This window comes from Eubalaena glacialis, chromosome 20, assembly GCF_028564815.1.
Source record: "Eubalaena glacialis isolate mEubGla1 chromosome 20, mEubGla1.1.hap2.+ XY, whole genome shotgun sequence".
NCBI lineage: Eukaryota > Metazoa > Chordata > Mammalia > Artiodactyla > Balaenidae > Eubalaena > Eubalaena glacialis.
Window position 1 is genome coordinate 7,842,387 of NC_083735.1, and position 144,179 is coordinate 7,986,565.

Sequence of the window (144,179 nt, forward strand, 5' to 3'; positions counted from 1 at the left end):
AGCTTTCCTTGGCTTGGTTTGTTTTTAATCTTTCTTCTGTGTTAACTCTTTTGTAGATTAAGTTGCACTTATTTTTATGTAATTATGAAAGAAGCTAAGGATTGTTTCTGAGTAAATATTTATTGGATTTCAAAAGTTATAAAGTATCCCTATTGTTATTTTAGATAAATTTATTCATGCATTTATTTTTAAAAATGACCTCCATACGCCACATGGGAGGTACTATACTAGGTCCTTGGAATAAAGTGAAGAGCAAAAATAAAATTTAGGGTATATAGCTATCAAACAAATAGTCACACAAAAATGTATAATTGAAATATGGCAAGAAGAAATACATGGTGCTAGGGACCATTATTTTAAATGTACCCACAGGATTTTAATTTGAAAGTGACTGAGGGTCAACAGGGGGAAGCTAAGGCCACTGGAAAATAATTTATGACTCACGTTTCTTGAAAGGAGGGGGAAACGCCGCCCCAGGTAGGCATGTAGGTGGGCCACATGGGGAGACCAGGTTCAGCCAGGAGGCAGGAAGAGCCGTGCGGACACAGAGCCCAGAGTCTTCATTGTGTTCTCCTGGGAAAGGCGAGGCGGGGAAAAGGAAAGAGCTCAGGGCTGGCTAGTTTGCGTAACGTCAGCAGGCTTTGGGCTGTATGGGTGACCTCTCCCTGACTGTGACCTGGCCCTGGGTTGATTTAGGGCAAGGAAAATATTGGCTTGGAGTTTGAGAGTTACATAAAAAAGGTGGTTGGGGGTTTGGACTTGGGAATGGTTGGTTTGTGTGAAAGGTATTTTCCTGTTCTCAGGAGTTGTTTATTATCTCTACGAATTTGAATTTGCGAAACCTGGGAGGGGCAGTCAGGAGTTGTTTATTATCTCTACGAATTTGAATTTGCGAAACCTGGGAGGGGCAGTCTGTTCCCAGACAGCCAGACCCCTGAAAATGTCAAAACACCATAAAATATTGTTAAAAACCAAGATTAATACATCTTAATGGCTGGCGTTTAACCTAGGTGGGGTGATCAGGGGAAGGATTTTGTGAGAGCTATTTTGGGCTGAAGTTTAAATGATAAATATATCATGAATATATTTTACACATGAAGAAAGACAAAAATATTTTAGTTCAGGGGATGCTTTTGCTTCTACTTTTGATGTCACATCTAAAAAAAACCTTGTTCTATCCCGAGAGTAGAATGTTTACTTCTATGGTTTCTTGTAAGAGTTTTGTAATTTTAGCCCTTATATTTAGGTCTCTGATCTACTTTGAGTTAATACTTGTATATGATTTGAGAAAGAGGTCTATTTTTTTGTACTTTTGCATATGACTACCCAGTTGTCCCAACACTTTTTGTTAAAATGACTAATCTTTACCCAGTGCAGTATCTTGACCTCCATGTTGAACGTTAATATGTGAATCAATTTGGAGACCATCACTCTCTCAACAGAATTAAAAATTCTAACCGATGAACATGGAATTCTTTTCATTTACTTAATTCCTTAGTTTCCTTATATTACAACAATATTTTGTAATTTTAGGTGTATAAATTTCACACTTCTTCATTAAATTCATTCCTAATTATTTTGCCATTTTCAGACTATTGTAAATGGAATTTTTTTCTTTAATTTTATTTTTGAATTGTTCATTGCTCAAGTGTAGAAATTTAATTGATTTTTGTATATTGATCATGTATCCTGTACCTCCCTGAATTCACTTATTAGTTATAATCATTTTTAGTGAGTTTCTTAAGATTTTCTACATACACCTCCATGTGGTCTGCAAATAGAGATTATTTTACTTCTTCTTTTCCAACCTAGATGACTTTCATTTATTTTTCTTGTTGATTTCCCTGGCTAGAACTTCTAGTACAATGTCGAATATGAGTGGTGAGAGCAGACATCCATTTTCCTTGCCTAATCTCCGGTGGAAAGTATCTAGTCATTCACCATTATGTATGATGTTAGCTGTTTTTTTGTTTGTTTTATAGATGTTACTTATAAAGTTGAGGAAGTTACCTTTTATTCCTAGCTTGTATTTTTTGTTTGTTTTGTCCCAAGGTGTATTGAATTTTGTCAAATGACTTTTTTCATTGTGTCTATTGAGATGATCGTGTGGTTTTTGTCCTTTATCCCATTGGTACGGTATATTGCGTGATTTGACTTTTGGATGCTAAACCAACTGATATGGGTTGAATCACCCAGCACTTATTGGAAGCTAACAGTTGGGTGTGACAACAGTAAAGGCAGAGCAGCCAGAAGCTTACAGAGAGATGGGGAAAGAGACAGTTAAAGCTGGGCATTTTAGTTAATAAATTGTAGCAACTCTGGATACTAAACTCTTTCTGATACTGAGTCTGGGCTGTTTTTTGCTGGTTATTCTGATGTCACTCTAAGAGGACACGGTCTGGGCATGTGTGCCTCACTCCCAGGGTTACTGTGGCTTTAGCTGGGTTTTCTTTGATCTTTGGTTTTAAGCGATGCTCTGAGTGTATGTTGTGCCATAAGGTTAACCAGTTAAAGCCAGGCCCTTTGGCAGAGGCAGTCTTTGAGGCTGCTCTGACCCCAGAAGGGCCCTTGGCCATCTCGTCCCTGGTTTTCCCTGTTAAACTTCCGGTGATCTGTTAAAATTCTAGTAAACCTGTTGTTATGAAAGAGATACCAGCTTCTTCTGAATTGCACACCACCAAGGTCTCTACTGATTTTAACAATGCTCTTAGTCTTGAACTTCTCCAAGCTCTGTTCCAGCTGAAGTTAGCCCACTTGGTGGGGTGTACAGAACTCTCTGTTCTTGTGGGCTTCTTCCCCACCCCCTCCACCCCCGTCCCGAGCAGACCTGTGCTATAGCAGTGCTCCAAATGTGGGGACAGGGACGTCAGCCCTCTTTCCGTGGAGTGACTCCCTTGTTCTGTCAGTGGGATGGGATTGGCAGCCTCTGTCTTCTTGTCTCTCATTTTCCATCTTGGAAATTTTACCCTATTAGTGAGCAGGGGCAGGGGCAGTTGGGTCCCAGTATTCTCAGCCTGCCATGCTTGGGACACAGCTTCCATTCTACAAGTAGAGACTGGGTGAGAGGTGAGAGCCCCAGATCTCGTGGCCTCTATGAAAGCAGCACTAGGCTGGGCGCAGAGTTGGAGGTCATCTTCTCTCTCTCCTGGGAGTAGAGCTTCTGTCACACTGGCCTGGGGACAGGAGGAGGGAGTGGGTCAGTGCTCACATGCCATAGACGCTGACCGTTCTGACTGAGGTTTAGTAGATTTTCTTGAATAAATGTTATTCTGCTTGCTCATTTGCTATATGCCATTAGAGCAGTGTCTAGACACTTCAGATGGTTTTGTTTGTTTGTTTTTTAACGATTTTCACAATCTGTGACTGTTTCACTGGGGAGATATTGAACTCCCCACATTATTTCAAAAATGCTTCCCCCCTTTTATTTTTGTCTTTTTTTCCTTTTTATTTGTAATTACTGCTCCCCTTTCCATATGCCATTAAAAATCACTCTAATGTACCTTGTTCATCTACTTGATTATGTAACTCAAATTATACATAGTCTTGTTCTGTGGTATTGTATATGCATGTCATCAAATTTTATGAGTGGTGTTATTATACATGCACAATCACACACACGTATTTTTTAAAACTCAACATATTTACTGAAAATCTATTTAGGCACACCTCTAAACATCCAGCTCACTCTTTCTAATAACTGAAAAATATTCCATAGTACTAATAAACAGTTTATATGTATGTGGAATTGAGCAGTTCTTGGCATGCAATAAAGTCTATAGTTTTATTCCTGGTGATAAACATGTAATACTTGCAACTCCCTACTATCGTAGACAATAGTGCCATGAACATTTACGTGCGTGTCTCCTTGTGGACGTGTGCAGGGGTGTTTCTGAAGGACCGTACTATGTATGGAATTGCTGAGCCATTGTGAACCCTTGGGTGTATGTTCCTGAAGATCCACTGGTGTGTTATCCAGAAAGACTCTAGTGGAATTCATGTTTGTCCAGAGTACATGAGGCTAGCTTTTCTATAGTTACCAACATCTGGTATTAATTAACTATAAATTTTTATAATCTTCATGGCAAAAATATCATTAATTTTCAATTATCCTGACTACGAGTGACAATCACTTTATGAAATTAGTCATTACAGTTTCCCTGAATATGAAAAGCCTGTGTATAGTCTTTGCTCATTTTTCTATTCCCATATTATTTCCAGTTAATTTATAGTTTTAAAAATAATTTTAATGTATATGCTTTTCTGATATAACTAGTCTTTCTCCTAAATTTTCAAACAACTCTCTGCGCTTTGTGGCACTGATAGTTTTAATTTTATGTAGACAGTGTTTTACCTGATGAACCATGTGTTTGGGATCTTATTTTAGAGATTATTTATCAACCAAAGGAGACCAAGATATTAGATATTCACTGACAGTTTTGCTACTGTATTTGTGTTTTAGCTTTTACATAAGGATGTATTATTTAAGAGGATTTTATGTTTTCATATCATGTAAGGTAGGTATGCACTCTTATTTTCCACTTACAGTTTTTAATCCCAACACCATAATTTAGCTATTTCAATTACCTACACACACACATATATTTAAGTTTATATGTATATATGCAAATTATATGCAAAGTTTTCATGTGCACATGGATCTGATATTGAACTATTGGTTCTATCCCATATGACCATCTGTCTTTGTCTGGTTAGAACTACAGTATTTCTTATTATTACACCTTTTAGTACAGCTTGCTATCTGGTAGGACAAGTTTGTCCTCTTTGCTCTTCTTTTTCAGAACTGTTACAGGAATTTGTGGACTTTTAACCTTTATATACATTTGGGAAATATGTTTAAATCCTCAAAAACTACTGTGGAATTTTTGATCCAAATTACACTGGAACGATACATCAGTGTTGAAATTGACATCTTTCTTTATTAAGTCACCTTATCCATAAAAGTTGTATCTCTCTCCAGTTAAGTGTTTCCGTTTTTTCTTTGAATAGAATTTTAATTTTCAACCAAAAAATTCTTCTGCATTAACTTTCAATTTATAGGTACATTTAAAATTTTATGAATATTATTTTATAGTATATTTTCTGGTATAAATAACCACTATTAATTTTTGTAAGGTGATCTTGTTTACATCAGATTTGCTAATAAACTCCCTTATTGATTGATAGAGGTTGCTTCTGGATTCTGCTAAATTTTCAGTATAGATGATAATATCATATGCAAATGGAATTGTTCTTTTTCCTTTCATACCTCTTGTTTTCATTATATTGCACAGTATTATCCTTCAATTTTATGTTAAAAAATAACAGTGAGAGTAAATACACTTTGATCTCGTATTCAAAAGACATGAGTTATTCTAAAGTGTATATATGAGGTTGTTTTGTTATAATTTGGTATGTAAAATTTATCAAGCAAGCTATTTTTGAGAGTTTAATCATAAAAATGTTAATTTCATCAGAAGCTTTCTCTGTGTCTGTTGAGAAAATCATGTAATTTATTGTCATTAGTATTTTCAGTTTCATTGACATATTTCCAGATATTAAATTACTTCTGTTTCTTGAATACATTTAACCATCTAGCTCATCATCCAAGGTCAGATGAAAATATTCCAAGTTAAATATTATCAATTCATATTAAGGTTCAAGAGTGAAATGGGGCTCTGATTTCCGATCTTTCTTATTTTAAAAATCAGTATGATACTCCTAAGGTATAAAGAAATAGGATAAATACACAATTGTTACTCTTTTGTAATTATATTTTATAGGGGTTAATTTTTTTTGTACATTTGAAAGCAGTTTCAAATTACATGTTTTTTAAGACATGTTTGTATGAGTCTGTAGAAATGAAGATCTTTAGTATTTTGCTTGGGGACGTAGTCTATTAATATATATCAAAAATATATTGATGTGTATTTGTTGCATTATTTGGGGTGTATCTATTTTTCTGTAATTCTTAAACTTTTAAAGTTTTATATTTTATTTATTTCTGCATTCCCTGTTTTTTTCTTGAATAGTCTTTTCAGATTTTTTAAAATTCCAATTAATACACTTTTATAAATCTTTTTTTAAACCTTATCTATTGTTTTTATCACTTTGGATCATAACAATGTCCCCTATTTCACTGCTTTCTTCCTCCATATTTCTTATATCTTCACTTCCTTCTTTGAGTTATTTAGTTTCTATTCTATAATAGTTTTTGTGTTCATAGTTTGCACATTCATTTTTTTTTCAATTTTTCTGACAAATTTATTTAAAGTTATAAAGTTCCTGTTAAAGGCTATTTTAGTACCACGTTTTTGGTGCATTTTTATAGTACTCCAGTTTTATGTGTTTTATGAGTTTTTTAACGTATCCTTTTTAATCCAAGGATTTTACAGTAGTATGTTACTTTCTATGCATATGCTTTTAAAACTTTGCTTTATTACTGATTTCAATAGTGAGAGAACATATTCAGAATGATGATTCTTTAGAATTAGACTTTCTTTTCACCCGCTACATCGTTATAGTTTTCAGTGTTCTATGTACAGTCAAAAATAATGTTAATCACTGTTTTTTAGGTATAAATTCCGTGTTTGTTTGTATATGTACACATATATGTATACGTATTATACATGCATAAATACGTACTTGTATTTATTATGTGTAATATGTGTGCAAAATATACAATTTTAATTTTATTCAAATTCTATATGAGTTTTTTTTTTAATCTGGTTGATTTATCAGTTTCCTAGAGAACTGTGTGTGTGTGTGTGTGTGTGTGTGTGTGTGATGTTGATGGTAAATATTATAACTGGTTGTATGTGCCTTTTTGATTTATCAATGGAAATTTTAAAACTAACTCTATGATCAGGCCAAGACATTGGTCAATGCTCCTAATTTATTCTTTCTTTCATATTGTCATGAAATGGTTATGGCAGACATCATAGACAGGTAGCCTATGAGCTGGCTCTCATCTGTAGAAATGTTTTATTTGAACTTGCACAATATAGAAAATAACTATAGTTTAAATTAAATGGCCAACATTTAAAAAATCTCACAAAAATCAGGTTTGGTTTAACTTGAAAAATTGGAAGGTATAGAAAAGTATATTTACATTATTTCTTGGAAACAGGTTTTTTTTTTTTGAATTTTTGAATTTTATTTTATTTTTTTATACAGCAGGTTCTTATTAGTCATCAATGTTATACACATCAGTGTATACATGTCAATCCCAATCGCCCAATTCATCACACCACCACCCCAACCCTGACACGGTTTTCCCCCTTTGATGTCCATACGTTTGTTCTCTACATCTGTGTCTCAATTTCTGCCCTGCAAACCGGTTCATCTGTGCCATTTTTCTAGACTCCACATACATGCGTTAATATACGATATTTGTTTTTCTCTTTCTGACTTACTTCATTCTGTATGACAGTCTCTAGATCCATCCACGTCTCAACAAATGACCCAATTTCGTTCCTTTTTATGGCTGAGTAATATTCCATTGTATATATGTACCACATCTTCTTTATCCATTAGTCTGTCGATGGGCATTTAGGTTGCTTCCATGACCTGGCTATTGTAAATAGTGCTGCAGTGAACACTGGGGTGCATGTGTCTTTTTTTGTTGTTGTTGGTTTGTTTTTTTTTTTAACATCTTTATTGGAGTATAATTGCTTTACAGTGGTGTGTTAGTTTCTGCTTTATAACAAAGTGAATCAGCCATACATATACATATATCCCCATATCTCCTCCCTCTTGCATCTCCCTCCCACCCTCTCTATCCCTCCCCTTTAGGTGGTCACAAAGCACCGAGCTGATCTCCCTGTGCTATGCGGCTGCTTCCCACTAGCTATCTATTTTACGTTTGGTAGTGTATATATGTCCACGCCACTCTCTCACTTTGTCACAGCTTACCCTTCCCCCTCCCCATATCCTCAAGTCCATTCTCTAGTAGGTCTGTGTCATTATTCCTGTCTTGCCACTAGGTTCTTCATGACTTTTTTTGTTTTTTCCTTAGATTCCATATATATGTGTTAGCATACTGTATTTGTTTTTCTCTTTCTGACTTACTTCGCTCTGTATGACAGACTCTAACTCCATCCACCTCACTACAAATAACTCAATTGCGTTTCTTTTTATGGCTGAATAATATTCCATTGTATATATGTGCCACATCTTCTTTATCCATTCATCCGATGATGGACACTTAAGTTGCTTCCATGTCCTGGCTATTGTAAATAGAGCTGCAGTGAACATTTTGGTACATGACTCTTTTTGAATTATGGTTTTCTCAGGGTATATGCCCAGTAGTGGGATTGCTGGGTCGTATGGTAGTTCTATTTTTAGTTTTTTAAGGAACCTCCTTACTGTTCTCCATAGTGGCTGTATCAATTTACATTCCCACCAACAGTGCAAGAGTGTTCCCTTTTCTCCACACCCTCTCCAGCATTTGTTGTTTGGATTTTCTGATGATGCCCATTCTAACTGGTGTGAGGTGATACCTTATTGGAGTTTTGATTTGCATTTCTCTAATAATTAGTGATGTTGAGCAGCTTTTCATGTGCTTCTTGCCACCTGTATGTATTCTTTGGAGAAATGTCTGTTTAGGTCTTCTGCCCATTTTTGGATTGGGTTGTTTGTTTTTTTAATATTGAGCCGCATGAGCTGTTTATACATTTTGGAGATTAATCCTTTGTTGATTCGTTTGAAGATATTTTCTCCCATTCTGAGGGTGGTTTTTTCGTCTTGTTTGTAGTTTACTTTCCTTTGCAAAAGCTTTTAACTTTCATTAGGTCCCATTTGTTTATTTTTGTTTTTATTTCCATTACTCTAGGAGGTGGATCAAAAAAGATCTTGCTGTGATTTATGTCAAAGAGTGTTCTTCCTTTGTTTTCCTCTAAGAGTTTAATAGTGTCCGGTCTTACATTGAGGTCTCTAATCCATTTAGAGTTTATTTTTGTGTATGGTGTTAGGGACTGTTCTACTTTCATTCTTTTACATGCAGCTGTCCAGTTTTCCCAGCACCACTTATTGAAGAGGCTTTTTCTCCACTGTATATCCTTGCCTCCTTTGTCATAGATTAGTTGACCACAGGTGTGTGGGTTTACCTCTGGGCTTTCTATCTTGTTCCATTGATCTATGTTTCTGTTTTTGTGCCAGTACCATATTGTCTTGATTACTGTAGCTTTATAGTGTAGTCTGAAGTCAGGGAGTCTGATTCTTCCGTCTCCATTTTTTCCCCTCAAGACTGCTTTGGCTATTCGGGGTCTTTTGTGTCTCCATGCAAATTTTAAGATTTTTTGTTCTAGTTCCATAAAAAATGCCATTGGTAATTTGATAGGGATTGCATTGAATCTGTAGATTGCTTTGGGTAATATAGTCATTTTCACAATATTGATTCTTCCAATCCAAGAACATGGTACATCTCTCCATCTGTTGGTATCATCTTTAATTTCTTTCATCAGTGTCTTATAGTTTTCTGCATACAGGTCTTTTGTCTCCCTAGGTAGGTTTATTCCTAGGTATTTTATTCGTTTTGTTGCAGTGGTAAATGGGAGTGTTTCCTTAATTTCTCTTTCAGATTTTTCATCATTAGTGTATAGAAATGTGAGAGATTTCTGTGCATTAATTTTGTATCCTGCAACTTTACCAAATTCATTGATTAGCTGTAGTAGTTTTCTGGTGGCATCTTTAGGATTCTCTATGTATAGTATCATGTCATCTGCAAACAGTGACAGTTTTACTTCTTCTTTTCCAACTTGTATTCCTTTTATTTCTTCTTCTTCTCTGATTGCTGTGGCTAGGACTTCCAAAACTATGTTGAATAATAGTGGTGAGAGTGGACATCCTTGTCTTGTTCCTGATCTTAGAGGAAGTGCTTTCAGTTTTTCACCATTGAGAATGATGTTTGCTGTGGGTTTGTCGTATATGGCCTTTATTACGTTGAGGTAGGTTCCCCCTATGCCCACTTTCTGGAGAGTTTTTATCATAAATGGGTGTTGAATTTTGTTAAAAGCTTTTTCTGCATCTATTGAGATGATCATATGGTTTTTATTCTTCAATTTGTTAATATGGTGTATCACATTGATTGATTTGCATATATTGAAGAATCCTTGCATCTCTGGGATAAACCCCACTTGATCATGGTGTATGATCCTTTTAATGTGCTGTTGGATTCTGTTTGCTAGTATTTTGTTGAGGATTTCTGCATCTATATTCATCAGTGATATTGGTCTGTAATTTTCTTTTTCTGTAGTATCTTTGTGTGGTTTTGGTATCAGGGTGATGGTGGCCTCACAGAATGAGTTTGGGAGTGTTCCTTCCTCTGCAATTTTTTGGAAGAGTTTGAGAAGGATGGGTGTTAGCTCTTTTCTAAATGTTTGATAGAATTCATCTGTGAAGCCATCTGGTCCTGGGCTTTTGTTTGTTGGAAGATTTTTAATCACAGTTTCAATTTCAGTGCTTGTGATTGGTCTGTTCATATTTTCTATTTCTTCCTGGTTCAGTCTTGGAAGGTTATACCTTTCTAAGAATTTGTCCATTTCTTCTAGGTTGTCCATTTTATTGGCATAGAGTTGCTTGTAGTAGTCTCTTAGGATGCTTTGTATTTCTGCGGTGTTTGTTGTAACTTCTCCTTTTTCATTTCTAATTTTATTGATTTGAGTCCTCTCCCTCTTTTTCTTGATGAGTCTGGCTAATGGTTTATCAATTTTGTTTATCTTCTCAAAGAACCAGCTTTTAGTTTTATTGATCTTTGCTCTTGTTTTCTTTGTTTCTGTTTCATTTGTTTCTGCTCTGATCTTTATGATTTCTTTCCTTCTGCTGACTTTGGGTTTTGTTTGTTCTTCTTTCTCTAGTTCCTTCAGGTGTAAGGTTAGATTGTTTATATGAGATTTTTCTTGTTTCTTGAGGTAGGCTTGTATAGCTATAAACTTCCCTCTTAGTACTGCGTTTACTGCATCCCAGAGGTTTTGGATCGTCGTGTTTTCATGGTCATTTGTCTCTAGGTATTTTTTGATTTCCTCTTTGATTTCTTCAGTGATCTCTTGGTTATTTAGTAACGTATTGTTTAGCCTCCATGTGTTTGTGTTTTTTACGTTTTTTCCCCTGTAATTGATTTCTAATCTCATAACGTTGTGGTCAGAAAAGATGCTTGATATTATTTCAATTTTCTTAAATTTATTGAGGCTTGATTTGTGACCCAAGATGTGATCTATCCTGGAGAATATTCCGTGCGCACTTGGGAAGAAAGTGTAACCTGCTGTTTTTGGATGGAATATCCTATAAATATCAATTAAATCTATCTGGTCTATTGTGTCATTTAAAGCTTCTGTTTCCTTATTTATTTTCATTTTGGATGATCTGTCCATTGGCGTAAGTGAGGTGTTAACGTCCCCCACTGTTATTGTGTTACTGTCGATTTCCTCTTTTATAGCTGTTAGCAGTTGCCTTATGTATTGAGGTACTCCTATGTTGGATGCATATATATTTATAATTGTTATATCTTCTTCTTGGATTGATCCCCTGATCATTATGTAGTGTCCTTCCTTGTCTCTTGTAACATTCTTTATTTTAAAGTCTATTTTATCTGATATGAGTATTGCTACTCCGGCTCTCTTTTGATTTCCATTTGCATGGAATATCTTTTTCCATCCCCTCACTTTCAGTCTGAATGTATCCCTAGGTCTGAAGTGGGTCTCTTGTAGACAGCATATATATGGGTCTTGTTTTTGTATCCATTCAGTGAGCCTGTGTCTTTTGGTTGGAGCATTTAATCCATTCACATTTAAGGTAATTATCAATATGTGTGTTCCTATTACCATTTTCTTAATTGTTTGGGGATTTTTTTGTAGGTCCTTTTCTTCTCTTGTGTTTCCCACTTAGAGAAGTTCCTTTAGCATTTGTTGTAGAGCTTGTTTGGTAGTGCTGAATTCTCTTAGCTTTTGGTTGTCTGTAAAGCTTTTGATTTCTGCATCTAATCTGAATGAGATCCTTGCCGGCTAGAGTAATCTTGGTTGTAGGTTCTTCCCTTTCATCACTTTAAGTATATCATGCCGCTCCCTTTTGGCTTGTAGAGTGTCAGCTGAGAAATCAGCTCTAAACCTTATGGGAGTTACCTTGTATGTTATTTGTCATTTTTCCCTTGCTGCTTTTAATAATTTTTCTTTGTCTTTGATTTTTGCCAGTTTGATTACTATGTGTCTTGGTGTGTTTCTCCTTGGGTTTATCCTGTATGGCACTCTTCTGCGCTTCCTGGACTTGGGTGGCTATTTCCTTTCCCATGTTAGGGAAGTTTTCGACTGTAATCTCCTCAAATATTTTCTCTGGTCCTTCCTCTCTCTCTTCTCCTTCTGGGACCCCTATAATGTGAATATTGTTGCATTTAATGTTGTCCCAGAGGTCTCTTCGGGTGTCTTCATCTCTTTTCATTCTTTTTTCTTTATTCTGTTCTGCAGCAGTGAATTCCACCATTCTGTCTTCCAGGTCACTTATCCGTTCTTCTGCCTCAGTTATTCTGCTATTGATTCCTTCTAGTGTAGTTTTCATTTCAGTTATTGTATTGTTCATCTCTGTTTGTTTGTTCTTTAATTCTTCTAGGTCTTTGTTAAACATTTCTTGCATATTCTCGATCTTTGCCTCCATTCTTTTTCCAAGGTCCTGGATCATCTTCACTATCATTCTTCTGAATTCTTTTTCTGGAAGGTTGCCTATCTCCACTTCATTTAGTTGTTTTTCTGGGGATTTATCTTGTTCCTTCATCTGGTACATAGTCCTCTGCCTTTTCATCTTGTCTACCTTTCTGTGAATGTGGTTTTTGTTCCACAGGCTGCAGGATTATAGTTCTTCTCGATTCTGCTGTCTGCCCTCTCCCTAGATAATATTTTAAAAACCTTTAACTCTCATTGACAACTGTTCTGTGGTTCCATGTCCTGGAAACCAAGGGCCCCTCCTGCTCAAGGCTTCGTCCCACTTCCTGTTTGGGCTGATGGAGTCACCAGCCCCTCAGTGAGCTCTGTGGTCACAGCAGAGATGAGAAGGGAGAGACCAACTGTTTGTGCTACTTATCTCCTTGCTGGGAAACAAAAGCCAAGTATCCAAACCACATTTTGTAAAAAAATTCATGCTGCTTATGTTTTTCTTGATTTCAACATCACTGCCAATCATTTTATAAACAGCTTTAACATTTGAATCTTTTAGTTTTATTTTTGATGAGTGGAAAGGTCTCTTTAAGTACTATTTTAGCATAAACATCATGTGAATAGGCTTTCTGAGTCCTTGCTTGTCTAACAGTACATTTACAGCCCCTTATAGCAAAGCCAGCTCTTTTACACACACAATGAATTAGAACCTCTTCTGTTTTGCTTCCATCATATCAAAGAAGGGCTTCTGCAATGTATTGTTACAGAGAAATCTGAAACCATCTAGTTTTGTGTCATTGGTAGGTAGCATTTTCGCTGTTGAGTTTGTATTTTAGGGTCACTTCTCACTTGTCTTTTAAGTCAAATCTAATTCAAGTATCTATTTTCTTCCCTTTTTTTCCCTTTCTCTATAGCCCTTAAATGATTTGAAATCATCATAGGACTGATTATTTTTTTCTTCACAGTTATAGGTCTGTTGGGTTATCCCTTGCCTCAATGGCAAGCTGTGCTATTGCTTGAATTTCCTTGGATGTGCAACCAGCCAGTGACTTGATGTGCCTGGATCCTAAAACAGGTCTCTTCTCCTGGAAGGGGTGTCAGCAACCCCAGTATGAGGCTTTGAGGCTTTACCTGTTCGCACTGAGAATTTCTGCTGTTGTAAATCCTTGCCTCTGGCTTCCATCATTGGCTGTCGTATTTTGAGACTTCCACCATTGCAGTGCATTTACACATGTGGGAGAAACCGCCATGGAGATGCTCTACACAATTCAAAACCCAGGAAATGTGCAAAGGAGGGTGAGCACGAAGCTTTCCGTTTAGTACAAATTCTGGATGTTTGCGGGAGGGAACACATACCTTCAAAGGGAGGAGGTGGAATGTTTCATCTTCTTTTTGCTGAGCATGATTTCTCGTTCATGAGTTAAAGCCACAGATTTATTTCCTCCTATCTAATTTCTGTAACTTGAAGAGAAACTATTCCTTGCATATTCTTGTAATAGTTTGCCTGCCAATATTTCTGTTCAGCCCTTTTCCATTCTATTTTGAATTAAACATGCGTTTCCGTGGATAGTGAGAAAGCACTGGCATTTGCCACCCTGAGATAGAAGAATATTAATTTAGGTCATAGAATTGTCTGTACCACTTGAGGGAAAATCATACCCAATCTCACATCTCTCTCTTGCAAACAGGTTTTTTTGGATACATTTAAGCAGAACAGTGTTTCCAAAAAGTAACTGAATAACTTGAAGTCTAACCACAGTTTTGGATCTTAGTTTTAGTGGTAGAATGTCAGCGCCAGAGCATATTAGAGAGCAGCCTTAATGGTAGAAAAGCTGGGGACGGTAGGAAGTGCAATATATCAGTTCCAAGTGAGGAGTCAGTAGGTCTTGTGGAGGGCGCCCTCCTAAGACATCTTGTCCACAGCTGCCGCAGAGCACTGGTGGTCCTGACCTCTTCCACCTCTTCCTGAAGGCTGTGGGGTGAGCAGCACACTTTACGCTTTTTACCCCCACCCTGTCGTCTCTGGACTTCCTCTCCGGTCCCTGGTTTTACCTTCTCAAAATAATGCTGTGTTCTGAATATAAGATAAAATACTGAAGACACGGTGTTAGAAGACTCAGACCGAGACGTAAACAAAGGCAGGAAGTCTCAACGGAAGGGTCAGTTTTTCTTTGCATGAAATAGTAGTTCTGATGTAATCATCACATTCTGCTACTGATTTTTTTTTTAACCAGAAGGAAGAGGATGATGCATTTTTACTGCATTGCTGCCAAATATTTATCCTCTCTCAGCAAATCCTCTAACTCCACCGAAACACCCAGGTTATAATTGAAAGAAGTGCATGAGGGAGCCGAGGTTCTTTACTTCAGTATTCAAGGAGGGATATGGCCATGCTGTGGAAGGGAGAACGCATCTGATTCCAGAGTCGATTTTAGTAAATGTTTTAAAAACCCAAGGCCAGACAACTGGGGACCAGCTGCAACTCCATTAGGAACCCCCCGAGAGGCCTCGTGGGTCTGAATTTATGCTGTTTCAGGCATCACTGCTATTTATCCAAAACATTTTGGATAAAAACCAAATTGAGGAGAGAGTGAGGAAGGATGCAGTATGATGTTTGGCATTTTACCATCTGCAAAAGCACATGTCCACATCTTCAGTCAGTCTTTAAATAAAGACACATTCCAAACCTTTTTATTTTTTCTTTAGGTAATATTTCACAGAAGTTTTATTTAAAATCAGAATCTAGGCTGAGATTAATTTTTGGCCAAAATTTAACTTTTTGAAACAAGGATGCACAAATTGTTTTTCACTATGGCTCCAATACACTCAAAAGTGATAATTCTAAATAAAAATGAACTTATAATAAGTGAGCAAATATCACCACAGGTTTCTGGGGATCCCACAGTGTGTTGCAAGAAAAGAAATAAGAGGAATAAGGGTTTTCCCCTTTTTAAAAATTTCTTTTTATTTCAGCTGTTGCCAGAAAAATCTTAATATTATTATATTATTTAGGGCTGTTTTTCTTTCTTTTTTTAAATGGCACTGGCAAGACTGTAATTAGATTGAAAATGTGAACTATATCTTATGGCTACCAGAACACACAGGAATTAAGATTGTTTTATGTGTGTATGCATTTAAAGGAGCCTTTCACATAGATTTCTTCCAGGGAATTGAGAGTATCTTTTCGCCAATTTAGTATTGCCTGTCCTTTTGCTGTTATTGTTTCTCTTTAGCACTTTTTGTGTTCCTACCCATCATTTTAGTTCCTGCGTAACATTTGTAACAAATCACATCACCTTTATTTCATAAAATGAGGCTACTGGGATCAAGAGGAAATTTGAGCTGATGATCTGTAACATTAATTCTAATTTTCATATTCTGAGTCTACTATGTATATTATATTTCTCAATTTTAAAAGGAAATGTAGTTATGTGTGCATGTGCCTTTTAGTATGGATTTTAAAAACTTTAATATATAACCACATTATGAATTAATAGATATCATGCTCCTAAAATATGAATAAAATGACAAATATGTCAAAAAGAGCTACTTTCCTGTTTCAACCAAAGGCCCTGGTAGTACGTTATACCCAGTAGCCATTAGCAATCTTTTGTGGATAAATGGCTCAGCTAAAGTTCCTGACAAATGTCTCCTACAAGTGGAAGTGGAAAATGAAATGAAAAGCAGAACTGTCACTGATGAGCCATCAGGAACCGTCTCCTTCAAGCAGATACATCTCCAAATGGCTTTTTGAGGTCATCATTCTGGGACTTGATTTCTTCCCCTGTAAAACGAGGGAGTTGAATTGATGGTTTCTGAGGTTCCTTCTCACTCAGTATTTTTGAGATTCTGTTTAATATTCACTGATTCCAAAATTATTCAGCTACAGAGAATGAAGAGCTACCTACCAATGTCTTCAAGGTTCTACTCATAGAACCAAGTACAAGAGAAATTTACTTTACCCTTGTTGGAAGTTAGAGCAAGTGAAGTGGAAAATATCAGTCTGAATGCCATAGTCAGATTGACATAAAGTGAAAAACGTAGATTTTACTCTACTAGGTGTCTCAGCTTGGCTTGCATTCTTTATTACATTTGTAGTCATGCTATTTGACATTAGTGATAGGAAGTCAGCTTAAACCAGTTTTAGTTCAGCTAAGTATCAGATTCTTGTTAGAGGAAACTCTCAAGAGCTCAGGTAGAAAAAGAAAGAAGAAAGCAGTGGCTGTCATTTCTGGAAAGAAGAGCTGTATATTCAGAATGTACACTTACATAAGTAGACTGTAACTGAACAAAAAGAGTAAGTGTAACTACCACCTAAATAGTTACTGTAACGCAGCAGAAGAGAGAACCCGAGTCTCACAAAACATCCAACAAATTCAAGATTTTGCAGGTTCCACACAGGGAAGTCCTGTGAACCAAGACAGGTGTGATGACTCCAGCTAGGAGACTGTTACAGTGGTCCACAGTAGTAAGAAATGGTGGGACACTGAACCAAGACCTTGACAGTGAAGGCAATAGGAGCCAGCATTTACTGACTGTGGATTGTGTGCTCGGCTCTCTTCCAGGTACTACACTATATGTATTAGCTAATTCCTCACAAAACTCAGATGTAAAATGACTTACTGTGTCTGACTCCAGAATCCTCACCCTTAGCCATTATCTTCCTCCACCTCTTCAAGTACCCAAGGTCTTCAGAAGGGGCAGATTTGATGAATGATCAGACGCTGAAGACAAAAAGCCTTAGGGGACACAAGTGCATCTTGTAGAGCCACAGTGAGAAAAGTTTGAGGTCTCTCCTTTGAAAATCTCTGACTAGTAAAAAGAAATTTTATATATGTATGTGTGTATATATGTGTATATGTATGTGTGTGTGTATACACATATGTACTGATATATGCAGATTTATACTTTACCAATCTCAGTGTGATTTTGCAGCCAACTCATGGCTACTTCAACAATTCTTGTGAGGTATTTCTTAATACTGAAATTGAATGTCTGATATATATAAGGTCAATCACCTAAGTTCAAACAGGTCTCAGGCCCCTCTTTTTCAGTCACAAATCCACGTTCTTACTGTGGCAGTCTAGATTAAAGAGAATTGAGGAAGAAGAGGAGTGGGCTAGCACCGGACCTGTTGACTTACTTATTTTGCAAATAGCAAAGCATCAGATTTTCCTGATTTTTTTTTTTTTTTTTTTTTTTTTGCTAAGATCATAGTTTCCAGCCATGTGAATGCTAGTATGATTTATGTTATGATACTTATGGCTCAATTGATATTCATGAGCCTTGAAGTTTGTTTGCTAATCATTGGAGTTCAAGGATGGACTTTTAAAAAGCATCTTGGAGTGCCCTGGAAGTATGGAGAGTATAACTTGTTATATGACTATTGTGAAAATAGATTTATCTTCCTGCTTTTGAAAATGTCGACATCCCCAGAGTTCTTCATGCAAATATGGAATTTAGGATTGGAAGTTTGATTGATTCTCTTTGTTTGCCTCTACAAAGAATAACATGGAACAGAATCAATCAATCCATTAGACTTTTATAACTGGCAAAGTGTCCTGTCATGTAGTTAAGTGGGGAAAAAAAATCTTAGAGAAAAAAAAACTCACCAACAACAAAGAAATGGAGAAGTGCATTAAAATTGTTTTATGTATGAGGAAGAACAATTTGAGTCAGTCATTGTAGATAAGTATGCTTTTAGCACTTAAAACATATTCAGAAGCCTTGGTATAGCTCAATAATTTAAGCAGACTTTATTTTTGATTTACATATTTCTCTTCTAATAATGCAGCAAGAGGACATCTCTTTGGATCTATACTAATTAGCAATAAAAGTTGAGGCCTAGTTCCTTCAGGTCTTTCGATTTTTCTCCTTCATAAAAATGGTGCCTCAAGTCTCTTGGGACCTCAGCTAAGTTCACTACATATGAGAAATAAAGAGCATATATTAAGATTTGAAAGGTGCACGGGGACAAAGTAATGTGGACCACTAATGGCATCTCTGGGTAGGTTCCCTTGGCACATGGACTTAGGCAAGACACAGCCAGACAGGTAGTGGTGGAGGCAGGAGAGGGTGGGTTCCAATAATTAATCTTTACATTTAAGGATGATTCTGGTCAGTTTAGAGTGACAGAAATAGTCAACAGTTTTATACAATTTTCAATAAGCAAATGAAGGCAGCTTTGAAAGGAAGCATCAGTGGATAGTTGGAGTAGAAGAGTAGTCAGGGAGAGCCTGATTAGGGCAACGTTGTAAAACCCCTAAGAAGCATCAGTGGAAGCTGATGATGTGACGTGGAGAAGAGCATGTTTTGTGTTTTATCATCTCAATAGTTTTTCATCAGAATTTGCCTTGATTGGCAGTTCGCTTCTGGTGGGAATTGTGTGTGTGAGGAGGGAAGGGGGATTTTTTTGTTCACCCTTGTTAGTGTCTGCCTAAATCCCACCATAGAGTTTACATAATTGGCTCTATTATGCATATTTATATTTTTCCTGATTTGCTGAAGGAGGGAATATGAATCATAACAAGGAAGTCGGGTTACATGCCGACTGTGTACCTGGTTCACAGCAGTGTTAAACCCTTTCTTTACATTGGATGTTTACCAGATTAGGAATGTAGAGTTGAGATCATGTTTTATTACCCATATGCAGAGCCCTAATATGGCAAAGAGATATTCTGGTTTTATATTCAACATCAAGAGAACAATTAATCATTTTGAATACATTAAAAAATCTTCTCCCCCTTTATTCTGGTACATTGACTCTATTGGATAAATTAAAATCAGAAAATGCATGACTAATATTTTTATCTTATTTCTTATTTATCCAAATCATTTATATTTCCCAAGGGTTATGTTGATGGGAGTCAGAATTTTACTACGTTAAAATATATACTTTTAAAAACTTTCTTTGAAAAAAAACTATCTTTAACAAGCTATAAGCATAATACTTTCCATATAGTAGGTGATCAGCAAAATCATGGTGAATGAATACGCACTAGATAAATCCTTGATTTTTAGCAATATGTGATTGGAAAAAGTGAGGATGAGACTGTGCCAGGAATATTTTTTGGTAAGCCATCTGCAAACCTATGTTCATGGTAGCTACTTAAATATCTTTGCAGCATTAAATTTGTCATTTTTTAAAGAGATGGTGGAACAAAGGATTCCAGTACTTCTGATAAGACATTATTCCTTAGAGTCTCACATCCACGCATGTGTCACAATACCTTACCTAATAGACAGTTTATAGTGGATGGAGATGACAGCTAGGAATAGGAAAACTCACAGTAGAGTGAATTTTATACTTAATGTCTTCTGATTTCTCTCTCTTTCTTTTGTCTTACAGAAGCGCAGAGATCCATAGCTTCTTGTACATGTGGGTAAGCAGAAGTTTTATTTTCTACTCTCTCTTGGTTGCCAGGCAGCAGTACTTAGCAATGCCACAGGCTCTCTCCTGATACCCAGTGTTTACCCATGAACTGTTAATCAATGGACACTGGAAATCAGAGAGACTAACATTATTGCATCATCCAGAATAGGATTTTATGGAGTTCATAATTGTCCAATTAAATGAGAGCCAAATTCTCAAATATTTTATAAGGTTGAATGTTCAGTTGTAGAGTCAGATGCTAGGTGTGTGCAGAGCAGGATTATGGCCTGTGTGGTTGTAAATGCTTCATATTTTTGTCTATTATTAGTGTCTACTATGTTGATATAGGGAACTTGATTCCTCCAGGTGTATAAATGGGTGCTTTTAGACCTCTAAGTGCATATGTTTCGTAGGACAGTCACGTGAGACTGGAATTCAGAGACAGGTTCAAGACTAAAGACATAAATATGGGAGTCTGGGTTACATAGTACTAATTGTGTTCCCCTTGTAAGTGAGTAAAAGGAGAAGAGAAAAAGAAGTCTTGGGAATGAAATTAGCGTGCTCCAACATGTAAGGGTTGGTGAAGAGTCTCAATAATAGACTGAGAAGGAGTGGATAATGGGGAAGAAAGAAAACCAGGTACTGTATTGAACAGAGGATCGTGTCCTCTGGGTCAAAGAGAAAGTGTTTCAAAAAGGAGGGGGTACTCGACTGTGTGAAGGATGCTGAGAGGGTTCCCAAGAAGGGGTCTGAGGACTGTTTATTCGCTTCGGCAAAGTGGAGACTGTCTAGGACCTGGGTAGGAGCAGGTGAAGGATGAAAGCCTAATAAGTGTACATTCAAGAGAGGAGAAGGGGTGGGGATGAGTGGAAATTGAGACTGTGGATATCGACCATGAAGAGTAGAGAAGTGGAATGGTGGGTGAAGAAAGAGGCAGAGTTTGAAAGACAGCTTTCACAATTAAAATACATATTTAAGATAGACAATATTGCTGCATGTCGGTTTGCTGATGGCGGGGACCTGCTGAAGAGAGTCAAATGGTGATGTGAGAGATAAGATGAGAAAATTGCCAAAAAAAGGAAAGGTGAGAAAATTGCCAGCTTGACTTACTCGAATATTCGAGGGGGAATCTGACCCGGCACATAAATGGAGGTATTGCTTATAGGCCAATATCCCTGACATTAGGGGATTGTGATGCTTTATATAAGTGAATCTCCCCAAGAAATCAAATCCACCTCTTGCTTACAGTGATTATTTATAGGATTTGGTAGACAGATCCTCTAAAAGTGATTATGTACACTACTATTGAATTTATTTTTGCTCTCAAATGATTCACAATCCTTAATGTGAATTTAATACACCACACATCATGCAAAGAGTTGACTGATGGAGTATTTTTCCCTTCAAGTTCTCTTAGCCATTATTTTATCCTCATAGATACAAGAGACTTTCTCACTGTAGGAAATGTATCAGGGTAGTCAGGAATAGAAGCTACACGGTGATTTGAACAGGGAAGTTTTAATAGAAAGAATTATTAACTGTTTACAGGAGATTAAATAGTAAGAAGATTTGGACAGAACACTAAAGAATGCCGTAGGACTGAGAGAGAACACCCTGGGATAGAACGAGCTCAGAGGGGTCCCTCTCCAACACTGGGATTCAGACCCGTGTGGGGAAGGTGTATTTGCAGCCCCTAGATAGCAGAAGGTCACAGGCTTGCCTTCAGCTGGTGTACACACATTGGTCTGAGCCGGCAGATTGTCAGCCTTCCGCTAGGGCCCAGGTGGGCTGAAGCTGGTTGAGCTGCCAGCAGGCTAAGCAGGCAGGGAACCCAAATACCAGGAGACCCGCAGGCCACATCTGGAGGGAAGGAAACTATGGGACAGGTCCAACAGGTGGGAGACCCCCTGCCAGGATACCCAGGATGCAGGCAGGCTGAGGTTTGCAGGCAGGCATCTGAAGACAGGAAAACTTGCATCATCATAGGAAATCGAGAACTTGAGCCAGGAGTGGGAAGTTTGGAAGATGCGTGTCCCTGGGTGTGCCTTTGACAGCAGAATAACCCAGCAGGCACGGGGGTGCCGACCCCCGCTGTGGGGCTCCTCCAGGGCTGACTGCTGGCAAAGGAGGGGTGTTTATTCTCTCCAGCTCCACTGTCACGAGTGGGACCCCGTAGGGGGCACTTGGAGCTGAGAGGCCATCAGGTGACAACGGCCACTGGCACCCTTTCTATTTATTTATTCATTTTAATTTTACTTACTGTTGTTGAACCTTTCTTAATATCCTCAGTGTAGATTATAGATTATCAGACTGATCTTGAACTTTTTCTGGATAAAGAAGTAATTTTAGAAAAATGGAGTGTGGCAAAAGGATAATATTTTACAGACAGAAACAGATGCTTGAAATCACACCCTACCGTATTATGCGACCTTGAATTATTTATGAAGGGTGGTTTTAATAACTAGAGCATCTCAGGATATTTCTCTCGGAAGGGAATTTTTTCCATACTAATTTTATTGCATGCAAATTCACCAAATTTAACCAGCGTCCATGTGTAAAGAAATAATATAAAACACCTCTTCCGGAAGAGAATATATGACATATGTGTTCTGTATTCCACCACAGATAAATCATTCTCATAATAAAGAGACCACACAAACTATTACATAATCTGACATAGTCCATGTCAGACTATCTTCTGTTACAAATCTACAGTAGTCAAGCATCTGCTTAGTACATTTAGCTGTAATTTTTAGGTAATGTTCCTGAGACACTATCATTATTACGGAACATATCCCTGTTTCTTTACTAAGCTTCTTAGATGATACTTTTAAAATAAAACTTGGACACAGAAGTGGAGGTTACTCTAATCTGCTAGTAGTACATCCTAGTACATTGGGAAAGAGTTAGTAGTGGACCAAACCAAAACCTTGTGTGTCCCTTCACTCGGGTAAGTTACAGGAAAGAAGGAAAAGTAACCTCATCAAATCACTTTGCAATCATACTAATGACACACCGAATAGCAAACACACTAGCAAACAGCAATTACTAGCAGGAAAGTCTTTAAGTACAGAATGCTTTTAGCATGATTTACTTCGCCTTTCTAGGGTTGATTATGGGAAGGAAACCTGAAATTCATGGATCTATGGGGCATGATTCCATGGAAAATAGCATGGAGCAGCCAAGGTATAAAAGGGGGTATATAAAAGATTTCCAGATTGAAATAGCTTTCTTTTGCTTAATACAGACCACATTCATCACTTACAGATCTCGTATGTTGAATCTGACCAAGAGTATATCTCGTATGGAATATGGGATATGCCATAAATGCTTTGTTGATTTAAGAAAGGTACTGTTGATTGGTTGGTATTATTTAACTAAATGCTATGAAGGTAATTCTGAAGTGATTGTAAAAATTGCACTAGCTTTAGAAACCAGCCCAATCCCAAAGCGAGGGCTATGTGTAGTTACAAATGGTGTGAATAAGTAGCACTCGAGTGACATCATGAAGTAATTTCTTTCATAGCAGAAAAAAAGTAACCCTAGATTCATCTGGTAACAATGGACGTGTTTTCAGTATAGCTCATTATTTCATTGGTCTTGCTTTCCTTCCCTTTCAGTATTTTTTCAAAAAATCTGAATGTTTATGGAGCTTTCAGATAAATGGGGCATCTGTACCTCAAGATTTTTGTCTTTTATGAAATTACTTACTGGGATGAGGTAAAGACGGACACACCAAAATGTCCACCTCAGTTCCCATGCCTCAGTGTAAAAACCAATAGTCACTTTGGCCAAACGAGGTCATCATTCCGTGTGACAACTTGTGGGACTAAAACTATCAAGGCCTAGAAGTGTCATTGACTTTGGTTTATATGTAACAAGATGGCTCTTTCAAAGGTCAGGAATCCCTTTGTTCTAGTATGCCTCTCCAAATTCTATTTAATTATACCTATTTACTTTCCCCTCTAACTTCTAGGGCAAATCCTATTGTAAAAAAATTACAATATTGTTAGACAACACTGACCTCTAGAAAGAAGAACATCATTGATCCTCTTCATCAAACCCCCAGACATTTCACTATTAAGGAGTTAAACTAAACATCTGCAGTAGAGTTTCTGAACCAAAATATCAGCTACTTTCTATCATATCTTGACTAAAGACCTCTGTTTGAGTTTCTTTGTTGTAAATTAAGATCTTAGTTTTAATAAAGGTATCAAAACTTTAAAATTCTTTTATTCATTATTTGTATTCATTTGTTTAATTTTTAAAATAGAATTTAAAATTTTTAAATAAATAAATTACATAAAGATCACAATTAAGTTAAGGTTGTATTTATTGGAAAGGTCTCGAGATTGGACTCTGTGTAAGCTGATCTAGAATAACTTAAAAGGACAAATAACATTAAAGTGGGACATAAATAAGATCACATATTTCCTTCCCACATACATTATATTTAGGTGAATTTACAGTCAATAACAGCATCTTTTCAAATAATTATTTTCTATAAACCCCAAAATATACATTATTTAACTCGTGGTATTCTGAAAGTCTTATTTCAGCCCTTTCCTTATAATGTTGAAACAGGACATGAACTTCTGATACATTGCATTTGTTTTCTCATTTCCATGTTTGCTTTGTTCATTGTTGCCTGCAGCTGACCTCCAAGAGTTTTAACAAGTTTTTGTTGAAACTGACTGAATAAAATCTATGGTGCATTTGTGTCTGTGATGATCCCAGCACTGCGTTCTCAGTTCAGGTCTCCCATACGCTACATACTGATGAGCTTAGTAGTTCTTTGGGGAACTTCTAGTTGTTGTTACCTGAAGAAACTTTGTGGTAGATCTCACTGAGTCCAGTTTTTTGGCTGTTAGAGACACAGAAGCAAAAAAATATTTTTTGTCTAATAGCTTAGTATTATCTAAGACAAAAGTCAGAGATATTTTGCAGGAAAGGTGTGAAATCTAGATATTTGTATAATTTTAAACTCAAAATGATAGTCACCGTATCCACTCACGTTTATTTTTTTCAAGCAACACAATTCACTCAGCTTCTATTATGTATTAAAATATGTTGATTGAATGATGAAGAAAGATCATTTTTGCCATCATGAAAGTAAGGTGTCATAAGAAGAGGTAGCCATTAATTGGATAATTGCAACGTGAAAAAATGCTAAACTACAACTGTGCTAATTGATATGAAGAGACAATATATTAGGTGATAAGTGTATAATATAGGTAGATTCGACCTAATTGAGGAGTTAAATAAAAGTTCTTAAAGATATTATGATTAAGTTAAGATTTGTACCAGGGAGAGGAAATGACAAATTCAAATGCTCTAAAGCAGAAGCCCGTGGAACCTGTTTTATGGATTGAGCAGATATCATGAGAGAGAAGATGATGGAAGGAAAGGATGGACAGAATGATACAGACCAGAACATGAAGGGCATTATGGGCTGTGGCATAAATTGATTTAGGGATACAAATTAGGAGATGATTGGATAACACAAGAAAGAAATTCTGGTGTTTTCTGCTAACACGTTTGTGGCAGAGATGGGTTGAATGTGTACATTTTGAGAGGCTTTACTAGGTAAAATGTGAGGCACCTTGAGATATCTAAGTGGGGATATGAAGAAGGCAGATAAGTATATGGATCTGGAGCCCAGAGAAGAAGTTGTACTTCTAGGTGAGGGCTAGGACCTTATATGATTTGATTTTCTGACACCTAGAACACTGCCTGGCACATAAGAAGCACTCGGTATATAATTCATGAATTAAGAGATGATTATTTTGTGAGTATTTTGCATCTAGGTGATAATTCTAGCCATGGGTACCTATGAGTTTGCCAGGAGAAAGACTGTAGCCTGTGGTGAGAGTGTGGGCTTGGACTGAGCCTTGAAAGGCTCATTATAGAATAACTGAGAGACGAGGGTAAACCAAAAAGACGGAAAAGGAGTGGCTGGAGAGGGAGGTGGGTAATCGTGGTGATCACTGCTAAAACGTCACACAGAATGCAAACTGGATGTTGTCCACCTTCCTAGATGGAGGAAGTCCATAATCATAAAAGGCGGCAAATGTAGAAAGCAGACTGGATGGGCTGAGAATTGAGTGGAGGGTGGAAATGGAGAAAATTAACTGGAGAAGAAGCAAGGCTATGAAAGGGAGAAGGTAGAAGGATGGTTAGTGGAGAGACAAGTGAGCTCAAGAGAGAGTTGGGTTAAAAAAAACTGCAGACACTTGAGCAGATTCAAAAGCTCATGAGAAGAATAGAACTGATACGAAGTTGAAAATGCAAGGAAAAATGGATACCTGATAGTGTCATGTTCCCAGACAAAGTAGGATAGAAACCTACTTAGAAGTATGTTCTTTCATGAAAACTGTGAGAGTTTAGCAAGCTGAAGACAAGATTTATGAATCTGCATTAGCAATTTTGTTTTGTTTTAATTTTTATTTTATATTGGAGTATAGTTGATTTACAATGTTGTGTTAGTTTCAAGTGTACAGCAAAGTGATTCAGTTCTGCATATATGTATTCCTTTTCAGATTCTTTTCCCTTTTAGGTTATTACAGAATATTGAGTAGAGTTCCCTGTGCTATACAATAGGTCTTTGTTGATTATCTATTTTATTTATAATACTGTGTGTATGTTAATGCCAAACTCCTAATTTATCCCTTCCCACCTTTCCCCTTTGGTAACCATAAGTTTGTTTTCTAAGTCTGTGAGTCTGTTTCTGTTTTGTAAATAAGTTCATTTGTGTCCTTTTTTTAGATTCCACATATAAGTGATATCATATGTTATTTGACTTAGTCTGACTTACTTCACTTAGTATGATAATCTCCAGGTCTATCCATGTTGCTACAAATGGCGTTATTTCATTCTTTTTTTCCATTGTATATATGTACCACATCTTCTTTATCCATTCATCTGTCTGTGGACATTTACGTTGCTTCCATGTCTTGGCTACTGTAAGTAGTGCTGCAGTGAACATTGGAGTGCATGTATCTTTTTTTTTAAATTTAATTTAACTTATTTTTTATACAACAGGTTCTTATTAGTCATCCATTTTATACATGTTAGTATATACATGTCAATCCCAATCTCCCAATTCATCCCACCATCAACCCCCCCCCTCCCCGCCACTTACCCCCTTGGTGTCCATACGTTTGTTCTCTACATCTGTGTCTCTATTTCTGCCCTGCAAACCGGTTCATCTGTGCCATTTTTCTAGGTTCCACATATATGCGTTAATATACAATATTTGTTTTTTTCTCTTTCTGACTTACTTCACTCTGTATGGAGTGCATGTATCTCTTTAAATTATGGTTTTCTCCAGATATATGCCCAGGAGTGGGATCATATGGTAGCTCAATTTTTAGTTTTTTAAGGAACCTCCATACTCTTTTCCATAGTGGCTGCACCAGTTTACATTCCCACCAACAGTGTAGGAGCATTCCCTTTCTCCACACCCTCTCCAGCATTTATTGTTTGTAGACTTTTTGATAATGGCCATTCTGACCTATGTGAGGTGATACCTTATTGTAGTTTTGATTTGCATTTCTCTAATAATTAGCAAAGTTGAGCATCATTTGCAATTTTACTTTTTTAAACTACATTAAGTGTATGTGGAATTGAGAGAGAGAAGGTGTGTACAGATCATTGGCACCTACACTGATGCATTGAGACCATTGTCAAAATCCATGCTGCAATAGGATTCCAGCACTTGCTATTTTTCCTCTGCTGTTTTCTTCCGTACATGCTTTGTTGCTTAAAAATGGCTTGATAAGTATTATCTCTTCCTAAACAATACCAGCATTAAGACTTTAAAATTTCTCCATTTTCAACTCTGAAAATCTGCAGTTTGCCAAATTTTGAAGCATTGTATAAATAGTCATAGGCTTACTCAGTTCTCAGATTCTCCCCAGAGGCTTCTCAGAACTTTTCTGTAATTACTTTTGGCTATTAAGGGGCCTATAAAAACCAATAAAATTGTTCCTTATTTCAGATATTGTCTGGATGTACTGACATTCTTTGTGGTGTTGAAAATATTCTCCTCACTCTTTGCAGAGAAAAATAGCTTGGCTACCATAATAATTAGACATAATGGTTTTTAGCGAGTTTGTAGAGTGCCATAATTTAGCAGGTGTTTGCATATAGCTAACTGGAAAAAACAGGATGTGGAATTACGCTGAGGCACAACTTCACCCATCCTGCATCGCATCAACTTGGTGTCAGGAATTAGATTAGGGGATGCATTATATTGTACTTCCAGTGAGACGGATATACAGATGTTTCAGTATGAAAAAAAGAAGTCAGTGATTACAGTGAGTGTTGGTTGCAAGCTGAAAATTCTTTTTAGTTGTCAGGGTGAGAAGATACATGCTTAAACTTTTTCTCCTTTTGGGATGCAATATAATTTTATAAAAGAGTTTTGACTCTGATACCTCTCTGGAAAATGTTGATTAAGTAAGAACTAACAGAATAAAAATCAATTCCTAAGGTCAAAACAAGAGATAACCCCTTTTTTATTGGAAGAGTGTCTTTGAAACAAAAATTAAACTTATTGATTTAATTCATACATTTTTTGATTGACTCAAACTTTTTTGAAATAATTTTAGGCTTAGAGAAAATGATCAAAAATAATATAGAGTTCACATATACTCTTCATCCAGCTTTTATTAATGTTAAACATCTTACTCAACCATAGAATAATGATCAAAGAGTCAGTAAATTATTATTGGTACAGTTTATTCAGATTATACCAGATTTCCCCTAATGCTCTAGGATCCAGTTCAGGATCCCACATTGTATTAGTCATCATTTCTTCTTAGTTTTCTCCAATCCATGGCAGTCCCTTCATTTTTTCTTTTTCTTTTTTTTGTTTTTTGTTTTTTGGTCATTTTTGGGGAGGGGTAGTGTTCTTTTATAGCCTTGACATTTTGAAGAGTCCTGGCCAGTTATTCTATAGAAAGTCCCTTAATTTGGATTTGTCTGCTGTTTACTAATGATTTCATTGAGGTTATACATTTTTGACAAGAATATGAAAACGTTGATGTGCCTTTCTTTATACATCAGCTCAGGGCACACAATATGAACATGTTTTATTACTGCTAATAAAATTATTCCCTTGGTTAAAGTGATGTTTTCTACTGTAAAGTTATTATTTTTCTGAAATTTTGTAAATATATTGTTTATCTTCTAAGTTTCACCCAAAAGTTTTGGCATCCTTTAGTGGCTCTTGCTTGCAACAGTTATTACAGTGCCAATGGCATTTTCCGTTTTCCTGATTCTTGAAAAATTTGCTCTTGGAAATTATTATTTATTCATTTCAGTATGGTTGTGTAACTGTTTTATTCTGTGTGTGACAATCCAATATTTTTGTTGTTCAATCTGTTGCTCAGATTGTTCCAGTTTTGGCCGTTGGAGCTCTTTCTCATTGTTCCCTTGATTCTTATTCAACATGCCTCCTTTGTTTCCTTTTTGGTGCATATTTGGGGTTAATTTTTGTAAAAGGTATCAGGTTTCTGCGTAGGCTCTATTTTTTTGTAATAAAGATATCCATTTTTTCCAGAACCATTTGTTGAAAAGACTTTCTTTATTGAATTGCTTTTGTGCTTTCTTTCAAAGATTAGTTTTCTATATTTTTGGAGTGACTTTTGTGTTCCATTGATTTATGTGTGTATTCTTTCACCAATACCACACTGTCTTGGTTAACGTAGCTTTACAGTAAGTCTTGAAATGTAGGTGTGTCAGTCCTCCAGCTTTGTTTTTCTTCTTTAGTATTGTGTCTATAATTCCAGAGTTCTGCTCTCCATATAAACTTTAGTGTCAGCTTGCCAATATTTACAAAATAGCTTTCTGGGATTTTGATTGAGATTACATTGAATCTATAAATTAATTTAGAAAAAAATGACTTAACAAATTGTATCTTCTAGTCTACGGGCATGGAACATCTCTCCATTTATTTAGATCTTCTTTGATTTCTGTTTGTTTGGTATCACTTACTTTTAGAAATTACATTCCTTAATAAATCAAACTTTAATTTTAAGTGGCATTTCATACCGTTTCCTAAAATACATGAAGCAACATTGAAATAAACACACCGATCTTGTGACTGTTGGATGCCTTAAAGTCTTCAAATATCATCTAAATTTTCTAACTGCATTAGCCTACTTACTGTAGAAAGCAGAGCCCAAAGCAGAGATTTAAGTGCTAACACTTTATTTGGGAAATAAAACCCAGGGCAAACCCAGGACAGTGACACTAGGGGGAAGAACAAAAGAAAACAAACAAACAAACAAAGGAAAGAAATATACAGATGAATTTGATCTACCTCCAGGCTAGGTATTGTTTCAAAGCAAGCCTCAAAGAGTCACAGCAAGTCTTGAGTTAGGACTTCTGCTCAAAGGGTCCCACCTTTGAGTGGATCAGAAAAGAGGGAAGAATGAGTTTATCTGCGTAAGGTTTTCCCATTGCTTGTTTCCCCTCGGCCGGGTTCCCTCTGTGGGAAGCAAGCTCCTCTCCACTTCAAGCTTCTGTGACTGTCTCTCAGCAGCTGCCCAGCAATGTGAATTCCGCTCCCCCAGTTAAAGTGTTTTCTCAGCACTCTGAACTGGAGGGGCTGCCCTGCCGTAGTTAGACACTGACCAACAGAGGAAGATGGTTGGGAGAACCTGAGCCAGCACACAAGGGCCGTATCTGGTACGTCACCTCAGAGCCAGATGTACGCAAAGCATACTTCAGAGATTAAAGGTAATTTTGTCCAAGTCCTAGAAAATAGCATTTCTCATTCACCAGTGTCTTCATCCACCAGCCAGAAGTGTCGTGTTTGTCCTTCCTGTTTCCCGTTGCCCATTCCCGAGAGCCCACGGGTTCTCTCTGTCCTCCTGTCCCTCCAGTGTGCATCTGTGACCATCGACAGTGTTGCCTTGTATGGATTAGTTTCCTTTTCAAATAAAGTATTTTTTAACTTTTTTCTCCTAGATGTAAACCTTTTAAAAATGGGTTCTAGTTAAAAAATAGGTAGGATTTGATTCCTTTTAAAAGGTGAATAGTTAAAAATATAATTTGAATTTATCACAGCATGTCCATTTCAAAAGTAGGTAAATTATTTTAGAAGAAATGTAAAAGGATTTTCCCCCCAGATGCCTAAGTTATTTTGGTACTACTTCCTGTTCATTATATAAGTACAACTGTATCATGGGGTGGGGAGAAGTCAAGTTATGAGCTTAAAAAAGAAGGTAAGTGTCAGTGAAGTGAGACTGCAGGTAGAAAGGAACCATGGATAATGTTGAAGTAATACGTGGTGTTAACTGATGGGGCTACTTTTTTTTTTTTTTAATGTTCTGGTACTTTCATTTGTTAAACCTGGAAACATATGAATCATTTTGTGTGGAGTAAAAGTCCACACAAAAGAACAAAGAACCTGAGAAATATAAATTACTTCAAATGGTTCCTACATGCTTAGCAACATAGTTTTCTAGCTAGATATTGTAATTCACAAAGGATCATTACTGTGGACTTGTACCAATGTAATTTTTGCAGAAAAGGTGTTTTTTTGTAAGGTTAACTCAGATCAATCAAAATGCATTTCTGTTGTCTCTTTCCAAAATCCCTATTTTTGTTCATATTCTTACTTTGCTTAAAAATTATGTAGAGCCTACCGAATATACTTTGCTATTTATACAAGCCATATAAGTAAGTAGTTAATAATTCTGTTTTAAAATCAATTTATAAAATTTATCAATTGAAGAACTTCACTTGTGTCTCACAAAATACCCTGTGAATTTAGTTGGGAAGTAATATAATTTGATTTTCTAAATGAAGAAACTCATCTTTAAGGACATTGAGAGAATAGCTATGGTTAATGGTAATAATGAAACTATGATACTGGTCTTAAGATACCTATTCCAAAACTTTATGTAATATTCCATTTTTTGGTTACATATAACAGTAACATGGCTTAAAATTATTGCCTTTATTTTTATTCCATTATTTTAAAAATTAAACTACTATATTTTGTTTTTATAATATTTTTATTGTGCTAAAATACATAAAACAAAATATGTCATTTTAATCATTTTAAGGGTAAAATTCTATGGTACTAATTAAATTCAGAATTTTGTAAAACTATTACCGCTATCTATTTCCAAAATTTTTCATCACCCCAAATAGAAACTGTACCCATTAAGTTATAACTCCCCATTTTGCCCTTCCCAAAGTCCCCAGTAACCTTTAATTTACTTTCTAAATATATGAATTAGCGTAGATATTTCATATGAATGGAATCATACAATGTTTGTCCTTTTGTATTGGCGTATTTCATTTAGTATAATGTTTCGAGGAGTATCACTATTATAGCAAGAATTGGAATTTCATTCCTTTTATGACTTAATAATATTCCATTGTATGTATATACCACATTTTGTTTGTCCATTCATCTGATGATGGATATTTAGGTTGTTTCCACCTTTTGGCTATTGTGGATAATGCTGAAGTAAATGTGGGTGTGCAAATATCTGCTTGAGTCCTTATTTTTAGTTCTTTTGGATAGATACATAAGAGGGCTAGAAGTAGAATTTCTGGGTCCTGTGGTGATTCTGTGTTTAACTTTGAAGAACAGCCAAACTGTTTTCCACAGTGGCTGCATCATTTTACATTCTCATCAGCCATGAATGCTAGTTCCAGTTTCTTCATATTCTTGCCAAAGCTGGCTATTTTCTTTATTTTTAAATTATAGTCATCCTTTTAGATGTGGTGTGGTATCTCATCATGGTTTTGAGTTGCATTTCCTTAATGACTAATGATGTGGAGCATCTTTTCATGTGCTTATTGGCCTTTTGTGTACCGTCTTTTGAAAAATGTCTATTCACATCCTATGCCCATTTAAAAAAATCTGCTTGCTTGTTGATGTTCCTGAAGTAGTTATTTATACACTGTGGATATTAAGCCATTATCAGATAGATGATTTTCATATATTTTCCTTATTCTGTGGGTTGCCTTTCCACACTTACGGTAGTATCCTTTCATGTATAAATGTTTTACATTTTAAAAATGGCATCCAGTTCACCCATTTTTAAAATTTTTGTTGCTTGTGCTTTTGCATCATATCAAAGAATCTGTTGCCAAACCTGAGGTCATGAAGATTTATCCCTGTATTTTTGTCTAAGAGTTGTATGGTTTTAGCTCTTATATTTTTGTTGACCCATTTTGAGTTAATTAATGTATATGGTGTGAAGTAGAAGTCCAGCTTCATTCTTTTGCACATGGAAATCCAGTTGTCCCAGCATTATTTATTGAAGAGACTAATCTCTCCTCATTGAACGGCCTCGGCCCCCTTGTCAAGAATCAGATGGCCATTGACATACGGGGTTTGGAGTGGACTCTCAATTCTTCCCTTGTTCTACATGTCTATCTTATTTCAGTACCACACTTTTTTGATTATGAGGTTTTGAAATCAGGTGGAGTGAGTCGTCTAACTTTATTCTTCTTTTTCAAGATTGTTTTGACTATTTTGGGTCCTTGCAATTCCGTATGCATTGAGGGATCAGGTTTTCCATTTTTGAAAATGAAGGCTGTTGCAATTTTGATAGGGGTTGTGTTCAATCTCTAGATTGCTTTGCATAATATTGATATCCAACAACATTAAGTCTTCCAAATCCATGAACACAGGCTCTTTCCATTTATTTAAGTCTTTATTAATTACTTACAGCAATGTGTTATAGTTTCCTTGAGGATTACATTTAATCTCCTAAATTTATAACCTATCTAGTTATAATTTGTTACGAATTAACTCCAAGAGTGTATAAAAATTCTGCTTCAGTACAACTCTTTCTCTCCAACTAATGTTGCTGTTGCAAATAACACCTTTTACATTGTAAAGATGTTTTACAATGATTTATAACATTTTATAATGTTTTATAATATTTTATAGTGCTTAAAATGATTTATAAGGTTTTATAATGATTTTATATATTTGTCTTTTAACTTTGCAAGAAATAAAAATTGGAGTTACAAACCAAAAATATAATAATACCAGCTTTACCTTTAACAAAGAGCTTTATTCCTTCACATGGCTTTGAGGTAATAGCTAATGTCCTTTCAATTAAACCTGAAGGACTCACTGTATTATTTTTGTAGGTTTGGTTTAGTGGTAATGAACTCTGAAGCTTTTGTTTGTTTGAGAATGTCTTAATTTCTCCCTTAAATTTGAAAGATAGCTTTGCCAGATACAGAATTCTTGACTGACAGCTTTTTTTCCTTTCAACACTCTAAATATGCCGTCCTACTGCTTTCTGGCCTCCAAACTTTCTGATGAAAAAATGGCTGTTAATTATATTGAGGATCCCTTGTCCATGATAAGTCGTTTTTATCTCGTTGATTTCGAGATGGCATTTGGCTCTGGACGGTTTGATTGTCATGTCTCCCAGAGTAATCTTTGAGTTTATCCTACATTGTGTTTGTTGAGTTTCTTGGATGTATAGATTCATGTTCATCAAATTTGGGAAGTGTTCGGCTGTTATTTTGTCAAATATTTTTTCTAGGTTGTTCACTGTCTCTTCTCCATTTGGGTCTCTGTGACACCTATGTTGGTCCACTTGATGGTGCCCCACAGTTTCTGTAGGATTTGTTCCCTTTCCTTCATTCTTCTTCTTTCTACCATTCGCATTGGATGATTCCCATTGTTCTGTTTTCAAGTTTATTGTCTTTGCCTTTTGCCTAATCATGTCTTCTGCTGATTCACTCTAGTTAATCTTTCATTTCAATGGTTGTCCTTTTCAGTTTGGTTCCTTCTTATACTTTCTTTATCAGTATTGATAGTCCTATTTTGTTCACTCATTGTTTTCCTGATTTTCTTTAGTTCTTTTCCATGTTTTTCTTTAGCTCTTTGAACATATTTAGGACAGTTGTTTTAGTTCTTTGTCTAGTAAAGCCAATATCTGGACTCCCTCAGGGATGGTATCTGTCAGTTTATTTTGTTTCTTTGCATCAGTCATACTTTCCTATTTCTTTGTATGCCTTGTGATATTTTTGTTGTTGAAAACTGGACATTTGAATATTATGATGTGACAGCTCTCGAAGTCGGATCCATTCCCTAAAATTTTCTGGTTTTGTTGTTGTTTGTTTGTTTGTTTTTTAAGGATTTAGTATTCTGTTTGTGACTTAACATTTTCCCAAATATTTTTACAGAGATTGCATTCCTTGTCATGTGTGACCATCGAGGCTCTGCTCCTTAGCTTGGGGTCAGCTAGTGTTTTGACAGAGATTTTCATGAATGTCAGGAGAGTAAAAAAAGGAAAAAAAACAAACCTCTCCTAGCCTTTGCAGATTGGCTCTGTGCTGGGGCCCTCCATCAGCCTTAACCAGATTTGCACTGAGGACTTCTTAGAACTTTCAGGAGCATGCATCTTGCCTTGGGTGTCCATAGAGCTTTTAGTGTATGCCGCTTCTAAATGCCCTAATTTCCCAGAGTAACTCTCTCTCTCAGGCTCTTTCTGCCAGACCTTAGATAGTCTATTGTGTTTCTCAAATGTAATCCTTTAGCCCAGGTGTCTGCAGGTTGTTCATCCAGTTTACAATATTTTCAATCAATGCCCTTTGCTTTCCCAGACTGGGTCAGTTCTGATTTAGGCAAAAGAGAGAAGTACACCTTGCATTAGGCCTTCTAGTAGCCCCCCGACAGATCAGAACAGATTAAGGGATAATTTGTAAATAAGATCTGCCCTGCACCCTTTGGAGTCTTGGATAGGGTCCCACACTGGGAATTCAATCTGCAGTCTTCAAGACTTCAGCTAAACCATCAGGGGTGGGGCTAGGAAGAGTAAAAATGTCACAAAGCTTTGCTACTGTTGCCTTTTTCTTGATTCAGGGTTTGCTTGGTTGCTGTAAACCTCTGATTGTTTTTCAGAGTTCTGACAAACTGTGTACTGACAGTTTCTGCTTGTTTTTAAATGTTTTTGTGGGGGACAGGAGCTTGGAGCTGCCTATCCTATCATTTTGCTGACGTAATTCCTCTGTTATAATTCATTTTTAAATTATGTCAACTTTAATGACAGCTGAAGTTTTTATGTTGTAAAGCTGTATATAGCTAGAACATAGGATTATTAACAAAAATATGATTTTTCTCCTAAACTGAAATAAAAATTAAACATCTGGAAATTCATCCAGTGGTTCAAAACAGTATTATAATTACTTCCATTATTGGCTTTTTAACCATTTTACTAGTTTCTTTCTAGATAGCTAAGGATTATATGTTAATGCTATAATTTGTATTTTATAATTTTAAACTTATAACTGTATTATAGTTTATATACTATTCTATAAAATTATAATTTTATTATGAATATTTTCTTACTATTTAAAATTAGTATTTTTCAAAGTGTTTTAGTTGTATCATTTTTAGTGGTCTTCATTGATCAAAAACTATTAAGAAATTTTAAAATATTAGGCATAAGGGAAATATCTTTAAAACACTAGCATATTAAGGATATGATAAATACACCATTGAGAAAGACTGCCCTCTCATACCTACCTTTCAATCTCAGGTTATTTATTTTACTTTTCTTAAAACAAGGTCATGGCCATTTTCTATAAAACTCTCTAAAACATGAAAAAAGTACAAGGAAAAACTTCATGCTTAAAAATTAAGGATAAAAAAGTAAGTGCACTTTTTTTTCTTCTCAAAAATTAACCAGAAGCAGTGAAAAGAGTGAGAAACCACCCCAGCCAGGACAGGCTGAGTTTGTGTTTCCCAGATACATTACAGGAAGGGATGCTAAGGCAGCAAAGCCAAATAAGCATATAAGAAGCAGGTAACCATGGTCTCTGGCTACAGCCCAGAGAAATCCAGCAAAGGATGTTTCTCCAAAGCAGGTGATGGACCCTGAGGGGCAGCCTTCCTTCAAAACAATGCAATGGAGCAAATGGGCTATTGTGGCGAACCTTTCTTAGACTTTGTGGCCGTTTATTCTGCAACACCTGGGACATCATGTTTTCAAGGAAGGCAGGGGGAGAGAGCTCCTGCATCGTGAGCTAGCCAGCAGGGCTATATTTCAGCCATTGGGACAAGTAAAGGTTAAAATATCTCATGTCTACTGAAGTTCAAGGTGAAACAAAATTCCTCTAGCCAGTCACACAGCCCTGCCCTGTTCCCTCACCCATATCTTCTTTTGTAAACAGCTCATTCAAGAAATGCTAGGAAAGAAATGAAAAAAGAGCTAACCTTCAATCACTACATAGAAAGAGCCAAACCAAAGGGGAAAGAAATCAGAAAAACGCTTGGCAACAGAGAGCACTTAGTTGGCAGTTCTTGCCAGAAAGCAGATGACAGTCAGTCCCAAATATATTGCTATGAATTAAGGGAATAAAAGTTTAATGAAGCAATCACTTCTGTAAAATAAGAGAAAGATCCCCAGTGCAAAAGCTTAGGGAAGACAAGGTACAAAAGTAAAACTGAAACATGAACGGGCAGAACTCAGCAAGAGGGGAAAACAATTGAACTATCATTGAGATGGAAGTCCCATTGAAAGCTAAGGGAACAAACAAAACAACACTCTGAGAACAGAGCACATGGTAAAGAGGAAAGAACTCAGAAACATGAATATGACAAATTAAAAATAAACATAGAGTTAATAAATATTGTGAGTAAATTATACAAAGAGAAGAGAGGCCAAGGATATTCATCAGATATATATTTGGTGTCCACTGAATAGAGAACTAAAGCCATAGCAAAAATACCTACAATTGTAAGTTAAAGGTTATTGTAAAGAAATATAAGCATCCTTCACAGCATATATTAAAAAGAGGGGCTTCCCTGGTGGCGCAGTGGTTGAGAATCTGCCTGCTAATGCAGGGGACACGGGTTCGAGCCCTGGTCTGGGAAGATCCCACATGCCGCGGAGCGACTGGGCCCGTGAGCCACAACTGCTGAGCCTGCGCGTCTGGAGCCTGTGCTCCACAACAAGAGAGGCCGTGATACTGAGAGGCCCGCGTACCACGATGAAGAGTGGCCCCCACTTGCCGCAACTAGAGAAAGCCCTAGCACAGAAACGAAGACCCAACATAGCAATCAATCAATCAATAAATAAAATAAATAAATCTTTAAAAAAAAAAAGAGATTAATGCAAAAATATTCTAGTAAAGTTGTTGCATCTCAGAGTTAAATAGTTCTTTGGGCATCAAGTCAAAAAGAATAATCAGCTTATAAGGAGAAAAATTACTAGGCTTGCTTCACATTGCTTGGCAGTAACCTTCAATACTTGAAGGGTAATGATGCTTACAATAACGTCAATTAAAGTGTCCCTCAATAATTTTACAGCTAACCAAATTGTCGTTCATTTATAAAGACTGATCCAAAAACATTGAAAGAATTCTGAAATATAGTTGCAAGAAGCTCTTCTTGTACAAAGTACAGGGTGGAAAGCCTTGCTAACAAATAACGGGTAACAGTTTGGGGACCATTAAAAATACTTAACTATAGGGTTAAGACTAATAGAAATGGGCATTCAAGTTACATGTAGAATACAAATGCTGCAAAAGCTGAGCACATAAGATAACAACGTGTATAACAAAACACTTAACATAGGTTGAGAGATGAAAAAGAAAAGAAGTTGTGAGGTAGGGTAATATAAATGTATTTATCTTTAACAGGAAAGCATTGGGAAAAAAAATCTATACAATTGACAGAGTGGAAAGAAGGGAGGGAGAAAAAGGCATAGAAATATGTGAATATCCTCATTAATCACAAGAGCTACTCAATAGATACTATGTGAGAAAATAAAGAATTATAAATATACAAAAGTAATGTTATAGAAATAATTATATAACGAATATAAACTTTCTATAATTAGAACAACAGAACAGAAAACAAAGCTAATATGAAAGCAAAACTAACAGAAACACAGATCATGCAGGAAATCCTTAAAAGAAAAAATAGGAACAAAATATAAGATTTCATAAAACTAACACCAACTGTATGTGTCCAATCTGTAAAAATAAACTGCCTAGATTTATCTATTAGAAGTAAAAATTCCCAGATTATATCTCTAAGTAAAATTTATCCACTCTGATAAGTGATTTATGAGTGTTGAAAGTAAACAAGAAAAATGCAAACCCAGCAAATACAAACAAAAGGAAAACAGAAATACAATCTTAATGCCATAAAAGGTTGAATTCAGGAGAAAAAGTGATCGCGAGATCAAGAAGGGGCACTTCGGGGCTTCCCTGGTGGCACAGTGGTTGAGAATCTGCCTGCCAATGCAGGGGACACGGGTTCGAGCCCTGGTCTGGGAAGATCCCACATGCCGCGGAGCAACTGGGCCCGTGAGCCACAACTACTGAGCCTGCGCGTCTGGAGCCTGTGCTCTGCAACAAGAGAGGCCGCGATAGTGAGAGGCCCGCGCACCGCGATGAAGAGTGGCCCCCGCTTGCCACAACTAGAGAAAGCCCTCGCACAGAAACGAAGACCCAACATAGCAATCAATCAATCAATCAATCAATCGATCTTTAAAAAAAAAAAAAAAAAGAAGGGGCACTTCATGAAATATTGTAAAGTCCATATTTAGGGATAGTCCAAAAGAACATGATATTAATTGCTAAGTCCAAAAGAACATGATATTAATTGTCATAAAGCAAAAATAAGAGAAAATATAAGAATAAATGTATGGGAAGTCAGTAGTTTAAAATAGAGATTGACAAACAATTGCCCACAGGCCAGTGCATTCTGCCATCTGATTTTGTAAAGAATGTCTTACTGGAACACAGCTGTGTCCTTTTGCTTATTTGTCAGTGGCCTCTTTCAAGCTATAAGTAAAGAATTGAGTAGCTGCAACAGAGCCCAGGTAGCCCACAAAACCTATGGTATTTACTATCTGCCCTTTATAGAAACAGTTTGGCCACCTTGGTCTAGAAGACTTAGCCCATGGTAGTCACTATAGGGAGTGAAAGAAAACCAAAAAACTAAATAATAGAATTAATATTGTAAATTATTAGTATTATGTTATTTATATATTTATACATGAAACCTCTAAATTCAGAAAGTACACTATCTTTCAGAGTGCCAATCAACTTTTCAGGAAAAAACAACAACAACAGACTATGTATGAGGCTACAAAGTTGAAAAAAAGGCAAGTTCTCTGATTACAATTCAATAAGCTAAAAAATAATAACAATTAGAAAACAAAATGATGCTACTACTTGGGAATTCAAAATCTTTTCCTTAAATAGCACTTGGGTCAAGTAGAAAATTAAAATGGCATATGATTGGGTATCTAGAGTATTACAATTAAAAAAAAATACTCCATATATTAGAATGTGTGAACAGAGCTACAGCAAGATAAAGAGAAAAATAGTTGGTCTTATATACTTAAAGTACTTAAAGAAAGAAAGTAAAAATAAGAGTTCAGTGTCTGGGCTGAAGGAGTTAAAGGCTGAGTAAGGTTCAGAAATAATTCTCTAAAATATGGAGAGTTGCTGTTTAGTGACATGATTTGGGAACTGGGTAATCTGGGGCATCTTAGAACCAATGAGGAACAATTTGTGGTATGTGGCTTCTTTATCACTGTTGGAGAGGTAAACCATGGGGTGGGCCCCTATGGATATTTTAGACATCATGTATCACATTTGGAAATGCTACGTTGACTGTTCAGTGTTGGGCATCCTTAAGGTACAACCTTTCAACGGGCCAGAGCATGAGTGGAGTCTCCAGGTCGTGGTAAAGGCTTCTGAGTCATTTGCAGCAGTGAGCAGGGGGGCTGCTGGTGTCCAGAGCAGACAGCAGCCTCTGGTGGGGTGCAAAGGTGGCATGGTGGTCCTCTCTCAGACAGATGCCCCTGCTGGCTCTGTAGCATCCTTGGTTTTTGACACTTTCCAAGCCCTCTCCTCCAGAATTTCATCAGTCATGTGAGTCACCCTGACCCTTCTGACTAATACCCCTCAAAGATAAGACAGTAAGTCTATACCTGGTACAGATTGCATCCAAGAACGCTGAGGATGCCTGCTCTTGAGGGCTCCCATTCTTTGGGTTTTTGTTCAGATTTAGGAGAGCACAGAAACAGAAGTGCTTGACTTCTCCTGAAGTGCTATGGGACATGTCTTTGAGGAGGTTGTATTGGTGCTGAGTCTTGGGCATGAAGAGGTGTTTATTAGGTAGGAAGGAATGAGAAGGGTGGAGGGGAAAACATGTGAAAAAATCTTTTGATATAGTTTTCTCAGTTACATCATAAGCATCTTGTACCTTGAGGGCCGATGATATAGCTAACATGGACTTACCTCCTGCACAAAGTGCTGAATATATAGATGCTTTCTCCCAAGAACTAGTGATGCTTAACAAAAATGAAAGCTGGTATTATAGGTGTGCTAAATTTACCTCTCTCTCTCTCTCTATATATATATATATATATATATGTACTTATCAAAATCAGTTAGATAGCTTTAAGAGCTACAGATTTTCAGGATTGACACTTGATCTATAAAATCAAAATCTCCGAGTCAACTTATCTAGCATTCTATATTTAAAAAGAGCTTCCCCTGGGATTCTGATATGTAGCTATCTCTGGGATCTACAATTAATTATATCTATAATTTTAGCTATATAATTTGAAATCAAATTTAGAGATAGATGATAGATAGATTGATTTGTACTGGCTGCCTTTGGCAATATTAATGCAGTTATCACTAGTAACTTTGTTATTTCCAGATATTAACAAAAATGTAATATTCAGTCATCTTATTTTTTGCTATTAATTTTGTAATTTGAGAAACCTTTGGAGTTTTAATGTTGTGAATAATTTAGCAATTTTACCTGAAATTTGTGGAGGCATGGTAAAGCCTTTATACATATTCTAAAAATTACCATGTATATTTCCTATTATTTGTGATGAAGTATATTGGCAATGAGCATATTATTTTTATAGATGTCCCTATTGAACTATGCATTATTGTGCTACTATTCATGTTAACACTTGGGAGATATATATTATATATATGTATATGCATACATATGCATATACATCCTAACATATAGTTCTAGATATAGGTATATCAAAAACTATGTAACTGTATCATCTATAGTTGTATCTACAAAGCATTACTCCAAACATCTTGAGACTTAGTTCCAGTTTTTATGATCGATGTCTAAGTTTCTCAAAAATTTGCTAGTCAATGAACTAGATTTCAGCTCCGGCCCGTAGACTTAGTTATATATGATCCTAAATCAACAGCTAAATGTAAAACATTAAAATAGCTAGCAGAGCTTTGCATTCAGATAATACCTATTTTAAAAAAGGGAATAAGGTATCTATAAGTACAAAATTTGAGTGGTTTATTATTCATGTTATAGTTGTTGTAGTAAAAAATGAATCTTGAACTAAAGAACACCATAAGACTGTTAAATGTTAATGAAGTATAATTCATTTTTGTAGCTGGTATTAAACATTTATGAACCACTTTATATCTGCACAAGTCCTTACTGACAACTTCAGGTTCATACATACATACCCAGCATCACTTCCGACTGAAGTAACTACAGGATGAAATTTTTGTCTGAACACATGGCAAAGTTCATGAGTAAATTCCTATTTTGAGTTTCATAAGTGCATTAACTAGTTTAGAGTTCTTATACAGAACACTAAGAAATTGTCTGTGCCATTTCTGGCTCCTGTTTTAACCTGATAGAAGAATAAATGAGATGTAGTTCAGTCTCGCCTAAATTATTTCATGGTGTGAATCTTGAGAGTAGCTTTGAAGCAAATGTCTAAAGCTTTTTAGATTGGAGTTTGATAACATATGTTGTTTTCTGATGAGGAACTAAAATTCCCCTGGGCCATAAATGACATAAAGAAAAGTCATCCATTGGTTGAGAAGGCTCCCACAGAGACTTGCTAATTAATATGAGAGTCAATATTCAGGTTCTTATTTTCGAATAATTTAAAATTTTATTTTTTCAGTTTATCTTTATTGTATTTTGAAGAAAGTAAGGTTTTACTTGCCAAATTTGTGGGGGGAAAAAAAAAACACTGTCTAATTTCAGTGGCTTACCCAATTTTATACAGAATATTAGAAAACATATTAACTATAGAATCCAAGATTCTTGAAATTGAAGTGTTTTTCTAAATAATTTCCTTTTTTCTCTTTGGGGAAAAAATAGAAGAACTGAAATCAAGGTGGCCAATACAAGGGCATGTCTTTCTCAGGCTCTTATAAAGTTGGGCATATTAGAGGTGCAGATGTCTGAACTGGGTCAGTCACAAACCGAGATATCTCCTGGCAAAAGCTTGGGGCAGTGAAGAACTTTACAAACTCTAGACCTTGTGAAAAACAAACAATTAGGGTGAAGATGGAAAAAAAAAATACTCAGAGGAGATAACAGTTTTGTTGGATAGTGGTGAAGATCTTATGCTTCCTGTACCCCCAAATGTTCTTCCTGCTTTTTAAAGTAATTAACTATATTTGAAAAATAAATGCATGTTTCCATTTTTAAATAATCTAGCAGGGAACTTCAGAAAGATGGACTCAAAGGCTTCTTATAGGCTTTTTTTCCCTAAATGAATTATGTCTCTTCTTTCCCACTTGGGGAACCACTGACCCTGGGATGCTCTCCCTCTTCTGTTTTCCTACTGTTACTTTGTTTCTATTCTCACCTCAAATAGCAAAAGGAAGTGTCTATAAAGTTACTTTAGATACACATGTGATGTGTAGGGGAATATTTTGAAGGCTGGAAACATTCTGTACCTGTCTGCTGAAGCCAAATAATTGAGACTCTACTTAAGCCAAATTTATTCCTTTATGTATAAGAGAAAGGACAAAAAATGAAAGCAAAATGCTTTCTCCTTCAGTGAACACATGTGCTAAATTTATGGTTATACCTTTTGTGCATGAACAGAATATCAGAAAGCTGATCCTAATGGAGTGACACATCTCTTACATTCATTAGATTTGATGACTAATTGATTTTCTTAAGGACTCTCATTTAAATATGCTTTGTCCATGTCCTAACGCTCTATCTTTTGCCCTCTTTTCCTTTTGCTTTGTGAAATCTCTTGAGACCAGCTCATCATTCACAATAGTTAATCAGCACCTCCAGGGTTCGTCTGAGTTACGGCTAGAATCCACAGTTGCCTAAAAGATATATCCGCACGGATTTATCACATATCTGAGTCAAGCTTAAGTTCTCTCTCCTGAATCTGCTGCTCAGCGTTTCTTACCAGTCCCTCAATCTCATATTCTTCACATTCATCAAGATACCAGAAATGTCAATAATTCTTTCTCTCTCTTTTCCATAACTCACAGGTAACTCAGATTTTCCAGTTCTGTGACAATAATCAAAGGACCTAAAATAAAAATGCTTACAATGAAAGGGACACATTTGAGTGGGGGCGTGGGTGGCGAAGGTGAGCTGGGAAATGGTCACTGGTGTGCTACCCAGGACTTAGGGACGGAAGGGAAGAACAAAGACTCTGGCAGATGGGGAAACACAGATGCCCCAATGGTTTCCACGCGGAAGCGAGAGCTCAGTTTTGCCTCATTTGCACATCTCTGTATCTCCTGCCGCCTTTAAAAAATAATAATCTGAAAATATAAAATTTTAGGTGGAATACCTTAATATTGTAATAATGACGCATAATTTTAAAAAATACCTTCACGTGGACCAAAGAAAGTTTTACGGCAGGCAGACTGGCAGTCACTTGGAGGTCATGCTGCTTGTTCTCTGGTCGTTTCTCTCCTTCCGTGGCTCTGACTCACACTGTGGTCATTCCTCCTACAGGTCTTCCTTCTGCCCTTCTTTCTCCATTCAAATCCCTTCTTCGTTTCCCTGCCAGTTATTTTAACCGGCTTTATCATGTGCACCCTCAGTCAAATATCTCTGTGGCTCCTGGCTGCCTCCCACTCTGCTTATCTCACAGTGGAAATCTTTTGATAACCGAGCTTCACCTTTGCAGGCCAGGACCCCGACCCCCCATTATGTGTTTATGGACAGCTCCATTCAGTGTCATGCCTGCCTGTCTCAGTTCATGGCTGTCAGTGCGAGATGCTCTTCTCTCTTTCACAACCAAATCTCCACTCATTTCCATGTGCTTCCTCCTCCTTGAGGTCCTCTTTGATTGATGACCCACACCCAGAAAGACTTTAAAAATGAGGTTAGGGGCCCATCTACTTGTGTCAGCTATAATAATGTGTATTGACAGATCATGCTGCATCTGGGGTTACTATATTGATTATGTCCTATAATGTTGTTACGGCTTGTAGTGTGCACGGTGCAATTTCGTGCACGGTGGCAGTTCATTCTTACCACCACTCCATGAAACAAGCAGAACCGCGATGATAAATCAAGATAACTAAGGTGTCTTCTCCCTGGTCCTCAGGATGAGAATCAGGATTAGAACCCAGCCTGATGACTGCCGGAGGCACTACGAGAAGTGGAATTACGAAGCAGAGTCTGCACTTTGGGAATATCATCACAATGGGATTGAATGCATGAAAACTCAATTTTTAGCATGAAATTCAGACAATAAGCATGGCAGTGATGTGGGCCATGCTCTAATGATAAGTGCAGGGAATTAAAACGAGATAGAGATGTCCTGGGAATGAGGTAGGGTTGATTGATTAAGTTCTTGGAGGAGGATAATTTGAAATATAGTCACCTCCTAATTATTCATCCCTGCATTTAACAAGCACGTGTGGAAACCCTGCCCAGTCAAGGCTCTGGGCTAGGCACTGTGTGCGCTAACGGAGTGAAACAGAAGCTCAGATAAGCCAAGCTGGCATTTAATCAAAACATCAGTTAGAACCAAAAAGGAAATCTATGCATTTAAGGTGCATTGAATGCATTGCTCACTCTTGAGACCAGTGTCCTACTGTAAAGTACTGAGTTGGGACGACTAAGGCTTTTCGAGGTCACTTCTGTCCTGCTGCCGCCTTTCCCAGGTGCAGAGGGCTCGTCTGTGAAGGGCCCCCCCCCATCAAGTCTGTGTTGCAGGAAGAAATGCACTGAGACGCAAGTGAACCCAAATTTTAAAAAAAACTGGAGTGTGAGCACACCATGTCTTTAAATACCCATGTGATTAAAACACTTCTGTGGTCCCCAGTCTTTTCTTGGCCATTCTGACTTTACCCGTGGTGTTTGTACAGCTTGCATTGGTGTCTTCCTTCAGTCCTTCTCACTTACCTGCACTTCAGGGCTCTGCCCAAATTCCCCCTCATCCATGGAGAACTTCCCAGGTAATTTAGCCCAGACCGATGTCGCCATCTCAGGCTTTCTCTAACCTTGCTGTGTTACAAACATTGATATTAAAGAAGGGGTTCTTATGCTAAAAATGCCTTAGAAATAGCACACTGGCGATTCATGAATTACAGTAATAATATCAATAATTATAAAATTTTGTAAAATCATGTGATCATATAAAATAGTTATGATTATTTCACATTTGACTTATTCCTCAAAGGAAAGCTAGAAACTTTCCATAGTTCTTATACTCCCATAGTACCTATGGGGCAGGGAGAATATTCCATAGGTGACACTCAAATACACCATGTCTAGAAAATCCCACAATGAGGTGATGAGGATTAGAAAGACTCACTATTGGGGCTTCCCTGGTGGTGCAGTGGTTGAGAGTCTGCCTGCCAATGCAGGGGACACGGGTTCGAGCCCTGGTCTGGGAAGATCCCACATGCCGCAGAGCAACTAAGCCCGTGTGCCACAACTACTGAGCCTGCGTGTCTGGAGCCTGTGCTCCGCAACAAGAGAGGCCGCAATAGTGAGAGGCCCGCGCACCGCGATGAAGAGTGACCCCCGCTCACCGCAACTAGAGAAAGCCCTCACACAGAAACGAAGACCCAGCACAGCCAAAAATAAATAAATAAATTTATTAAAAAAAAAAAAAAAAGAAAGAAAGACTCACTATTCTGAACAAAACTCCAGAGGTGTTACATCGTATACCTGGGATTCAGTCTGTATTTATCCAACTGTCTCTTTCTTAATAAATATTTGTGTTGAATCTTTTACTACCATATTTGCAGTGGCTATGTAATAACCATAATCATAATTATTATTAATTTTGGATGTCTTGTATATTCATCTGTTCCATTTATATTCAATAATCAATAGATTACTGAACTGCTATGAATCCTTCCAGAAAAAGAATATAAAAATCTAATTCCAAAGTTTGCATATCTGATATTCCTGAATCTCCTTCTCTCTCTCTCTCTCTCTCATTTTTTGAATGAAAAAAAAAAAGATTAATCTTTCCAGAAGAACCAGTTGAGAAAAATGTATTATTAAACATAATGATATCTTTGTGGAGCAGAGTTAAATAGAACTCAAGGAAAGGAAATTAGGCTTAAAATATAACAATAGTAATAACCATTCACAGAACCTCTAAGAAATTTGAGAGTCTTATAAATTATACTCACAGTGGCTGTATTCTCTTAATATAAAGAGTATGTAAATGTTTGTTTAATCATGCCACAGATTGCTATGTCTGTTACTAAAGATTTATTCAAGTCAAATATATCAATTTCAAAGGATAGTTTTCATCAACACATCTAAGTTATTATCAGATTTACTTACTACCAAAACCCCGTCACAATTGAACCAAAATCAAAATAATAACTAGAATGTTACATGTCTCCCACTTATATTTTCCTTTACTATTGAGTTGGTTTTCATGTTTTGTTTAACTGCTGTGGATTTTGCTATAGGTGTAATTTTATATTTATCAGATTTTAGACTCAATAGTTATTTCATTTCCTTCATTCTCTCCTATGGTAAACATTTTTAAAAAATTGACCTTTAGTAGCCCTTTCCTTTCAAGTAAATCAGAGTGCAAGTGAGTCATTCTCTCCTGTTATAGTCTCTAAGTTTTAATCCTTTTGTATTCTTAATGACAAGGAATTGGGGTCACATGATAAGTAGTAAGTATCATTATGGTAAAATAATATAAAATATAAAAGAACAACTTTACTTCCAAATGTGAACATCAATGCAGATAATAAGTGAAATTCAGGTACTTCAATTTGAGTGGGTAATACAAAAGGTTGAGGGTAGTTAAGTTTGCATTAATAGAAGATTTTTAGATATATGGAACCCATGTATAGTTTGTTTGTTTTTTTAAAATTTCATTTGATGCTTCTAACTGCCTCATAAAGTAATGGAGAAAATTTTATCATATCGTTTTTGTTTTAAGTAGGAAACAGACATCTAGGGTAAAAATGCTGTCCATGGAATTTCATGCAATTTATTTCTGAAGTAAGCTTAAAATGAGGTGCTCGGCTCTTAGTTGTAGGCTGTTTGGTGCGTCATTTACTTCCCTCTCTTTTCTTCTAATAAGATTTTTTTTAGCTCATTAGAAACTCATGTGGAAGGGTTTATCCTCTCTGGGTGGCTGTAAGTTTTAACATCAGTGAAAAAGGGATAATGTCAACATCCAAATTAGAGGCAATTGTGAGGATTTGTGTAACGCATTGAAAACATTTAGATGAACACTTCTCACACAATGAGCATTCCAGAATGTCAGGTATTTGTAAGAGTAGCACTAACCTACTGTAACATATTGAAGAAGTTCTGCAAGTAGAAAATAAAATTACTGAGGCAGTTATTTTTGTTATATAATAATCGGTGCACATTTCCTCCTAATTCACTTTTCAAGAAAGGACGTCAATTTGGGATAAGGTTGTTTTTCAAGTAGAACAACAAAAACAACAAGACCTCTTGCACTTGTTGGTGGGAATTGCCTTAGGCATTTTGAGGCAGACATGAAGACATGACCTTTTGAAACTGACCCAAAACTCTGGGAGGTGAGAAAGTTGAGTCCCAATAAGAAACAGAAACTGAAATACAGAGAGGTTAAATGACTTTCCCAGGCTCACTCACATCACTAGAAGGAGGCAGAACCGTGACAGTGTTTTCTTTTCTTTACTCAAAACTGCTAAGAAGGACAGGCCAGTGACTTTTGGCTGTGAGTGAAGACGCTGTGCCCAGTTATTGTACATTGAATTGGACACATGTGGAGTGTGGATGAATACAGATATTCAGAGATACATAGAGTGAAATTTTCATTTGCGTCTCAGAATTCACTACATTCCTATCAATTTCATCTTCTCAGGAATAAAATGATAGGACATTCTTTACAGTTGGTGCCATGAAAGTAATATTTGCAGTCTTAAGGCATATCACTGTGGTTGATTTAGGTTTACACACACACACACACACACACTTCTCTGCAGACAGTAACTGGTTAGTACTGAGTTAACATGTAACCACTGCCAATTCATCTTTTTTGAACATGACGAGTTTTTAGTAGAATCTCATGTACTTTGCTCTGGTCGAACAAAAATGATCAGTGTGACTAATGTAATTACAGGATACTCTCTCCCTGGCAGCAAGGAAACGGGAAGGAAATTGGAAGGACAAATTTCCTCAATAGACCAAATATTTACCTGGAAAATAAATGAAACAAATCTAGAAATGACTGAACTTACCTTGACTTGGCTAAGATTGTTTTCCGCTACCAAACAGAAATGATGACCCAAGGTTTAAACTAACTTCCGTGACAGAGAAATGCATCAGTGATATTTTTTTCATATTCAAATCTGACTTGAAATTCATTCCTGCCATATAAGCTTCATATAGTTAACTATATTATACGTGGTTAATATACATTTATGTTTGTGTGAAGTTCTGTTTTAAAGGCATGCAGGGAAACAAAAGTTGGGTTTTTTTTTTTATTTTCGAAAACAATGGAGAAGAAATTACGTAAGAGAAATATGAGGTGGAGCAGAGAACTATTGAACCTGGTCGCAAGCTTATTTCTAGAGAAGTAGATATAAAACCTCAATTCCTTTCTACAGCGGGTGCTCCTCTCGCGAGCTTCTCACTGACCACTGTGATTCTGCCCCAGCCACTGCCTCCTACCTAACTGCTTCGTCCTCATCCAGTTTACCTGCCGTCACTGTTACTATTTCTCAAGTCAGTGCTGCTACCACCTGTATGGCCAGTAGCCCCATCTCTTCAGACATATTGATCACTGCCCTGTATATTGTCTCCTGCCCTCACGGACTAGGACCAGGACATTTGGAAGAGAGTTATGTGGTCAAACGATGTTCAAGAGTACACACGTGTGCACGCGTGCACACACACACGTACACACTGCAGGCTGAGTGAAATTCACTGTACGGGGAATTCTAGTCCAAGAAATTTTCTTATATTAAGAAAGTGAGTTATTAAGGAGCAAAGTAAGTAATTAATATTACTGTAGGCTGGCTCTAGGCTTCTGTTGTTGTTTTATTTTGGTTTTGATTCTGTTAATCTCAGTGTATGCTGGCTCGGTATTCAGTTTTCTCTGCATTTCTCATCCATGATTGGCCTTGTTTCCTTGACAAACCGAATGCACAAATCAGCAATCTCTTAGTAGTCTATTCAGGGTCAGAATGGCTATTCTAAGGGAAACATCAAGACCTCTCAGAAAATTGTTGTCATTTCAGAAATAAGCGTCACATTCTAAGTAAGCAGAGTGTTTCTTCACTGGTATAGCCCTCCTCTTTGAATGTGGAATAATTCATCAAAGTACCTTAATCTACTTTCTGAACTATTGATTTCTGCTATGAGCAGAAGGTTCTAGATCCTTAGGTAAAGAATGGCTGGGTCCAGTTTTCTGAAAACAAGCAATTACTGATTTCTTAGTGAGGAATGAAAAAAATGCCAGTGTAAACTTAGCGTTGGTGGCTGAGGGTTTCTGGGTGAACCATTTCCTTTGCATCCTCTCTCACCTGGACTAAGGTAATAGCCTGTTAAGTGGCTTCTGACTGCACGCCTTCTGGCCAGTGTTCCAACCCATTTTCCGTATTGTTGCCAATTCGGTCATGTGTCAACCCCCTTTCTCTTAGCTGACAACACAGTCCTTAGCGCGGACCACAGAGGTGACCTGGAGTGCTCTCTGCGTCTCTCTGTCTTTGTGCTGACCTTCCCTCCTCTGCTGAGTGACACACAGGCCCTCGTTCAGTATCACGTGTTTGCCAGAATCACTTCATGTGTTTGCATGTGTCGCTCCCTTTGCTTGGAGCATTCTTTCCTTTCCAGTTCTCACAGATAATCCCTACGAATTCTGTAGATCTTAGATCATTTCCTCAGAGAAGAGTTTCCTCACCGCACCCATGATCAGGTGAAAGAGGAAACAAAACCATTATTTTATATTTAGTGTTTTTCTTTTCCATCATGGTTGATTGTATTGAATATAGTTCCCTGTGATATACAGTAGGACCTTGTTGTTTATCCATTCTCTATATAATAGTTTGCGTCTGCTTATCTCAAACTCCTAATTTATCCCTCCCCCACCCCCTTTCCACTTTGGTAACAATAAGCTTGTTTTCTATGTCTGTGAGTCTGTTTCTGTTTTGTACATAGGTTTGTTTGTGTCATATCTTAGATTCCACGTTATAAGTGATATCACATGGTATTTATCTTTCTTGGTCTGACTTATCTCACTTAGTATGATCATCTCTAGGTCCATCCATGTAGCGGCAAATGGCTTTATTTTATTCCAAAACCATTAATATTGACTCTCTGAGCCCTGTCCTTACTTTCACAGCTGTCATCACAGTTGCATTTTTAGAGTTGTTTGATATATGTACATTTCAGTTAATTTGACTAATGGTAAGTCTTCCCTGCTAGACTGTAAGCTCCATGGGGGCAAGGATCACACCCTTCCTTGCCAAATCCAGAACCTAACATATCCTGGAATAAAATTGGCCCTCAATAATATTTTTGAAGAAGTGAATGAATGAAGCATTTGAAGGCTGTTTGAAAAGTGACATGTCTTCATATGTCCTCTGGTTTGAGGAGTGAAATTTATACCATATTATAATATTTAACATGAAGAAACCCTTCTGTTAAAGATGAAATCTGACAACCCCCTCATCAGTTATTTTTTGCTGGAGTAAGTCTTTATCATATTTCCATTGTGTACGTGCTTCTACTGTGTGCATAGGATCCTGGTTTTTTTTTTGTTTAAATTTATTTATTTATTTTTATTTTTGGGTGTGTTGGGTCTTCGTTTCTGTGCGAGGGCTTTCTCTAGTTGCGGCGAGCGGGGGCCACTCTTCATCGCGGTGCGCAGGCCTCTCACTGTCACGGCCTCTCTTGTTGCGGAGCACAGGCTCCAGACGCGCAGGCTCAGTAGTTGTGGCTCACGGGCCCAGTTGCTCTGCGGCATGTGGGATCTTCCCAGACCAGGGCTTGAACCCGTGTCCCTTGCATTGGCAGGCAGATTCTCAACCACTGTGCCACCAGGGAAGCCCCAGGATCCTGTTTTAATCTACGCTCTCTATCACTTTTCCTTCTTGATGTTGAGCTTACAAAGACCAGGCACTGAGCTTTAGCTTCCTCCAGTTTCCCGTCTGCTGCCATATTTCCTGTCACCCAGTGCGCAGAGAAAGACTATGTATTGATTGAATGAAGGTGAGGATAAATTTATGATGACTAAAATGCACTAATTATTGTATGTAGAATTCACCGTGCTGCAGGGAACCATAATAATTTGCTTCCCAGCCTCGTATATGTCCTGGGCACAGAGTCTCAAAAAAGGCAAAGTGAGGAGACCATTTCCCTTAATTCTGGGAAATGCATTTAAAGTAGAAAATATGCTGATTTGAAAGCCTAATGCCATTAGCTGGCTTTTTGGCCAAGACTGTGTACAGCAACTTCTCCATTGCAATTCATTTATCTGGAAAGTTGAAGGCAATGGAAGTTATATGTATTTATAAAATATAAAACTTGATTCAAATCCTATTTTTGCCACCAGTGAATTGGGCAAGCTACTCAGCCTCTGTGAGCAGCAAGTTTCTTCACTGTAAATCTGGATAATACCTAACTTTCAGAGTTCTGCTATAGATTGTAATTAATACACATAAGGCACTTATCCTTACACTTGAAAAATGCAGGAGGTGGCGTGCCCATATCCATATATTACAAAGACAATATGAAATAATACATAATAATAACAAATCAGTTGCTAAGAAATGAAAGGAGTAAGTGCATGGACAGTAATGAATGGATCTTACACAGAACAGCCTTATCGTTTGATAGAAGGAATCTGTCGCCACTCAGCAGATACTTACAGAAAGCAGAGCACTGTGGCTTACACATACAGAAGGAAACGCATTCTGCTGGATGTAATTATCAACTATCAACGTGAACATGAACTGTTCCCAAGTACACTGTCTTGGGAGACAAAGCAGAGATATCAGTCACACTGCTAATGGTAGTTCAGCTGTGTGTGAAGAAGAAAACAAGCAATTTTCTGGCCTTTTGGGAGAGCTTCACAAGCTTAGCTATTCCATTCCCTTTTTTCTGCCTATTAAAAACACAAACCCACATATTCTGCGGGTCATTTTATAAGAGAAAAAGTCTTTATTCAACAGTTATTTAAAATAGTCTCAGTATCTTGTCCCCATATTTGGAAGAGGGATGTCAATTCCACATGATACAGGTAATGGAACGGACTGAATGGGCGTGGATGGTTCACATTTTCTCCCAAATACCTAGAAATACTTGATCAAATATAAAATAGCTGAGTTCAGAAGAAGGAGTTCTAATTTTTCAAGTGTATTTTTCAAGTTTGTCTTCAAAGCTAAAGAAATATGTGTCTGTGGAAGGAGATTTCAGTCCCATCAGTAGGAAGTAGGGGAGGTGGTATTAATACAGAAGTGGGTACAGGGAATGGGACCTCAGGTATGTGTGAGGCGGGAGTTGGAACAGATGCCAGGTTTAAAGTTCAGAGCCGCTGAGAGCCGCCTTGTCCTTGAAGCTAAGAAGAAAGAGAAATATGCTCATTGTCCTAGGAAGAAGAAAGAAGACTGCAGGAGAATGGGAACCACAGCCAGACAGAGAGTAGGAGGGGAGAAATAAGAAACCCCAGCGTGCTGTGAGCTCACGAAGGACCAGAACGCAGAGCATTTGCATGGTGCGGTCACCCTTTAAAAAAAACGTAAACACGTCTCCAGAACTGGTAACATCCTTACTGCTTTAGCAGAAGCAAACGAAAAGTACATCTATAGAGTATTTTTTTTCTTTTTGAGTCCTGAGATCCCTTGTCAGTTCCTCAGTCCTACCCACTCAACATCAAATCCTTCATCAAACCCCCTCAAAACCCCAGGTGAGTGTGTTATCCCTGCCAAAGCCATGGCCAGTTCCAGCAGGTTGTCTGCAGGGAAGCGTAAACAGACAGCATGTTTCTTATCAGAAATAACAGGAACCCACAAAGTACAAGGATTCTAGGGGACGAACCTCAGTTAACAACTTTAAGTCTAACCGGAATATTGCTCATGAATGAGGGAAAACAAAGAAAAAAAATAAAACAGCACAAAGTGTTTCCTAGAGATCTTAATAAAAATTTGAAAAGACTAATAAATGATGTGGTTGTGAAAAAAGAAAGGTGGTCAAGTGATCCAATCCTCAGGATTAACAAGAGAACAACAATCGCGTCTTAATATGTACTGCCTTTAACAAAGACCTCGGTGGTGACCATGAGGAAAACACATCTGCACTGAAATACTAGACACCAAAATTGTGGGGGAGCAGAGTTAAATCTTTCTAAATTTCTCGTCTTGCTTAAGAGGTGTGTAGTATTAACATTAATCTTGAAGTCAAGTAAGTGGGTTAAAATTGTACAGAAACCATTAGGGGGGGAAAAAGAGAATCTTTTCCAAAGCAATAAAGGGGCTAGGTGGGATAATAATTTTTAAAATGTAGAAAGGAGTCTGGAAAATGAAATGTTTAAGACCCACTGCATTAGGACATTATTCCTGCCCAGTATTCCTCCCCATGTCATAGGAGTCAAAAGCACTTTAGTATGATTTGCTGCTGCTTCTTCCATTACCGTTACTTTTTTTTGCCATGGAGTCCCAGCCTAATACATCTCCTCGTTATATCATGCTGATTATGCCCTCATCCAAGCCTATCTGTCTTTATCACAGTTTTTTTTTTTTTTTTCAGAAGTTTGCCACTGAGAACAGATAAAAACTGATGAGTTAATATGGGGTAGAATATTGAGCTAGAGATGAGGAATATGGTCTTGGTCTAAACCTTGGCTTTAATTCAAGACAGTCTAAGCATTTCTTAAATACTGCTGTCTACCAATCTAAAGTAACATACTTGGCACTAAAAGGATTTTTTAAAAAAATAATGAATGAGCATATGGGTTTTAAACCTTGCAGTGTAAAAATAAGACACGATCAATGTCTGGCCAAAACTAGATACTCAATAAAGGCTCACTCAATGAGTGAATTAATGAACTGCTAGAATCTAAAAGGCTAAGTCACTTTGCCCAAGATTTTTTATCCATGGAAGGGTTCCTAGAACTAACGTCTAGGAGTGTCTGATCCTTTAGTGCATGCTAAGTGTAAAACAAAGGCCCAAAACAGACAACACCTATAAAGAACATTCAAAACAAAGCAGAAATTCAGGGCCACGTGATTGAACTAAAAGCGACTTCTGTGAAAAGCAAATAGCAGGTGTGATTTCGCTGCCTGACTTGAAGAGCATTATTTGAAGCAAATGATCCCTTCTGAACAGCTCCATTTATGAACACCCTTGGCATAATATTTCAAAAATCTTTATTAGTTAAAAAAAATCAGTGAGGACTGAGTGAAAATACAATTAAAGACCTCAATAAATGAACGAACCAACCTGAAACTGGCAATAGGAAGCAGAATGTGAACACTCAGAAAATGACCAACTGGATTCGCCACAAAGAAGAAGACTCTGAAGTGCACAATATCAAGGGTCACTTCGTAGCTCAAAGAAAAATAAAAAAGCTTAGCGTTTCAGCAGAGTCCACTGAGGAGAAGCTAAATTAACATCAGGCCTCTATGGAAAGATGGTGATGATTCTTGTATAATTACAGAGGAGAGCAGTGCAATCACGTGTACAGTGGTCCCTTTCAAAGTAAGAGGTCGGGCATTGTCACAGAATCTATCTTTTTTTTTCTGTATTTTTTCTCCACAAACCTTAAGGTGCCACCATCCCTGCCTGAACCAGGTATTATTAGTTTTCAGAGAGACTCATCAGATGCAGAAACCTCTCTCAGTCAAAGACTGAGCTGCCCAGGATGGACATGAGATTTCTCTCACATGCAGCTGCTTTACCAAACCAGACCTCTGACCAGGGTGCTACATTTAATTTCCAATGCATCTGTCCTGGCATTGCGACGAACATTCTGACTTGTATATATTCACACAAAAATTTTTGTTTGAAAGTGAATGTCTTTTTATTTTTTTTCGATTTTTCAAATACACTGGAAGGACAAATTACCACTCTCTCTCTCTGTCTCTCTCTCTCTCCATATCTATCTCTATCTATGATGTTTCTGTCTATCAGCTATCACCTATCTATCATCTATCCAACATCTACCCGTCTACCATCTATCTACCTCTAAAAACAAATGCACAGAAAGGCTTATAATTTAAAGCATACAAATTTATTTCCTAAGCATTAGTGTTTTTATCAGAACAAATATATGTTTCATTGCCCTGTTTAGCATTTTACCATAGGTCATTCTGACTTTCAGTGTTCTGTGGAAACAATTATCTTATCTTTGAAGTACAGATTAATTAATCATATATTAATAAAACCATTTATTCCCGAAGAAATCACTAGTAAGGCTGAAAGGATGGCAGTAAACTAGTCTGTGCTAGTAAGTGAAAAAAATCTCTCTAAATTAGAGAGGTATTGAGGTTTTTAGTCAATTTGACACAATTATGAAGAATTATTTGTCTTCTATTATCATAAATTCTCTTTTTTCCCAGGAATTATAAGAACGTATATGGACAGTGATTAAGCATCTGCCACTGAGACCAGATAAAAACTGATGAGTTAATACGGGGTAGAATATTGAGCTAGAGATGAGGAATATGGTCTCGGTCTAAACCTTGGCTTTAATTCAAGACAGTCTAAGCATTTCTTAAATACTGCTGTCTACCAATCTAAAGTAACATACTTGGCACTAAAAGGATTTTTAAAAAAAAATAATTAATGAGCATGTGGGTTTTAGACCTTGCAATGTAAAAATAAGACATGATCAGTGTCTGGCCAAAACTAGATACTCAATAAAGGCTCACTCAATGAGTGAATTAATGAACTGCTAGAATCTAAAAGACTAAGTCACTTTACCCAAGAGTTTTTATCCATGGAATGACCTATGGTACAATGCTAATAAACAGGGCAATGAAACATGTATTTGTTCTCATAAAAACACGAATGCTTAGGAAATAAATTTGTATGCTTTAAATTATAAGCCTTTCTGTGCATTTGTTTTTAGAGGTAGATAGATGGTAGACGGGTAGATGTTGGTTAGATGATAGATAGGTGATAGTTGATAGATAGAAACATGATAGATAGAGGTAGATATGGAGAGAGAGAGAGGCAGAGAGTTTGGTGATTTGTTTTTCCAGTGTATTTGAAAAATTGAAAAAAATTAAAAAGACATTCCCTTCCAAACAAAAATTTTTCTTGTTACAACAGTTATCTTTATTGCAAAATGGAAAATATAGGAGTTAAATGGGAAAATATATAAATACCCATAATCTAAGCACTCTGAGATATGCACCTTAGCCTTTTATAGATTTCACCTCTTTTTGTTTTCTAATTCACTTTTAAAATTATTAAATAATTTCAAATATTCTGAGAAAAGTATAGACTAATAAAACCATTTATTCCCCTGTGTGGTTCACACAATTGCATTTTTCTTTATTTACTTCAAATAATGACTTTCCAAATAAAACTCAAATATATTATTAAAATATCCTTTGCAACCCTCCCTAATTCCATCATAGCTTCACTCTCCCTGAGATAAGTATGTATCCTTCCCTGATATGCCTTTGTACTTTTACTGTACATTTACCTCTTAAACAGTATATTTATTATTCATTTGTGTGCTTTTGGCACATAAGATAAATGGCAACTCATTGAACCTACATTTTGTGATATTTTGCTTTTTGTTTCATTAATATAAACAAAACATAAGATAGATCTATTCAGATCCAATTTATCCTCCTACTAATTCTTTGTTCACTTATCCTACTAATACTTTGTTGGCTTATGCATTTCAGATAGCTTCTAATATGTTTATTTTGTTGAAAATATTTTTAAATGTATGTAATTTGTTCATGTTTATCATTATTTTTGTGTTTTTTCTGTTTTGCTCAAGAGGTTCTTCCATATCCTGAGAATATTCATAGAGTATTTTCTCTGTTGCCTCCAATTATTTTTTTAAAGTTTTACATTTATCATTTAGATCTTTAATACATCAGGAATGTATTTTCTGAGTCATATGAAGTAGGAATCTAATTTTATTATTTTCTACTCATCTGATCAACTAAACTAAATCCTGCTGATTGGTGATACTACATCTTTTCATACACGCTCCCATTTATGGAATGAACTGTTAGGGTTTGTCTAGTGTACTGCAGTGATCTTCAGATCTAACCTTAAACAATGGTCTTTTAATTACCACAGCTTTATAACAGTTTTGTTATTCTTCTAGATAAATTTAATCTTTAGGAAGGAACTTTAGTGGAGGAAGCAGGGCAGTGCATGAATGCCTCGGCAGAAGGCAGCAGGTGTCAGCATCCTTCCTGAGCCCGCAGAGCTGAGGCCAGGATTCAGTTGTCACCAGCAGATATGCAAGTGCCCTACAGTACAGATGCGGCTGCTTCAAGTTGCAGACTGTTGCTGTTATATTTTATCATCTTGTCTGGTCAAAAGGAGGCATAGGTGAGACCAAAATTCCATTGTAAGCAAAACCACAAAGGAGCTAAGTTCTGATGAAGTTCAGACCCCTAATAAGGGTTTATGTTGGTCCTTGAGGGTCAGTGTTAGGTCAACTGCCTCAAATGCCATTCTACATGTGAGGTTAAGTAGGCAAGTAAGAGGATTAATCCTGCACTCATGTGGCCTGTCTCAGCATTTCAGGCAGTGGCTCTCGACACTGGCTGCACATCAGAGTCGCTTGTGGAACATTTAAAAATACTGATGTCCAGACCACACCCTTGACTAATTAAACCAGTATCTCTCAGAGTGGGATCCAGGAATGAGTATATTTTATAAATCCCCTAGTGATCCTAATGTGCAGGTAACTTTGAGAACTGCTTTAGTGTAAACCCAGCCAGTTGTCAAGGTTAACATTAGTAGTAGTAAATCATGTTGATAGTGACAAATCACATTGGTCCCTTTTCAACATGAAAGCATGAGCTACTTTGTGTCAACATGATTATCATTAACCAGTTCAATCAGAGTTATTTTAAGTGAGAGTTGTACTGGGTATCAGTGTCTTGATGTGGTGTGATGAAAATGGTACTTCACCTCTGTGGTCTTCCTCTTGAAAACCCATAACTCCCTTCTAATAATGGGAAAAACATCAAATAAATCCCAATCGGATGAAAGACCAGACAAATCTCAACATTCGTTAAATCACCCAACCAGTTTTCTGCAAGGTTGCCAAGATCCAATAAACTCCAAGTAACTGTTAACAGCAGAGAGGAAGCTGTGACAGTGCTAAATGTGATGTAGTATCTTGAATGAGATTGTGCAGCAGAAAAAGAACATTCATTAAAAACAAAGAAAAACTGAATAGGGTATTAACTTTTGCCAAAAATAATAAAAATGAAAATAAACCACTAGCTAGAAACATCATGTATACTAAATAATAGAAAGAGAAAAAGAAGCAAAAGGAATATTTGAGTTTATTGTATTTATAATTACCTGACAAGGGATGAAGTGAATTTGCAAGAATATTTGTTTTTCCTTTAGAAGGTAAAGAATTTTAAAATATTTAAATAACATTCTCATAATCCCAGTGAGGAGATAAATCTTGTATGTGAAATGGATACGTTGCTTGGAAAGTAAAAAGGCTACATGAAAGAGGCTGAAGGACCATGGGTATTGGTGGGTTTCACGTACATTTTAGTAACTTTCAGCTCTTTTGCCTTCTGCTTAAATGCGGTGGACCAAAGCTGTCTTCTCCTTAAGGGATTCACAGTGTATCTATGGAATTAAACTTCCATGATTTGAAGCGTATTGATGGTCTCTGTCAAACTTGGTAAGATAAATAGTTTCCAATGAAACAACAGCAGTTGTCCACCAGGCAGTCCCTTGTCATTCTGTCAAGAGGCAGAGTTTAACTTGCGCCACTTTACCAAGCTGTGGGTTCCTTCTTTCACAGCCTGGGCTCAATGATGGCACTGATCAAAATGCTAATTTATGTTGATTTATCAAGACATGATGATTGTAGTGATAAGCCTTCATGATTGGTACTTCCAAAGTAAATGTACTGAAATGATAAATGTGTGTTTCCTTGGCTGCAGAAATGGAGTTTGCTCTGCAGTTAATGTTTCATATAACCCAACTTCATTAGGCAGAACTCAGCTAATGACATCATGAATTTGTTTCATTTTATCAAATTGCATTAATTAGGGAAATGTGCTGAATGTTGATTGTGAAGAAACACTCTTTTTCCTTGGAATAAGGAAGGAAAAAACAAGGTAATTGGATTAATTTGTCCTCCCCCGCCCCCCGCTCCGTTTTTTTAACCTCCATAAAGTAGGGATGTGAAGATCCTTTCTCAGCAGGAAAGCATGAGCAACTTTGCGTTAACATGATTCTTATTAGCCAGTTTAATTGTAGGAATTTAAAGTGAGAGTTCTACTGGACAGTGCCAGACTCTGAGAACCATGTTAAATGCTGTATCTCCAGGGGATAACATATTTGATAATAAAAGTAAGAGGTTTCCTATAATGGTCTAAAAAAATGTGAACACTGAGATCTTTCTCAGGGTTCTATTAATTATTTCTGTTTACTCTGTTATATCACCTCTCTGCCCCTAAAGCTGGGAATAATATTGTGTCCTTGCAGTTTCGTTTTTGGTAACAGTATATGGCAGTGTACCTAGGCTTAATGATGATCCATGTGAGTTGTTTGAAATTTTGTTGTACTGCACTTAATTATAGGAATAGACTGTTCCAGCAGTTGAAAATCATGTCCTTTGTATGTGTTTATGGGTGCTCTCTAGGTTGGTGGGGAGTGAGCAGCTTTCATTAATGAGGAAACATGGGTCTTCTGTTGTCTTCATTCCCTTCAGGACTTTAGTTCCTGTTCATGTTGGAAAGCACATTTGATGAATACTGCCCCATGCCCCCCAATAGTTGCCCTGTATTCAAACCCAGTGAGTGCCTCCCCAGGGGGGCATGGACCAAATCACGCCCTTTAGAAGTAGGTCCCTTCCAGGGTCAGAGCTGAAATCATGTTCATGCTTCAGCAGCTCTGAGTAGCCAAGAAGGACGTTTACTCTAAAATTAGGGCAGGTAATTGCTTCATGCACTTGAATGCTATAATCAGAGGTAAAATAAGTAAATTGTACAAGTGTTTTCATAGAAAACTATTCAAAATTATATAGTATATATGTATAATTCATACATATATTTTTATATATACATATATATAGTTTGTGTAACTGTAGAAGAAGAGTGGTATCTTTTTTGCTATTAATATTTTAATGGAAAGAGTTTAATAGGTGTATGATGAAACATTTTTAAAGGAAAAATTGCATGGCTAATTTTCCATTTAAAATTTGTAGAATGCATTGGATGCCTGTAGGTTTCTACCACTAACTAAATAAATTCACAATTTCCTCTCTTTCTGGAACTCAGTCAGGTCACCTGTAAAATAGCTCATTCCCACCCCGATAGTCTGACTCTATGATTTAAAAAAAAAATCACTTCCCACCCTTTTGATTATCTTGAATTAGCTGTATAAAGAATGTTTTATTATATTAATAATGTCAATTCATCAGGCCTCATGAAGAATAAAAGACAATACAGTATTCCGTTGATGACTGTTTACTGGTTATAAATGAAAGTAGTACTCTTCCAGTGATTTTTAGAGAAAGGAGTTATAGATTCCAGAGCTAGAAGGAAAGTTAGACAGGATCTAAACACTTCATCACTTATTTTCACGAGGTGGAAAATGCAGAGACAGGGACTTGGATGTCGTGACACAGGTGAAGAGTGATAGAGGTGGAATTTAAACCTAGTAGTTTATAGGGCTTTTTCTATTACTCCCTGAAACTTCCTGATGTATAAATATATAATAAATTTGAGGTTATCTGACTTTAAACATGAATGAAGCTAATAAACACATTTAAATCATTTATTTTTTAAAATTTTATTCTAGAATATGTTTATATTTACAGAAATTTGAGAGGACAACATAGAGTTCTCATATACCCCACACTCAATTTTCCTATTATCAACATCTTGCATTAATTAGTGTAGTACATTTTACAATTAATAATCCAATACGGATGCATTGTTATTAACTAAAGTCCATGCTTCATTCTTATTTATTTACCGTTTTAACTGTTTCTGTTCCAGGATTCCAGGATTCCAGGAAACCACATTGCAGTTAGTTTTCATGTCTCCTTAGAGTATTTTTCTCGGACACTTGCTGACTTTCCTTGTTTTTGATGACCTTGACAGATTGCAGGTATACTCATCAGGAATTTTGTGTCAGTAGATTGTCCCTCAGTTGGATTTGCCTGATGTTTTTCTCACAATTAGACAAGGATTATGGGCTTTGGGGAGGACGACTTCATGAGATAAAGTGCTATTTTCGCCTCACCTTATCAAAAGTGCGCACCGTCAGCATGACGCCTCATTGCGGTATTGACTCAATCACTGGGCTGAGGTAGTATTTGCCATGTTTCTCTACTATGAAGTTATTCTCTTTTTTTCCACTTTCCATCCTGTGTACTTTGGAAGGGGGTCCATCTTTGCAGCCCACATTTAAGGGATGGCAGTTTTGTTCTACTTCTTTGAGGACAGAATATCTTTTTTTAATATTATTTGGAATTCTTCTGCACGAGAGACTTGTCTGTTCTCTCCTCTTTATTTAACTACGCAATCATTTATTTATATCAGTGTGGACTCATGGATATTTATTTTATATCTTGAGATATCATCCAATACTACATTCTCTAATTAGTTTTTAATTTAATTAGTTAATTTTTTGCCAAAATTATTCCATATTTGGCCATTATGACCTCTTTGAGTTGGCGCCTGTATCCCTTTGACATAATCCCATCAATTTAGACTTTTGAGGGGAGTACTTTCTTACTTTCTGCACTATAAGTTGCTCCAGGCCCCATTCCTAGAATCAGCTGTTCCTCCAAGGAACCCTGGTTCCTTTCATGGGTCGGTAACATTATAAACCAGTATCTGAGCACTAGAGGGCCTCATTGCTAGATGTTATTGTTGCTTCTATGTGTCCATTCTTTCACCAGTACCATGCTGTCTTGCATAAAGCTGTCTTGAATAATGTAGCTTTATAGTGAGTCTTGAATTTAGGTAGTGTGAGTCTTTGAACTGTTGTTCTTCAGTAATAGTTAGGCTACTATAGGGCTGTTACCTTTCCATATAAACTTTAAAATAAGTTTGCCAGTATCTGCAGAATAGCTTGCCGCGATTTTAAGTGAGTGTGCATTGAATCCATTGATCTAGTTGGGGCTAATTGACATCTTAATGATATTGACCCTTCCAATACATGAACATGGAATCTCTCTCCATTTGTTTAGATTTTCTTATGTGATATTTGTAGTTTTCTATAGATAGATTCTGTATAAATTTTATTATTTTTGTACTTAAGTGTTTCATTTTATTTGGTGTGACTGTAAATAGTAATGTTTTATTATCTTTTAATTTCAAATTCCAATAGTTAAATTTTCTGGTCTGTAGGAAAGCAGTTCACTGTTGTGTGTTAACTTTGTATCCTGTAATCTTGCTGTTCTTGCTTATTAGTTTCAGGAGTTATTTTCTCAGTTGTTTCATGTTTTCTACATAGGCAGTCATGTCATCTGCAAATAAATATTTTTATTTATTCCTTCCCAATATGTATAACTTTATTTCCTTTTATATTGTGGTAGGTAGGACTTCCAGTAGATGTTGAGTCAGAGTGTAAGAGGGGAATCTTTGCTAGGCTCCAGATCATGGTGGTGTCCAGTTTCTCACTCTCTGTTATGATGTTAGCTGTAGGTATATAACGGATGTTCTTTCAGGTGGGAGAAGTTCCCCTATATTCCTAGTTTGTTGAGTGCTTTTATCATGAATGACTGCTGAATTTTGTGAAATATGTTTTCTGCATTAATTGATATGATCATATAAATTTTCTTCTTTAGCCAGTTGATGTGCTATAACACATTGAGTGATTTTTGATTGATGAACAAGCACAGGATACCTGCTCATGGTGTATAATTATTTTTATATATTGTTGAATTTTATTGCTAATATTTTGTTGAGTGTTTTGCATCTGTGTTCATGAGAAATGAACTTTTCCTACCTTTGAAACTGGATTTAATATTAGTGCATACTGGATCTCAGAGTTAGAATGTGTTTCCTATACTTCTCATTTCTGGAAGATATTGTGGAGAATTGATATCCTTTCTTTCTTAAATGCTTGGTAGAATTCACTGATGAAACTCTCTGAGCCTCATGATTTCTTTGTTTATTTCTTTAACAGATATAGGTATATTTAGATTATTCATTTCATCTTGTATGACTTAGTTTGTGCTTTTCAAGGAATAGTCCATTTTACCTAAGTAATCAAAGTTATGGGTATGAGTTTGCTTGTAATATTCTTTATTATGCTTTCAATGCACATTTGTTGAGTAGAGATCAGTAGAAAGATCCCTCTTTTATTTCCAATATTGGTAATTTACATCTTTTTTTCCTAGGTTCGTGTGGCTAGAGGTTTATCAATTTTACTGACTTTTCAAATAAAACTTTAATTATATTGATGTTATCTATTTTTCTGTTTTCAATTATATTTATTTCTTCTTTAATTTTTATTATTTTTTCCTCTTGTTCTTATTTCTCTAATTTGCAAAACAGGAAGCTTAGATTATTGATTTTAGATTTTTTTCTTTTTAATGTATACATTTAGTGCTATAAATTTCCCTCTATACACTTTTTCAATGCACCATACATATTTAGATAAATTGTATTTTTATTTTCATTTACTGCAAAATATTTTAGTTTTTCGGGACTTCTTTGACCCGTGTATTATTGAGAAGTGTGTTGTTTAATATACAAATATTTCAGAAATTCCCAGTTCTCTTTATGCTCTTGTTTTCTAGATTAATTCCATTATGTTGTGTGAAAATACTTTTTAAAAAAATTCTCAGTCTGATAATTCCAAAATCTCTGCCATATTTGAGTCTGTTTCTGATGCTTTCCTTGTCTCTTCATCATCTTAACATGCCTTGTAACTTTTGTTGAAGGCTGGAATGATGTAAGGGGTAATAGGAACTGAGGTTGGTAGACCTTCAGTGTGAATTTTTATGTTTTTCTGGCTGGGAGTTGGTTTGCTTTTAATGTTTGTGATTGCTGTAGAAGCCAGAACCTTCAGATTCATCCAGTGACCTTATCTTCGTATTCATTGTTGAATTTGAGATTCCCTAAGAACACCTTCGCAGGTGGAGTTTGTGTTTTCTAGCTTTTTCAGCTGTAATCCACTGTTATTATACTGGATCCCTGTTGGTACAGTGGTGAGACATTGGGGAGGGGAAACATTTATTAATCTTATAACTATAGTTTAGTCTTTTAGTGGGGCTGCGCCTTAGTGCTGTGATCTTTATACTTGTTTCTTTAGTGGTATAGTTTTGTTTTTTTTTAACCCCTTTGCTGAGACAGGAAGTCTAGAGGGAGCTGGAATGGGGACAGTGCCATTCTTCCAGCTGGCATAAAGCTCTTGAAAAGTCATTTCACCTACTGAGTAGACATTTCTTGTGAAGGATGCTCTGGGTGAATTTCGTAAGGATTACTCTTCCCCATGCCCTGCTGGAACCAGGAAGGTATATTCCTCTGATGTTCACCATGAGGACGTGGTGGGTTTCTTGGAGGTAATTCCCACAAAAGTGTGAGTTTTAAGACTGTAGCCCCTAGAAGTTTCTCTCTCTCCTGCTAGTACAAACTCAGCCTGAAGAAATCCATCAAAATTACCATATGGTACTTCTTACCAGTTTACGGCCCAAGAAGCATCTCCTCTAGTTAAGTAGATACTTTCTGCCAGCCTCTGCATTCACTCGTCCTAGATTTGGGGGTAGCAGTTCAGTCCACTGATGCATCCAAAAATAGTCCTTGATTTACAGTTTGTTTATCTTTTTCTTGTTGCGAGAATGGGAGTGATGACTTTCAACTTCTTAACGTACTACAGCTGAAACCAGACGTCTGAAGGGTTTATTTTAAAATTTTGTTTTTATCATTTTTCTTTGGACTTCCCACTGTTAGGACTTTCTTATTATATAATGCGAGGATATAGATGTAGATGCATTTCTTCGAAGTAAGAGTCTTAAAGTGAGATGATAAATATTATCGGAGGAAATTTATAAAAATAGTACCTGACATTTACGTAGCATGTGACTATTTACCAGTCACTCCCATGAATATTCACACAGTCCTACCCTCAGGGCTGAGCAACTATTTATTTTGGAAGCCTGGGCCCTTTGTCTTGACTTCTGTTTTGTGCCCTGATTTCCTGATTCCTTGTGCCATTTCTAAACTTGGAAGAAACATCATACCACAGGACACAAAATCTGGTTCCCCAAGCAGTGCCAAAGACCCATGATGTCACCTGAAATACATTAAAAAATCTGAATATCAGGAAATATGAAAAAAGGGCAAAGCTGCCGAGATTGTCCCACTGTCTGTGTCTTTGCTCTAATCTCAGTTTCAGTGGCACTTTTCCTGACCATCCTGGTTTAAAGCTGCAGCCTGTTCCCCCACCCTCTCTGCTTTGTTTTTATCTAACTTAGTAGTACTTTTATGTAGGTTTTTGTGTATAGTCTGTCTCTCCCATTTGAACATTAGCACCATGAGAGCAGGATCTTGGTCTGTTTTATTTATTCATATATCTCTTGCACATTGCTGAATGAGTCAGTGACTTATTTTTACCTTGGAGAGACATGGGTGTTCCTTGAATACATTGGATTAAATGAAAGTTCGTTTTCTAAGCTATTTATCAACTTTGCCTACATTCAGGTGCTCAGTGAATATTGTTGGTTTCATGTCATGGGCTGATGTAACAAACAAACAAAAAGATATCCTGTTAATAAAAGGCTTTCTGAAAAAACGTTTCATCTCATCACCAAAGAGGCAGGTGGATTGGGGCAGCAGAAGGGCCCCTGGCACAAGGACCAGAGATTTGTGCTCTAACCCGGTTCTCATTCTCACCACTTTGCTTTACAAGGGATAAGTTATTGAACACCCTCCGGCTCAGCTTCATCACCTACAAAGTGGGGATGATGGTTTTTACCCAGAATAACTCATTAAAGTGTTGCCAAGAGCAAACAAAAGAATGTAGTAAAGAATTACTCTGTAATATGTCCCATGTAATAAAAATGTGAATGTTTATTCTAGAGGTCTAATTCTACTTAGAAATTAACTTTATAATTATTAGATACATCTTTCAAGTAGAATGAAAAGATAAAATTAAGGGAAACGTGCAGCATAATTCCTAAATATCCTCTCCCTTCACTGTACCTTTCCTCACATCTTTGTTTTACTTACCCTAGAGAAACTCAAATCCAAAAGAGTTGTGACTTTTACCTATGAAGCAATTCTTTTAATTTTCACCAGTTATATTATTCCTTTGGAAAGTAAATGCATTTAATTGTGATTGTATCTGAATTTCAAGAATCTATATTGAGAAGAGTTTCAAGGAAGGCAATGTTAGGAAAATCATATAAAAATGAGAATTGCTATTGATAAGAATGACAGTAAATGCTGAGAGTGGATATGCCTTTGGAGAGTTATGTGTTACATGTTATGATTTCAATCGAAGCCCTTTGACTTTGCTGGTGTTTGTTATTATTGTTGTTTGTAGCTGTTCTATAATGGAATTACGAAATTTGTATAAGAGATGCCCCAGTTATGTGGTGGGAGAACCTGAGGTTGGCATAGTAATATCTGTGTCTGAACTCTAGCTCTGCCACTCACCAACCATCCCAGGATCCCAGTTCTTCACATATTAAAGATGAGGTCAGAGACTCCTTTACAGAGATGTAGTGAGGATAAAATTATGTAGGTGACATTGGAGCCATGCTGCCTGGGTAAGACCCTGAATGGCCACTTGCTTTGGGTGGGACACATAAACTCTCTGTTCCTCCATCAATAATACCCCAGAAGGAAGTTTGTTATGGGAACTATGTAAGCTGATGGATAGAAAGTGCTCAGAATAGTACCTGGCACACAGTGAGTATGGGGCAACTATTAGCTATGTTATGAGTAACACTTTTAGATCAGTATAGATGTTGTACATGTTGATTTTAAACTAATCCACTCAAAATCTTTAGAACTCCATGTGAACTATCATTTACTTCAGGGTTTTAGTAAGAGAGTTTGCAAGGCTCTCAGTCACATAGATTTTATTTCAGTACTTTAATCACAGATCTGGCATTCTCTAGCTTACTATGTGCTTGGCGTGGTCCTGTTTGAAACACTGGTTTCCGATAGCCTTAAGCTAATCACGTTAGCAGTGGAATTTTCTGATTCTGGATGAGTTAAGTTCTACATTCCAAGCAGTGAGAATTGACAGTCAACAGATGATAGAATAATTGTCCCTCCTATATTCATTTTCTTACGTGCAAAGCAAATGGAAAGCCACAGTTGGCACCGCTTTTGCGCCGTCACAAGAACAAAATGTAGGGAAGCAAAGTTTTTAATGTGTAAGCATTTGCATGTTCCAGTAAGCCCAGCATGCGGCCGTCGCCGACAGCTTCAGTGTGTTCGTGGCTATGAGTACATTCGGGCAGAGGGCATCTGATGGGCAGCACAACAGGCTTCCTGACCCTCAGCTGATTTAGTCATTGTTGACGGGTTCCGCTTTACGTAATGCCATCACCTATCGGCTGCATGGAAAGGGTTGATTTTAAAATACACAGACATCCTGCAGCTGCAACTCATCCTTCAACTTACTTCCAAATACTATTTTTTAAAATGCTTTGAGGCAGAGTCCACCCAGTCTTTTTATTCTTTTTACACATCTATTTATTTATTTATTTTTGGCTGCGATGGGTCGTCGTTGCCTCGGGCAGGCTTTCTCTAGTTGCGGCGAGCGGGGGCTACTCTTCGTTGCGGTGCACGGGCTTCTCATTGCGGTGGCTTCTCTTGTTGCGGAGCACAGGCTCTAGGTGCGCGGGCTCAGTAGTTGTAGCACGTGGGCTCAGTAGTTGTGGCTCTTGGGCTCAGTAGTTGTGGCTCGCGGGCTCTAGAGCACAGGCTCAGTAGTTGTGGCACGTGGGCTCAGTAGTTGTGGCACGTGGGCTCAGTAGTTGTGGCTCGCGGGCTCTAGAGCGCAGGCTCAGTAGTTGTGGCTCACGGGCTTAGTTGCTCTGCGGCATGTGGGATCTCCCCGGACCAGGGGTGGAACCCGTGTCCCCTGCATTGACAGGTGGATTCTTAACCACCGCGCCACCAGGGAAGTCCCAGTCTTTTTATTCTTGTTTGTCCTTCAAAGCGGCATCAACATCCGTTCTTTACTGTAATTAAAGAGACAAAGCTAGTTCTGGAGATAATATTAAATAATTTCCAACTTCTCTTTTTACTTCTCTTCCTTCACTAACTCCCAATTACATCCCTTCTTCTAATATCAAGACTTTTCTGGGACCCTTTGCAGACCAAAGTGGGAGGCACATCCTCTACTGAAAACATGATGGGTCGGGGCTGGATTGCCTGGACACATAGATTCTGACCCTGCTTCTGCCAGCTGTAGCCAGTTAGTGGCTTTGGGGAATTACAGTTGATCTGAATGTTTTCTGTAAAATAAATAAACCATCATCACCTTCTTAATTTCTATAAAGGATTAATTGGAATAGATAATGTGAAAGTGCTGTACAAACACTAGCTATTATCATTAGCATTCATTTGCGATTGGTAATAGCCCCGGATATTTCCTCTAATTAAAAGGGTTTTCATTTAAGTGACATCAAGTCTTGAGGCTGAAGGGATGAGGCACTAAAATTGGGGAGTGGGGGCTATAAATATCAGAGGGTAGAAACACTGAGGTTTCTCTGGCACCTGTTACATCCTGCAGATACAGGGGAAAGGAAATAGCCTTCTGTAGAGCTCATTTGTAATTCCTAGAAATGAAGAGAGTCAAGAAGACTCAGCTCAAGGACACAGGAGAATCCATCCTGGCCACTCGGGCTTTTATTGTCCTGTCAAATAATCATGCTCTGGACTCTTTGTACTTGGCATTTTCTGTCTCATCAGTGTGTCCTCATTTAAACAGAATCCCAGGTCTGCACCTTCTGGAATGAAGAAAGAGAGCCAGCATGTTGCCTGTGTGCTTTTCTACACTCTCTCACTCTTGCAGGATATTCGTGTTCAGTCCAAAAGGCATGAAACACCGTGTCAGAGCACACGCAGAGTTAATTTGAATGATTTTTCAGGGTTTTTTTTTTTTCATTGCTGTTTTTAGCCCTTTGTGACATAAATGAATCCCTATTATGCTGTGATGTATGCCTTTGAGCCAGAATTTCATTACAGTAGAAGAAATTATAGGCTCCTACCAGGCCCATTCAAGTAGTTCGATGCAATTGCTAGGGACATGCACATTTGTGTCTCCAGCTTCAGGAAAGTTCCATAACAACCAGAGACAGGCCTGCCCCCCTGAGCCACAGGGCACCTGTGCCTGAGGCTGAGCCCTTGCACCCTGAGCTCCCCTCCCCACTCCGTCCAAGGAGGACGTATTCTGTCTCTCCAAAAATGTTGATCTCTTAGAAAAGAACAGCCCTGCAATCTTCCAGGAGTTACATTGTTTTCCAGATTTCCACTTGATATTTAAGTTAAAGCATGTACACCCCCTCCTTTGCTGTGTAAATCAAGTGTGGGTCTGGGCAGTGGTGACAGTGCTGTTTTCCCTAATGTTAGCGGTGATCCCTGAGCTTGAACTCAATGCTGAGGGATTAAAAATAGGTATCGTTGCTCAATTATAAAATATCACTTTTTGGAAGCCTTCACGTAACCTGTTTAGAGCAACTCCTCCGTCTAAGGACCGCATTGTCTTTGAAAAGCCTATGACCTGTGTTTCCCAGCTACTTGTATCCAGTGGACAACAAGGTACCCAGCAGGCATAGGTGATGTCAGCAAAGGCTACAGGTTATGAGAAAGTCCCATAGAAGCAGGAAGGAGGTGACATTCACTTAAGAAATAGACCCTTTTCCTCTGAGTTATGTGAGAGTTATAGGAGGTACTGGGCAATGGTTCTTATTTGTCCTGCTGTGAACCGGGTACACATATACCAGAGTATTATGTGTAGAAATATTACATAATACTCTCAGGCTTCATTAAATTGTCTTTTGTGATTATGCTTGATTCTTGCACTTACAGGAAAAAGAAAATAATTAAAAGTAGGGTCTGTAAAATTTGTATGTAATCTATACTTTAAAAAGTAGAGATACTTTATATGAAAAATAATTAAGGATGCCTTTACTTCTTACTCCTATTCTTTGTCTTCCTCTTTCGCTCCCTGTACTTTTCCCTCCCTTTCCTTCTCCCCATCTCCTCCTTCTTTTCCTCTCCTCTTTTTACCCTCTCTTTCTCTCTTCTCTCCTAAACAATTCAGTCAGAAAGCATTAGATAGGACAGAGGAAGACAAGCGTCCAAGTGGAAGGAAAGACACATGGAGATCTTAGGGGTTGATGGAGCAGTGTCTGTAATCTCACGGAGGAAAATAAGTAGATAATTAAGTAGGTCTCATGAAAAGAAGTCGCTGGATACTCTGAACCCAAAAGGGGCCCTAATACTAAGGGAGATGTAGAAACTAAATTCACACAAGAGGGATGAGTGCTGTGGAGGGGTGCTTGCATTGTCATGGAGGCTTAACGTGACAGCAACTTCCGCCAGCCTGAGAGAGTCAGGAAGGCTTCTCTGCGAAGTGAGCCTAGGCTAACAGATAAGGTGGGTCTATCAGCCAGTCGGACAGTGGTTGAATAATATTGTAGGCATAAGAAATACAAGTGCAGGGGCTCTGAGTCTGGAGCACAGTAAACAGCGCACTTAAAATGTTGAGGGAAGTGTGTTACAGCCGGATTGAGTGACAAAGAGGACAGCCGGGAATGAGGCTGGAGAGGGTCAGGGGCTAGATCTTGTCGATTAAGAACGGCACATTAAGAGAATTGAACTCCATTATAAGATAATACTGGGAAGCCTGTTACTCATCCCGAGTCTTTAGTTTAACTGTGTTGCCTCCAGATTTCATATAGTGGAAACTTCCTTCCTCTTTAGACACATTTTTATCTTGGCTATCATACCCTTATGACCACCCCCTCCTCTATAAGAACTTTCATGAACATTCCCCTGGTTTCTCTTTCCCACAGTGCACTGGAAAGATTTCAGCTTGTGAATTTTCACAGCTGCACTTTTCATCTATATATCTATGTGTCACAAAGGCGTCACCCTAGTCAGGTACGCCCTGTTGCCCTTACACCAGCCTACTTCTATTTTATAATACATACCATCTTCCAGCGCAGTATATAATTTATTTATTTAATATGTCTTCTTTTTATTTCACCAAATCAAATGTAAAATCCATAAAGGTGCATAATTTTGTCCCCCCCCCCATTACTGTATACTTCTAGAGCCTACAACTGTGCCTGGTATACAGTAAATAGGTACTTCATAAGTAATATTTGAATAAGTAGATGGATGCCAAAGGACTTCTAGATATAATTCCATCTCAGCATTTTCTTCTGATCTCTAATTCTACATATCCAACTGCCTACTGGCTATTACTGTTCTAGTGATGAAATTCTGCATGTCTGAATTCCATCCCTATAAATCCTCCTTCTTTTCCTCTGTGCAGTATCTCAGTAAACACCACTGCCATCTACACTGCCCGGTTGCTCAGTGTAGAAGTCTGGTAGAGAATCTTGACTCCATCCTCTCTCTGTCAACATCTGATTTTGTCCTGTTCATTGTGTCTCCCGTACATCTCTCACATCCGTACCCTCATGTTCATTCCAACCCCCACCGCTGTAGTGGAGGACACCTTCATTTCTCTACAGACCAACTACAATAACCACCTAAATAGTCTCAGTCAAGGTGATAGAAAGCTCTTTCATCAGCAATCTCACATCCCACCCCATCTGAAGCACTTTTGGAAAAATGCAAAGCTGAATAGGCCACTCCAGTGTCTGTGCCCGCCTCTTCATCTACTAAGGGCTGCAGTACGGACAGCACTGTTGCATGGGATCGTGGGTGGACGCAGAGTAGGTAAAGAAATGGTCAGTAAGCATAAACAGCGTTTCTAGAACTTTTGCGGAAAGGGGGTAGTGAAATTAGGTGACAGACACACAAGGAGATGGGTTCAAGCCTGATCCATCTTCAGAAGTTTGGGAGGGTGATTTGTGCATTGATGATGATGTCCAGGACACTGCTGAGGACTCGAGTAGGATGAGGACTTAAACCACTCATTGGGATTAGCGTCATGGAGTTCATGTTGTTTCTCAGAAACTCATGTTGGAGTGATGGGATCAGAGGAATATGGGAGTGGTTTGAAGAGTAGGTGATTAGGAATATAAAGCAAAATATTTAAAACTTAAGAAACTTGGATATAAAAAGAAGGTGCTATATACTGTGGTACCTGAAATGGGACATTGGCCCAAAGGAAAATTTGTGCATATGTCTGTATGTTTGAAAAAGACACAGATCATGGGTTTATGATGAGCTGTAAGTATACATGTAACTATAGAAGGCATAATTGCTCATGTAAGATTTTTTTTTTTCAGAGAGTAGAAGGAAATAATAAGTAATAGTAAATAGTAAATAGAGAGCTCTAAATAAGAGAGGTGAAACCTGCTTTTGGTATCAGGAGAATAAAGAATGAATGCAGCCAAAGGTGAAGAGGTAGATGATAGATAGATAGATAGATAGATAGATAGATAGATAGATAGATAGATAGGCAGGCAGACAGACATTATTGATTAGTTGGGAGAGGAAGTTGGCTTCCATTTTTTTCACTGTAGTGGTGGATAAGATCATCAATGAGGAATGAGAAGAGAAACATTAGAGCTTTTGACCAGAGGAATACATAGTTTGCAAGAGTTGTGGAAAATGAAAGAAGAAACTGATCAGAAAACATAGATAAAATGACACATAGTCGGATGCCTGTTGAAGACTCCGTTATATATACTTACAGTTAGTATTTTACTGGTGTTATTTTAGGCAAGACCCTTACTTTCTCTGACCTTCAGTGTCTTCTCCTGTAAAATGAGAGCATTTGATTATATGATCTCTGTGATCCTTTACATTTCTAAAATTAACTTCAGGATTTGCATTTAAACGAGAGAGACCTGCCACCTCAAAGTAATTCATCTCAATTCATCAAATTCAGGACATTTTTATTTCATTACAGCTTTGAAGAAACTCTTCATCTGACATGCACACTTTGGACAGGGGTCACGGGAGCCACACTTGCGGAAGGCTTATCCCCTCCCACTGGGTCCTGTAATTGACACTTGCTGACAGTAGGGGCGTGTGTAATGGACAGAGCCTTGTAGCGGATACATACCTGTTGAGAAGTGAGGGCCATTGGCAAGCTGTATTGCTGTAGATTATTGCTGTTATTACCTGCCATGAGCACCTGGAACCAAATATGAAAATTCACTGTGTGCACATGTATACACGAAATCAACTCTAGGTTTAGTAAGTGGAGTTAAAGACTTTACCTGTCTAAGTTGTATGTGACTTTTGCATGTTTGCTCACTCTGGTTTTTTTATTTTTACTGTTCATATTTTCTTTTAGCCTATTGCTAACTATTTTTTCTTGCTTCTCTCCCCTCCTTTCATTCTGTTTTACAATTATTTAATCATATTTAATTTAGAGTTTTCTTGGGAAGATATGACTCTGCCCTTTTTCCTCTCTTCAGGGGTTAACTAGTAAATGTAAATAATTTAATAATTTAACCTTTTTGGAGGTTTTTGCTGAACAACCAAGATATGAGTCATTGAAGGCAAATGCTGTTTAATGCTTGTAATTGCTGCCGTGTGAGACAGTATTTAACCAGATACTTCTCCACAAAATGATGGAGGCACCTTGATTCTAATGGCAGGTCGTCTGCCAATGGGGAGGGTATTGCTTGTTTCAAAGTAAATATAAGTGATAATCTCCTTGGGCAAAGAAAAGCCTGTCTTGATAAGATACTGACACTACAAAGTTTATGCTGGTGAGGCATGAACTAGAAGGTTCCTGTCTTATCTAGCCTAAGAGACTGGGGTCCGTTTCTTCTTTAACTTTCTGTGGACAGGGGGCATCTGTGGGTGTCTCAGTCCACCTCTCTGAAGTCTTAGAGTCGAAATAGCCTGGCCCAGACGGGGAACATTATGTGAGGTGGAGGAGCACAGAGCTGCCTCTCGCCAGTCAGATAGTAGATATAGTCCTTCCTGGACTCCTGAGACAATTCATTGACTGTGTTTCCAAGACTTAAATCTCAGAACAACTTTTGCAGCGTCTCAGCGGCTTCCCAGGAAGATTTGCTGCCACTGTGTCAGAGTTCAGAGTGTGCAAGTTAGAGTAGTTAGAATGGGCAGCGCTGCTCATCAGAGCTTATCACAAGAACACCGCAGCAGCCTTCACAGTGGACGGGCTGTTCGCAGCACCCCTGTAATTCTCGGGATGCTGTAGTGCCTGGGCATATTTTATCCAGCTGTCCAGCTACTCCTCCCACAAGGTAGTGTGACTGTCAGACTGGGAGGAAACAATTCTGTTAGAGGCTATAAAACTATATGAAGAAGTGGTTGTAAATGGTTTGAGTGTGTAAATTATGTATGCTGGTAATTAAATTAAAAATTACAAAAGGAAAGGATTTGGCTCAGTCTTTTCAGGGATGGAGAACCTGAGTATTTTGGGAAGCCTTTCCAGCATTTTGGATTTTTGTGAATTGAATACTTACTATTCTTTGAAGCTTGGGTGACACAAATTTTCTTTCTCTGTGCAGAAGATAATACACAAAAGCAAAATGAACCACACTGCAACATAATTCATCAGCTTTTAAATATCATGATGGATTACAAAGCAACCCAGGATGAATAGGACAGCAGAATACACTCTGAGTTATTGGTTTTATGGTAGTTAGAAGACTGTTTTAAAGGACTTTATAAAACCCCTGAAGTACTTGGTCCATAAAGAACTTTCTTTGGCCAAAACTCAGTTATAGTTTGTATAGCCTACGTATGTTAACATAATTATAAATGTTTGTACCAAAATATACCATGGATTTTAGAATCAGGACACTTAGATTATAATCAAAATGCTAATATCAACCAGATGAGTGACCTTGAACAAAATATTTCACCTCCATGGAATCTAAATTAACAGGGCTTTAAAATGAGAGAGTGGACCATTCACCTAAAAATCTCACTATTTTGTTTCTATGCCTGTTCTATTACTGTGTAGCTCATTGATAAAGAGACAAGACATTATTATTATTATTTTTTTACCTGAAGTACATTACAGAATATTTGAATGAGTTTAAGGTACAGATATTTGAAATATATAATGAGCCAAAACTTACAACTTTATTAAAGTACACTTTTAAAGTTCTATATATGGCTCATAGTATATCTGTATGCTTCATTATTATAACACGTGCTCTCATATGGGAGTTAAAACTACATTTACTGAGGAGTCATGCTGATATTGATAAAACCTAGCATTTCTTGAGTTCTTACAATATGCTCATGATTTTACATGTATGATCTCAATTTAATCTTTAAAATAACTATATTGTGAATATACTATTATACTCAGAGACTTAGAAAGAATACATATTCACAAATATTAAAACATTATTAAGTAAATAAAAACAAATTTAAAGACTCATTCTAGAGTCAGAATGCCTCAACAGTCGTTTCATGATACCTAATTCTGGTCTATTTATTTTATAACCTAGGTAGGGTTATATAAGCTGACAGTACAACAATATAAATGCTTCAAAATAGGGACTATATTATACATATAGGAGAATGTGGTTTGAGTTTAATACCTTTATAAACTCATACAATTGAATTTATTTATATCTTGAGGAAAAAAAAATTTGGCTAAGATACTGAATCCTGAAATTTATCTTGGAAAACATGAGCACCTTCTTAAGTCTCCATTATGCATTGCATAAAATAAAATAGAAAATGATAATTCTCATAGTAGATATTGAGTCCAGTTGTAAGTCATGTACCGTGGACTTGCCAGCAGTTTCCTAGATGGGATGAGAAGTGAGTTGACCCACCACGGAGGAGCAGGAGTGAGGGGCCGCGTCTCAGTGGTGGGGCAGAGGGAGTAGCATGTGAGGAGACACAGATTAGCCCAAGCAGCAGTGGCAGTGATGGCAAGTGGTGGAGAGAATCAGAGGTGTTCATGCAACAACCCTCAGAAAGGAGGGGAAGAAGGAAGGGGGAAGGGGGGAGCTCTCCCAGGTGCTGATAGTAACAGCATTGGTGGAAAGAGAACAGAACTGACATGTGTATGGGGGCAGATAGTTCCACTTCTCTCATAATATTTGTTTTCTATTCAAAAGCTTACACAGTGTTGTGGGAAGTACTGAGAGTGAGAGCTTGTCTCTCCAAACCCCAAGTTTAGCCCAGGGTTTTTACATACCTTGGTTACTGCTCCAGTAGCTCTTTTAGGTCCCTTTAAATAGATTAATGTATTTTTAAAGAACTAACAATAGTCTATTCATGCAGAATTCAGTGTGCTACAATGGAAAACAGATTTGAATCCTGGAGGTTGGTTCTAGCCTACCTCAGGATTGCAAAAATGAATAGGTCATTATGAACGCTTCAAGTGTTCTAAAGTGTGAATCATTAGGAAAGTCAGGCTGATTAATATTTTTCTACTATTTGAAAATGCATTCATAATATTGTGTTTACATTGTATTATGACATGTATATAATAGGCAAGTGCTGGAAAGAACTATGAGTAAAGATTCGAGAAGATTCCCAAACTCCTTTCTACTGTTCATAACTCTGATGATTGGGGAGGCATTGCATTATATTATGATTTTATTTTAATTGTTTTACATTCAACCTTCTCTTCTACAGTATGAGAACAAAACCAAAATAGCATGATAGAATTGCTAAGGTTGTTATGAAGGTTAAATAATATAAGTAATAAAAAAAAGTCTTCTTAAAGAATAGCATTTGGTTACCACTCTATAAAACTTAGTAATGTTTTCTTCTATCCTGTGTCAGTCCCATTTTTTTGTAGGGTGGCTTTGGTTAACTTTTGGTTGAGAATTAATATGGTCAGGTTCATCTATTACAAATAGAGTTTTATGTTAAAAGTCATATTTTTTGATCAAGAGACGATTTATAAAGTCTAGAAAAATTTAATCACACTTGAAAGTCATGGTGTAATGTTTAAGATTACTAAGCTTAAAGGGTCTTAGCTTAATTAGAGAATTGAGTTAAGAATAATTTGGGATTTTGTGGAATACAATTAGATGTCAGTGTCAGTAGGAAGGTGGCAGCCTATGAAGGCTGATTGCCCCTTTTATTTACATGAGAAGATTTGAATAGTGCTCATGTTGTTTAAGGGAGAGATTTTTTTTTATGCTGTTGGTAGCTGTCACACTTTGTGCAAACTGGAAACAGTTCTTTGAGTTACATGACAGCTAAAGCAAAAAATTAATCAACAGGTGAGGAAATTGGAGGTGGTAGAAGATGTGAATGTCTTGAGGATTTCTTTATACTTTTTAAACTTTTTTTCCATTTGTTAAATTACCTTTAAATCATGTGCCTGCATGTTTTTAGTGTACTTTACTAAATTAACCTATTAATTTCCTAAGCTAGATATTACAAAATAAATAATAAATTCCAAAATGAAACATCGATTTTCTAATTATATGTCATCCAGTTAGTTAGTCTCCAATTTGAAACAGTGCATGGTTGCTAAATTGTTTCTCTGCCTCAGCAAATACTAGGGACCCATAAAAGGCGTGATATGCTGTGATTCGTCATTAATGGTTCAACTTTCCTCTTGGAAGTTGTAGCCAAATCTACTCATTAGCTCTCAAATCTATGCAGGGAGTCAGGAACCTGACAGAATGGGAGTAAGTTGTGTGCATGGAAGAAAAGCCAGTTTTATCTGGTAGGACCTCCTTGTCTGAGATGCCTTCCCTATGCCTACATTATTCTGGCTTTTCCATCTTGGTCAGTGCAAGGGACCTCATGCAAGGTCCCTGCTCTGTCAGCTGTTTGCAGTTCACGGTGGTTCGGGAAGTGAACGGACTTTGGGGTTGGGTCTGGATCTTAATTCCAGCTCTGCTCATTTGTGTGTATGCATCTGACCCTCATATGTAAGGAGAGCATAATAATACCTAATTATAGCATAATTGCAATAAAACTATATGTAAATAAGGTAATATATGCAAAGTGACAAATAAATCATAAGGCATCCAGGAAAAGAGGGGGTGAGATAAAACATACTTTAGCACCTATTATTATGCCTTTTTGCCCTTTAGAATTCTCGATTATATTCAAGGTGCTCTAAAAGTTACTATAGGAAATAAACAAAAGCGAAAGCTTATTTTCTGCCATGTTAGGTATATACATAAATACGAAAATAATGTTCTAAGCTACATGAGAAGAATTAGAAATATAACATGAACATTTTTTGGATGGAAAAATCACAGTGAGAAATCACGGATAATTTCATAAATGAGGCAGCATTTGATTGGAGCCGTGGAGGATTTGTAAGTTGTTGAAAAACAGAAAGGGTTTCACCTGATGTCAGACAATATAATTACATAGGCTGAAATAGGGGAGGGGAGTTACATGGGGTGCGTGTGAACATAATGGGAAAGGAAAGGCAGAGACAGGGAATAAGAACAGTGATTAGGGAAGTAACACAGATGACAGTTCTTCCCGTATGGATTTTTAGATTTTAATAAAATCCCAGTTAAGAGATTAAGAGAGAGACAGAGAGTGAGGACACACACTGATTCTAAAATTTACATGGTTGCTTGACGCTCTGATAATAGACACGGCACTAAGATCATGCTGAGGGGTCTAGCCTTACCATATATCAGGACCTATAATAAAATGTATTTTTTTATAACAGTGTGATTTTGTTGCAGGAATAGAAAAATAGGCCATTGAAACCAATAGATAGCCCTGAAATAGACCACACACATATGTAACCTGTATGGACAAAGGTGTGTTTTGCTCACCAGTGAAGAGAGAAAAGGTTATTCAATATTATACCACCTCAGGTATTTATCCGGTTGGGAGAGGAGTGACAGAAATCGGGTCTCTACTACACAATGTATGCAGAAGTTATTGTGGGGTCCACTGAAACCTCAAGGTGAAAAAACCCACAAAATTATAAAATTTTAGAATACAGAATAGAATATGTGCGTGATCACATGATTGGCAAATATATTTTTAAGTTGGACATAAAAATTCCAAACTGCAGTGAACAAGAGTTGTAAATTCAACCACATTGAGATGAAGAACTTCTCTTCATCAAAAGCTTCCGTAAAGAGAGTTAAAACGTGAAGTCACGTAGTGGGGAAAATTGTTTACCACACATATAATTTACAAAAGGATTTATGTCTAGGATACTTTTTAAAAGCCTTGTAAGTCAGTGAGAAAAAGTCAACAATCCAATAGAAAAAAACTGGGCAGAAAACTCAAGGAAAACTTACATGACACAATATTGTAAATCAGCTATATTTCAGTTGAAAAATAAATGAACAATAGAGAATTTAATCTTGAAAAAAATCATATGAAAGGATTTGCAACCTAATTAATTCTCTAGGGAATTGCAAATTAAAGCTGCAATAAAAAATGTTTTATACATACTAATTTGTGGAAATTTAAAAGTTGGACAATATCAAGTGTTGGCAAAGAAGTAGTTCTTGGAATTGTTAAGTACTTCTGGTGGTTTAAAAAAAAATGGTATAGTTACTTTGGGAAAGAATCTGTCATCGTCTGGTAAAACTGAAGATGCTGTAACTCACTGTCCTAGCAGTATACCTTAAAGAGACATGCTTCAGAAGACCTGTGAAGTGCATCTGTGGCTGCAGAATGTGTAACACTGAAATGGTGCAAACAATACAGACGTTCATCAGCGGTATAAAGGATTCATGAAGTACAGCATATATGATGCAGTTGAAAAAAATGCAGCAGTGAAAATGTCCTATAGGCAGTAAGATGGAGGAAAATCTGGAATATAAAATTGAGTGAAGAAAAGTCAAGTTTCAGAAAAATACGTGTAGTATGAATCTCTTTATGAAAAGGTAAAAACACATGACAGAATAAGCCATAGAAATATGAACATTAGACTAAAAAGTAAGGAACGAGCAAACAATAAACTGAAAATAGAGATTTCCTCCGGTAAGCGAGAAAGGAGGATGGAGCTAGGGTTATTTGCTTTAAGGGCATGTTCTATACCCTTAGCAGAAGAAGGTTGATTGTATCAGCCAGTTTCCCAATAGGAAACAGATCTCTTGGCAGCTGGGAAAACTCGGAGCCTTTATTCCTGAATGATATTTAGAATAGCACGGGCGTAAAGAAACCATGAGACCTAGTGCAGGCAGCTAGTCTATGAGTAGCTGAGCTGTGATCATCCCTGGGCAGACCCGGAGGAGATAGGGAGAACAGAGCAGTAGCTGGGGTCTGGAAGGAGAGGCGCAGAAAGGAGGCTGCCCTGAGAGGCGTGGCTGCTTTCAGTCGAGGGCCACAGGCAACATCTCATGGGAGGGGCCAGCAGGATAAGCGACCTGCCCCAAATGCTCTCCATCTCTGACCTTTTCGTGGGGCTTCCACTTGGCGGGACGCCGCTGGAAGCCCAGAGGGCAGAAGGACCCGCTCACGGATGCTCAGGGCAGAAAGTAGGACTGGGGGAGAGGACCACACGCGGGGCAAACAGGAGGGGTATGGCGCCGTTAAACGTATCCATTTGTCTACATTCAAAAAGCAGTAGATTATCTAAAGTAATTTTACTCTGCAAAGGAAAAGAGAGAGAAGGGCTGGGTGAGCATCTGAATACTAAGAAGGCGAACCAAATGAATAAAGAGCCGGGAGAAATGAGTGCAAGGGGGGCGGGGGAGGTCGCGGAGGAAGAAGATGAACACGGGGCGGGGGGGGGGGTGTTTTCTGAAGAGCTAATTACAGCCATTTAGCTCCACTTTCCCTTGGTCATTTCCATTAAGGCTTCTCACTTTTTAAGAACTCTCCTTCTCTTTGACGGTAATTTTCCCGTCAAACTGTTTTCTCTGAACAGATGAATTCCTCCTGCAAATATACCTCATGGATTTTGACATGCTGACCCTTTAGGTCTTGTTGCTCCATGAACGACATCAGAAACAAGGTTAACATTCTCTTGCTACGTAGCAGCAGCCCATGATCATTTGACTCTGAACAGCTGGCTAGCCGGTTTTTGTAGAAGTGTTGAACGTATTCCAGTTTTACTCTCTTATACACCAGCAGGTCCATTTGAAGTCCGATTCCTTGACAATACTCACTTCTGGGTTTAGAGTATCCACCTGTATTGAACATGTCCATGGTGATTTCATTTTTGATTAGGAGAAGGAGACAAGGAAGGAGTCTACTTTTCAATTTCAAATATATTCAGATTAGTAGACTTATGAGGCTAAAATTTGTTAGCGCTGAAAATTTATCATTTGCTGTGTGACATTGTAATATGAATGAGTGCAGCTGTTTTGCTTGCACATGTATAAAGTTGTATGATTTTAAGGATGTTTTACATTCAGTAGTTCATTGTGACCGCAGTTCCCAATGTGAAACAGTGGGCAAGGGAGTGTGAGTTGCCATTACTACTTCACTGGCTGATGTGGATGGAAGTGGAAGTTTTCTTTATCACTTCAAGGAAAGCCCAAGGAGGAAAGGTACTGAGTGGCTGGTGTGATGTGGGGGACACTGTCACGTCATCAATTCAGTAGATTCTCCAGAATTTTCAATTGCCAGCTTCCTATAAACTGCAAACTTACAGAAAATTACGGATGAAGTAAGGAAGAGGAAGGGAAGAAAGGAAAGACGGGGGGAGGGATAAACGTAGAAGAAAAATACAAAGGCACGAAAAAGATCAGTGTTATAAAAAGAAATGAGGATTCAAACAAACTCTAGTTTACATTTCTTGCTCAATCCTGACTGCATCTTCATTTTAGTCCAAGAAACATGGTATTAAGTGACACCTATGTTTCTGGGACAATGCTAAGCCCTGTGAATCACAAGTCTACAAGTTCCTGTCATTGCAGACACTACACTGAGTCCGCCTTTATTAGAAAGGATTTAACATGTAAAATGGCACTTTTCCTGAAGAAACGTGGAGAAAAATGCAGAAGCCTATATACCAATAAGAAAGAAAACTGATGATGCTAATTAAATGATTATGCAAGAACTTTGATTTCCATCTCAATTTGTATAGCTGTCTCACAGAACTATCATATATTTTGTTATGTATCTCTGATGTGCTTTATCAAAAAGAAAACATAAGTGGCGTCAATACTTTTAACACCTTTTTTCATATTCGTAGTCCAATTCCAGTTACCCTTCAGCTGAGAGTCTTCTTCAACTGAGGGTCATCTCCTTGTTTTTTCACTCTATACCATCCTTTGCTATATTCAGAGCAGCCATGGTGATGTAATATTTCCTAGGATTGCTCTTTCATCGACTCTGAGATTCCTCATGAGTAGTTGATGCCTGCTTTGACTTGATTTTTCCCAGACAGTGTCAGTGGAAGATGTCTAGGCATCCAGTTTTATATCCCTTCCTAAACTGGTATTAAATCCTGGATTACAACATGTAGTTTTCCAGTCATAATATGGGAATAGCAAGCAGTTCCATGTATGTGCAGACACTGACAGCTATGTCTCTATTGCTGCCTAGCTGAGCAGTTAGTAGGATGTCTTACACAATTCAGAGAAACTGATAAAGAAACAAAGGGGGAAAAAAAACCCCACATCTTACACATGAGTTAATTTGGTAATTGAATTGACAAATCCAGTCTAATTGTAAGAATTGCCAGAAAAATCAGATATTTTCTGGCAGTAATACAATCTGACTTTAAAAAAAATCATCAAAGACTTACATAGTCCTTATAATGGTTGGACAGTATTATAAAGTCTTTACCGAGATTGACCATATGGCCTAGTTTACAACCATTGTCCTAGTACCCAGCCAAGCTTAGAATTTTATTAGGACTTCTCAATTTTTAATGAAGTATGTTATTCATAATCGCATAGGAATAATTTTGGGTGACTGTAATAAGGTTCCATTTTCTATTTCCACCCCTCTGAGGTTGGTCATTATTTTAAGCTGGGCCCAAAGGTGGTTATATGGCCCATTCAGCTGCATAAAATGTGTTTACCCAGCACTCTGGAAAGCATTTCATTTAGATCAAAAGATTGTTCTAAATTAATGTTATTTATTTTGGAATCGGTGTTTGCCTGTGCATACACAGAAAAGTATTAGTCACAGCTGCTACTAGGTTGACTCCAGTAGCAGGAGAACTTGACAGTTAAATATTGCCCGTTTGTATCAGTTAATTCCTATCATTTTCCTCTTTTTCATTCAATTTACTGAGTAAAATAATGTTTGGGACTTCCCTGCTGGTCCAGTGCTTAAGAATCCGCCTACCAATGCAGGGGACACGGGTTCGAGCCCTGGTCCAGGAAGATCCCACATGCCGCAGAGCAACTAAGCCCGTGCGCCACAACTACTGAGCCTGCGTGCCACAACTACTGAAGCCCATGCGCCTAGAGCCCATGCTCTGCAACAAGAGAAGCCACCGCGATGAGAAGCCTGCGCACCACAACGAAGAGTAGCCCCAGCTTGCTGCAACTAGAGAAAGCCTGTGTGCAGCAACAAAGACCCAACGCAGCCAAAACTAAATAAATACATAATTTAAAAAATAATGCTTTTGAAGTTCATTCTGTTGAATGTAAAAACATTCTAAGTGCTGTCATAAATTAAATAAAAAAGTTTAGCAATGAAAGTGAAAGTATTTGTTTTTGCAGTGATAATAAATATACACATTTTAATGGCACACAGCCTCATGGTAAAAAGTCTGTTCTTCCTAAAATAAGATGCTTATGAAACAGAAATGTGTTTGAATCTGTTGTGAGACATACACAATTCATACTTTCCTCCAAATACCTGAAGTATAAAAACCTTGACAGATTGAAAACCTTGGGGCTAAAGATACCCCTAAAATCCTTTTAAGAATAGACAGGCTAATAGTAGATACAGGATGTTTGTTGAACGAGTGAATGAATGATTGGCTGTATGGACCCTAAGCCTTACATGAAATAAACCACTTCCATCTCTGTACTTTTTCCCCAAAGCCCCTCTTTGTCTTCCTCTCAATGGCTGTCCCTCAGGAACAGTAATTTCTGTAAGGTCTGCTTTTTTGGTTTCCCTGTGTATTTTTTTTGCTGCAGGCAATGAGCCATCATAAGATTCCAGGTGGGTGAGAGGACTGCCTTCCTTTTGAAAGTGGAAATTTGACAGGGGAGGTTGCAAGGAAGAACTACAAAGTGAAGACACAGTCTCAGACAGAACAGTGCTAGGAAAGAGAAGGCCTGCCCAGGGAGGGTTGGGGACTGATTGCCTTAAGCGCTCCAGTCAACGTACCCAGGAGGGATTGCGTGTTCCTCTGTGTGAACGAGCGCCCCTTCAGTGATTGAGTTCTGAAATGAAACCACATTGAAGCTGGCGTGGGCAGAGCAATGTTACCCCAACCAGCCCCGTCAGGTGGTATTATCTTAATATGGTAACTGTATTCCAAGGAATTTTCTTGATCATTTAGGGATTTTCCAAGGATTGCTCGTTAGCTTTTAGGTTTGGGAATTTTATTATTCATGATGCCCGGAAATCGTGTCGTCCTAGAGTTTGATTTGACATAACCAAATTAACAAACCTCAGTGCTAATATGAGAATGTTGTTCCTTAATTGATACAGACAATAATAACTATCAAATGTAGACTTCTATTCACCAACAGGCATATGCTTTCTCTTTATAGAAGCCTACTAAATAATGTGAATTATAAAAAGGATTGGTGGGTGACCACACAATGATATCAGAGTGGTAGTGAGATGATTTTGTTAGCCAATGTCATCAAACCATATATGTGAATACAGCCCTCTTTAATACAGAAGGGTATACCTGCCACACAGAATTGCTGACACATTCGCCTCTGCGTAGTTCTAGGGGCCCACTTGCCAAGTTGGCATCTCTTACTTCCTTTTTGTAGATTCCTTGAGACCGCACCCTTCATTAATTCATTATTTCCTAATGCAGACAATATTGCAAATATATATGAGCTTTTCTAGTAAAAAATCACAATCTAGTTTCCCTAGATTGAATTTAAGTATATATAAAAAACACCTGGGGTAATTTTTATAGATTCCTAATCTCATCCTTTATATTTGATTTTATCTCAAGAAGAGAGACGATTTCAGTTTAACCACGGTAATATTCCTTTCTTCAGTTTCACGTACAAGCTACAGGGACATCTGAATAAGAGAGAGACCTGGGCTAAGAAGTATGTAGCATGAATCTAAGAACATAGTCAATGCTGAAAATGTAATGTCCTCGAGTGGGTTAGTTGTGCTGCCTTTTGTCTGTCCCCATGGAGGTTAGCATCGGAAACTTCAAAGTGAAAAGTGTAGGTGGGGTTTGACTTTTGGGTCAGTGAGAAAGTGGAGTTGGGGGCCTGAGAGCCTGGTAGACTGGATCCCATTTTCTAACGTAAAGAAGTCCATGTCACTGATCTGTCCTTGGTCAGAATGCATATCCAGTTTTTTATTTGAAGTGCGTTGTGTGAGAAACAATGAGCATTTTGTTTTTGTTTTTGTGATCTCAATAAATCGCTATGGTCTGAATGTTTGTGTCCCCCCAAAATTCATATGTTGAAATCTTAACTCCCAAGGTAATGCGTTAGGAGGTGGTGCCTTTGGGAGGTGGTTAGGTCATGAGGGTAGAACCCTCACGAATGGGGTTAGTGTCCTAAAAGAGACACCACAGAGCTCCCAGCCCCCTTTGCTGTGTCAGGACACCAAAGCAAGTCTGCAACCACACAGGAGAACTCTCACCAGGATCTGATCACGCTGGCGTCCTGAGCTCGGACTTTCAGCCTCCAAGACGTGAGCAATAAATTTCTGCTGGTTGTCAGCCTCCCAGTCTGTAGAATATTGTCACAGCAGTGCAGATGGACAAAGACATGTATGCTTTATGTGACACTTTTATAGATGTGAAAATTGTTTTATTTTTATAAGAAAATACACTCAGTATCACCCATGCTGAATGAATATGTTGGATAGCTCCAAATTTTCCCCTGAATGAAAAGAGATTAAAAAGAAATAGTTGTACAAAACAAGCAGTACAAAATAAACTCTAGACTTTATAAAACAGTTATCTTTGGAGTGATGAAAACATTCTAAAATTAGGTTGTGTGAGAGTCACACAACTCTGTAAATCTACTAAAGTAATTGAATTGCACACTAAAAGGAGGTGAGTTTTATGGTACATAAGTTACACCGTAAAAAACTGTTATGCATATACACTCACTCGTATACAAGAAATAACAAAACTTTGGAATTCATTTAATCCTAAGAATGGGTAGGTGATACTAGTCCACAGAATTCCCCCCACCTTTTTTTTAACATCTTTATTGGAGTATAATTGCTTTACAATGGTGTGTTAGTTTCTGCTTTATAACAGAGTGAATCAGTTATACATATACATATATCCCCATATCTCTCCCTCTCGCGTCTCCCTCCCACCCTCCCTATCCCACCCCTCTAGGTGGTCACAAAGCACCGAGCTGATCTCCCTGTGCTATGTGGCTGCTTCCCACTAGCTAGCTATTTTACATTTGGTAGTGTATGTATGTCCATGCCATTCTCTCACATCGTCCCAGGTTACCCTTCCCCCTCCTCGTGTCCTCAAGTCCATTCTCTACATCTGAGTCTATTCCTGTCCTGCTCCTAGGTTCTTCAGAAACTTTTTTTTTTTTAGATTCCATATATATGTGTTAGCATACGGTATCTGTTTTTCTCTTTCTGGCTTACTTCGCTCTGTATGACAAACTCTAGGTCCATCTACCTCACTACAGATAACTCAGTTTTGTTTCTTTTTATGGCTGAATAATATTCCACTGTATATATGTGCCACATCTTCTTTATCCATTCATCTGTCGATGGACACTTAGGTTGCTTCTATGTCCTGGCTATTGTAAATAGAGCTGCAGTGAACATTTTGGTACATGACTCTTTTTGAATTATGGTATTCTCAGGGTATATGCCCCATAGTGGGATTGCTGGGTCGTATGGTAGTTCTATTTTTAGGTTTTTAAGGAACCTCCATACTGCTCTCCATAGTGGCTGGTATCAATTTACATTCCCACCAGCAGTGCAAGAGGGTTCCCTTACCTCCACACCCTCTCCAGCATTTTTGTTTATAGACTTTTTGATGATGGCCATTCTGACCGGTGTGAGGTGATACCTCATTGTGGTTTTGATTTGCATTTCTTTAATGATTAGTGATGTTGAGCATCCTTTCATGTGTTTGATGGAAGTCTGTATATCTTCTTGGAGAAATGTCTATTTAGGTCTTCTGCCCATTTTTGGATTGGATTGTTTGTTTTTTTGATATTGAGCTGCATGAGCTGCTTGTATATTTTGGAGATTAATCCTTTGTCAGTTGCTTCATTTGCAAATATTTTCTCCCATTCTGAGGGTTGTATTTTCATCTTGTTAAAGGTTTCCTTTGTTGTACAAAAGCTTTTAAGTTTCATTAGGTCCCATTTGTTTATTTTTGTTTTTATTTCCATTATTCTAGGAGGTGGGTCAAAAAGGATCTTGTTATGATTTATGTCATAGGGTATTCTGTCTATGTTTTCCTCTAAGAGTTTTATAGTGTCTGACCTTACATTGAGGTCTTTAATCCATTTTGAGTTTATTTTTGTGTATGGTGTTAGGGGGTGTTCTAATTTAATTCTTTTACATGTAGCTGTCCAGTTTTCCCAGCACAACTTACTGAAGAGGCTGTCTTTTCTCCATTTTATATTCTTACCTACTTTATCAAAGATAAGGTGACCATATGTGCGTGGTTTATCTCTGGGCTTTCTATCCTGTTCCATTGATTGATATTTCTGTTTTTGTGAGAGTACCACACTATCTTAATTAGTGTAGTTTTGTAGTATAGTCTGAAGTCAGGGAGCCTGTTTCTTCCAGCTCCATTTTACTTTCTCAAGATTGCTTGGGCTATTCGGGGTCTTTTGTGTTTCCATACAAATCGTGAAATTTTTTGTTCTAGTTCTGTGAAAAATGCCATTGGTAGTTTCATAGGGATTGCATTGAATCTGCAGATTGCTTTGGGTACTATAGTCATTTTCACAATGTTGATTCTTCCAATCCAAAAACATGGTATATCTCTCCATCTGTTTGTATCATCTTTAATTTCTTTCATCAGTGTCTTATAGTTTTCTGCATACAGGTCTTTTGTCTCCCTAGGTAGGTTTATTCCTAGGTATTTTATTTGTTTTGTTGCAGTGGTAAATGGGAGTGTTTCCTTAATTTCTCTTTCAGATTTTTCATCATTAGTGTATAGGGATGCAAGAGATTTCTGTGCATTAATTTTGTATCCTGCTACTTTACCACAATCCTTGATTAGCTCTAGTAGTTTTCTGGTGGCATCTTTAGGATTCTCTTTGTATAATATCATGTCATCTGCAAACAGTGACAGCTTTACTTCTTTTCCGATTTGTATTCCTTTTATTTCTTTTTCTTCTGTGATTGCTGTGTCTAAAACTTCCAAATCTATGTTGAATAATAGTGGTGAGAGTGGGCAACCTTGTCTTGTTCCTGATCTTAGTGGAAATAGTTTCAGTTTTTTACCATTGAGAATGATATTGGCTGTGGGTTTGTCATATATGGCCTTTATTATGTTGAAGTAAGTTCCCTCTATGCCTACTTTCTGGAGAGTTTTTATCATAAATGGGTGTTGAATTTTGTTGAAGGCTTTTTCTGCATCTATTGAGATGATCATATCGTTTTTCTCCTTCAATTTGTTAATATGGTTTATCACATTGATTGATTTGCATATATGAAGAATCCTTGCGTTCCTAGGATAAACCCCACTTGATCATGGTGTATGATCCTTTTAATGTGCTGCTGGATTCTGTTTGCTAGTATTTTGTTGAGGATTTTTGCATCTGTGTTCATCAGTGATATTGGCCTGTAGTTTTCTTTTTTTGTGACACCTTTGGTTTTGGTATCAGGGTGATGGTGGCCTTGTAGAATGACTTTGGGAGTGTTCCTCTCTCTGCTATATTTTGGAAGAGTTTGAGAAGGATTGGTGTTAGCTCTTCTCTAAATGTTTGATAGAATTCACCTGTGAAGCCATCTGGTCCTGGGCTTTTGTGTGTTGGAAGATTTTTAATCACAGTTTCAATTTCAGTGCTTGTGATTGGTCTGTTCATATTTTCTATTTCTTCCTGGTTCAGTCTAGGAAGGTTGTGCTTTTCTAGGAATTTGTCCATTTCTTCCAGGTTGTCCATTTTATTGGCATAGAGTTGCTTGTAGTAATCTCTCATGATCCTTTGTATTTCTGCAGTGTCAGTTGTTACCTCTCCTTTTTCATTTCTAATTCTATTGATTTGAGTCTTCTCCCTTTTTTTCTTGATGAGTCTGGCTAATGGTTTATCAGTTTTGTTTATCTTCTCAAAGAACCAGCTTTTAGTTTTATTGATCTTTGCTATCGTTTCCTTCATTTCTTTTTCATTTATTTCTCATCTGATCTTCATGATTTCTTTCCTTCTGCTAACTTTGGGGGGTTTTGTTCTTCTTTCTCTAATTGCTTTAGGTGTAGGGTTAGGTTGTTTATTTGGGATGTTTCTTGTTTCTTGAAGTAGAATTGTATTGCTATAAACTTCCCTCTTAGAACTGCTTTTGTTGCATCCCATAGGTTTTGGGTCGTCATGTTTTTATTGTCATTTGTTTCTAGGTATTTTTTGATGTCCTCTTTGATATCTTAAGTGATCTCTTGGTTCTTTAGTAGTGTATTGTTTAGCCTCCATGTGTTTGCATTTTTTATAGTTTCTTTCCTGTAATTGATATCTAGTTTTATAGCGTTGTGGTCAGAAAAGATACTTGATACGATTTCTATTTTCTTAAATTTACCAAGGCTTGAGTGTGGTCCAAGATATAATCTATTCTGGATGATGTTCCATGAGCACTTGAAAAGAAAGTGCATTCTGTTGTTTTTGGATGGAATGTCCTATAAATATCAATGAAGTCCATCTTGTCTAATGTGTCATTTAAAGTTTGTGTTTCCTTATTTATTTTCATTTTGGATGATCTGTCCTTTGGCGAAAGTGGGGTGCTAACGTCCCCTACTATTATTGTGTTACCGTCGATTTCCCCTTTTATGGCTGTTAGCATTTGCCTTGTGTATTGAGATGCTCCTATGTTGGGAGCATAAATATTTACAATTGTTATATCTTCTTGCGTTGATCCCTGATCATTATGTAGTGTCCTTCTTTGTCTCTTGTAATAGTCTTTGTTTTAAAATCTATTTTGTCTGATATGAGAATTGCTACTCCAGCTTTCTTTTGATTTCCATTTGCATGGAATATCTTTTTCCATCCCCTCACTTTCAGTCTGTATGTGTCCCTAGGTCTGAAGTGGGTCTCTTGTAGACAGCATATGTATGGGTCTTGTTTTTGTATCCATTCAGCTAGTATGTGTCTTTTGGTTGGAGCATTTAATCCATTTACATTTAAGGTAATTATCCGTGTGTATGTTCCTATTACCATTTTCTTAATTGTTTTGGGTTTGTTATTGTAGGTCTTTTCCTTCTCTTGTGTTTCCTGCCTAGAGAAGTTCCTTTAGCATTTGTTGTAAAGCTGGTTTGGTGGTGCTGAATTCTCTTAGCTTTTGCTTGTCTGTAAAGGTTTTAATTTCTCCATCAAATCTGAATGAGATCCTTGCTGGGTAGAGTAATCTTGGTTTTAGTTTTTTCCCTTTTATCACTTTAAATATGTCCTGCTACTCCCTTCTGGCTTGCAGAGTTTCTGCCTGCAGATCAACTGTTAACCTTATGGGGATTCCCTTGTATGTTTTTTGTTGTTTTTCCCATGCTGCTTTTAATTTTTTTTCTTTGTATTTAATTTTTGATAGTTTGATTAATATGTGTCTTGGCGTGTTTCTCCTTGGACTTATCCTGTATGGGACTCTCTGTGCTTCCTGGACTTGGTTGACTATTTCCTTTCCCATGTTAAGGAAGTTTTCAAGTATAATCTCTTCAAATATTTTCTCCGACCCTTTCTTTTTCTCTTGTTCTTCTGGGAATGTTCGTGCATTTAATGTTATCCCAGGGGTCTCTAAGACTGTCCTCAATTCTTTTCATTCTTTTTCTTTTTTCTGCTCTGTGGTAGTTATTTCCACTATTTTATCTTCCAGGTCACTTATCTGTTCTTCTGCCTCAGTTATCCTGCTATCGTTTCCACCTAGAGAATTTTTAATTTCATTTATTGTGTTGTTCATCATTATTTGTTTGCTCTTTAGTTCTTCTAGGTCCTTGTTAAGCGTTTCTTGTATTTTCTCTATTCTATTTCCAAGTTTTTGGATCATCTTTACTATCATTACTCTGAATTCTTTTTCAGGTAGACTGCCTTTTCCTCCTCATTTGTTTGCTCTGGTGGGTTTTTACCTTGCTCCTTCATCTGCTGTGTATTTCTCTGTCTTCCCGTTTTGCTTAACTTACTGTTTGGGGTCTCCTTTTCACAGGCTGTAGGTTCATAGTTCCCGTTGTTTTTGGTGTCTGCCCCCGGTGGGTAAGGTTGGTTCAGTGGGTTGTGTAGGCTTCCTGGTAGAGGGTACTGGTGCCTGTGTTCTGGTGGATGAGGCTGGATCTTGTCTTTCTGATGGGCAGGACCACGTCCGGTGGTGTGTTTTGGGGTGTCTGTGACCTTATTATGATTTTAGGCAGCCTCTCTGCTAATGGGTGGGGCTGTGTTCCTGTCTTTCTAGTTTTTGGCATGGGGTGTCCAGCACTGGAGCTTGCTGGTCGTTGGGTGGAGCTGGGTCTTAGAGTTGAGATGGAGATCTCTGGGAAAGCTCTTGCCAATTGATATTACGAGGGGCCATGAGGTCTCTGGTGGACCAATGACCTGAACTCGGCTCTCCCACCTCAGAGGCTCAGGACTGACACCTGGCTGGAGCACCAAGACCCAGTCAGCCACACGGCTCTCGGTTCCCCCCATTCATGTGCTTCCCATCACTCTGCCAGCTCCTGCCTCCGTGCCTCCCTCCCTTTTGTTTGATATTTACTTCCCATACCAGCTGGGGGGTTGAGGGCCCACGGACTTCCATTTAAACAAAAGCTGTTGAGAAGCACGTGGTGTATAATAGACACTCTGTGCATTTTATTGAATGTGAATCATGAGAGAGAGAGAGATTGATTGTTGGTAAGTTTAACTTCACCATTATCTCCATTTTAATAAATAATAAAAATGTTTTAAATATTTTGAGTTACAAATTCCCATATGAGAGTCAATGTTGCAAGACTCTATTAATCCACTTAATTAATTAGTTTTTAAAATGCTTAATGTAAATCTGAAAATATCACCCAGTATTTCCCAGGAAGAATGGAAATTTTTATTGCCTTTTCTTCTTTTCTTTTGCTTTGCCCCTTATTTTGTTCCTATTTGCTTTTGTATATGCACATTTTTCAGCCATCCACTTTATGTGTAGGATCTGCAAAATTTAAAAAAAGAACAGCAAAAACAAAGAAATATTTAGATCTTAATAAGCAACAACATAAAGCAAAACCATTTCTGTGGCATTTCATACATTACAACAGAAGCAAATTATTTTTAAAATTAAGTAATATATATTTTAAAATTCAAAGGAATTAAAGAGTGAAAGAAAGTAGTAGATGTTTGTTGGCATTTCTGTAATCTACCCTTTATATAGTGTGGAATATACACACTGTGGTTCCATCATTTGTATCATTCAAATACGGAACTGAGTGAGGCTGGGAAGGGCTGGTTGGATTAGAGACAGTGGGAAGGGCTTTCAGGGAGGGTGTGAAGAACTGAAGTTCACTTCTGCTGAGAGACTGCAAAGCAGAGATTGGCTTAAACTACAGCAGAGGGGATTTAGATTAGGCATAAAAAAGAACAGTGTTCTATCAATGCCCTAAGCCACCAGAATGCATTGCCAGGAGAGCTAATAAAATTGCATGGTTCTAGTGAATGCAAGGGCATGAAGTAAATGATTTCTTAGACTTATTGTAGCACTTGAGATTTTAAGATTTCGTCTTTTCATATATGCATGCATGAATTCAACAGGAACTTTTTTTTTTTCATTTGCCATCCTTACTGTATGCTGCTGGTTTTGACTGGTGCTAATTTACCAGTCATTTCTGATTATGTGGATTGCATTCTAAATGCAGTTAAGTGCAATTTATTTCTAGTAAGCCACTCATTAGCATTAGCGAGACCAGCATTTACAACTTAATTACCTTTAATGGAGGCATAAACTCCAGCTCCATTTGGGGTTTCATTATTTTACACCTACTAGAGAAAAAAATATATATGTGTTTGGTATGGTGTCAGATATTCTTTAAATATATATATTTGGTAAATCACAATGGAAATACCAAAAAGCTTTACCTAGCTGTTACTCATAATAATATAGCAGTGATATTTTATGAGGCAATAACACAACTCCCCAGTGAATTAACTTTGAGGTTGATGGCTGGTTTTCACCAGCAGGATGCCAGATTATTGTCCCATAAAACAGTTCAACAGGACTGTTATTGGCACTATGTAGTGTCCTTGGAAGCCTTGAGTGTTTAAAAGCAAGTTACAAGTGGAAATTATTACGTACCTGAAAAAGAAACGTGCAGAAGACGTGTTACATCCACACTGTGTCCTGAAGTGGAATGGACGTTCTTAATATTTGAAGTGAATAATAAAATTTGCAATTTCAAGCTTTCCTGATTTTTCTAGGTTTGCGACAATGCTAGGAATAGTCTCAGTAGATAAGATTCTACCAATAGGGACTTCCCAGGTGGTGCAGTGGTTAAGAATCTGCCTGCCAATTCAGGGGACATGGGTTTGATCCCTGGTCTGGGAAGATCCCACATGCCATGGAGCAACTAAGCCCGTGCACCACAACTGCTGAGCCCATGTGCCACAACTACTGAAGCCCGTGCGCCTAGAGCCTGTGCTCCACAAGAAAAGCCACCGCAATGAGAAGCACGAGCACCACAGTGAAGAGTAGCCCCCGCTCGCTGCAACTAGAGAAAGCCCGCACGCAGCAACGAAGACCCAACGTAGCCAAAAATAAATTTATTTATTTATTTATTTATTTATTTATTTATTTATTAAAAAAGATTCTACCAATAAATTTCAGCACCTTGGGCTCCCATCCATGCACTTTTTTTTTTTTTTTTAACACACACATGCCTGCACACATGTACTCACATGCATGGTAATTTACTACAGTTTTCTTTCCCTGATTTGGTGGTTTCCTTGAAGATGGCGCATAGCTGAGCACAATGCCTCTTCCCTGTACAATGCATCCTCTTAGAATCCACATTCCCTGTTTCACTGCCTCATCCTCACTTGCACACCCCTTTCGTCCACAGTGGAGTATGTCTGCCCAGCATGAGTTGAGTGCTTCCCTGGGGCAGTCATTGTTTTAGGTACTTTACCCAAGTTTCCTTACTTAATACTCACTGAGCCCTGTGGGAGAGGCATTTGTGATTATCATCATCTCTAAGAAAGCAGAAGTGGGGAGTAAGGGGTAAAATAACTTGCCTAAGACTCCACCTCTAGTAAATGTCACAGGCAGTTTGAGTCCAGTCAACTGCCTCGACCTCAGGAGCTTGTATAGTAAGTGTGGGGTGTCTCCTAGTTGGTTCAGCTTTGTTTCCCCAGAACTGAGTCCAGTACCTGCCAATACTACCTGGACCGCAGCACGTAGGTGACGGCTGCTGAGAGGGAGTCGGCTGTTGTACTGATGGGCTTAGTTATCCATCTAGGCAGGGCTTTGAGAGCTAGGCAGGGGTGGTTGTTGGAAGGCCTACGGGTACATAACAAGAGTCCCTGAATGCAAAATCCCCTAGGACCCTGTCTCCAGCTTCCCAGCCTGGGAAAAGAAGCCGTGGACTTGAGGAAGTGCCTGTCTGCATGGGAAACTGAACCATCCTAAGACACCTCTGTCTTTATAATTCTCGTTACTAGTTTAGGAGTTTTCAGTCACAACTTTTCTTTGTCAAATCTTTTCTAGATCTCCCTTCATATGTTTTTTAACTTATATTTTTTTCACTGTTTTAGCCCTTTGACTCTTAATATTAATATCGTATTAGGATTTTGGAAATAATTATTCTTGCTTAGCTTTTATCAAGCTCATGCTATAGAGGCACTTAGCTATGTAAGAACTTTATGTGCATTATCATCTTTTTAAAATGAAGTATAGTTGATTTACAGTGTTGTGTTCGTTTCAGGCATAGAGCAAAGTGATTCAGTTTACATATATATATATATTCTTTTACATATTCTTATAGGTTATTACAAAATATTGAGTATAGTTCCCTATGCTATACAGTAGGTCCTTGTTGGTTATCCCAAACTCCTAATTTATTCCTCCCTCCTTTCTCCTTTGGTAACCATGAATTTGTTTTCTATGTCAGTGGGTCTATTTCTGTTTTGTATATCATTTTAACCACACGCTCTTCATTTCTGTAAATAACCTGTTTATATAATGAGTCCCAATCAGCAAGTCTGGATAATGAGAATACAGCCCACACGAGGAACAGAGGCTCACACTTGGCACTTTGGTTTTTATCACTATGTCCCTATTTCAAGATGCAGATGTGTCTTTAAGAACCTCAACCCTGGCTAGATGGGAGCAAGGTGAGCTTAGATCTTCTTAGATACATTACGTGTGATCCCTTGCAATTGTCTTTCATGGCTCTATAGATCAAAATGCTTAAATCTTCTCCTGGGAGGTGTGTGTGCCTCCATTTCCAAGTGCCTCTAAAAGTTTCACCATCCCCTTGGGGATAGCCACTGCAAAATGTAAAAAGTGAGTCGTCTTGTTTCATAATAGAGCTAACACATCTGTGTAAATCCTTCAGGGTGAGATTGCAGACTCAGATACTGACCACACAGCCTGTTTGCTTTATGAGCCATTGAATAATTGGAAGTCCACAAAGTGAAGAACAAACAAAAGAGTTGCATTTAGGGAAAAATTAGTAAATAGGGTCTGTAGCAGCATCTTTATGGCAGAAATATTCCGTATCACTCTAGTGAAGGAATAGTAGACATACGGAGGAAAGAAGTAGTGGCCAAGAAATTTTATGTTTGGACCAAGGTAAGCAAAAGTATTAGCACTAACAAATGGCAAAGGATTGCATATGTGAAGGTTCAGAATATACTCCAGGTATCAATCTGCAGATGGGAGTGGTTTATGACCTAGGTGCCTGACTTGGCTGAGTTTTGTAGCTGTGCCACCTTCATGGCAAGCAGGGCAGGTCTCCTAGTGGTCCTCACAAGGCTTCTCTGCCTGCTGCCAGGATCCTTGCTGTCAGCTGATTGTCAGCGTTATGTCTTCTAAGCTAGTGCTTTTCACTGGGATAGTTAAATATGAGTAAGGAGTTTGGAAAACCCCAATCGATCAATCTGTGAATATTAACGTGTTGAATTTTCTGACATCTTACAGGTTCAAAAATTTCCCTTGAAATAGTATCTTTTATTATATCCCCAAACCTTTTCTTTCTGTTCTAACCAGAGATCTGAATTGAAATAAATTCAAATTAATGAACTTAATTTCTTATAAAATTACCTTAATCTTTAGCACGAGGCAGGCATGGTTCTAAGCACTTTGCTTTGAATCTCTACAGCCAACTTTTGTAGTCGGTGATATTTTATACCCGTTTTGCAGTTGATAAAACAAAGCACAGTTGCTCTAAGTGGACCAGCTAGTGAGGGGTTAGGCTGAGATTCAGTTCCAGGCATTCTGATTTTCATTGACTTAGAGGGCTTCCAGAGGTGGTGGAAAGGTTTCGGTTGCTAATTCAAGAGGCGTTATTAAAGAGAAGGAAGATGCCAAGTGAGGCTAGACCATCAGGCAAACTCCCCGAGGTTACATCACAGTGTCGCCAGCCCAGCTCAATCCATGGGAGTGAAGCCTTTCAGACTCCCTGAAAAAATGGAGTATAATTTTCACCCATTAAAAAAAAAATGTCCTGAGATCCTCTGTGTCCATATCAGCAGTGTATTCATTAGAGATAGCCCTCAGTTGCATAGAAATAGAACTGTTCACACTTAAAAAACAATAACAAAGTTTTGTTTGTGTAGCCGTATCATGTGTCTGGGGGACTCTGTCTAGATCTGAGCCGCTTGCTCTGCACTGCCATCGAGGTCATCGGACCCTGAACTGTGTCCTTTTCTCCTTCTCTGTGACCCTCAGTGGGTCCCTTTGGTCTTCAGGGTCACCTCTAGGCTGTTCTGCCTCCTGCTTCCCCAAGGGAAGGATGCTCTGATGGGAGAGGGGCAACCACTGTATCAGGAAAGCAGACCTTCCCCTGCAACATGCAACAGGTTTCTTCTTGTGTATCGTTTGCTGGAATCCTGTCACACGGCCACATCCAGCTAATAGAAGCCGTTACAGATGGGGCTTTTTAACTTGTGCGTGTTCCTACCCTTCCCCCAAAAATGGATCTTAGGAAGGTATCCGAGGTTTGGGTCCCCAGAAGACAACCTTAAAGTTTCTTGTGAAAGTGAATTATTAGAATTCCCAGGAAAAACCAGTAAGGGTGTGAAGGAGTGGGCCAGGAAGGGGATGACAGCCCAGCATGGGTTCAGCGTTACACTCAGTGCAGAGAGGCGCCTCGGCTTCATCCAGGGGGGGACTCTGATGGCAGTGTGGCCGCACCTCCCAGCTGTTCTGATCGTTAGGGAGGAGAGCGGAGTGTCCATACCTCTGCACGTCTGTCGTCGGTAAAGGCTACGAGGGGCTACGAGGGCAGTGAGATTCCCAGGCACCTCAGCTCCTCTCGTGTACAGGAAGGCGGGCTTCAGCCATCTGAGTTCAGGGTCCAGGCTGAACTGCTGGCTGCCGGGCGTGGAGCCCTGACTGTCCACTTCCTGAGGCCGCCACTGCCTCTGGTACCCAGGCCGTATCCTCTCCCTGCAAGGGCAGTCCGAGCACTTAGCATGAACCTCAAGAAATGAATACCCAAAAGTCCCATGATATCTTTACTATTACTTGTTTTTACTGTAAGTTAGCACGTGTATCTTCTCTCTCCAACTAGAGCTGGCTCCCTTGAAGGCTGGTGATTGTGTATACATTTCAATGTGTCCTAGGACCATATACTTGATGTAGCTCAGTGTACTTCTTGTCTTAGTTGCTCAGATATTTGAGTGGACTGAGCAATAAATTCACCAGTCTAGGTGGGTACATACAAGCCTTCTCTAATTACATGACTTTTTTTTTTTTAATTGAAGTATAGCTGATTTACAATGTCATGTTAGCTTCAGGTATACAGCCCAGTGATTCAATTGTATGTATATATATGTGTGTGTATATATATATATATATTCTTCTTCAGATTATTTTCCCTTATAGGTTATTACAAAATACTGAGTATAGTTCCCTGTGCTACACAGTAGGTCCTTGTTAGTTACCTTTTTCATATACAGTGGTGTGTATCTGCTAATCCCAAACTCCTAATTTATCCCTCCCCCACTTCCCCTTGGTAACCATAAGTTTGTTTTCTATGTCTGTGAGTCTATTTCTGTTTTGTAAATAAGAAATAATGCCATTTGCAGCAATATGGATGGACCTAGAGATAACCATACTAAGTAAACCAGACAGAGAAAGACATATATCATATGCTATCACTTATATGTGGAATCTAAACAAAAAAGATACAAATGAGCTACATGACTTATTTATTTTTGTAGGGTGTTTTTATCTTGAAATATTTCTAGTTGTTTTGCAGTTGAGTGGTCTCTAGTCTCACTTCTAGTATGATTGCATAGGAGTGGCAATTCCGACCGTATTCTTTCATTGCCAAATGCATTTCTTTGGTTAATACCACTGAAACTACAGTTCCTTCATGGTGCCATACTAAATTCATCCTATCTCTCCTCCAGTCTCCATGTCTGGAGTGAAGCAAACTGTGCCCTTATTGTAATCTCCTTCTCCCTGCCCCCCCTCCCTCTGTCTTGATTTTTCCAACCAAAATTTCTAAGTTGTCCGTAAGATAAATTGGCATCTCCAAATTATGTTTCGACTGTTCAGAGTCTGACATGTGTGTGGCCATGACACATTCTAACTTGTTTTTCTGACACTTTGGAGCTCGTATTAAAAATGAAAAAAGTCTAACATTACAAGAGGCCTTTCCAGTCATCTAAATTAATCTCCCACTTTTCAAAGAGGAAATTAAAATGGGGAAGTAGCTTGACCAAAGTTACAAAACTAGGAAATGATGTAAGTTCTAGGTGCTGTCCTCTGTACACAACAGCACATGGTATAATTTGATACTTCAATCACTATTTTCTCCAAAATGTCTGCAAAATGTTTGATGTGGACAGTCTTTTCTCGTCTGATACTGAAACTCTTCCATAGATTGTTATGTTGATTTTTGCTTAAATCCAGCCCCACTGCCATAATGTTTTTATCTTACAAGCCTTTTCAGGCATTGTCTCATTTTTTCTGACCAGTTAGGTCATAGATTAGGCTGCACAGAGTGGAACTTCTTTCCGTGATGAAAGTTTGATCACAATCACATGAGAAGTGTTAAACGTAAAGATTTAAGGTAATTGCTTAGGACTGCCCTCATCTCATCTCTGCCCCTCTCTCCACGCCAGAGTAGACCTACTCTGTGGGCCGCGAGACCTTTATATCTCTTAGTGCTTAGAAAGCACCGATTTTAGAGTTCAGCCTCTCATGCTTTTGCTCTGTGGATCTCATGATCTTCTTATCTCTGAGAACTTGGGCTGAGTCAGTGTTACCATGTATACATTTATTAGCATTAATTTGGAGATTTGAAAATCAAGTGTAGGCTTGGCACAGTAGAGGTGAATGAACTGACATGTCTAGTCCAAGGGTGAGTGCTCCAAATTTGGATAAACACAAGTAATTTCTTGTTTTCTTGATAATTTAATGTTTCCACAGTTTGGGGATTATTAAGGATATAATTAGAAATGCAGAGACATTTTAAAACTTTAGAAACCTTAACTAAGATTTAATAATCCCTTTGTCTATAGAATGATGAGTGTAGTACGGTACAGTGGAAAGAATGCTCTCTCATATCAGAAAGGTCTGGTTGAAAAGCTTGCTCCATCATTTTTTCATTTTGTGATTTAAAGTGTGTGTGTGTGTGTGTGTTTTGTTTTCCTGAGTCTCAGTTTACCTAGCTTTTAAATTTAAAAAAATTTCTATTATGTTTAAAAGGGAAATTTCATATGAAATATGTAAAACAGGTTGTTTTACATAATTTCTTACTAAATATTACCTTCCTTCTAAAATAATTTCCCTTCTTTATGTTATTAGTTTATTTTCCTTTATTTAAAAAGTTTACTGTTGTAAGTTTTGACTGAGTGTTGGGTGTATAAAGATAAGACAGTCACCTTTCTATTTTTTTCATTTTTTAGTCTATTTTTAGGCCATTTTGCCATAGCTACGTTTTTAATTCCTCATTCAAATCAAGAGCTCTCTATGGGCATATAGTTATTTTGCCTTCTGTGAGTCAGGCGCAGTGTTGAGCAGGAAAATAAAAGCTCTGCAGGTGTTTAGATCTCTAGTAAATTAAACATAATAGAACACAACAATGTAATTAAAATATGATACTATATTGCAAAGTTATTATATGTATAACAAGTATATATGTAATATATATGTAACAAAATAGAAGAGAGAAAATTGTAATTAAGCCTGATGTAGTGGGAATATTAGGTAAAGTTTTAAGGAGTGTGTGGTTTCTGAAAAAGGTTTTCACAAGATAAATAAGAGTTTGACAAACACCTAGGAAGAAAGAAATGGTGAAAGTAATGGAGTCATAATATATCCGGTGGCATTACAGTAAATGAGGAGGCCATAGAATGATCATGGTGATATTTTTCATGTCTTGTTATGAAGCTTGGACTTCAGACTGGCAAAGGAAAGTCAATAAAATAAGTCTAAAAGGAAAAAACAACAAAAATGAGCTTTCTATTTTTTTGAAATTATCTTTTGTGAGTCTAATTACAAGAAGAAGTAGTAATGAAGCAGGTCACGTGAACTGTATGACCATCTTCCAGAATGCTCCCTCTGGATGAACCAGCATCAGTAGGAGCCTCTCGACTTCTAAAAATAGCGAGATGCCGTCCCAAGGAGCAGAGAACAGCACGCCTCTCGTAACGGCTGCTTCTGGGAGAGGGATGCTTCCAGGAGAAATCACGTCTCTGAGAGCACACCATGAGTCAGTTTTAGGGCCAGGAATAGAAGCCTGGACCCTTTTCCATTGCTCACTTTATAAAGCTATGTGATCCGGCCTCTCACAAAGAGAATTCTAGAACAGGTTTGATGAGATGTTGAGAAAGCAGGTTTTCTTAAGATCTGCCTGTAAAGGACTCTATGCAAATTAGCGTTTGGGACTAGGATAAAACTAGTTTTTATTTTAAATACATTCAACTCTAAATCTAAGTATTTTTCCAGCCTAAGGAAATGAAAACATTCACACCAGTCTTCTTGTCCTTTCAAGACTCAGATTCTTTGTTATTTCTTTATAGACCGAATATGAACTGTCAAAATATGTGAGGCTTGGTCAACTTTAGCTTCACACTAAGCCTAGAGCTTTTTAAGATACAGACAAACAGGTTTTTGAATTCTAAAAATGTATGTCAGTGTTTAATTAGCCGGTTCATTTCTGCTGCCTCTGAGTGGGGTTGAAAATTGTGCAGCGCTGGCTTTTTGGGGATAAATAGTATAAAGATGAGTCCAAGAGACAATGAAAACTTCTACAAAGTTCTCTTAGTCAACTCACAGATTCTGCATGAGGTTTGGGGAGTTTGAGAGAAAGTAAATGATAAATATATTAGAAAGAAAATTAAATAACTATTTATTAGTGCAATGGTTACTGATTTATTTAATAAATGCTTTAAACCAGAGGATTTGAAACAAAGTTAAATTTCTAGTTAACCTTTACTTGACAAAAAATTAGTTTAACTGTAACTCACCCTTTATTCCAATTCTGATACATAGAAACTATATGTTAATGTGGGAGTGTGTGTATATGTTGTATGTGTACGTGTGTGTGTGCATGTGTGAAAATAGTCATTTATTTTGCTTTTACTTAAGGTATTTTTACTCCAGATGGAAATTAATGTTGTGAAAATTGTGAGATTGTGGTTCTTATAAAAAATAAAAGATTTGTGTGGTGTTGAAATTCAAATGGATAATTATTAATCTTTAGTTTTGACTCTAAATGCCAAGATGATTTGCATAGAAAGCCATTTGATTAGTATTGAAAATTGAAGTATAATCCTAATTGAGTGATTTTTCTGACAGTTTATTCATGCTTAGGACATTTTTCTGGGGTTTGATCTTTAGTTAGAGTTTATGTGTAATTCTGAAATTATTAATTGCCTAAATTACCCTAGGTATATGTTTGAGAAATTTTTAGATGTGCTTTTAAGAACTTTTTTCAACAATAATTCACTTGAGAAATATCCACCTCCCCTCTAAAAAAAACTGTAAAACCTGAGGCCAATTTTGTCTTATTCACAATGTTATCTCTGCTCTATCAGCCTGACACATGGTAAATATTCAGCAAATGAATTCTCCTGGACATAGAGACACAGTTAAGGGTAAATCCAAGGTCATCTGGATTAAAATATGATTCAGCTACATGAGAACACTATCTTTATTAGTGCAGAAATCTATAAATGTACCCATTGTATGAATAGTAACAAATAATTGTGACATCCCAAAGGAAGCAAAATTTTCTTTTTTCTTTTTGTCACTTTTTCGTTAATGGAATACATGATAGAAAATTGTTCAATAAATGTTTCCTCATAGGTTCAAAAATACCTACTGTGTGTTCTTACACTGTGGTTCAAAGTGTTCCACAGGTCCCTCTCCAAACCAAGGGGGGAAGAACACAGCTGAACTGGGGTTTCCGGCGTAGGGGTTGGGAGTGGGAGGGCTCAAGGAGAGTTGAAGACCCTCGCCTTAAAGGGCCTTGTTGAACGTGCAAAGAAACTTAGTCCTTGCCCTCTAAGGATGAGCTAGGCGCATGCATTCAGTATTATCAGCATCTTGGTGTTGGCATAACAGGGGGATGGAAGCGATCTCTAAGGAGGCTGAATGAAGTAGGATTGAGAAGAGGGCAGGTGGTGGAACAGGAATAGAAGACACCGTTGCTAAAGGGTAAAGCAGAGGAAGAGATGGAGTGTTCATGGCAGGGAAAGCCATAGTGGAGCTAAGTCATGGCCCCTGGATTACCACTGTAGGTCAGCCTGGAAGAGGTGCCAGATAAAACAGAGGACAGCCAGGTGAATTAGAATTTCAGATAAAACAAAAATACTATTTCTTAGTGCTTATTTTTTTACTAACACAACTAAGAAAGGCCTATGATATTTAGTTTATCATCGATAATTTCACAAAAGCTGTTTTTGAAAATGATATATTAATAAACATTTTACATTATCAAAGTAATAAATGTTTATTATTAAGAATGAAATATATTCAAATGTAGAAAAATATTAAAAATAAAAAAGGAATTTTTAAGTTCTTATCATCTAATTGAATCAGAATAATTGAAATCGGTGAATTTCTTTCCATTGTATTTTAATATAGTTTGCTTGAGTTTATTTTTGGTTACAGGGTTGGTGACAAAGGCTATGTTCTTTGTTTCTTCTTTATTTTGGTAAGAACTCTTAACATGACATTTACCCTCTCAGTAAACTTCTATGTACACATTACAGTGTTGTTAACTATAGGTATTACGTTCTAAGGCAGATCTGCTTATTCATCTAGCGTAACTGAATCTTTGTAGTCTGAACAGCAGTCCCCCTTTCCGTGTCCCCCGTTAAGTAACTACCGTTCTATTCTCTGCTTCTATGAGTTTGACTATTTTAGATACTTCCTGTAAGTGGAATCATCTAGTATTTGTCTTTCTGTGACTGGCTTATTTCACTCAGCATAATGCCCTCTAGGTCCATCCATGTTGAAATGGTAGATTTCCTTCCTTTTAAGGCTAATATCCCATTGTATGTATATACCACATTTTCTTTATCCATCCATCTGTTGATGGAAATTTAGGTTGTTTCTACATTCTGGCTATTGTGAATTATGCTTCAGTAAAATGGGAGTGCAGACCTCTTTTTCCTATGCTGATTTCAATTATTTTGGATACAACCTAGAAATAGTATTGCTGAAATATACGATAGTTCTATTTTTAATGTTTTGAGGAATCTCTGTCCTGTTTTTCATAGTGGCTGCATCGTTTTTCATTCCTACCAGCACTGTGCAAGCATTCTAATTTTCCACACCCTTGCCAACATCTTTTATCTTTTGTTTTTTGATAGTAGCCATCCTAACAGGTGTGAGGTGATATCTCATTGTGGATTTGTTTTGCATGATTAGTGACATTGAGCATCTTTCTCTACACCTGTTGGCCATTTGAATGTCTTCTTTGGAGAAATGTCTTTTCAAGTTCTTTGCCCATTTTATTTTAAATTAATTAATTTATTTATTTTTGGCTGCGTTGGGTCTTTCTCTAGCTGCAGCGAGCGGGGACTACTCTTCGTTGCGGTGCATGGGCTTCTTACTGTGGTGGCTTCTCTTGTTGTGAAGCATGGATTCTAGGTGCGTGGGCTTCAGTAGTTGTGGCATGTGGGCTCAGTAGTTGTGGCTCGCGGGCTCTAGAGTGCAGGCTCAGTAGTTGTGGTGCACGGGCTTAGTTGCTCCGCAGCATGTGGGATCTTCCCGGACCAGGGCTCGAACCCGTGTCCCCTGCATTGGCAGGCAGACTCTTAACCACTGCGCCACCAGGGAAGCCCCACTTTGCCCATTTTTAATTGGACTTTTTTTTTGCTCTGTATTTGTAGGATCTTCATGTATGTTTTGAATATTAAGTTCTTATCAGATATGTGGTTTGCAAATATTTTTCCCATTCCACTGATTGCCTTTTTATTTTGTTGATTATATTCTTTTTTGTTTTTTTTTTATTATATTCTTTGATGTGCAGAAAACTTTGTTTGATGTAGTCCCACTTGCCTATTTTTGCCTTTATTGCTTGTGCTTTTGGTGTCATATCCAAGAAACCATTGCCTAAACCAATGTCATGAAGCCTTTTCTGTGTTTCACAGACCCATTTTTAGTACAACTGTGTCCCACATATTGCATGGGACAAGCATACACAATTTTTTTAGGAAAAAAAAAATCTGAGATTCAACTTTAACTGAGTGTCCTGTGGGAAAAATTCTGGAGTAAAGTATGTTGTATCTAAATTATTATTTAGCTCCTAACTCTTTTTTTTTTTTTAATTAATTAATTAATTTATTTATTTATGGTTGTGTTGGGTCTTCGTTTCTGTGCGAGGGTTTTCTCTAGTTGTGGCAAGCGGGGGCCACTCTTCATCGTGGTGCACGGGCCTCTCACTATCGCGGCCTCTCTTGTTGCGGAGCACAGGCTCCAGACGCGCAGGCTCAGTAGTTGTGGCTCACGGGCCCAGTTGCTCCGCGGCATGTGGGATCTTCCCAGACCAGGGCTCGAACCCGTGTCCCCTGCATTGGCAGGCGGATTCTCAACCACTGCGCCACCAGGGAAGCCCTAGCTCCTAACTCTTAACTTCCCTGAAGTTTGGAGGGATTTTTACAGGTAACTTTACTGTGATGAGTTAGAAAACTTACCAGAGGGAGGCGCTTGATCTGGTCTTCAAATCTGTCTCCCAGAACAAGGAGAGCACCCTCTGTTCTCTGAGCTCTTTCTTCTGGAGAAGAATAGAATCTCTTACTGACAAGTTTTCTTATCCCTGGACTCTGCCTGAAGTGTTTTCTCCAAAATAATGGAAACAATCCCCCTTGCAGTGTGTTTTCCCAGTTGCAGATGACAGGATATATGCCTGTAGCATGTTAAACGTGAAGCCCTATCTCTGACAGGGCATCTGATCCACTTAGAGACCAGTTCTCTGGATGAAAAGTACAGATGTGCATTAAAAAAGTCAAATTGGGGAGGGAGGGTGGTGCGAGCATCTTTCACTTCTGAATTCTTTTTTCTTTCTCCAAAGGATAGACTGTCCATTTTCAATGGATGACTATGGTTTTGAATGTCTAAAAGTTTCCGCTTTTGTAATAAACCAGAAGGTTGTTCAACGGTTACAGCACAGCCGTCTTTAAACACACAAGGAGAACTGTCTCCTCTGAATCACACCTTGATGTGTGTGATCTAATTTCTTATCAGTCCTCTGAGAACTCCCTGCTTCCTGTTCCAAAAGAGCCACAGTTATTCCTGGCCGCACTGAACTCTTCTCCCTTTTATTCCACTCCCACTACCTCTTCCCCGTTTCCAGCTAAATTTTTGATCAGCTGGATTGTAATTCAACACTACAAACTCAGTTCCCAGCCTCTGTTCTCCTTCCATTTAAAAATCTGTTATCACTACCCCTGCTTCATTAATCATTCAAAGCATTATGTAGGTGTGTCAGCTTTGCTTTAAAAAACAAAAACAAAAACAAAAAACACAAACAAAAACCTTCATTTTCTATTCAAGAAGGTCCAAGTTCCTTATAGGGGCTTTTAGGTCCTCCTATAGGTTCCTTACTGGATTCAGTAAATCTTTCTAGTTTCTTCGAAGAATCGTTTCACTTTATCTACCTTTACTCATTTGTGTCCCCTGCTAATCTCATCTCTCAGAGCCAAATAACCAAATCTTATCTGTTTGTCCAAGTGGAGCCCCGATACCAACTATTCCGTGACCCCTCCCATTAGCCCCCCTCCTGGTGCCCACCTCTAGTGCTTCCTAAGTCTGTACTTTTCCTTGGTTGTGACCCAGTGTGTTATAATTGTTGGTAGGCATTTCATAAATTTTCAAGATGCCTAGTGGTTCCACTATTGTTTTAGAAATGTCATAATTTTGTTTGGATCAAAATCCAAATTAGGACATGAATGTAAAATTACTAGCCTGTGATTTTTCTTTGAACGCTCTGCTATTTTTGAAGGTAATGCTTACATTTTACTAGTGGCATAGTCTTTATTTAAACGATAGTATAGCTGTGTTTCTCCTTTCTTGAATTGTGTGTATTTCATCATATTTAAGGATGGCAAAATATTTAAGAATTTTATACAGTACGCTCAGTAAATACTTGCTATTAAACAATATTTTTCATTTGAAAATATCCTGTTTTATTATTAAGCACTTTCATCAGTTAGATCCCAAGTATTATTTATATCATACAAAGCTTTTTCTTCCTTTGTCTCTTAATTCTGGTACATTTATATCCTAATCTTGATATACTTATTGGATTCTATGGAGATCTGAGTACCCACCATGGTGTATTTAAACATATTGTGAGATTCGAATTAATAATGAGTGGTGTGGACACATTCTATTGAGGGAAAATTTTCCCGAGCGCTAACACTACACAATGGCATTATATAGAATACACAAAGGCTGTGACTCTTTGGGGGATACAATGATTTAGAAGAACTGCTTACTATAATTCCCTAGGCTGTTATACCCAAGCTTCAGAAAATGGTGGAGAGCTGGTATTTGTCTATAAGACCTTGACATAATGAGCCTTTTCTTAAAGCTTCAGGTAAAAAATATGGGACAGAAAGAGTCTGTGTATGGCTGTCTGTGTAATTTAATACACTTACATGAACAAATATTGGAATTAGCATTTATGAAAGCTGACGTTAGTTATGGAATTCTAAAAAAATGTACAAATATAATAACATTTCACATGATAGTAAAGGATATTTTATTTTAATATATTAGGAAAGTGCTTCTCGGGTATATGTGTTGAAAAACGGCCATGTATGCAATTAAATAATATGCCATTAGCTAACCTAGCTGCTTAGAATTGCAGCCATTTCTCCCCAAAGAAAAATATGTCAGAATTTTATTTTCACTACAGATGAATACAATACAGTGAACATTAAATCAATATGTATTCTCTGTAAACAGAACTATTAAGATTATTTTTAGTCTATCCTACATGTGAATGTTTAAAGATAGCAACCGGTAAAAGTTAAATCCAAATATATTTTTAAATAGGGGACTTCTGATAATGAAATTAAATATAATAATCTGTACAGGAAAAATATAATCTATGCAGTTCTCTAAATTTTCTCAACTTGTCATGAAGTTAGGGATTTATTTGGTTAAAACAAAAAAATTTAATAATATTTTTAAGTATTAATATCTATAGTCTTAACCTCTGAATCTCTACTTTGGAATTACATTGGTATTACTGATCCAATCAGCCTGGCACCCACAATGGATGTGATCTGATATGAAATGATGGTTTTCTGCGTGCTGCTTCCACGGTGGGAAATAGGCTCTAATGCTCTCATCACATGTAAAAAAGAGAATCGGAAAGAACTCTTTTTTAAAAAATGTAATTCGTTATGTAAGTGTTTTCCTTTTCTTGACTGTTTATAAAAGTCACATTTAAATGCCCATCACTCAGTCTCTCTCACCAGACTGTGTGATCCTTGAGTCACAGGTCCTAAAGTATTTGTCTTCATATCACTAGCATGTAAGGGGTTCAAGGATTTCAGGGCTGATCAAGGAAAACAGTAAGACCACGAGGGGGTAGTAGCACACAGGAGCTTTGTTGAATGATGCTTTGGTTTGCAGGAAGGCGATGTCCCTCACAGCATGAGCATGTCCAGAGGCCACCATCCAGAAGGGGAGGGAAGCTAGGGAACTCCTAGAGAGGAGGGGGCTGGGGAGGGGTTTAGGTGTCTAGGTGACATCACTCAGCATCATGGCAGAGTCTCTGAGTCAGAGCTCTGAATGACAGCAGTGGCTTGGGTCTATGTCGCCACAGAGTTGATCTTACCTATGTCTAGCGGATGCTGGGTACAGTTTTCTGAGGTATGCAGAAAATTTAAGTTTGGTGCAAGTAGGTTTTTGAGCTAAGGGATCTTATCCTGGTGTGAAGAAATAAGTAACCTAGGGGCTAAAATACAGAGACCATCTCTGGCTCATTTATACAACACAGTGCCTGGCACAATGCATGGAAAATAGAAGGGCCAGATACATATCTGATGAAAATACGCAGTCAAATCATTTTGCATAATGAGATAATTGTGTAAGCCTCTAATCACAATCCAATTTTATTTCATTTATGGAAGGTAAAACAAACCATCTCAAAATTCATAGCCTCTGTTCTCAATGAACTTACCGTCAAGTTAGAGGAAAATGACTAATGTACTTGAACTTTATATAAAGTGTACCAAGTTGCAAAATGTTTATTGGAAAAAAATACATAGGGAAATATATAACATTTTAGAAAATACTCAATTTTTAAAAATAGGCTAAGCTTTAAGAGAGTCTATTATAGGATGGTGACACTGTTGTATAGTTTGTTTAGATACTTGGTGGTCCTTACTTATTTTAGATTCCTTTAGATTTGTATGTGATTTCTATGTGCCCATAAGCTTGTGATTTTTAATTAAATATATTAGCTTCAAAAATAAACTCAAAGCCAGTCTACTCACAGAAGCCTCCCTGCATGTTCTCTATCCTAGTTTTGTTTTCCTTAAATCTAAATAACATTAAATCTCATCACACTGATCCTTATAAAGTCTCCTTTGGAGTAGAATTGAGGGCTGCAAATAAATATCTTCCTTGTTGTGCTTCATAAATCATATGCACTTATTTCTTCAGCCAGAAGAACTTCCTTTAGTATTTCTTACATCATAGGGCTTTTGCTGATGAATTCTCTGAGTTTTCATTTACTGAAAATGCTTTATTTTGCCTTCAATCTGGAATAACATTTTGGAAGTAAATAGAATTCTGTGTTGGCGGCTTTAATTCTGAGCTTCTTTCAGGACTTTGAAGTTATTATTCTCTTGTTTCTGGTAGGAAATCAGCTCTCATTCAAATCATCTCCCTCTATGTAACATGTTGCATGTCTCTGGAAGCATTCATGACTTTCTTTTTATCTTTGGTTTTTAGCTGTTTGACTCTGATATGCCTGAGTCAGATTTTCTTTCTGTTTTTCCTGCTTGTGGTTTACTTATCTTCTTTGAACTTTAAACTTTATATCATTCCCCAAAGTTGGCTAATATTTAGACACTGTTTCTTCAATATTTCTATGCCCATCTTCCATTGTCCTCTCCTGTGGCTCCAGTCATTCTGTTCGACCATTAGATATTGTTACAGATGTCATTGGGCCTCTGCTCATGTTTAAAATTCTTTTTCTTTATATTCTTCAAATTGGATATTTTTGTTAAGCCATCTTTAAATTTATCAACTCTTCTGCAATGTCCAATTTGCTATTAAGTCCGTACAGTGTAATTTTTTATTTATATTTATTTTTCATTCTAGAGTTTCCATTTTATTGTTTCTTCAGGTTTCTGTTTAACTGCTCTAAGTTCCTATTTTTTATTCATTGTGAGCATGTTTTTCTTTACATTTATGACTCTAATAGTAATAACTATTTAAAAATTCTTTACTGCTTATTCCAATATCTGAAGTCTCTTGGGATCAGTCTGAATATGGATTAGATTTTCCTGTTTCTTCCTATGCTGTATAATTTTGGATTGTATTCTTCACATTGTGAATGATACATTAAGAGACTTTTAATTATGTCATGTGTTCCTTAAGGGTACTGGTATTTTATTTTACCTTTTAGTTAACTTGATTTAAAATCATGCAGCAAATTCCTGATCTTCTGTGCTGAATGACAACAGAAATTTCTGTTATCTTACCGTTAACTGAGCACTCACATTATATATGTATCTGCATGTTAGTTATCAACTGCTGCATAACAAATAACCCCAAACATAGCAGTTTGAAACAACACACATTACCTCATGAAATCTGTGGGCCAGGATTAAACGGGGCTTAGCTGTGTGTTTCTGGATCCGAGTCTCCCGTGAGGCTGCATCCCAGGAGTGAGCTGGGGCTGCAGTAATCTGAGACTTGGCTGGGGCGAGCAGCCTCTTCCAAGTTTACCCTCACGGCTCTTGGTCATAAGCTTCATGGGCATTTCCATTGGGCTGCTGATGACATGGCAGCTGGGCTTCCCTAAAGCTAGAGATCCAAATGAGGGAGAAAACCTGGCAGGAGCCTTACTTTTTGTCACCTAGTCTCAGAACTGGTATGCCACCACTTCTGCCGTATTCTTTGGGCCACACTGGGGGAGGGGCTATGAATGCCAGGGGCTGCTATCATTAGGGGACATCTTGGAGGCTGGTCACCACTGTCTCTTCTGTCTTCCATTGATTCAGGTCCCTCCCACAGGCAGCATCACTCCTTCCCAAGACCCTCAAAAGCCTCATCTCATTTACATCAGACCAAAGTCCATAATATTTTTCTCTAAATCAGATATAGGTAGATAAGTTCCCTGGGATGTGATTCCCTAAGTATAGATTCTAGAGTTTAATTCTTCTCAATCTTCTCTTCCTCACATACTTAACAGTCAACAATGAGGCAAACACAGGTTAACCACAGTTGGCATTCCTATTCAAAAAGGGGGGAAATGGGATTTCACACAGACCTTGATTTCAAATTCACATTGTTAATTTAATTTTTTCTATGACTTTGGAAAACTTAGCTTACCATAATTAAACCTGTTATGAAGTTAAACCCTACGAGGCAGCTATCCATATCACCATCTAATTTAGAGGAAAAAGGCTCATATTAGTTAATTGTATAAAGCACTCAGCACGTGGCAGTTGAACTGCTTTTTTATCGTTTTTCCATTTCTATCTTTCTCTGCCCTTTTCTACCCTGCCCGGTGCCCCTGGTTTAGGGAACGATGCTGAGAACTCCCTAGAGGAACAGTTGAGAGGTAGCAGAACTGGCCGCCATTTCTGTCCCCTCCCCACAAAATAAGGAGATGATAATGACAACATGGATGACAGCCATGTGATCTTGTAGGCTGTGCCCTGTTCTTTGTAGAATACTCAACTACCCTACAAACCTGAAGGGCCAAAGAAGAATCCTTGGTGGGGATTGGACACACAGACAAGGGGTTGCTAGAGTCCTTTCAGGGAGCTTGTCACTTGGATGATACACTCTGTTGATAATGGGGGAGGCTCTGTATGTGTGGAGGCAGCAAAAATGTGGGAACTGTCTGTACCTTCTCAATTTTTCCATTAACCTAAACTAAAGTAATAGTCTGTAACTTTTAAAAAGAGGTTGTGTTATAATGATTTGGGGATAAAAGTTGGGGCAACCATTTTCTCTGTTCTGTCAGAAGATGACTGTAGTCATTCCAGAGGCTCCAGTTGAATCATGGATGTGCAAGGTGAGGTAGGTACTGCAGGTCTCTTCAGGCAGTCCTGAGACAAGTAGAAGCACACAACGTGGATTTGGGGGCATTTATTGCTGAAGGAGTCAACAGGAGATTATTCTGACTCTGAGGGGCTACTCAGTGACTTGAAGCTGCATATTAACCCATATGTTCAGAAGGTAACTACATATACCTTCTAACTACACATTTCATCTTGTACCTGTTACTTAATCTCTGAGTCAGTTTCCAGAGCTCTAAAATGTTTTTTAAATAACATCTCTTTAAAGTGTCTCCATGAGCATGTAAATTTTCTAGTACTTAGCAGGCACTACAAATATATTCTACATGAATCTAGAGCTACACAATTGTATTGCCAAGTATTGTTTGCTCTGAGCAAAACAGGTTGCATTGTTTCACCTGATTCACAAAACTCTAGGGTTTATCAGAGAAGCAAAATAATTTGCCTACATCACAAATTTAGCAAAAACAGAGCCAGGATCTGAACCAAAATAATTCTCAATCATTATCCATAACAGGACCCCACAGGAAAGGGCAGTTAATCACCAGGAACAAAAAAAGCACAAAACCCACCTAATAAAAATGGAGGTATGCTCTGAATATATAGTCTCTTACTAATAATTGAAAATGATGGCTGCATTTATTTATGTGTGCTTGTGTGCATTATTGTGTACTTTGTCAACCTGCTGGAGGATTTGGGGCTCATGTCTTTCATGGAAAATATGTTGGATAAATTTCTGCACCTTGCTTGCCATGAATTGTCCACTGTCACTGAGATTTATGTGACAGTAAAAAAGAGGTGATCAGAAGAGATAAGAACTTTGCCCAGGATCCTAAACTCAAGATTCTAAGAAACCAAGCGCAAGTTTAATTGAATAAGGAACTTCCATGGATTGGGGTACAGATCCTTTTCCATCACCACACCCCAAAAAAACCATATTAACACATTCAATTCCCACTTAGAGAATCGGAATGTTAAGAAACCATTCCTCACAAGCACTGAAATTGAAACTGTGATTAAAAATCTTCCAACAAACAAAAGCCCAGGGCCAGATGGCTTCGCAGGTGAATTCTATCAAACATTTAGAGAAGAGCTAACTCCTATCCTTCTCAAACTCTTCCAAAATACAGCAGAGGGAGGAACACTCCCAAACTCACTCTATGAGGCCACCATCACCCTGATACCAAAACCAGACAAAGATGTCACAAAGAAAGAAAACTACAGGCGAATATCACTGATGAACATAGATGCAAAAATCCTCAACAAAATACTAGCAAACAGAATCCAACAGCACATTAAAAGGATCATACACCATGGTCAAGTGGGGTTTATCCCAGGAATGCAAGGATTCTTCAATATATGCAAATCAATCAATGTGATAGACCATATTAACAAACTGAAGGATAAAAATCATAGGATTATCTCAATAGATGCAGAAAAAGCTTTCGACAAAATTCAACACCCATTTATGATAAAAACTCTCCAGAAAGTGGGCATACAGGGAACCTACCTCAACATAATAAAAGCCATATATGATAAACCCACAGCCAACATCATTCTCAACGGTGAAAAACTGAAAGCATTTCCTCTAATTCAGGAACAAAACAAGGTTGCCCACTCTCACCAATATTATTCAACATAGTTTTGGAAGTTTTAGCCATGGCAATCAGAGAAGAAAAAGAAAAAAAAAGGAATCCAAATTGGAAAAGAAGAAGTAAAACTGTCACTGTTTGCAGATGACGTGATACTATACATAGAAAATCCTAAAGACGCCACCAGAAAACTACTAGAGCTAATCAATGAATGTGGTAAAGTAGCAGGATACAAAATTAATGCACAGAAATCTCTTGCATTCCTATACATTAACAATGAAAAATCAGAAAGAGAAATCAAGGCAACACTCCCATTTACCATTGCAACAAAAAGAATGAAATACCTAGGGATAAACCTACCTAAGGTGGCCAAAGACCTGTATGCAGAAAACTACAAGACACTGATGAAAGAAATCAAAGACAATACAGATGGAGAGATATATCGTGTTCTTGGATTGGAAGACTCAACATTGTAAAAATGACTATAGTACCCAAAGCAATCTACAGATTCAGTGCAATCCCTATCAAATTACCAATGGCATTTTTCACAGAACTAGAACAAAAAATTTCACAATTTTTATGGGTACACAAAAGATGCCGAATAGCCAAAGCAATCTTGAGAAAGAAAAATGGAGCTGGAGGAATCAGGCTCCCTGACTTCAGACTATACTACAGAGCTACAGTCATCAAGACAATATGGTACTGGCACAAAAACAGAAATATAGATCAATGGAACAGGATAGAAAGCCCAGAGATAAACCCATGCACGTATGGTCACCTTATCTTTGACAAAGGAGGCAAGAATATACAGTGGAGAAAAGACAGCCTCTTCAAGAAGTAGAGCTGGAAAAACTGGACAGCTACATGTAAAAGAATGAAATTAGAACACTTCCTAACACTATACACAAAAATAAACTCAAAATGGATTAAAGACCTAACTGTAAGGCCAGACACTATAAAACTCTTAGAGGAAAACATAGGCAGAGCACTCTTTGACATAAATCACAGCAAGATTTTTTTGACCCACCTCCTAGAGTAATGGAAATAAAAACAAAAATAAATAAATGGGACCTAATGAAACTGAAAAGCTTTTGCACAGCAAAGGAAACCATAAACAAGACAGAAAGACAGCTCTGAAAATGGGAGAAAATATTTGCAAATGAAGCAACTGACAAAGGGTTAATCTGCAAAATATACAAGCACCTTATGCAGCTCAATATCAAAAAAACAAACACCCCAATCCAAAAATGGGCAGAAGAACTAAATAGACACTTCTCCAAAGAAGATATACAGATTGCCAACAAACACATGAGAGGATGCTCAACGTCACTAATTATTAGAGAAATGCAAATCAAAACCTCAATGAGGTATCATCTCGCACCGGTCAGAATGGCCATCATCAAAAAATCTACAGACAATAAATGCTGGATAGTGTGTGGAGAAAAGGGAACCCTCTTGCACTGTTGGTGGGAATGTAAATTGATACAGCCACTTTGGAGAATAGTATGGAGGTTCCTTAAAAAACTAAAAATAGAACTACCATATGACCCAGCAATCCCACTACTGGGCATATACCCTGAGAAAACCATAATTCAAAAAGATACATGTACCACAATCTTCATTGCAGCACTATTTACAATTGCCGGGACATGGAAGCAACCTAAATGTCCATCGACAGATGAATGGATAAAGAAGATGTGGCACATATACACAATGGAATATTACTCAGCCATAAAAGGGAACAAAATTGAGTTATTTGTAATGAGGTGGGTGGACCGAGAGTCTGTCAGAATGAAGTAAGTCAGAAAGAGAGAAACAGTACTGTATGCTAACGCACAGATATGGAATCTAAAAAAACGGTACTGATGAACCTAGTGGCAGGGCAACAATAAACACGCAGACATAGAGAAGAGACTTGAGGACATGAGGGGAAAGGGGAAGCTGGGACGAAGTGAGAGAGTGGCATTGATATATATACACTACCAAATGTAAAATAGTAGCTAGTGGGAAGCAGCTACGTAGCACAGGGAGATCAGCTTGGTGCTTTGTGACCACCTAGAGGGTGGGATAGGGAGGGTGGGAGGGAGGCTCAAGAGGGAAGGGATATGGGGATATATGTATTCTTATAGCTGATTCACTTTGTTATACCACAGAAACTAACACAACATTGTAAAGCAGTTATACTCCAATAAAGATATAAACAAAAACAAAAATAAACAAAAAGAAATCATTCCTCTTACTTTATAGTTAAATTCAAACACCTATAAACTAATCTAAGGACGAAGTGTTTGCCTGTTACATGGAAGGGGAAATTGGGTGTGACATTTTTCAGTAGTTATATTGTGTCAAGCACGGTGATAGGCAGTTCACATATTATTATATAATTTCATGATCTCCAAAACCCATTGAGGTGACTGTTATTTTCACTTTGCAGATCAGATACCTGAAAATCAGAAAAGTGTCCAATGTCACACTACTAGACATGAATATTATGACATTTTGTAAAACTTCCTGTGATAAATTGGTTATTATTTCTGAAAACTAGGAAAAACATTTTAATCAGATTTTTGAAATGTGTAATTCTCAATTTTATACACCTGGGTGAGAGAATGACCAGTCTCAGACTTACGAGCAGAGGAGTAGATCACTGAGTCTGTATTGAAGATTTGAATCAAATGGAAAACAGCCCAAAAGATCATTGCCTGTTCATCCTTTGAGTTGAGCTCAGCAAACATATTGAGTATCTAGCATGTAGCTAGCATCATTCATTCATTATTCTATTAACGAAATTTAGTGTGTACCTACTATACACAATGATGGAAATGCATTCACGAATGATATTTTTATTACCTACAACTGACAAGTGGCTAATACATGTACAAGTATGTACAAATATACATGTAATATCCTACACACTTAGAGTGATGGTTCTCTCGGTTAATTCATTTACTTCATTCAGAATTATTTATTGCAAATGCATCATGTGTGAGGAGCTGTTTTGGGTAGTGGAGGTAAGAGAGTGTAGGAAGCAGATATGAGTCCTGCTTGCATGGAGCTGTTGGTCTCCATTGGTGCCCATGGAAGGGGTACTAATTTGCACAAAATAAAAAGTAAAGTATGTAGACTATTAAAGGATGATGAACGCTATGTGGAAAAAAATAGGCCAGGAATGGGGTAGGATGGGATATGTCACAGAACAAAAAGGAGTCTTCTGTCATGAAGTGGTGGCCCTCTTTAATTCTGGTAAATATATTTGCTTTAACATTTTTATTTTTCTCAATATTAACATAATTTCACTAAATTTAATTTTAGTCATTATTTGTTTGGCATATCCTTTACCATCCTCTCTTTTCACTGAATTCTGTGTCCTTAAATTTTAGACGTGTCTCTGGGGACAATTCCAAATACTTTTATTGTTTAACCAACAGTTTTTCTAATTAATAAAGTAACATTGTTTTAACGTAGAAAGTTTAATTCATTTGTAGTTAGAGTATTCAAAGTGTGTGTATATGTGCTCACATATGCTTGTTTAAAAATATTTAGAATTCCCACATCATTTTGTGTTGTAAATTTGTACTAATTTTTTGTATCAATTATTTTGTACATTGTTCTTTGTTTTGTCTTTCTTTTATTTTGAGTTAAATGAGTTTTTCTCATTTGTTTGCTTGTTTGTTTGTTGTAAACTCTCATTTGTCATCTCTTTGCCTTCTTCTGGAGAAGCCCCCAAATATCAGACACATACTCCGTGCCAGCTTCTTTTTCCACATTTTGACTCTTGTCTGAAATATTCCTGCCTTTTTCAGCCTCCAGTGCCTCCATATTTTTGTTATTGTGGTTGTTCATGTCCACTATTTATAGCAGTTATTTGCAGGAGAACCAATTTGTCAGGGTCTCATTATCTACACCAGAAGTGAAAATTTATCTAATATCATTGATTGCAAATATTATCATTTATAGAAATAGCATTGTTATTTTTTTCAAAAAATTTAAGTCATATCTCCCCTTTATATTTTTCAATCCTTTTTTTATCCTTAAAACATGTTAAGAAGAGTTTCTTTATAATTTATGTACATCATCCATTATTTGAAATTTGGGGCATCTGGATATGCTCTATGTATTTAACATTGACCCATGTTTCTAATCCTGGTGGCTTGTTTCTGTGTGTGTGTGTGTGTGTGTGTGTGTGTGTCTGCGCGCGCGCGTTTTCTCTGGGAGGTGATATTTGTGAGAACTTTATTTGCGGCACTTCTCTGAATCAAGGATTGTAGGTATATGCAACAGGGACGATGTACATTTAAAGTCGCGACTCTGTATTTACCTGTCTGTCTCTCCAGTCTTGGGGGCAGTGGTTTGTCCTGTGCCCTCCTCCCTCTTACAGATACAAGACAAGTTGTTGATTTTTCAGTCTATTCTGCTTTTTACTTGTTGTTAGGACAGAGTGGTGGCTTCCAAGCTTCTTAAATGCAGAAGTGGAAACCCTATCAGTTCTTGGATAGATAATCTGCTTTTTAATCCTTTAGCAGGTTTTAAGCTCTTGCTTAGTTTAATCTATTATTTTATTATAACTATATCTATGCTTTAAAAAAAAAAATTTATCCTGCTTATGTTGTATTATTCTTTTAAATTTATGTTTTCATCAATCCTAAGAATATCTCAGCACATTCTACTGCCACTCTAATGAATTGTATCTTAGATCCTTTTATTCTTCAATCCATATTCTGCGATAACTTTTTTTTTCCGTCTATACTTAGTGTGCTGCATCCTGAATACATTCTACAAAATTATCTTTGATAAATTGCTTTTTCTCTTTAACTATATCTAAACTTTTCTTATCACATTCCTTGGGTTTTTCATCTTAATGACTAAAATGCTAGATAAGAAAAAAGTTGAGAAATAATATTTGAGAAAGGAACAAGATCCTTTCAAAACCTGACTAAGGATATATTTAGGACAAAGACTCATTAGAACTTTTAGAATTGAGAAACTAAGGCACCATTCTCTTCTTAGATTCCAATTTCCATAATGTTAATATGTGAATTTTTATGGACATCTCATTTTACTCTTTTTTTTAAAAACAATTTCTGTTAATTCTCACATATGGTAACTTGTTTCCTGTTGTGTTTTATAAGTTTTCATTGTGAACTCGTGTTTGGTAGGAGTTATTTATGGAAATCTTGAGAGACGTGGATGAGGTTCCCTATGAAAAGTTACCCAACACTAGCAATCATGTTCTGTGTTAATTTATTTTCTCCAATTAAGATTTTTCCAGGCAACACTGCAGTATACAATGGACTCAGAGACCCATGTGAGAGCAGGTTTTTAAAAATATTTTTATTTTTAAAAAAATTTTGCCAAAGCTCCTGGAACAAGACAACACATCTCTTTCACCCTTTGCTTAGTGGGCGTCCTTTTCTGTCTTCCAAGTCTTCTCTCAGAGTCTAATTCCTTCAGGTCTGGATTTCTATGGAGTTCAAGGTCTGGAACATGGACCGGCCCAAGTCTCGCCTCCTACGCTTGGCATGAGCATTCTATCCCGAGTCCTGGCCAGTAGGATCAGCAAAGCCCTTCCTTGGGGCCCTTCTAACAGCAGCTTGGTCCAGCACCCAGATATCCAGCTCTCTTTTCATGTTTAAACTATAGGGATTTAAAAAAATTTATTTGGAACTTAATTATTTATTTAAAAGCACAATTGTTGACTTAACTCATATTTCAAGAGTTAAACCTCGTGACCATATATACTTTTATATTGCTGGAAACAGATGTCCTGACAATTTATTTAAAGTAGAAAATTAATAGTGTTGGAAACTATTGTATTAATAATTGGACATATTATAACTACTTTCCAGTTATTGTATTTCCTGATTTCATTAGTTACATGTAAATGGTAAATATCTGAATATATCACAAATATAGTAAGACCAGTCTTGCTTTCACTCTTAACCTTAAAAAATGCAGTATGCTCTCTGCCATTTTCCGTCTCAGAAATTCTTCTTGAACTCTGAACTGTCTCCAAGAAAGGGCAGATAGTTTAGGGCACAGAATGCCTTTGTCTTGACTCCAATGCCAGGAAGTTCTTCTGTTTTGCCCAGAAATATGAGAAAAGTAGGAATTTTTTTTTAATTTACGATTTCAGAACCAACCTTGAATATCAGGACATGATGCCATGAGTCCAACATAGAACTTTTAAATCATAAACACGCTGTTATTTTATAATCACTTTGCTTAAAAAATATTTTCATGGTCTAGTTTCATTAATATTTTTACTGCTTAATAGTAATCAGAAAATGGGAGGTTCAGGTTTTTCTTTTTTTTTTTTTTTTTTTTGCTATTTTATTTTATATTGTACAGTTTGGGATGACTTGACCAAATTTTACTTTTCTAAAGATCTGGTTAGATAATGTAAATAGTGATGTGAAATTGTGCTAAAGAGGAAGTATTCTATTTGAGTTATTTAACTTGGTATAGATTCAACAAGCACAAAGTTGTTTTCGAAGAAGAATGTACTCAGGAAATCATAATTTTCTTTGCATCAACAGCACAGCTAGATAAAAACTGACATTTTCAAATAAATGAGTTTATTACTATTTTTAGTGTTGGTGTAATTTTATGTTTTCCATGTCTTGCCAGTCATGAGTGTCCATTTTTAAATAGATTTTTTTTCTCTATGACCATCTCTGCTCGATAAAAACTGACATCTCTGAAATGAGCCACAGTATATTTGCTATTTTTAGACTGCCCAATTTTATATTTTCATTTCTAACAGGTCTGTCTTTATATAAATTCATTAATGTTAGAACTGTCTAGAATTGGAGAGTACTTGAGCTGTTTAGTAATTTAATAAATGCAGTTGTTTGGCAAATTCAAAACTAGTTGTGGAAAATAAATCTAAAAGAATATATAACAAATCAACACTAAATAACCCCTGGTATGTTAATAGTTTTTGATTAAATCATACATGATTATTTTTAAATATTTCAATATATAAATACACAGGAAAAATAATTTACAGGAACTTATGTAAGAGTTCAAGTTTACAGAAGTAAACACAAATATTTCCAGTCTCCTTAAAATTGTACATATAAATTTTGATGTCCACAGTCATCACAGTCGGCACAGGGTCATTTTGTAAGACCGTACCTAAATACCACTCAATTCTTTTCTATTTTTAGTACACATTTTTCCTCTCCAAACCCCTTCCTTGCCACTTGTCTGCATTGACTGAAGGATGCCTGCTATTAGGTCTTGTCCTTGACTTTCCCACATGAACCGTACTGCTGCCGGTATTCTGTCACAGTGAAAGCCAGGAGGCAAAAATGAGTAAATTTGAAATTACTGTGTTCATGCTTGTGAATGTCAGATCAGATGACCCTGAAGGAAGCAAAGGTCAATGTGTGACAGTCACAGTGGAAAACATTTGCCCCGGCCTGCCTGTCTCCACAGCAGAAGAGGGAAAAAACACCACCCTAAGAAACTTGTCAACAGTGATGGCTATCTCAGCTCTTAAGGATTTCTCAAGACTGCCCTGGGTTGCAGCATCACTGCTTTAATTGGAATTTAGATGGCTGTGACTTCTCTAAAACTTACCATAATATCCTTTTCTTTCTCATGTTGTGTTGTTATTTATTGATTGTCAATTTATCTCGTCAAAGGTAATAGATGGATTTTTAAGATGAGCTTATGTAGTCTTTATTATGCTGTGGAAAAAATAATAACCCTGAAATCTGAGGGGCTTATGAAACAAAGGTTTATTTCTCACTTTCCTTTCTAATGCCCGTCAGGGGAACACAGGTTGAAATAAGGTTTTGTTATTGGTTGTAGAATGTTGGGGTCTCTCCTATTTCAGCACTAGGATCCAGGGTCTTTCACACAAGGGGACAGGAGAGAGAGATCACAGTACAAATGAGACCATAGCATTTCCATCCCAAACCCATTGTCCAGAATTGGTCTCGTGGCCCTGCCAGGAATGGGGTTGGAGACATTTAACCCTACCATGTGCTGCAGTGGAAAAGAGAATCAGACGTGGATGAGATTTGGTACCTCTAACAATTAGGAATAACTTGCTATTTGCTTTGACCTGTATTGCATTTGGACTAATAGAATCACAATGACTTCTTTATCCCCACCTGTTCCTTTTTTCTTGTTTTGTTTTCTTTTGTTATTTCAAGATGGCCCAAACTATACTAACCAGAAAACTGAGCAGACACTACTCTCACTGCAGGAAAAATGGTACACCAGCCAGCAAGAACCTCCTTCTACCAGGAAGACTTTCTTCATCCCTTTAGAGGGTATGACTCCTCTGGGCAACAGAGTAGACCTCTTGGAATATGTTCTGGGCATAACTCCAGATGCAGAGTATGAGATATTGATATGGAGTTTAGAAAAATATTGCACTTGGTACTTGTCAAGGATATGACTTTCTACATATACCATGTCACTTGATAGACACATCACAGAGATTTCCGGACTGGAATCATATTCAATAGGTTCTACTTTATATCATTAACAAAATTATTTTTGAAGGAAAAAATAGTTGTGATTTCCACAGTATAGTAGAAAATAGACATAATGTTGTGATTCTGTCTATCTACCTATCTATCTGCCTATCTATCTAACTATCTATCTAAAATAGCCAAGTTTGATGAAACCCTGAGTCTCACTTATGTTGCCATTCTTATGTGTTGAGCACCTACTATATACCAAGCCAGTGTTGGGTGCTGAGGATAAAACGGTATTTAAAAGAGATGGCCTCAAAGATTTTACAGTGACTTCTTCAAGCCAGAAAAATGTCAACAGATGAACATTATCACTACATTTTCCAGCCTCACAGATACAGGACTTCTCAACTAAGGGAGGTATGGATACCTATCTATTCATCTAGTAAGCTGGTCTGGAAAGCGTGGTATTCTCACTCTTTGTCATCCTTTGGGGACATACTACTACTACTACTACTACTAGTAAAACCAACAAATTGTTGTAAGAATGCTTGAGAGTATTTAGATTTCTCTTTAAGAAGTGAAATCTCTATGTGCTGATGATAAAACTAAGAAAGTATGATCTTCATACAATAAATTGGAAAACAACAGTACAAGGGACATAAAGTTAATAACAAGATAACAATAATGACATCAACTTAAGTCAGAGTCTCCCAGGGGCAGACCCATTTTTGTGTATGTGATTTATTAAGTATTCACAGAAAATTTCAGTGAAGAAAAAGCATGGTAAAGAAAAGGGAAGGAGACAAAGAAGAAAATTATCAGTACTTAAAAGTTTCTATGTTCATGCTGACATTGCCAATTCAAGTATTTTCTTTTATTTTCATTTAATCTGAGAGCATATTTATTACACTATTCCATTTTTAAACTACAGTTGACACTTGACCTATGTAGGGGTTAGGGGAGCTGACCCTCTGTCCAGTCGAAACTCCCTATATAGCTTTAGTTGGCCCTTCCTACCCGAGGTTCCTCTGCATTTACCATTCCTCTGCATCAGTGAATTCAGCCAACCATGGATTATGTAGTACTGTTGCGTTTATTATTGAAAAACATTCGTGTATAAGTGGACCAGCCAGAACAAACCTGTGTTGTTCAAGGCTGAAATGTATTTTAAGGCAACATTTTCTAGAGTGTCCTTTGACATTGTTCAATTACTGTTGTTCAATTTAGCCATCTCTGTTTTCTTTCCTCCTTTTTTTTTTTTTTTAAACATCTTTATTGGAGTATAATTGCTTTACAATGGTGTGTTAGTTTCTGCTTTATAACAAAGTGAATCAGTTATACATATACATATGTTCCCATATCTCTTCCCTCTTGCATCTCCCTCCCTCCCACCCTCCCTATCCCGCCCCTCTAGGTGGTCACAAAGCACCAAGCTGATCTCCCTGGGCTATGCGGTTGCTTCCCACTAGCTATCTATTTTACATTTGGTAGTCTATATATGTCTATGCCACTTTCTCACCCTGTCACATCTTACCCCTCGCCCTCCCCATATCCTCAAGTCCATTCTCTAGTAGGTCTGTGTCTTTATTCCCGTCTTGCCACTAGGTTCTTCATGACCTTTATTTTCCCTTAGATTCCATATATATGTGTTAGCATACTGTATTTGTTTTTCTCTTTCTGACTTACTTCACTCTGTATGACAGACTCTAACTCCATCCACCTCACTACAAATACATCCATTTCATTTCTTTTTATGGCTGAGTAATATTCCGTTGTATATATGTGCCACATCTTCTTTACCCATTCATCCGATGATGGACACTTAGGTTGCTTCCATGTCTTGGCTATTGTAAATAGAGGTGCAATGAACATTGTGGTACATGACTCTTTTTGAATTATGGTTTTCTCAGGGTATATGCCCCATAGTGGGATTGCTGGGTCGTATGGTAGTTCTATTTTTAGTTTTTTAAGGAACCTCCATACTGTTCTCCATAGTGGCTGGATCAATTTGCATTCCCACCAACAGTGCAAGAGGGTTCCCTTTTCTCCACACCCTCTCCAGCATTTATTGTTTCTAGATTTTTTGATGATGGCCATTCTGACGGGTGTGAGATGATATCTCATTGTAGTTTTGATTTGCATTTCTCTAATGATTAATGATGTTGAACATTCTTTCATGTGTCTGTTGGCAATCTGTATATCTTCTTTGGAGAAATGTCTATTTAGGTCTTCTGCCCATTTTTGGATTGGGTTGTTTGTTTTTTTGTTATTCAGCTGCATGAGCTGCTTATAGATCTTGGAGATTAATCCTTTGTCAGTTGCTTCATTTACAAATATTTTCTCCCATTCTGAGGGTTGTCTTTTGGTCTTGTTTATGGTTTCCTTTGCTGTGCAAAAGCTTTTAAGTTTCATTAGGTCCCATTTGTTTATTTGTGTTTTTATTTCCATTTCTCTAGGAGCTGGGTCAAAAAGGATCTTGCTGTGATTTATGTCATAGAGTGTTCTGCCTATGTTTTCCTCTAAGAGTTTTATAGTGCCTGGCCTTACATTTAGGTCTTTAATCCATTTTGAGTTTATTTTTGTGTATGGTGTCAGGGAGTGTTCTAATTTCATACTTTTACATGTATCTGTCCAATTTTCCCAGCACCACTTATTGAAGAGGCTGTCTTTTCTCCACTGTATATGCTTGCCTCCTTTGTCAAAGATAAGGTGACCATATGTGCATGGGTTTATCTCTGGGCTTTCTATCCTGTTCCATTGATCTATATTTCTGTTTTTGTGCCAGTACCAAACTGTCTTGATTACTGTAGCTTTGTAATATAGTCTGAAGTCAGGGAGCCTGATTCCTCCAGCTCCATTTTTCGTTCTCAAGATTGCTTTGGCTATTCGGGGTCTTTTGTGTTTCCATACAAATTGTGAAATTTTTTGTTCTAGTTCTGTGAAAAATGCCAGTGGTAGTTTGATAGGGATTGCATTGAATCTGTAGATTGCTTTGGGTAGCAGAGTCATTTTCACAATGTTTATTCTTCCAATCCAAGAACATGGTATATCTCTCCATCTATTTGTATCATCTTTAATTTCTTTCATCAGTGTCCTATAATTTTCTGCATACAGGTCTTTTGTCTCCTTAGGTAGGTTTATTCCTAGATATTTTATTCTTTTTGTTGCAATGGTAAACGGGAGTGTTTTCTTAATTTCACTTTCAGATTTTTCATCATTAGTATACAGGAATGCAAGAGATTTCTGTGCATTAATTTTGTATCCTGCTACTTTACCAAATTCATTGATTAGCTCTAGTAGTTTTCTGGTAGCATCTTTAGGATTCTCTATGTATAGTATCATGTCATCTGCAAACAGTGACAGCTTTACTTCTTCTTTTCCGATTTGGATTCCTTTTATTTCTTTTTCTTCTCTGATTGCTGTGGCTAACACTTCCAAAACTATGTTGAATAATAGTGGTGAGAGTGGGCAACCTTGTCTTGTTCCTGATCTTAGTGGAAATGGTTTCAGGTTTTCACCATTGAGAATGACATTAGCTGTGGGTTTGTCATATATGGCCTTTATTATGTTGAGGAAAGTTCCCTGTGTGCCTACTTTCTGCAGGGCTTTTATCATAAGTGGGTGTTGAATTTTGTTGAAAGCTTTCTCTGCATCTATTGAGGTGATCATATGGTTTTTCTCCTTCAATTTGTTAATATGGTGTATCACGTTGATTGATTTGCATATATTGAAGAATCCTTGCATTCCTGGAATAAACCCCACTTGATCATGGTGTATGATCCTTTTAATGTGCTGTTGGATTCTGTTTGCTAGTATTTTGTTGAGGATTTTTGCATCTATGTTCATCAGTGATATTGGCCTGTAGTTTTCTTTCTTTGTGACATCTTTGTCTGGTTTTGGTATCAGGGTGATGGTGGCCTCGTAGAATGAGTTTGGGAGTGTTCCTCCCTCTGCTATATTTTGGAAGAGCTTGAGAAGGATAGGTGTTAGCTCTTCTCTAAATGTTTGATAGAATTCACCTGTGAAGCCATCTGGTCCTGGGCTTTTGTTTGTTGGAAGATTTTTAATCACAGTTTCAATTTCAGTGCTTGTGATTGGTCTGTTCATATTTTCTATTTCTTCCTGGTTCAGTCTCGGCAGGTTGTGCATTTCTAAGAATCTGTCCATTTCTTCCAGGTTGTCCATTTTATTGTCATAGAGTTGCTTGTAGTAATCTCTCATGATCGTTTGTATTTCTGCAGTGTCAGTGGTTACTTCTCCTTTTTCATTTCTAATTCTATTGATTTGAGTCTTCTCCCTTTTTCTCTTGATGAGTCTGGCTAATGGTTTATCAATTTTGTTTATCTTCTCAAAGAACCAGCTTTTACTTTTATTGATCTTCGCTATTGTCTCCTTCATTTTTTTTTCATTTATTTCTGATCTGATCTTTATGTTTTCTTTCCTTCTGCTAGCTTTGGGGTTTTTTTGTTCTTCTTTCTCTAATTGCTTCAGGTGCAAGGTTAGGTTGTTTATTCGAGATGTTTCCTGTTTCTTGAGGTAGGCTTGTATTGCTATAAACTTCCCTCTTAGCACTGCTTTTGCTGCATCCCATAGGTTTTGGGTTGTCGTGTCTCCATTGTCATTTGTTTCCAGGTATTTTTTGATTTCCCCTTTGATTTCTTCAGTGATCACTTCGTTATTAAGTAGTGTATTGTGTAGCCTCCATGTGTTTGTATTTTTTACAGATCTTTTCCTGTCATTGATATCTAGTCTCATAGCGTTGTGGTCGGAAAAGATACTTGATACAATTTCAATTTTCTTAAATTTACCAAGGCTTGATTTGTGACCCAAGATATGATCTATCCTGGAGAATGTTCCATGAGCACTTGAGAAAAATGTGTATTCTGTTGTTTTTGGGTGGAATGTCCTATAAATATCAATTAAGTCCATCTTGTTTAATGTATCATTTAAAGCTTGTGTTTCCTTATTTAATTTCATTTTTGGATGATCTGTCCATTGGTGAAAGTGGGGTGTTAAAGTCCCCTACTATGATTGTGTTGCTGTCGATTTCCCCTTTTATGGCTGTTAGTATTTGCCTTATGTATTGAGGTGCTCCTGTGTTGGGTGGATAAATATTTACAATTGTTATACCTTTCTCTTGGATTGATCCCTTGATCATTATATAGTGTCCTTCTTTGTCTCTTGTAATAGTCTTTATTTTAAAGTCTATTTTGTCTGATATGAGAATAGCTACTCCAGCTTTCTTTTGATTTACATTTGCATGGAATACCTTTTTCCATCCCCTCACTTTCAGTCTGTATGTGTCTCTAGGTCTGAAGTGGGTCTCTTGTAGACAGCATATATATGGGTCTTGTTTTTGTATCCATTCAGCCAGCCTGTGTCTTTTGGTGGGAGCATTTAATCCATTTACATTTAAGGTAATTATCAATATGTATGTTCCTATTCCCATTTTCTTAAATGTTTTGGGTTTGTTATTGTAGGTGTTTTCCTTCTCTTGTGTTTCTTGCCTAGAGAAGTTCCTTTAGCATTTGTTGTAAAGCTGGTTTGGTGGTGCTGAACTCTCTCAGCTTTTGCTTGTCTGTAAAGGTTTTAATTTCTCCATCAAATCTGAATGAGATCCTTGCTGGGTAGAGTAATCTTGGTTGTAGGTTTTTCTCCTTCATCACTTTAAGTATATCCTGCCACTCCCTTCTGGCTTGCAGAGTTTCTGCTGAAAGATCAGCTGTTAACCTTATGGGGATTCCCTTGTGTGTTATTTGTTGTTTCTCCCTTGCTGCTTTTAATATGTTTTCTTTATATTTAATTTTTGACAGTTTGATTAATATGTGTCTTGGCGTGTTTCTCCTTGGATTTATCCTGTATGGGACTCTCTGTGCTTCCAGGACTTGATTAACTATTTCCTTTCCCATATTAGGGAAGTTTTCAACTATAATCTCTTCAAATATTTTCTCAGTCCCTTTCTTTTTCTCTTCTTCTTCTGGGACCCCTATAATTCGAATGTTGGTGCGTTTAATGTTGTCCCAGAGGTCTCTGAGACTGTCCTCAGTTCTTTTCATTCTTTTTTCTTTATTCTGCTCTGCAGTAGTTTTTTCCATCATTTTATCTTCCAGGTCACTTATCTGTTCTTCTGCCTCAGTTATTCTGCTATTGATCCCATCTAGAGTATTTTTAATTTCATTTATTGTGCTTTTCATCGTTGCTTGGTTCCTCTTTAGTTCTTCTATGTCCTTGTTAAATGTTTCTTGCATTTTGTCTATTCTATTTCCAAGATTTTGGATCATCCTTACTATCATTATTCTGAATTCTTTTTCAGGTAGACTACCTATTTCCTCTTCATTTGTTAGGTTTGGTGTGTTTTGACCCTGCTCCTTCATCTGCTGTGTGTTTTTCTGTCTTCTCATTTTGCTTATCTTACTGTGTTTGGGGTCTCCTTTTCACAGGCTGCAGGTTCGTAGTTCCCGTTGTTTTTGGTATCTGTCCCCAGTGGCTAAGGTTGGTTCAGTGGGTTGTGTAGGCTTCCTGGTGGAGGGAACTAGTGCCTGTGTTCTGGCGGATGAGGCTGGATCTTGTGTTTCTGGTGGGCATGTCCACGTCTGGTGGTGTGTTTTGGGGTGTCTGTGGCCTTATTATGATTTTAGGCAGCCTCTCTGCTAATGGATGGGGCTGTGTTCCTGTTTTGGTAGTTGTTTGGCATAGGGTGTCCAGCACTGTAGCTTGCTGGTCGTTGAGTGAAGCTGGGTCTTGATGTTGAGATGGAGATCTCTGAGAGATTTTCGCCGTTTGGTATTACGTGGAGCTGGGAGGTCTCTTGTGGACCAGTGTCCTGAAGTTGGCTCTCCCACCTCAGAGGCACAGCCCTGATGCCTGGCTGGAGCACCAAGAGCCTTTCATCCACACGGCTCAGAATAAAAGGGAGAAAAAATGGAAAGAAAGAAAGAAAGAGGATAAAATAACATAAAATAAAGCAATTATAATAAAAAATAAGAAAAAAATTATTAAGAATAAATTTATTAAGAAAAAAATTTTTTTTTAATTTTTAAAAATAGATTTATTAATTTTTTATACTAAAAATAAGAAAAAAATTATTAAGAAAAAATTTAAGAAAAAAATTTTTTAATTTTTTAAAATAAAAACTGAAAAAACTTATTAAAAAATTTTTTTTTATTTTTTTAAAAATAGAAAATAAGGAAAAAATTATTAAGAAAACATTTATTAGGGAAAAAAAAAAATTTTTTTTAAGTAAAAATAAAAAAAACGGACGGACCTAACCCTACGACTAACGGTGAGAGCAAAGCTATACAGACAAAATCTCACCCAGAAGCATACACATATACACTCACAAAAAAAGGAAAAGGGGAAAGTTAATATATCCTGCTCCCAAAGTCCACCTCCTAAATTTGGGATGATTCGTTGTCTATTCAGGTATTCAACAGATGCAGGCACATCAAGTTGTTTGTGGAGCTTTAATCCGCTGTTTCTGAGGCTGCTGGGAGAGATTTCCCTTTCTCTTCTTTGTTCGTACAGCTCCCGGGGTTCAGCTTTGGATTTGGACCCGCCTCTGCATGTAGGTCGCCTGAGGGCGTCTGTTCCCCGCCCAGACAGAACGGGGTTAAAGGAGCAGCTGATTCGGGGGCTCTGGCTCAGTCAGGCCGGGGGGAGGGAGCGGTACGGAGGAGGCGGGGCGAGCCTGCGGCGGCAGAAGCCGGCGTGACGTTGCAGCAGCCTGAGGCGCGCCGTGCGTTCTCCCAGGGAAGTCGTACCCGGATCACGGGAGCCTGGCCGTGGCGGGCTGCACAGGCTCCCGGGAGGGGCGGTGTGGAGAGTGACCTGTGCTCGCACACAGGCTTCTTGGTGGCGGCAGCAGCAGCCTTAGCGTCTCCTGCCCATCTCTGGGGTCCGCGCTGATAGCCGCGGCTTGCGCCCGTCTCTGGAGCTCGTTTAGGCGGCGCTCCAAATCCCCTCTGCTCGCGCGCCGTGAAACAAAGAGGCAAGAAAAAGTCTCTTGCCTCTTCGGCAGCTGCAGACTTTTTCCCGGACTCCCTCCCGGCTAGCTGTGGTGCGCTAATCCCTTCAGGCTGTGTTCACGCCGCCAACCCCAGTCCTCTCCCTGCGATCCGACCGAAGTCCGAGCCTCAGCTCCCAGCACCCGCCCGCCCCGGCGGGGGAGCAGACAAGCCTCTCGGGCTGGTGAGTGCTGCTCGGTGCCAAGCCTCTGTGCGGGAATCTCTCCGCTTTGCCCTCCGCACCCCTGTGGCTGCGCTCTCCTCCGTGGCTCCGAAGCTTCCCCCCTCTGCCACACGCAGTCTCTGCCCGCGAAGGGGCTTCCTAGTGTGTGGACACCTTTCCTCCTTCACAGCTCCCTCCCACTGGTGCAGGTCCCGTCCCTATTCTTTTGTCTCTGTTTTTTCTTTTTTCTTTTGCCCTACCCAAGTACGTGGGGAGTTTCTTGCCTTTTGGGAGGTCTGACGTCTTCTGCCAGCGTTCAGTGGGTGTTCTGTAGGAGCAGCTCCACGTGTAGATGTATTTCTAATGTGTCTGTGGGAAGGAAGGTGATCTCCGCGTCTTACTCTTCCGCCATCTTGCCCTATCTCCCTCCTCCTTCTTTTTAACCCTTGGCTCAAGCATCCTGGATTTACCTTCAAGCATATACTTCCAGGTGATTTCTTTATTTCTTTGTCATCACCCAAAACCAACTGCAGGTAAGGTAAAAAAGAAAAAGCCAGTTTTCTTCCTAGGAACTGTGAATAGTACAGGAACATAATACACCTAATATTTCACCGAAATTGCATACAATTAAGAGTGAATTGAAAAGAAAAGAAAGTCATTGAATAAATACAACACTGTGAGGTTTCTGTCTAAAGTTTCTCGGTAACGCCTCATTTTCACATACACTGTAGTCCTTTAGCACTACGTGAGAAATCATTTGGCTTAATATTTTTAAAATTATCATTTGTAGTTAATCTCAGACATAAAAAATTTGTCTCAGTTTATTAGCCAGGTTCTCATTATGGAAATTAGTTTACAATAACCACTTCTGGATTCTATTTTCATCCAGGTTTACAATTTCTAACATAAAAGCATCCATTAATCCCTTCAACATAGAGTTGGCGAAAACTATCAAAAATCTTGGGCTAGTCTTAAGTATTTCTCTACAAATAGATAAGACAATGATTGTCTTCCTATTTACTTTAATCTTAAAAATAGCTTGGATAACCAGATTTATTATTTAATAGTGACACTAATTGAGGATAAAATCATGAAATTCCCAATCTCATTAATAACCGTTGAATGGTATTTTGATTTTACTAAACATGTTGAAGAGTTTCACAAAGAATTAAGGACACAATTTGTTCATTTTAAGTCGATGTATCTTATTATATCAAAAATCCCTTGAGGAATGCTTAATTAGTTAGGAAAATCAGATCTAGAGACCAAGATAAGTCATATATCTCCTAGAAGTTTAAGTAGTTTACTCTTCTAGAAATAGCAAAATATTTTTCATGCTATAGCCCTGCTTTATCTTCCTTTATTCTGTTCAGTATACTGATTTCTTTATATTTTAAGGCTTCCAGGTTATGTGCATACAGTTTCACAGCTGTTAATAGATTACTTATTTGCAAATAAGGAGATCAGAGTTTTAATTCCTATAATCAGTCACAAGGAGTTGAACTTAAATTGCTTTACAGGGGTCTTTGAGTATATTTCCTGTTTAGTCTAACCAGATTGTAAATATTTCAAAATTATATTTAGTTTTTTACTTAAAGGTAGACAATAATTCAATATTGTCACTTCCTGCAACTAAAAGAGAAATCAGTTCACACTGGTTCCCTCTAATATGTGTCCATACTACTTATTATCAGAGGTTACACAGTGGTGGATATTACAAATTAAATTTTATCTAGGCCTTTTCTGAAATGTCAAGTTTAAGATTTTATCAAGCTAATTTAATGATAAAATGTACAACAGTTTTTCTCAATAATTTTAATATCATCTACTAGTTGGTGAAGTCACTTTGACCCAAGTGGATAGTCTCAAGATTCACTTTCACCTTACTTAGCCTTCAATAGAACAGTCCATTTGATTAAGATTTCATCATTTTGCTTACCACTTCAGTTTAATTATATTGAACATTTTTAATATTTTTTAAGGGCACATACTTTTCTAACATTTTAAGTTAAAAGTGGAATAAAATCATCAGTAGTTTCATTTTTGTAAGAGTTTTGTTCTTTTGAGTTTGCACAGGCTGTTCTGCAAGGTCTCATTGGCAACAGTGTATGTTGCATTACTAATGAAACTGATTGTGAGATTGACATAAGAACACTCCATTGTCACAGACAAGGTGGTATCACATTTCAGATGGCTGATGGCTTGTGTTCCCTCAGAGTAAATTTGGGGAAATCCAAATTTTCACACTATTGAGGGGTTCTCAACCTCTTCCTTCTCAGCACTTTTTGCTGATTTTTTTTTCATTGAAGTTATTTTACAAGAGTGATGTAAAGCTATTGGATCTAATGTAAAATTGCATTTTTCTGAGTATGTCATAGTTTCTCCAGTTTCAGACAATGGAAAAATTTCTAGTGATTCTGAGCCCTGGACACAGTACTCTGGAGAGGTTTCTCTCCCTTAAGATGCAGCCTACATGTTTTTGTATTATTTTCTGCTGTCTTGAGACTTCAGTCATTTTTCCATTTTAACTATTTGTCAATGGGGAGATTCTGATTTTCCAATTTGGAGAAATTTGGAACAGTTTGGAGAAAATTACAAAAGGTTTTATACATCAAAAGAGCAAAAGCAAATGCTGGGAAGATTAATTGTGACCCCAAGAAAATTAGAAATAACATCAGAGAAAGATAAAAGAGCATGTATGAAGTTAGCCTAACATCATTTTAAATATTGAACCATTCTTGAATTCATGGAAGTAGTTATTTACTATTAAACATACTGGATTCTATTTACTGTTATGCTTGAGAATTTTGACTGGAGTTTTGAATAATGTTGGAAAGAAACATGAGTCCTGGATTGGTGGTCTTTTGATGGTTGCTGTGGTATCAGAAGTTCATAAAACAAAATTTTTAATTTTTAGTCTTAAAAGCATTGGAGTCCTTTTATATCGGACTAAATTTTCAGTTCTAGAATATCCTTTCAAAAACATATTGAAGTTCTCTGGTGAAGTTTTCTAATCCCTTCACCTATTTATTGAATGGATTAATCATAGTTATTTTTATTATTTGTCTATTATTTCCAATATCTGGATGATGTGTGTCTGTTTCCACTCTGTGTTCATTGTTTGGTTTTTCAGGCATGTTGTCCTATATCTTTTCACATCCAGTAATTTTTAAATTGAGTATTGGATATTGCATATGAAAAATTAGAGTATTTGTTAATGATTATCTTTCTCCAGAGAGGATTTTATTTTTAGACAAGTGGAGTGTGTACAGGTTAGGTACCTTGATCCAGCTGAGTCTTACCCATCTCCAGTGTGACCCACTTTGGGGTACCTTTCAAGGTTCTCAGCTGACATCTTGGAATATTTAGCAGATCCATTCTTTCTTTCCCCAGACCATGGAGCTTGATAAAATGTGCTTTTGGCTTGTGAGCCTCAACCTATTTCTTGGTTAACCATGGAATATCTTCCTCATATGTAAACTGTGAGTTAGCAAATGATCGGAGGGGAAATTGCACAGAGAATATCAGATATGACCCCTTTTTCCCTGGAATATTGGCTCTTGAGGCTTGTGTTGGTATCCATGAAATCCAATGCATTTTACCTTCAGCCCCGTGAGGTTGCCACAAGTAAGTTCCAGGCCCCACTTTCTTTCCTGCCTTCATGCCGCATGAAAATCAGGACATTTCTGAGGAGAACCACATTTTTGAAAGTGCAGAATACACGTAGCTGTACATTCCTTTTCTCTGGGAACTTGGCTCCTCAAGTGTTGAGTCCTGATGCTGTCAAAGTGTTATATTTCACACTATTCAGTATACTTTCAAAGTCATTATCTTTGGTAGGGTTATTCTAATACCAGTTATGATTTCTAATATTCTGTGTTATTTTTAGTGCAACTTGGGAATATTTTCTTCTACTCTTTCTAAAAACAATATAATAATAATTGAAACTCTTCTTTCCATTCCTTTTTCTTTCCAGAACTCATATTCCTATACCATTAGCTTTCTTGATCTGCTGTGCAAGTCTCTTCTTTTTTGCATGTTATTTTTCTTCACCTGCTCAGATCTAAGTATTTTGTTATTACACTGCTGTCATAGAAAATGTGGGAATGATAGATTTCACAGTCATCTCTGTGCTCTGTGCTTTGGAAATCCAACAACCAGTAGTTTTCTAAGTTTTTCAAGGTACTTGAGAGGAAGGTGAACTTTTATGTGTCAAAAATATTTGCGTCTGTATGTGTATATATAATGCATATTTTAATAATTATATTATTCAAAACCTTTCTATTTTTGGCTTGACATGTTTATACATGAACATAAGCTCAAGTGTCCCATTAATATTTGTCAGCAAAATATTATCATTCATTTCTTATCGTGAACAATTTCTGTTTTAGTATTACTCTATTTGGCATATATTAAATCATGACATCTATGCATGTTGAAGAGTGAATATTTAACCACTAAAACGTGACCTTTTTGCACAAATAATTTTTAAATTCAAGTCTGTTTTTCTCATATTAATATTGCAGTCCTTGCTTCAGCTTTGTTGGCATTTGGCTGGCGATTCTTTGTCTGACTGTCTCCTTTCAGAATTTTAGAGTAGAAGCAAATGCTTCCTCTCTATGATCAGGGACATGTGAGGATTTGAGTCTTGGTTGAAACCTCCTTTCCTAATGTAACAAAAAAAAAATTCCATTGGAGGTTGAAGATATCAGAATCCGATGAAGCTTACTTTTTACAGAATCAAACACCTGCAGCTCATTGTAAGGATTGATTATTGAGTAATAAGCAATTGTAATTGATGAGTCAATAATATTTATGACACACACCTGTATTGAGAAATGGGTGCTCTTCATTTACCCCAAGTGGGCTGCTCTGTGGCTAGAAAATGTAAAACCTGAGGGAATCCCAGTTTCATTGAATAAAGGTAGTCCACACCTCCTAGTCATGCCTGTGATGAGCAGCTGCGTCTGACCTGTGATGTGGAGGCCTCACCAGTGAGTCATGAGATGTCCACTGTGCCACTGATGCTCCTGCTGGGCTTCTTGATCTAAATTCTTTCTTACAAGCAAACAGTAAATTTGTCAGTTTTGAAGCTCATTTAGTGTTGAGTGTGGTTGGTGAATTTGGACCAAAGGCTTTCCTGGTGGTGAGTAGAGTGGGAGTGGGTTTGCTTGTCTCTTTCTAGCTCAATTGTTTGTTTCACTTGCTTGTTTGAATAAAATGTTTATTTTCATTCAAATTAATTTTTTTTTCTTTCTATTTTGGTGTTGTGTGGGAACTGAAAGCAAATCTGAGAGGTTCTTCAGATTTAGGTCTTCTTTTTAAATTCAAAAAATTTACTTCTTTCGTGTATTTTACCATTTAAAATTCGACTTCATTTATAATTTACTGCAAGAAAAAAATTATGTGCATTCTCCAGTGTCTTTCTACTAAATTTATGGTCTCATAATTTTCATTTTTTTATCCTCTTTCTCTGAATTCTGAGCAATTTTTAAGCATTTTATCTCACTAGGAGACAGTTTCCTTGCTTGGTTTTCTTTCTTACCCCTGTTCCTTGTGCTTGTTGGTGCTCCTCCCTAAAGCTTTGTAAACTTATTTCTACGTGAGGATGGAAGGCTCATTCCCTGTTAGGTGGTCTCCTCTAACTTTTTAAAGTATTCTTCCACTTCAGAGTGCACCAGACGAGAATAATTTCTGCAGCACAGTTGACTTCACTGATCTTATTCTGAGGGTCTGAAAGTTGATTTAAATAATGTGGTTGAGTTTACCCATTATCTTCCCTCGCATAAATTTCGGTTATCCAGATAAGAAGACCCCTGCTACATAATAGTAGACTTAGATGGTGAAAAACATGTAGGGCCAGAGTAAATAGATGATAGTGGTTATATGAATTTTTTCTTCCAGTCCCACAGCTAAATCCTCAGATGTAGACAAGGCAGCAAATGCAGTGATGACCATTTCTCCCAGTGTCTACATCTGCTTCAGCCCTCGGTCCCTGAATTAGTGCTCTTGATGATGTTTTCTATATTTTTTCCTACTAATTTTCCCTGAAAATGCACTGCCTTTTCAAGAAAGGATGAAAAGAATTGTGTGTTCTTATCCAGCATAGATCAATCATTAATGTACTGGTCCAGAATTCATCAAATGGGTGCTATGGTTTTTTAGACCATTTCTATGTTTCAGAAATTGTAGTTTTGTTTTATTTTTACCCTTTTGGGATTTTTGACCATTCTGCTATTTTGCCAGTATGTTTCTTAGAAATTACATTTTATCTTTCTTAATTAGAAGGATTGTCACATTCCAACACTGATTAAAACCTTTTGGAATAAAATTTAGCATCTTCTGTTTTGGGGTAGAAGGCCTTTTATAATCTCAAACCTTACTCCTGACACTACTAGCACCCCCTTTTATTTAAATACTGTATGTTTTGGAACAGTATTAGAGGTACCAAAACAAAAACAAAAACCCTGCAAAGATAGTGTAGAGAATTCCTACATACTCCACACCCAGTTTTTCCTATTAGCAATTAGCATGGTACATTTGCTACAATTAATGAAACAATATTGGTACACTATTATTAATTAAAATGAACATTTTTCATATTCTCCTCATTTTTTACATAATGTCCTGTTTCCAATCCAGGATTTCATACATGACACATTAAAGTAATGATGCATTATGAGTCCTTAGGCTCCTCTTCGCTATGACAGATTCTTACACTTTACTTTTTTTTTTTATGACTGACAATTTTGAGGAGATCTGGTTAGGCATTTTGTTGAACGTTCCTCAATTGCCATTTGTCTGATATTTTTCTCACAATATCGGACCGGAGTTATAATTTTTGGAAAGAAGACTACAAAGGTAAAGTGTTACTTTCATCACACCACATCACCAGCGCATACTCTCAACATGATTTATCACTATCAATGTTGACCTTGATCACTTTGAGCTGAGATAGTGTTTGTCAGCGTTCTGCACTGTGAAATTCCTCTTCTTCTCTTTTTACCTACTCAACTACTTGGAAAGAAGTCACTGTATGCAGCCCGCACTCAAGGAGTGAGGAGTTAGGCTACCCCTGCTAACATCTTAATTTTAACCCCGGTGAGACCCATGTTGAATTTCTGAATTACTGAATTGTAAGATAATAGCTTGTATTGTAAAGCCCTAAGATTGTGGCAGTTTGTTATGGAAGCAGTAGAAAATACATTGATATGATTTGATGAGTATCTGCCATGTTTGTAACTATTTCTGTTCATTGTATTTCTTTTGTTTTTTTTCTCTTTGTATGCATTCTCAGTTTCAATTGAGCAGTTTATATAATTTACTTTATTTCTTCTCTTTACATACAAGTTATACTTGTTTTGAAAAAATAGTGGTTTCCTAGAGGTAGCAATGTACATTTTAAACTAACCTAAGTCTACCTTGAAATAATGATTGATGTGTAGGGCAGTTACCTTGTAACAATGTCCCCAATTCCTCCCTCCCACCCCTTACATACAGGTCACTGATATTCATGTCATTTATCCTCCTGCTATACTCACTCAGTTCACCTTTACTACTATCACTTTTAACAAAGAGTTATCTTTTAGATCAGGTAAGAATTTTAAAAACTATTATTTTATCATCCTTCATTCCTTTTTCAACATTTTTCCTTTTTTGTTATCCCAGTTTTTAGTCTATATAATTTCCCTTCTCCCTGATGTACTTCTGTTAACATTTCTTTCAAAACAAATGTGTTGGCAGTAAAGTCTCTTAGGTTTTGTTTGTCTGACAGTCTTTACTTCTCCTTCACTTTTGAAGGTAATTTCCTGGATATAGAATTCTAGGTTGCCTTTTCTTCCTTCCCTCCCTCCCTCCCTCCCTCCCTTCCTTCCAGCACTTAAAGTATTTCACTTCCCTGAATGTGTGATGCATGGTTTCTGACAAGAAACATGCTTACATTTTATCCTTGTCCCTCTATTGGTAATGTGTCTTTTGCCCCCATTGGCTTCTTTCAAGATTTTTCTCTTTGTCTTTGGTTTTTTACAGTTTGGATATGATGTATCCAAATGTAGATATTTTGATATTTATAGTTTTTGTTATTATCTGAGCCTCCTTCATCAGGTGTCTGCCATTTATCTAGTGGTTTGGTGTCTGACATTAATTTAGCAAAGTTCTTAGCCATTATTACCTAAAATGTTTCTTCTCCATATTCTCTTTCTTTTGCTTCTGATATTCCAATTACGTGTATGTAAATCTTTTTAAAATTGTCTCACAGTCCTCACATGTTCTGCTCTGTTATTTTTTTTTACCTTTATTTTTTCTTTCTCTTTCTATTTCAGTCTGTGACGTTTCTATTGACCTGTCATCAAACTTATTCTTACTTGGCCATGTCCAGTGTCCAGTTGAGCCCGGTAGAGGCATCCTCCCTCTCTGTTGCAGTGCTTTTAATTTCTAGCATTTTATTTTGATCATTAGAGTGTTCATCTCTAAGTTTACATTGTCTATCTGCTCTCTACTTTTCCATGAGTGCCCTTAACATATTCATCATACTTATTTTAAATTCCCATTCTGTTAGTTGTAACGTCTCTGTTATCTGAATCCGGTTCTGACATTTGCCTTTGCACCTCAGACTGTGCTTTCTCACCTTTTAATAGGCCTTGCAGTTTTTTGTTGAAAGCTGAACAAGGTGTATTAAGTAACAGGAATTGAGCTAAGTAGCCTTTCTGTGTGAAGTTTATGTTAATCTGGCAACGAGTTCTGCTGTGGGTACTGTTTGCTATAGTTCTAGGGGCCAGAGGTTTCAGATCATCTTGTGCCTGGTTTTTGTCCTTCCTCTTGACTTTGGACTTTGCTTAGAGAGAGAGTCTGTGCCTTACAGCTCCCTCAGCTGTAACCCACTGGAGCCCTGTTGATGTAGTGGTAGCTGTGAGAGAAGGAAAGAGTTCTGTAATCCGGTAACTAAATGTCAGTATGTTACTGTGCCACAGTCCTTGGGCTGTGACTTTCACAAACATTCCTTTGCTTCCCTCTTCCCTTAGGTGATTCAGGAAAGCAGAGGGGCCTGGAGTGGGAGAAATACTGCTCTCCAGTCTTTCCACTGGGCGGCATTGGCCTTTGTCATGGAGAGTGCCCTGAGTGTATTTGACCATGGCTGATTTTCTCAGGATCCCTGCCAAGGCCAACAGGGAACATTCTTGGCTGGGGTTCCTGGTGGGGAACCTGGTGGAGTTCCTGCAGATAAAACCCCTGAAAATGTGCATGCACCCTAAACTAAGGCCCCCAGGAATTCTTCTCCATAGAGTCCAGATAAAGTCTCCAGTAATTCATCCAATTGCCACTTCAATGTACCCGGCCCTACAAGGAGGGTCTAGTAGCTCCTGTTCCAGGGAAGCACATCGTAACTGTGACTCTGGATTTACCTGTCTCTGTAGATTTTGGTGGCAGATTTCTCTGTGACCTCACTTCACTGATGGATCCAAGGACGGATATTGATATTTTAGCCTTTTTTTTGAGGAACAGGGATAGGAGGATGGCGTCCAAGCTTTTTACATGTTGGAACTGATACCAGAGTTGTGAACAGGAGACTCAATCCTTTGTCCATCTGGACATGATGGCAGGTCCTACACCAGTAGTATTGCTCCATGCCTTGGAGTCTTGGACACATTTCCGCATACTGTGTGCCTTAGGAACCCCATCTTATCCTTTATGTGTAAAATTTTATGAACCCTGAGTCTCCATACAGGTTTGACCACTTCTGTCTTCCCTCTGATGACTATATTAGGTACATAATAAAATTCTTGAAGCTTCAGTTCTCACTCAGAAATATGGGTTTGTACTTTTTAAAACTTTATTTTCCCCCATTCAGATAGTTCTCAGTGATCATTTTATCCTTGCTTTGTTTTGTTTAGGTTTAGTGGAACTTACTGGACTAAATCAGCAAAGTTCCTTTCAGAATATATGATTTATGTGCAAATATAAATATACCATAGACTGCATAATATGGTTTTAAAACAATGCACGAATGCTAATTCATTGTGTTAGGAATGATATATAGCACCTTTAAGAAGGAACTTTTTTTCCTAATTATCACTTTCAGCATTGTGCAGAATTCTTGTTTTTATGTAAAAAGTTATAAAAATAATATCAAATGATACATTGAATATGGAAAAGCACTATTCCAATTCACCGATATTAAAAATATATATATATTTATTTTAATGGTAAATCCCTATCTTTGTAAAGATTTTAAAACATGCACAGTTACCAATGAATTTATATTTCTAATTTTAGCTGAAGCCTTGTATTTAAGAAGCATTTTTCATAACTGTCAGCTCTTAATAGCAGTCAAATTATATTTAAATAATTTCCATTGCTTGTTTAGATGAGGCATTTTAAAATTATGCCATGCTTATATCTATCTTTAAATATTTCTTAATTCACATTTCTGATGTCATCAAACAAAACATCACTTACTTGTTTAAAGTCACAAACATAGTGTAATTTTTTTTTCTACTTCAAATATACTGATGTCACTAGAACAGTATTTAAATGCTATATATTCTATATGTAGTATATATTTGGTACAGTACAAATAAATAATTATTTTCTTAATATATCATACATCATTTTATATTTCAAATTAAAACCATGATTTTTTCTTCTTTAATTTCAGGGAAATTCTTAGCTAAAATTTTATCTAATTTCATAGTCTTAAGTATGAAGTAACATGAAATATTTAAAGTCAAATGCCATAGAATATGTTCAAGTTAACAAAGCTATTTAGACATAGACCAATTAACAGCCTACTTTTAAAAGAAGAGAGCAAATGAACCAAGAAAATTTAGTTTTAAAATATCTGCTATGCCATAAATACACATTAAACAGACAAAAAAAATCTTTTAATGTACACTTCTAAGGGGCACAGTTGAAAAGCAACCAAAATGGAGGCTAATGGGGAAACTCAGATAAATGTTATTTTAAGAATATGTTTGGATACAATTTGTATTTAAGACAGAATTTTTGAGAGAATAGATCAATGCACATGCATTTTGCAGCAATGAAGCTATTCTAAAGCTATTAAAATGTGCAAGAAAAAAATGCTTTCCAAATTAAATTGATGGAAAAGATATTAAGAAAGTTTTTTTTTGTTCCAGTGTTAAGTTCTTTAGAAGATATTGATTCAAAGTTAACCTCTCAGCAGCTAAAATATTTTAAGTAAATTAAGTAGGAAATATCTATATATCCACATCCTTTTCTGATTTGTATTTTTCATGCAATAATATTCCAATGTAATCACAGTGTTTCAATTTGGTATTAATATAACCTCATCTTACCATGTGTTAATACACTTTCACTCTTCATTAAAACATACAAGTTTTAATTTAAATCTAAAATACTATCAGACCTGAAAAACTTCAGAATTTCAGATTTAAATTCAAGCACTTGTTTTTTTCTTTATGAAAAGAGGAAAGTATTATCATAGCTTTATAACCTTTAGACTCGCTTGCAGAAGTGTATTACTTTTGTTAGTATGAGTGTTACAACAGGAGAAATATGAGGTATTATCAAAGCATGAATGAGAGGGATTCATAAAGTCTGAAGTGTCAGCGAAGTCATCTGTAAGGAAGAGCTATTACAGTTCAAGCTTGAAGCATCAATTAGATTTTCTGTCTAGCCGGCAGTTTGGGTGAAGAACAGCCTACAGAAAGGGAACATCAAGTTCTCAGCTCCAGAGATGATGGGACCTCCCAGAGTTGAAGGAAGACTTTTTATATCCATGAACAAAGAGAGCAAGTTCACAAGTGGCCAGAAATGAGGCTGGAGAAGTAACTAAGGGATATAGTGTATAGGAATTTGTAAGCCACATTGAGGTTTATAGATTTAATCTTTAGCTGTGTTATGAGACAATGATATCTGCACACATAAACGCAAAAATGATCTTTGTTGAAATGAGAATGAATCTATGAAATACTTATGTAAAGAAGTCTTACCTAACAGGAACAGAGAGTATACATGAGTTCAGGTGCACAAAAGATGGGCATTATTTTCCTGATTACCCTTAAAATTCTGAAATCTACACTTAAATTTTAAATTTAATTCTTGTCTTTAGACACCTCGCACATAATACAAAAACCTATAATGCTTTAACATCCACATCATTTCCTTGACGTAGATGCAGTGTTAATCTGGTATTTTAATTCTATTTCAATATTTAAAACATTGTTATTAATGTATAATATACATGCAAAGAAGTACATATTGCAAATCAATGCCTGTGATGGATTTTCATTAATAACAAACTTATTCTGGTAATTAAAAATCAGATCTAAAAGCATAGCTTTACCAGCATCCCCAAAAGCCCTTTCTTCTGCCCCATTCTAGTCACTAGCCCTTCAAAAGTTACTACTTTCTGAATTCTGTCAGTGTCAAGTAATCTTGCTAAGTTTTGTAAATTA